The sequence below is a fragment of the Spinacia oleracea genome, chromosome 5 (assembly GCF_020520425.1).
Source record: "Spinacia oleracea cultivar Varoflay chromosome 5, BTI_SOV_V1, whole genome shotgun sequence".
NCBI classification, from domain to species: Eukaryota; Viridiplantae; Streptophyta; class Magnoliopsida; order Caryophyllales; family Amaranthaceae; genus Spinacia; species Spinacia oleracea.
The window spans coordinates 39,199,464-39,307,940 of record NC_079491.1 but is presented as its reverse complement, the minus strand read 5'-3'; the positions used below and the strand labels follow the sequence as shown (position 1 = coordinate 39,307,940).

General features: G+C 35.8%; 8 protein-coding genes and 1 long non-coding RNA gene across 13 annotated transcripts; 5 read left to right on the top strand and 4 right to left on the bottom strand.

Annotated features, from left to right (window-relative positions):
• The first annotated feature begins 20,462 nt into the window (after window positions 1–20,462).
• LOC110791034 (probable 3-deoxy-D-manno-octulosonic acid transferase, mitochondrial) lies at window positions 20,463–45,174 on the top strand. 4 transcript variants are annotated; one of them, XM_021995798.2, is made up of 12 exons: window positions 20,463–20,783; window positions 20,879–20,972; window positions 22,414–22,456; window positions 26,409–26,531; window positions 27,795–27,914; window positions 27,994–28,072; window positions 36,162–36,278; window positions 38,312–38,409; window positions 39,648–39,738; window positions 42,849–42,968; window positions 43,324–43,394; window positions 44,696–45,174. In XM_021995798.2, the coding sequence occupies exons 1-12, from the start codon at window positions 20,483–20,485 to the stop codon at window positions 44,864–44,866; spliced, it is 1,428 nt and encodes a 475-aa protein (XP_021851490.2). In that variant the 5' UTR covers window positions 20,463–20,482; the 3' UTR covers window positions 44,867–45,174. The 4 variants fall into 4 exon arrangements, with proteins under 4 accessions (XP_021851490.2, XP_021851491.2, XP_056686481.1 ...); XM_021995799.2 differs by having other exon boundaries at window positions 43,313–43,394; window positions 44,696–44,930; XM_056830503.1 differs by lacking the exons at window positions 42,849–42,968; window positions 43,324–43,394; window positions 44,696–45,174 and adding an exon at window positions 39,823–42,842.
• A 277-nt stretch (window positions 45,175–45,451) lies between these two features.
• LOC130462043 (uncharacterized) lies at window positions 45,452–54,287 on the top strand. Its single transcript, XM_056830374.1, has 14 exons — window positions 45,452–45,815; window positions 45,898–45,932; window positions 46,019–46,066; window positions 46,328–46,408; window positions 47,853–47,969; window positions 48,464–49,349; window positions 49,804–50,052; window positions 50,613–51,496; window positions 51,680–51,835; window positions 52,557–52,734; window positions 52,815–52,943; window positions 53,032–53,175; window positions 53,361–53,564; window positions 53,959–54,287. Exons 2-14 carry the CDS (start codon window positions 45,898–45,900, stop codon window positions 54,079–54,081), a joined length of 3,234 nt encoding a protein of 1,077 aa, XP_056686352.1. The 5' UTR covers window positions 45,452–45,815; the 3' UTR covers window positions 54,082–54,287.
• A 189-nt stretch (window positions 54,288–54,476) lies between these two features.
• LOC110803339 (protein FAR1-RELATED SEQUENCE 5-like) lies at window positions 54,477–58,088 on the bottom strand. The gene is made up of 3 exons (XM_056829567.1): window positions 57,076–58,088; window positions 55,397–56,850; window positions 54,477–55,051 (listed from the first exon to the last, which is right to left on the bottom strand). Coding segments are annotated over exons 1-3 (2,196 nt in total). The 5' UTR covers window positions 57,816–58,088; the 3' UTR covers window positions 54,477–55,049.
• A 16,097-nt stretch (window positions 58,089–74,185) lies between these two features.
• Window positions 74,186–76,150, bottom strand: LOC130461453 (protein FAR1-RELATED SEQUENCE 5-like). Its single transcript, XM_056829566.1, has 5 exons — window positions 75,784–76,150; window positions 74,933–75,733; window positions 74,668–74,741; window positions 74,500–74,555; window positions 74,186–74,285 (listed from the first exon to the last, which is right to left on the bottom strand). Exons 1-5 carry the CDS (start codon window positions 76,148–76,150, stop codon window positions 74,186–74,188), a joined length of 1,398 nt encoding a protein of 465 aa, XP_056685544.1.
• Window positions 74,291–77,802, bottom strand: LOC130462067 (protein FAR1-RELATED SEQUENCE 5-like). Of its 2 annotated transcripts, XR_008922199.1 has the most exons (3): window positions 77,492–77,802; window positions 74,864–77,168; window positions 74,292–74,788 (listed from the first exon to the last, which is right to left on the bottom strand). XR_008922199.1 is itself a non-coding variant. In XM_056830423.1 (2 exons), exon 2 carries the CDS (start codon window positions 77,158–77,160, stop codon window positions 76,156–76,158), a length of 1,005 nt encoding a protein of 334 aa, XP_056686401.1. In that variant the 5' UTR covers window positions 77,161–77,168; window positions 77,492–77,802; the 3' UTR covers window positions 74,291–76,155. The 2 variants fall into 2 exon arrangements, 1 of the variants encoding a protein (XP_056686401.1); XM_056830423.1 differs by having other exon boundaries at window positions 74,291–77,168.
• A 1,682-nt stretch (window positions 77,803–79,484) lies between these two features.
• LOC130462104 (uncharacterized) lies at window positions 79,485–80,064 on the top strand. The gene is made up of 2 exons (XR_008922240.1): window positions 79,485–79,520; window positions 79,823–80,064. It is a non-coding gene; the product is annotated as an uncharacterized lncRNA (long non-coding RNA).
• Window positions 80,065–80,260: 196 nt separating this feature from the next.
• On the top strand, window positions 80,261–87,495 carry LOC130461452 (uncharacterized). Its single transcript, XM_056829565.1, has 8 exons — window positions 80,261–80,317; window positions 80,516–80,527; window positions 82,239–82,297; window positions 83,488–83,604; window positions 84,099–84,984; window positions 85,439–85,687; window positions 86,248–87,131; window positions 87,336–87,495. The coding sequence occupies exons 1-8, from the start codon at window positions 80,261–80,263 to the stop codon at window positions 87,493–87,495; spliced, it is 2,424 nt and encodes an 807-aa protein (XP_056685543.1).
• Window positions 87,496–88,703: 1,208 nt separating this feature from the next.
• Window positions 88,704–89,832, top strand: LOC130460736 (uncharacterized). Its single transcript, XM_056828239.1, has 3 exons — window positions 88,704–88,832; window positions 89,018–89,221; window positions 89,616–89,832. Exons 1-3 carry the CDS (start codon window positions 88,743–88,745, stop codon window positions 89,736–89,738), a joined length of 417 nt encoding a protein of 138 aa, XP_056684217.1. The 5' UTR covers window positions 88,704–88,742; the 3' UTR covers window positions 89,739–89,832.
• Window positions 89,833–91,044: 1,212 nt separating this feature from the next.
• LOC110780712 (protein FAR1-RELATED SEQUENCE 5-like) lies at window positions 91,045–94,209 on the bottom strand. The gene is made up of 3 exons (XM_056829564.1): window positions 94,014–94,209; window positions 92,735–93,617; window positions 91,045–92,509 (listed from the first exon to the last, which is right to left on the bottom strand). Exons 1-3 carry the CDS (start codon window positions 94,060–94,062, stop codon window positions 91,045–91,047), a joined length of 2,397 nt encoding a protein of 798 aa, XP_056685542.1. The 5' UTR covers window positions 94,063–94,209.
• Window positions 94,210–108,477: the final 14,268 nt, after the last annotated feature.

Here is a 108,477-nt window from a genome sequence, read left to right as displayed (position 1 = left end):
ATATTTAATATTTCCGATTCCGGAATTAATTTCCGTTTCGAACAAATATTTAATATTTCCGTTTCCGGAATTATTTTCCGATTCCGATAATATTTCCGATTCTGACAATATTTCCGTTTCCGGCAATATTTCCGATCCCGGCAATATTTCTATTTCCGATAATATTTTCCGATACGTACCATGTTTCCGTTTCCGGCAACATCTACGACTTGGATAATATTTATATTTCCGATACGATCCATATTTCCGTTTCCGGCAATATCATCGTTTCCGGAGTATTCATTTGCTTGCCTTTGACGATCTCAGCTCCCACTGGAACCAAGATCCGTCGATTCCGAATATCCATAGATGGAGTATTTAATGCCATTAAATACTTGATCCGTTTACGTACTATTTGTGTGACCCTACGGGTTCAGTCAAGAGTAAGCTGTTGATTAATATCATTAATTCCACTTGAACTGAAGCGGCCTCTAGCCAGGCATTCAGCTCACTTGATCTCACTGAATTATTAACTTGTTAATTAATACTGAACCGCATTTATTAGACTTAACATTGAATGCATACTTGGACCAAGGGCATTATTTCCTTCAGTCTCCCACTTGTCCTTAGGGACAAGTGTGCATTTCCTAATTCCTTTGTCGCTCGATGCTTGCTCTTGAACATAAGGTAAGAGTTGTCATCCTTATGATGTCCAGAGGTGTTCCTCGGTTTCAGAGTTCAACTGATCAAATAAACAGATAATCATAGCCTATGATTCATCCGAGCACGGCCATGCATTTCACAGTTTCTAGCTCTCCGAGTGGCCTTGTACAACTTTTAAGCATCTCATCCCGATTTTATGGGAGGACAATCCCAATCTTGCGATCTTGAGATTAGACTTCGTTTGATAGGTGATTACCTGAGCGTTGCCTTTATAGCCTCCTTTTACGGTGCGACGGTTGGTCAACGTCAAAGCAACCAGTTCTCAAACAAGTAATCTCAAATCATTCAGGTATTGAGGATTTAGTGTCTAATAATTTTAATGAAATTTACTTATGACAGATTTTCATCTCTTACAGTAAAGTTTCATAGGTCTTGTCCGATACTAGTCTTCCCAAAGTAAGTATCTATGCAAATGATTATGACATTGCCATGTCCACATAGTTCAAGAAACAGAACTACTAGTCATCTTGCATTCTAGTCGTCTAACATTTTCTATGCGTCCAATTTTATAGAAAACTCCGACTAGGGACCATTTTCAACCTTTGACATTCAAGTTCACTTGATAGAAATTTCTTAGTCACAGGACTGGTCCTGACAGTCTATCTTGAATATATCGTCAAATTGAAGGGACTCATCATTTAATAAACCACAAATTAAATGGAAAAATGAATTCTTTTCATTTATTGTGAATGATTAACCAATAATGTTTTACAAAGATTTAAACTCTAAAACTTTAAAACATTAAACAGAGACATCAAAGCCATTCTCCAATATGCTTGATTCCCATAGCTGCAGTGTGCGAGTTGTGCTTCGCCTGCGGCAGAGGTTTAGTCAATGGATCTGATATGTTGTCATCAGTTCCAATCTTGTTTATCTCGACTTCTTTTCTTTCAACGAACTCTCGTAGAAGGTGAAATCTACGAAGTACATGCTTGACTCTCTGGTGGTGTCTAGGCTCCTTTGCCTGTGCAATAGCTCCGTTATTATCACAATACAGGGCTATTGGTCCTTTAATGGAGGGGACTACACCAAGTTCACCTATGAACTTCCTTAGCCATATAGCTTCCTTTGCTGCTTCATGTGCAGCAATGTACTCCGCTTCAGTTGTAGAATCCGCAATGGTGCTTTGCTTAGCACTTTTCCAGCTTACTGCTCCTCCGTTGAGGCAGAAGACAAACCCAGACTGTGATCTGAAATCATCTTTGTCGGTTTGGAAACTTGCGTCCATATAGCCTTTAACAATTAATTCATCATCTCCACCATAGACCAGGAAGTCATCTTTGTGCCTTTGCAGGTACTTCAGAATATTCTTGGCAGCAGTCCAATGCGCCTCTCCTGGGTCTGACTGGTATCTGCTCGTAGCACTGAGTGCGTACGCAACATCCGGGCGTGTACATATCATAACATACATTATTGAACCAATCAATGATGCATATGGAATCCCATTCATTCGTCTACGCTCATCAAGTGTTTTTGGGCACTGAGTCTTGCTTAGAGTCATTCCATGAGACATGGGTAGGTAGCCTCGCTTGGAGTCCGCCATCTTGAACCTATCAAGCACCTTATTGATATAAGTGCTTTGACTAAGTCCAATCATCCTTTTAGATCTATCTCTGTAAATCTTGATGCCCAATATGTACTGTGCTTCTCCTAGATCTTTCATCGAAAAACATTTCCGAAGCCAAATCTTGACAGAGTTCAACATAGGAATGTCATTTCCGATAAGTAATATGTCGTCGACATATAATACTAGGAAAGAAATTTTGCTCCCACTGACCTTCTTGTATACACAAGATTCGTCTGCGTTCTTGATGAAACCAAAGTCACTGACTGCTTCATCAAAACGTATATTCCAGCTCCTGGATGCCTGCTTCAATCCGTAGATTGACTTCTTTAGCTTGCATACCTTTTTAGCATTCTTTGGATCCTCAAAACCTTCAGGCTGTGTCATAAACACAGTTTCTGTTAAAACGCCGTTTAAGAAAGCAGTTTTGACATCCATCTGCCATATTTCGTAATCGTAATATGCAGCGATTGCTAACATTATCCGAATAGACTTTAGCATTGCAACTGGTGAAAAGGTTTCATCTAATTCAGATTGCATGGCTTCTTGCCATTGCTTGGAGCTAGGGCTCGTCATAGCTTGTTTGTAAGTCGCAGGTTCATCACTTTCAAGTAATAGAACGTCATAGCTCTCGTTCGTCAAAATACCTAAGTACCTTTCCGGTTGAGATCTATATCTTTGCGATCTACGCGGGGTAACATTTCTAGATTGACCATGATTCTCACCAGATTCTTCTAAAGATCTCTGAGTTTCATCCTGAATGTCATCTTGAGCATTCTCTAGAGTTTGTTGTTCGACTCGAATTTCTTCGAGGTATACTTTTCTCCCACTTGTCATTTTGGAAATGTGATCTTTCTCCAAAAAGACACCATCTCGAGCAACAAACACTTTGTTCTCAGATGTATTGTAGAAGTAATACCCCTTTGTTTCCTTTGGATAGCCCACAAGGATACATTTGTCAGATTTTGGATGAAGTTTGTCTGAAATTAATCGTTTGACGTATACTTCACATCCCCAAATCTTAAGAAAAGACACATTTGGAGGCTTTCCAAACCATAATTCGTATGGAGTCTTTTCGACAGCTTTAGACGGAGCTCTATTTATAGTGAGTGCAACTGTATTTAGTGCATGTCCTCAAAATTCTAATGGAAGTTTGGCCTGACCCATCATTGACCTGGCCATGTCTAGCAAGGTTCTGTTCCTCCGTTCCGACACACCGTTCCATTGTGGTGTTCCAGGAGGAGTCAATTCTGATAGAATTCCACATTCTTTCAGATGGTCATCAAATTCATAGCTCAGATATTCACCGCCTCTATCAGACCGCAGTGCCTTAATCTTCTTGCCTAATTGATTCTCTACTTCACTCAGAAATTCCTTGAATTTGTCAAAGGATTCAGACTTATGCTTCATTAGGTAGACATAACCATACCTACTGAAGTCATCAGTGAAAGTGATAAAGTAGCTGAAACCACCTCTAGCATTTGTACTCATTGGTCCACATACATCTGTATGGATTAAACCCAATAGTTCATTTGCTCTTTCTCCAACTTTAGAGAAAGGTTGCTTTGTCATTTTTCCAAGTAAACATGATTCGCATTTACCATAATCCTCTAAGTCAAATGGTTCTAGAATTCCTTCCTTTTGAAGTCTTTCTAAGCGTTTCAAGTTTATATGGCCTAATCGACAATGCCACAGATAAGTGAGATCTGAATCATCCTTTTTGGCCTTTTTGGTATTTATGTTATATACTTGTTTGTCGTGATCTAATAAATAAAGTCCATTGACTAATCTAGCAGATCCATAAAACATCTCCTTAAAATAAAACGAACAACTATTGTCTTTTATTAAAAAGGAAAATCCCTTAGCATCTAAGCAAGAAACTGAAATGACGTTTTTAGTAAGACTTGGAACATGGAAACATTCTTCCACTTCCAAAACTAGCCCGGAGGGCAACGACAAATAGTAAGTTCCTACAGCTAATGCAGCAATCCGTGCTCCATTTCCCACTCGTAGGTCGACTTCACCCTTGCTTAACTTTCTACTTCTTCTTAGTCCCTGTGGATTGGAACATAAGTGTGAGCCACAACCTGTATCTAATACCCAAGAAGTTGAATTAGCAAGTATACAGTCTATAACGAAAATACCTGAAGATGGAACGACTGTTCCGTTCTTCTGATCTTCCTTTAGCTTCAAGCAATCTCTCTTCCAATGCCCCTTCTTCTTGCAGTAGAAGCATTCAGATTCAGAAGTGGGTTGACTGACCTTCCTCTTTACAGATTTGGCGCCAGTTTGCTTAGTTGGGCTGGCCTTGTTGCCACCTTTCTTAGCATTCCTCTTCTTTCCAGATTTCTTGAACTTGCCCCCACGCACCATAAGCACATCCTGCTTATCACTTTTGAGCGTCTTTTCAGCGGTCTTCAGCATACCGTGAAGCTCAGTGAGCGTTTTGTCCAGACTATTCATACTGTAGTTCAGTTTGAACTGATCATACCCGCTATGAAGAGAATGGAGGATGGTGTCTATAGCCATTTCCTGAGAAAATTGCTGATCCAGCCGACTCATATTCTCAATGAGTCCAATCATTTTGAGAACATGTGGACTTACGGGCTCGCCTTTCTTAAGCTTGGTCTCAAGAATTTGCCTATGAGTCTCGAATCTTTCGACTCGAGCCAGATCTTGGAACATGTTCTTCAACTCACTGATGATTGTGAAAGCATCTGAGTTGATGAACGTTTTCTGCAGATCCGCACTCATGGTGGCGAGCATTAGACATTTCACATCCTTGTTGGCATCAATCCAACGATTGAGGGCTGCCTGAGTGACCCCGTCGCCTGCGGCTTCGGGCATCGCCTCTTCTAGGACATACTCCTTTTCTTCCTGCATAAGAACTATTTGCAAGTTCCTTTGCCAGTCAAGGAAGTTTTTCCCGTTCAACTTCTCCTTTTCGAGAATTGATCGAATGTTGAATGAATTGTTGTTTGCCATATTAAAAACTACAATTGAAAAGAATTAACAAATAAATAACCATTCACAGTTTCTCTTAATAAACTTAAATTCTAGCATACATGCATAATTCAATGTTTATTAAGCATTTTATTCAAGTTATGTGTTCCGGCAGGTGTGAATAAAATGATTCCAAGATCCTAAAATCATTGAAGAACTAAGCACAGTTTGTCGACTTAATCCTAAAACATCTTAGGTAAGCAAAAGCCTTTTTCTAATAGTCTAGAAACTATTCTTGGTTGATAGGTACGTCTAAGAACTTATTAGGTAAACCTATCGATTTTGCCACGACATAAAAGGACTCCTTACTTATATCGTTGAGTTTCACCAAAACTAACATGTACTCACAATTATTTGTGTACCTTGCCCCTTTAGGACCAATAAGTAACACCTCGCTGAGCGAAAACTATTACTAGATTGATGTAAAGGATACCCAAGCAAGTGTATATTTTGGCATGGCACCTTATAACTCAATTTTTAAGTTTGGAACTTTAAGGCTTTTACTATGTTGGTTAGATTTTAAGTGAACTAAAATCCTTAATCATGCAACATAATCAAGCCACAATCTCATGCATAATTAAGACATATTTAAAGCAATAAATAACTTAAAGCATGCATAAGATAAATGTGATCTAGTATGGCCCGACTTCATCTTGAAGCTTCAACTTCAAAGTCCGTCTCGAAAATCTCCGTGGGAGGCACCATTTTCTTCAAATAGGATAAGCTATAATTAAAACTAATTACAATTATTTGATGGTACGCAGACCATATTTGAATTGAAAAACGACTTTGGTACTTTAGACCAATTACATTCAAATTAATGGTACGTAGACCATATTTTCTATCCTATTTGGGCCATACTAGTCACTTCATAACCTGCAAAACAGTACATATACAATATATACCATTCACCCATTCATTATCATGAATGACCCACATAGTTGGTTAGTAAAACACATTATGCATCACGTAAACATTTGCAGCAATTAATCAAGGGCACCAATAATCTACCAATTATTCAGTCCTTATTAATTCTAATCAAGTTGTTTTAACCTTAAGGATTTGTAGACCTAATCAAGAGTTTATGACTAAAAGCGCTCCCACTTAAACCAATAAATTCATATGCTTTACTAATTTTAAACATAAAAATGTATTTCTAGTCTAACCGGAAACATACAAATTTAATTAAAATTTAAAGCTTATATAAATTTATAATTGAATCCAAAAAAATTTAATTTAATTTCAGTCGTATTTAAATTAATTCATGATTTTAATTTTAGTAAAATAATTAGAATAAATAAAATTTATTATAATTATAATATTCAAAATTAAAATCCAAGAAAATAATTTAAATTATTAATTTTAAAATTAATTAAAATTACGTAAACTGAAAATTTCAAAACGATCTAATCGCAACGCAAACACCTCACGCATCACACGCCCATGGGCCACACGCACACAGCCATCGCTGGCCATGTGCGCGCAGCCCATGCGCTGCGTCGCATAGCTGCTGCTTCTACCCTTCGCAAGCCATCGCGCGAGCTGGTGCTCGCTGCGCGCGCGCCAGCGCTCGATGCACGCGAGCATGCGCTCGCTGCGTTCGCTCGCTAGCGCTCGCTGCACGCGGGCCAGCGCTCGCTTTGTGCATTCGCCAACGCATGCTGTGCGCGCTCGCTAGCGCTCGCTTGGTGCGAGCCAGCGCTCGCTGCGCGCGGCATCGACGCTGGGCGCAGCACTCGTGGCACGCGAGCTTGCGCTCGCTGCGCGCGAGGCTGCGCGCGCTTGCGCGAGGCAGTGCGCGTTGTGGCGCAGCTCGCTTGCTGCCCACACGCGACTGCCGTGCCTTGCCTTCGCCCATGCCCATTTGTCCATTGCTCATAGCCCACGACACAAGGCAGGGCTGCTGCCTTGTGCTCGTGCACCATGCCCTTGCTCATTGCATTCGTGCCGCATGGGCGACGAGCTCCCTTGCTCGTCGTCACATGCCCGCACTATACAACACCCCTTAAGGGTAACACGTAGCGTCCATTGCTTTGTGCGTGCAAGTTATATGAACGAATCGCATAAAATTTTTAAAAAAAATTATACTTAAAATTAATGACAAATTAATAAATAATATTAATTTCATAGTTTTAGGGCGAAAAATCGAAAATTTATTTTTCAATTGATTTCCGATTATCATGGATTCAAGTCTAGGTCATAAAAATTTAAAATTTATCATAAAATTACAATTTTTATGGTGGTTTTTAATCATAGGTATCTAATTAAATTATAATTAATTATGAAAATCAAATTAATTCTAAATTATTCTAATTTTCAACAAATTAATCATAATTACAAATTAGATTGCATAATTAACAAGGCTAGGCATTCAAACTTGTTAAACATATACAGTAGGTCAATCAAAAATTCAAGATTTACCAACAAGAATTGCAAATATTTAATTTAACATCTAAAATTTACGAAATTTTGCATTCGAAAAACTAAAACCTTCGAAAAGTCATAGTTAGGCTTCGAATTTGAGAATTCTGGGTTCGGCCGAAAATTACTATTTTTGTCAAAATTTTAGAATGCCTTTTACATGCGGAATTGACACAAAAATCACTCATTTTGGTTGAGTAACGAAGAAACTGCCGAAAAACTGCGTACGTATAATTAAATAAACGCAATTTGCAATTAATTAACAATTACGAAAATTAATCACCCCTTTTAATTCTTGCAAATTTGTAATATTTAATCATGTTTATGCAATTTAGATTATGAAAATAATAAGAGGCTCGTGATACCACTGTTAGGTTATGATACATATGACAATTCATAAATCATGCGGAAACAACCATTAAGCCAGGAATACATATTATTTACACATAATCATATAGCATAGTTTAGAAGCATACTCTTTGTTGCGTGCCTTCCCTAGCTGTGCCCGAACCGAACAAGAACAAATCTTTAGGACTCCAAGTGTCGTCCCTCCGTAGATAGTCCACAGCACGTCCGGATCCGCCTTAAGATTGACCAACTAGAATCGCCCTTAAGGTACTAATAATTTCGGCACTTTTAGGCAAGGTATGTGACTGAATTTTTCTCTCAAAAACTCACTTTGAATACTTTAAAACTCGTTATAAATTGTGAACCCAGGCCACATATTTATAGGGGTATGGAAAGAGAATTGGAATCCTACTAGGATACGAATTAATTAAATTAGAATCCTAGTGGAACTCTTATTTAATTAATTTATCTTTTAGGATTAGGAATTTAATCATTAAACGAATTCTATACGCTTTAGGATTCGAGTAACACACTTCGAGTAATACGCTAGCACCGCACGCAGGCCTTGCGGCCCACGCACAGCGCCAGCCCACTCGTCGCAGCCCCGCGCGCGCGCCCAAGCTTCGGCTGGGCCTGGCTTTTGTGCTGGGCCTGGTCGCATGCTTGGCGTGTGGTTGTTGCGCTTGGCTTGCTGGGCGATGGCCCCGGCTTTGTGCTGGGCCTTCGTCTGGCAGGCCTCGTCCGATGCTAATTCGTACGATGTGCTTCCGATTAAATTCTCGATTCCGGAATTCATTTCCGATACGAACAATATTTAATATTTCCGATTCCGGAATTAATTTCCGTTTCGAACAAATATTTAATATTTCCGTTTCCGGAATTATTTTCCGATTCCGATAATATTTCCGATTCAGACAATATTTCCGTTTCCGGCAATATTTCCGATTCCGGCAATATTTCTATTTCCGATAATATTTTCCGATACGTACCATGTTTCCGTTTCCGGCAATATCTACGACTTGGATAATATTTATATTTCCGATACGATCCATATTTCCGTTTCCGGCAATATCATCGTTTCCGGAGTATTCATTTGCTTGCCTTTGACGATCTCAGCTCCCACTGGAACCAAGATCCGTCGATTCCGAATATCCATAGATGGAGTATTTAATGCCATTAAATACTTGATCCGTTTACATACTATTTGTGTGACCCTACGGGTTCAGTCAAGAGTAAGCTGTGGATTAATATCATTAATTCCACTTGAACTGAAGCGACCTCTAGCCAGGCATTCAGCTCACTTGATCTCACTGAATTATTAACTTGTTAATTAATACTGAACCGCATTTATTAGACTTAACATTGAATGCATACTTGGACCAAGGGCATTATTTCCTTCATTTTCCTCGGGTTCAAACGGTTTGGATTGAAACGAATTTGGTCATTAATGGCTTTCAGATCCATTCGGTTCGGGTTGCTGTGGAACGGGTTTGTTATCGGGTTTCGGATCTTAATCGGGTTAATATTCTCCCATCGGTTTGGGTTGAATATAATAGGATCAGGTCTTGGGTTACAGCTTGCGAGTTATTAACAGTTTGGGTTTATAACGATCGGACCAACCCAGCGGGTTCAACAGTTCACTTGAGAATTGACGTCTCTCACAATACAGGATAATAACTGATTCTTATACCTAACATGAAACTATGTGTGGTGCGTAAAAATGAATAAAAAAATCTACGTATTTATCTATGTTTTTTTCTAAATTAATTTAACTTTACACTTAAATTTTAATTTATGTAGACCGTGCATCGCACGGGTCCTATTCTAGTAAAATAGTACTACTAAGCCGAATATGCGAACTTTTTATTTGAATTGGTTATTTGTATAATTTTATTTAAAAAAAAAATTACAGCTTCCGTTTTTAATGTTCTTTACGGCTACTATTTGTACGGACTCCAATGAAATATTTAACCCCTTATATATCCAATTCTGTTTGTGAAAAAATTATAAAAAGTTAATATTATGAAAATACATATCGAGACCAATCTAACAAGATCTTACATGCTAACATTTTTATAATGGTGAGAATTTACGTCATACTTTGAACACATATTCCAAGGCGTAAAGAACTTTCAAGAACGGAGTAGTATGTAATTACAAACGCCCAACATCTACATTGGCCTAAGAATCTAAGATCAATGTGGAAAATCATCCCCGTAAGTTAAGGATCTTGTGCAAATTAACCATCTAACTTTAAAATGTAGCAAATTAACCCCGCAACTATTGTACAACATGCGATAGCCCCCTAATGACATTTTTCGACCAAATTCTACTGAAGGATTTTACTTTTCACTAGAAAATAAAAATAATTTTTTGTTTTCCCTCACGGATTACCATATGTATGTCTATTCACATATGAAAGAGTTTTGGTGTTTTATTAACTCACACAATTTGTTCACACTTTACTCCCTCGGACTAAAGATGGCCTTGTGCCGAGTCACAAGATGAGTTTTTTCACCAACTCTACCAACTTGTGTTGGTGAAAAAATATTGAAAAAACGGGTCCGACTTTAAAAAGAATATAGATATAAATGAGTGTGCTTACTTAAAACTAGTTAGCTTGCCTCAATTTTGTAGTGACTCTATGGCTCTAGAAACCACTACCCATTTGGGAAAAATGACACATAAACTAACACTCCATCACAAGTCAATGAAGTAGGGCTGTTAGAAAGTGACATGATCCGACAAATTGATCAAAACCAATCAACATCCGTACCGAATATATCCAAGAAATAGTGAGCTAAAATCGACCCGAACCGATCCGCTGTTGACCCAAAATTCTGCTTAACCCGTGAAATAAAGACTCGAACCCGAACTACTAGCAGCCCGAGGAGACCCATAACTCGATTTACATCTAATAAATTTAACCGAATCGATCCCGCATCCGGTCCTATAGTAACTTGAAAACTTATTTTATCCGATAAAAACGTAGTCAACCCGATCCAATAAAAACCGATATCCGATTTCACCTAACGTGCGTCGACCCGAATCTGAATTCAAACAAATTGTTGTCAATTTGACCCGATTTAATCCAATATCTGAAAATAACTTAAGTCGAGTTAATCTGATAAACGAAAATCACCCGAGGTAAAACATACCCGATTTAACATAATCTTATTCAATTTTACTTGTTATTAACCTAACCCAATTTAACCGAATTGAACTATTATTTATATAAATCCAACTCGATATATATAAATTTATTCTATGTTATTTTTATATTAAATAATTTGGAGACATAGTAATAGAAATCTAAAAAGAATCTTTATTTGGCACGAATTTATCTTAGAATAATGAAGTGATCTGAAATTTATTGCGAACTCGAGCTCACTCGATTAATAGAACACAAGAATACAAGTTTAATTCGAACCAAAATTGAACACAAACTCGGTTCGTAATTGATCTGAATCCGAGGTACGTCTGATCTGAACTTGACTAGAACCTGAGAGTCACCGATCCATACTTGACCAGAATCGTAGACTTAGCCAATCCAGACATGACCCATACGCGAAGTAAGCCGGTCAAAATTTTACTCTAGTCCGACATACACCCGAAGCAAATTCAATCTGGACCAAATCAAACTAATAAAAAACTGTTTTAAACTTGAACCAGTTCTACTGAAACCGAGATTTATCCGAATTAAAGTTACTCGACCGAAACTAAAGTTATCCGAATGAATTCAAACCGACCCTAATAAAAAATTATCCAATTTCGACCTAAGCAGAACCATTTATAGCCGACCGATTGACCCGATTTTACAACCGTAGACCTCACAACTTACCAAGAAAATAGGCGGACGATAAGTGTTCCACCAAAACGCGAAAATGAGAGAAATACATACTCTCTGTCGAAGAGTTGAAGCAATGGTTCTTTTCAAATCGAATCGCCCCTCCTGGGCCACCTGAAGGAATTATGTCCTTAGACATTTCCGGCAATTACTAAATACAAATAGGAATTAATTATGAAGATAATAAGTTAATTATTTTAGTAATCATATTTGCTTGCTAGAGAATAAATGTGATTAGTAGGACAATATTGATTGGACCTACAACTAAAATAATTTAATCCTATAAGGTCACACATATAAGCACTAATTGGAATGGGCCCAAAAGGCCCGATGGCAACCGGTCTATTAAGGGAAAGAATGTAGGGCTTTGGTTTTGGGTTAACCTAAAACTCTCACATTATAATAGTTATAATGTCAGGGATTTAGAAATCACGTTCATTCAATATCTGACAAAAAGGAAAACACAAAAACCCTAATTCTATTTCTCTGAAACGTCGTTCTTCCCAAACAAAGCAAGAGATTGATCGTGATCGTTCTCTTCCGTACTAGCATACGTGGGATTCAATTGGTGCTTGTGGACTAAGTAGAGGAGCAACAAGTGGGGCTCTAAGATCTTTGAAGCTTGCATACGAACGGGAGAACACGCTACAAAGGTGATTATTCTTTCGACTTAATCTGATCTATATTATTGTTATGCATGTGATCCTGTGATAGATGTTAGGAAATTGTTTCCTGAAATTCCGCTTTATGCATCTATATGTTCCTACAGTGGTATCAGTTTTAGCCTCTTGCATAATATTTTATGATCATGATTGTATGCAACATTATTATTTTGATTCAATTAAGGGAAGATTTATTTATGGCTTGAATTTGCAAAATTAATATATGATATTAATTGATTGGAATCATTAAATCGTGATTTAATTAATTTTTGCTCAAAATAAATTTATAAAATTCCGAAATTTTTATCACAGGGTCGAAATTAACAGTAATATCTCATAAAAATTTTCGGATTTTTTAAAATTAAATTCGTCAGATTTTAAATTATTTAATGGTTAATAAGATTAATCATGGAAATAATTTGTTAACAATTAAATATTTGATTTTTAATTTGTTAAATAAATCTACTGATTATCCCCTAATTTTTATACAATAGCCGAAATTTTTTGGTAATTTTTTAACTAATTTTCGGAATTTTTGTATATTAATTATTGAATTTGGTTAATTTTTATGTTTAATTCGATTAATCATAAAATTTAAGGATAACAATTAAAATTTTTGATTTTATTTGTTAAGAAAATTCAATAGATCTTCCTGGTAATTTAATTCGAATTTTTCGGATTATAATTGTTATTTTCTTGAATTATTTGAATAAAATGAGATAATTATGCCTTAAATTTTGAATTCTTGTTAGATTTAATTTTAATAAAGAGTTTAAATTGAAATCTAACTTCTAACAACCCTAAAATTCAGTTTAAGGATTGTTAATTTATTCAAATTTTTTGCCATTATTTTCGGATAATTAAACCCTAATTAAATTGTTAATCTTTAACAAAAGTTGAATAAAGATTAATTTAATTTAGGTAATTGTTACCCAAATTAAAATAACAACCTCCATGGCTGGGTGGCCACCACCCGCGACGGTGGAGCCACGGTGGAGGCATAATTAGGGCGGCGTTCCAGCGGGAAAAGGGGCGGCGGATGGGCGGCAGTAAGGCAGCGTTGGATCGTGCTGTTGCAACTGAATGGCAGTTGCGATGGACTCGTCGTTTTGGCCTGGCTCGCTGCTCGGCCGGGCTGCCGGATTATTCTGGTGGTCGGGTCGGTCGGCGTGACTGGGTCAGGAAGATGACCGGCGTGAAGGGATTTTTCTGTGCTTCACGGCGAGGCAGGGGCGGGTCTCATGCCTGCCTGCTGTTCTCTTGCTTTAAAACAATAAAATAAAAAAAAATAAAAATAATAAGAGAAAAGAAGAAAGGGGATTTTTCAAAATCAGTTTGAGTACTTGAATTAAAAGTCCAATTGAATGTATCAGCTCTTTTAAATCAATTTTGGAAGTTGGAAATACAATTAATTTCCAAAAAGTTTGAGTAATTTGATTTTTTTTTTTAAATTGGAAAATCAGATCTTCGTTTTGAGCATAATTCGTAGTTTTCAATGAATGCAAATTCTAGATTAATGAGATTATTCTAGCCATATTTAAATAGTAATTGAATTAAAATAATGTTAAACTTAGATTGTTTAAGTTTTTAGTATTATTTTGGAAATGTTATTTGCTTATTAATAGTTAATAAGTAAATAATTTTTGTCTAATATATTTTAATATTATATGCGTGTATGGAATATTATGATATTTTGTTACAGGCAAGTGACTAGTATGGCCCAAAATAGGATAGAAAATACGATCTGCGTATCGTTTTGTATTCTTGTAAATTTTGAAATACGATCTGCGCATCGTTCTGTATTGTTGTAATTTAATTTAAAAGTTTAAATTAGATTATAAAGTTCGTATTATGAGTTCGATGAAGTAAGAAGGTTCAATCAAAAATTCAAGGATGGAGATCCAAGAAAGATGAACAGGAACCCAAGAAGATTTGAGCTTATTTTTTAGGGGCCATACTAGGATCACATTTATTTTTATGAATTTTATATTGCCTTAAAATGCTTATTGAGTTTATGTATGTGGTTATTTAAAGCAATGTGTTCACTTTTAATTAACCAACATAGTAAACTTAGGTCCCAAAATAATATTGAGTTTAAGTGCTTTTCCATACAACACCTATAAAGCCTTAGATCATGAGTAATAGGTTCTGCCAAAGCAGGGTGTTGCTTATAATTCCGGGGATAGTAGGGTAGGTTTTTGAAACTTACATGTTAATGTTTGGTTTAACTCAACAAAACTATCAAAAGACAAAGTTTTGGGTTTTGAAGCTAAGAGATAGGAAAATACAAAGAGTTGTTAACCTGTCTACCAAGAGTTATAATCAGTTATAATTAGTAAAATGTTTACTTACCTCGAATACTATAAATTAAAGTAGCAGGGCCAAAGTCCGTTTGATTGTAGTGGGAGGGGATCTTGGTTAATTCTTTATTCAATGGGGACTTCTAATTTTGAATAAAGGGTAGTAGTGAATTGAATTTGTTTAATTGCTACTTTTGATAAACATTATATTGAATCTTGCTTTACTTTTTATTGTAGTTATCATGTCTGGTGCAAACAACTCTACTTTTAACTTGCGCCCTCTAATTGAAAAAGACAAACTGAATGCTACCAACTTCCTACAATGGCAAATGGCTGTGAGAATTGTTCTCAGAGCGGAAGGAAAAGAAAGTGTTCTTGACAATCCTCTAACTGAACCCTTGCCAGAAAATGCTACTGCAGCTCAAAAGCGAGCTAGACAAACTCTAGAGGATAACTCCTTGCAAGTAACATGCTTGATGCTTGCTTGCATGGAACCAGAGTATCAAAAACGTTTTGATGGTCTGGATGCCTACAGCATAATCCAGCAACTGAAAACTTTGTTTCAGAAAAATGCTAGATTGGAGAGATTTGAAGCAAACTGCAAACTTCTGGATTCCAAGTTGGAAGAGGGGAAGCCCGTTGGTCCGCATGTGTTCGATTTGATTGGACATTTTCGGACCATGGAGAAATTGGGTTTCCCTTATCCTAAGGACCTGGCAACTGACATAGTCATCAGATCCTTGCCTGAAGATTTTCATAACTTTAAGTTGAACTTCTACATGCAAGGAGGGGAGGCTACCCTGCAAGAGTTGCATGGTTCACTAATTCAGGCTGAGAGAAACTTACCAAGTAAACCTAAACATAAGGATGTTCTAATGGTTAGTAAAGGTAAGCAGTTCAAGAAGAAAGGGGCTCCCATGAAGAAGAACAAGGGCAAGGTAGTTTCCAATGAGAACTCTTCAACCAAGCCAAAGGCCACTCCCAAGGCTAAGGTAGCTGCTCAACATGAGTGCTACCACTGCCACAAGATTGGTCATTGGAAGAGGAACTGCCCCAAATATCTGGAGGATAAGAAGACTGGTGCTTTAACTTCAGGTATCTATGTCATAGAAGTTAATTTAGCTACAACTGCTTCTTGGGTATTTGATACCGCTTGTGGATCTCACATTATTGGTAATGTGCAGGGACTAAAAAGAAGTAGGAGCTTGAGCAAAGGCGAAGTGGATCTCCGGGTAGGCAATGGAGCAAGAGTTGCTGCTTTAGCTGTAGGAGATTATAGTTTACGCTTGCCTTCTGGCTTAATATTAGAACTTTATAATTGTTATTACGTTCCAGTTATTACCAAGAACATAATTTCTATTCCGATTTTGGATTCGGAAGGTTTTTCATTTCAAATTATGAATAATTGTTGTTCAGCATATTTAAATGGTATGTTCTATGTCTCTGCTAAATTATCAAATGGTTTGTATGTACTAGACTTACAAAACCATATCTATCACATAGAAAACAAGAAACACAAACCAAATGATTTGAACCCTACTTACCTATGGCATTGTCGATTAGGCCACATAAGCTCAAAGCGCATAGAGAAACTTCATAAGGATGGAATTCTCAAATCATTTGATTTTGAATCATTTGAAGTATGTGAGTTTTGCTTAATGGGGAAAATGACAAAATCTCCTTTCACAGGCTCAAGTGAAAAGGCCAATGATCTTTTAGCCCTCATACATACTGATGTGTGCGGACCTATGAGTACTTTGGCTAGGGGAGGGTACGGGTATTTCATTACTTTTACTGATGATGTGAGCAGATTTGGATATGTTTACCTCATGCGACATAAGTCGGAATCCTTTGAAAAGTTCAAGGAATTCCAAAATGAAGTACAAAACCAACTTGGAAAGAAAATTAAAGCATTGCGATCCGATCGTGGTGGTGAATATTTATCTCAAGAGTTTGGTGATCATTTGAAAGATTGTGGAATACTTTCGCAATTGACTCCACCAGGGACACCACAATTGAATGGGTTTCCGAAAGAAGGAACCGAACTCTATTAGATATGGTTCAGTCCATGACGAGTCTTGCTAACCTTCCTGCCTCATTTTGGGGATTTGCGCTTGAAACAGCGGCATTCACACTCAACAGAGCTCCGTCCAAAGCAGTAGAAAAGACGCCATATGAGATGTGGACTGGAAAAGTTCCAAAATTGTCTTTTCTAAGGACATGGGGTTGTGAAGTTTATGTAAAACGTTTACTTTCTGATAAGCTTTCACCCAAGTCCGATAAGTGTCTTTTTGTGGGTTACCCAAAACAGACTAAGGGATACTACTTCTACAAACAAAGCGAAAACAAAGTGTTTGTTGCTCGCGATGGTGTCTTTCTGGAAAAGGAGTTTATTTCCAGAAATTCGAGATGAGCAACAAATGGATGAGGTTCACACCTCGTCAGAGACGACCCAGCATGAAAATGCTCAGGAGGCGGTGCATTCCATTCATGCGCCTTCTACCGTCCCACTTGGAGATAATCCATGCGAAGTCCCTCAACCTAATGAGGTGGAAACTTCTCCTGTTGTTCCCCAACGTAGGTCTAGTAGGACTGTCATTCCGTCAAAGAGATATATTGATTTCCTTTTGACTGAAAGTTCTGAAATAGAGATTTTAGAACATGAGGAACCTACTAGCTACACAAATTCTTTGACGAGTCAAGACTCCGAGAAATGGCTTGAAGCCATGAGATCCGAAATGGATTCGATGTTTGAAAATCAAGTATGGGACTTGGTTGCTTTGCCTGATGGGGTTAAACCCATAGGTTGCAAATGGATTTTCAAACTGAAAAAGGACAAAGATGGAAACATTGATGTCTTTAAGGCAAGACTAGTGGCAAAAGGTTTTAGACAAATTCATGGTATTGACTATGATGAAACCTTCTCACCAGTAGCCATGCTGAAATCCATTAGGATAATTCTTGCGATTGTTGCCTTTCATGACTATGAGATCTGGCAGATGGACGTCAAAACCGCTTTCTTGAATGGGTTCTTGAAAGAGGATGTGTACATGACACAACCACAAGGTTTTGAAGATCCAAACAGTCCAAGAAAAGTTTGCAAGCTTAAGAAGTCCATTTATGGGCTTAAGCAAGCATCCCGGAGTTGGAACCTCAGATTTGATGAGGCAGTCAAATCTTTTGGCTTCCTCAGAAATGAAGAGGAATCTTGTATATACAAGAAGTTGAGTGGGAGTAGTATTGCTTTCCTAGTCTTGTATGTGGATGACATACTTTTCATAGGAAACGACAAGACCATGCTTGAGTCAGTCAAGGAATGGCTTAAAAGTTGTTTTTCCATGAAAGACCTAGGAGAAGCTGAATACATCTTGGGAATAAGGATCCATAGAGATAGATCCAAAAGGCTGATTGGACTTAGCCAAGAGACTTATATTGATAAGGTTCTTGCAAGGTTCAAGCTGGAAAACTCCAAAAGAGGTTTCATTCCCATGCAACATGGCATTTCACTTGGCAAGACTCAGTGTCCTTCGACACCTGATGAGGTCAAGCGCATGAGTAATGTTCCTTATGCCTCTGCAGTAGGGTCCATTATGTATGCCATGGTATGCACTCGACCGGATGTTGCATATGCTTTGAGTATGTGCAGCAGATACCAGTCAAACCCAGGAGAGGCGCACTGGATGGCAGCAAAGAATATCCTTAAGTACTTAAGAAGGACTAAGGATGATTTCTTGGTCTATGGTGGAGATAATGAGTTGGTTGCCACTGGATACACCGATGCAAGCTTCCAAAGTGACAAAGATGATTTTCGATCACAATCTGGTTTCATATTTTGTCTCAATGGAGGGGCTGTGAGCTGGAAGAGTTCTAAGCAGAGTACCATCGCAGATTCTACAACAGAGGCTGAGTATATTGCAGCAAGTGATGCAGCAAAAGAAGCTGTTTGGATCAAAAAGTTCATTAGTGAACTTGGTGTAGTTCCTAGCATTGAAAATGGCATTGAGTTGTATTGTGACAACAATGGTGCCATTTCCCAGTCCAAGGAACCCAGATCGCACCAAAAATACAAACATGTGCTCAGGAGATTCCATCTTATTCGAGAGATCGTTGAAAGAGGGGATGTGAAAGTAAGCAAGGTTCATACTGAGGATAACGTGGCTGATCCTCTGACTAAACCGCTTGCTCAACCTAAGCATGAGAGTCATACTAGGTCTATGGGGCTTAGGCATATGGGAGAATGGCTTTAGTTTGTTTACTTTATGTTTACAATTGTAAAGACATTTATTATGTTTTGAATGTTTATCAATAAAAGTTCATTCTTATTTAATTGTTTGGTTTAGTATTAAATAAAATGTCCAAATAACTTGTGTTTTCAAATAGGATTATCGAAAACGTTTTGATAATGGAACCCTATAAAGTGAACTAAAATCACAACTTATTAAGTCCCTAGTCTGAATCACTAAATTGGACATAAGTGATTTATGAGAAGACTAGCATGTAATTAATTGATAGTGCAGTTCCATGGGCTATAGAGACACAGGGATGTCTAATTGATTATATGGATGTATACTTGATGCATTGAGACTTGACCTAACTAGATTCTAAAAGTAGAATCAAAATTCTATATTTAGTGGATTCCTTAGACATGAGTATGTCTTAATAACCATGAGACAATTAGTTTAACCTTGACTCTGTTAAACGCCGCGCCGTAAAAGGAGGTTATAAAAGCAGTGATCAGGTGGGCTAAGAATTGAGTGGGAGTTATGGTCATACAAGAGTGAATAAGTCCTCCTATTTGATAGGAATAGTGTCTGGGCCTCTTGATGAGCGAGAACTGAAAAATTGCATGGCCATGCGGAATGGGATTAAAATGTTAATCTTTATTTGAACAGTTCGAACTCGGCGATCAAGAAACTAGAATTTGAGAATAACAGTGTGTTATCAAATTTTGGCATTAAGAGACTTAAGGAATTTAGCATTGCTTTCTTGTCTTCGGACAAGTGGGAGATTGAAGGAATTATGTCCTTAGACATTTCCGGCAATTACTAAATACAAATAGGAATTAATTATGAAGATAATAAGTTAATTATTTTAGTAATCATATTTGCTTGCTAGAGAATAAATGTGATTAGTAGGACAATATTGATTGGACCTACAACTAAAATAATTTAATCCTATAAGGTCACACATATAAGCACTAATTGGAATGGGCCCAAAAGGCCCGATGGCAACCGGTCTATTAAGGGAAAGAATGTTGGGCTTTGGTTTTGTGTTAACCTAAAACTCTCACATTATAATAGTTATAATGTCAGGGATTTAGAAATCACGTTCATTCAATATCTGACAAAAAGGAAAACACAAAAACCCTAATTCTATTTCTCTGAAACGTCGTTCTTCCCAAACAAAGCAAGAGATTGATCGTGATCGTTCTCTTCCGTACTAGCGGGATTCAATTGGTGCTTGTGGACTAAGTAGAGGAGCAACAAGTGGGGCTCTAAGATCTTTGAAGCTTGCATACGAACGGGAGAACACGCTACAAAGGTGATTATTCTTTCGACTTAATCTGATCTATATTATTATTATGCATGTGATCTTGTGATAGATGTTAAGAAATTGTTTCTTGAAATTCCGCTTTATGCATCTATATGTTCCTACACCACCTGTACAACATTTTCCCATAGAAAACAACACCCCAGCTCTACTTGACTTCAACAAAGAGATGAAGTCGGCGACGATGATGATGAGAGAGAGAGGGAAGTTAATCTACAAAGTATACAAAGCAATAACCTTCTCTCTAACTCCATTAATCCATCTCCATCTTTATTTTCGTAAATTCCGAGGTCTAGAACACCCCCTTCGGTGGACAGAGCGTCTTGGTCGCCCTTCTCTCCGCCGTCCTCCCGGTCCACTTCTATGGTTTCACGCCGTTTCTCTTGGTTCTCTCTCTTTCTTTCTCCTCCATTGTTCTAAGAATATAACAATTTGATTGTTATTTTTATTCAATTTTGATGATGGGTTTTTGAATTAACAGGAGAAGGTAGAGCGGCGATTCCGGTGATTAGACGCTGTTTAGTTGAACGCCCTGATTTCAACATTCTTATGACTACTACTACTCTTTCTGCATTGTAAGACTCTATTACTTATTTGGGTTAATTGCCTTGGCGTGGAATTTTGTGATTGATTTTCAGTTTTTGTGTATGGACATGATTGAAATATTTTTTAGAATTTTGTATGGAGGAAATGATTGAAAAGAATTGAGTGAAAGGGGAAAAGCAAAGAGATGTTGCTAACTAGGTACGTAAAGAAATAAAGATTGATGTGAGTGATTAGAGATACCGATTTTGAAGTTTCAACCTTGATGAATGTCATCAAATCGGATATAACAAGTTGGAAGAACTAGAATTCTGTCACTTATTAATTTAAGAGCAGAGTAATAGTTCTGAGGGACCCTTGAGAAGCTTTCTGATTGAGGAGAAAATGATGATATCGGAACCCTGGTGACTGCTATCCCAAGGTCTACTTGATTGAAAACACGGGAAAAGGACTTGTAATAGGGTGAAGAGATAGATGGAGAGAAGGAAACTAAGGAAATAAGCTTGTTCTGGTTTTTCCTTTAGTTCCCACCTAGGGCTCTCAGATAAATGATTGAGAAATAAAACTACATAATGAAGCATTATAGTCTAGCATTTCTAACAGCAGTTGGAAGGGGGAATATATGAAGTAATGACTAATAAAACCTATTGAAACAGCCAAAACTTACGGACTCGCACTGTGCAGCCAAAGAGTAGGTCTTTGCATGAGTGATTTCAGGGTGAACTGCACTATACTATAGTAGCTTCTGTTGATATTTGAATACTGGTGGCACTAACCAATACTAAACACCATGAGATACCATTTAGTACATTATCTCAATGCATCTTATCAAGGGTCCTAGTAAAGTTAGGTATGTCATTTTGTGGGTGCAATCTCATATTGTTAAAAAAACTATAATCATTTATCAAGATCTAGATAGGAATTTGGGTCAGTAACGATAAGTAAGTGTGTGTGACTGAAATTCGTAATAAACTACTCTTTCGGTTTTGTACTTCAATTTAGAGACATTCTAGCCTCACCTATACCATTAGAACGAGGCTATTTTTGAAAAATCTTTAACGTAGAAGGAAACTTTTTGGCTGAATGATTCTCCCTAACTTTGTTACCTAGACCTGGTTATGGGTCTCGGATATAATTACACATGAGTTTCGGCTGACCATGGTCCAAAATATAGGACATCTGGGATTGCGGGTTGTGCTAAAATTTTCACCACAAAACTAAACAAAAAATGATCCAATGTTGAGACCATTCTCATAAAAAACTCTTCGCCCGTTAGGAGCTAAAAATAGATAAATTGATAATATGCTCATATTGCAAACATTCCGTATTTCTTAAGGTTGGTAGAAGTGACACTATCTAGTAGCATTCGCGCTTTGAAAATAGATATGTAATCACTATATTTACTTGGAGCACAATTTTTTTAGCGTACTCAACTAAAGAGGAAAAATTAATATGCTGGTTGCTTAATTGCAGTGAGGTTTTGAAACATCAACTTCCTCCGGCTGTCATTTATCAGGTATATCTTTCCACTAATTGGGGCCCTGGTTATTGATTATTGCCTTAAATAGTTTCTTCTTGAAAATGCTAAACTTTGGGCCAAGTGCTATGGAAATAAAGAAATACTTGATTTAGGGATTTTGCAACGTGACAAAGCTCCTAATCAAACACAATTTGTAATTACTTAAGCTCACTAATTATAACTAGTATAGTACTCTAGTAGAGGGATCGTCTACAAGGAATGGCTTCACAATCAAGCAAGGATGAACGAACAACAAGCTAGTTCTACGAAAGGGCAGGGAGTGTGTATTACACTAATTAGGAAAAGAGACTAAAAATACAAGAATTAGGGTTTACTCAAATAAGGCAAACACCAGGGGAAAGAGGCTTTGACACTAACCTAGTAAGCCATGGGTGAACAAGGGACTCGGGGGAAGGATTAGGCAAATGATGTACCACTCGAGACCTCTATCAACGGTCCTAACTAGCCCACTAATTCAAGTAGTTAAGGACATGAAGGGAAATCGCTAATTAGGGAAAGAGACTAAAAATACAAGAAATAGGGTTTACTCAAATAAGGCAAACACTAAGGGAGATAGGCTCGGACACTAGCCTAGTAAGCCATGGGTGAACAAGGGACTCGGGGGAGGACGAGGCAAATCGTGTACTACTCGAGACCTCTATCGATGATCCTAACTAGCCCACTAATTCAAGTTAGTTAAGCACATGAAGGTAAATAGCAAACAAGCGCGAAAGAATCTCTGCCTTAGATTCCTTTTAACAAATTGCGAAAAGACATCCTCATATTGTAAATAACATGATCAAGATCTCTCGCTAACCACAAACATTACAAAACTAACATTCTTTACCAGTTCAAATCATTCAAACCTTGACTAATTAAAACGTTACAAGGGTTTGGCCTTTCAAAGACTAGAAATACGAATATGAGCAATCAAGACCGAATCATGCTTTAACGTGCACAAGTCAACACAAATAATTCATAAAGAAATTCCTAAGAACCTAAACAAAACCTAAATTTTGCCCCTTTGTCTCAAGTAAATAATAGCTACGTAGTTGGGTACTTGGGTCTCACCCAACCCCTAGCAAAGAAACTACTCACTCATGGAGTTTACAACAAACTTGATAACAATGTACTTAATAGAAGCATTCATCTCCAATAAATCGAAATGGAAATCCAAAATTAAGTCATTCGTTATTACTGGTTTGATCACAATAATCAAATGATAAAACACTCTTTAAGAGAATGATTAATATGACAAAACCTTGATGTATTAGAAAACAAAAAACAAGTGCAGACATAGAAAATCAAAAATCAAAAGAAACAATAATAAAGGAGAAAGTTGAAGAAAGATTACTATTGAAGCTTCAATCAAAAGTACTCAAAATCTCAAGAACAAGTTGATTGCAAAAAAGAAATGAAGATGTTCTATTTTCTCTCTAAAATAAATGCTAAAAAACTATATGCTAAAGAACTCTTGGTAAAATTAGGTACATATAAAAGGCTACCCAAGGTGCTATTTGTAGCCTCAAAAACAGGGCAACATTGCCAGAGGGTCCGACCAAACAAGAGGTCGGTCGAACTAAAGGGTAGATTCGATCAACCAAGAAACAAGTTCGGTTGAACTTACCTTTCTTTAGTTTGAGCCGACCCAAAATCTTCAAATCTTGCCGGAATATTTTCTCAAAACTGGTTCGGTCTAACCAAAAACTAGTTTGATCAAATTCCATAAATCCTCCAAAATGGGACTTCAAGGCTTGGTTGGTCTTGTCAAACCAAAAGAATGTTTAATTGGACTTTTTCTTTCCTTTGCTCATTTTGAGCAATGTTCACTCCCGTTGGTTTCTCCTCTTTGCTCCTAGCCCCCAAATCATCAATTGCTCCAATTTCTTTGCTTTCCCATACACTTGAGCACACCCTTGAAGAGCAAAAGCTTGGCAAAAGGGGCGAAAGTAAAGAAAAAAAGGGGTAAGGACGAACAAACAATTCAACTAGCAGAGGCTAATACAAGCATAAAGGGCGGAAAAACAAGGAAAACAAAGGAAAAGAGAACTATAAACAAGCTTTAGCAGTGACATTACTAAAGTACTAAATATTTAATAACATCGAATGATGATTTTGTCATAAATTCGGAAATATGTTCAGCGTTGTGGTAGGAAACTCCTTTCATCTCTGAAATGATGCACTGCGCAAATCATTGTGATATTGACTTTTGTTTGTAACTCCAGTACTAGTAGCTTGTGTTTTGGACTAATTATGTTAGGTGTTGACAAGCCCTCAGGCCCTTTAACCGTACAACCTAGAATCTTGAGATTTTCATTCTTGCAAGGCCCATGCGTGGGGTTGCTTGAATTGTTAGCAAAGTTTGTGGATTTGTCACCATTGTTGATCTTAAATCTTTCTGAATTCACTATCTGAAATATATTATTTTAACCAGCTTCTTGCTGTCTTTCACTTCGGATTTAGGATTTCCCGAAATTTTGAATTCTCAATCTATTTTTCAGAAACTCCGAGTCCTGGAAAATGCATGATTCTATTTCTTTGTTGTCCTTGAAAATTTCAATTGTTTTGAATTTTTCATTTGGTTAACTCTTCAATGCATTTCTATAATTCCATCTGTTTCTGTCCTAAAAATAAGCAAGGCGAGTGGGATGGCTAATAATATTTATTATTCATTTGGCTTGTTAGGTTATGAAGCTCTTGATAGTGTCTATTTACTGCAGGCATGTGGACTTAATTTTCTTGCATCTTGATTAATGTTGTCAATGGTTCAATTTGCTAACAGGTTTTAGGCACTTTACTCAATCTCTATAACTTTCCTACTTTCTTACTACATGTTTTTACCAAAAAAATAAGCTACCTTTAACTTGGGGAGTTAGCAAAGTTTATTGGGCTTGTTCAGATGACTTCAAGAAGATATGTATCTCAAAGTTTATTGCTTCTTCAACTTGCATGAATTGTCGTAATGTTGTGCCTCTCATTTTCTTTCCCATCTTCTTATGTCTTCAACATGAAATCTGTTTCGTTACCTAATTTTGAACCAACAATTAGTATTAAGAAAATATATAGTGAAGCAAAGTACTTAATTGATTCACTGGAGTTTTTTAAACAGCTCAATAGAGTGGAGCAGGGGAGGGTACTCAACTACTAATGCAAGGTGTATATTGACTATTGAGAGATTACCATTTAAATTAAAGCTGAATACTTGGTCAGTTTATTGAAGTGTTCTGTAAACGTCAATAGGGTGGAGGGCCCTCTAGTAGCATAAGGGCATAAGGTGTATAGAGACTAGAAAGGTTACCATCTACCATTTTAAGATTTGATAGATTGTGATCATTGGCTTCTTGCATAGGTTTATTCATAGTAGGATAAGGTGCTGCATGGGCTAGGAAAATGTACTGGATTTTGTACCTACCCTACCTTTGAGACAGTTCCATCAAATTTAAGAGTGTACTTCTAGGATTCTAAGTTAAGAATAATATCAAAGACATGCTTATTGGACAATTGCTTTGGCCTAAATGAGCTACATGCTTGTGTTTAAGACAAAATGAAGGGTAATTAAAGGTCGTACAAACTTGTATGAGAATAGTTTTCAAACAAGAGAAACAAAGAGCAAAACCTGTTGGATTCTGTAGTTGTTCAATCCTTTTTTTCACCAAGTGTGCAAAGTGCTAAATTGCTAACAGCAAAGATTTGATGAGATTCAGAACTCTGGTATTTGGGTAGTGGTTTTTTATGTTTTATTTTTGGGCAGCTTTGTATTTATTTTTTATTTATATTTTTCACATAATCAATCAGTTTTCTGCAATCCTGCAGATAGTCTTGGCTGAGTCACAATTTCATGTCTCAGCTCTTCTTTTGTTTATGTTCTTAACTGCTTTTTATTCTCTAGAAGACTAAAGATGAAATCTTTATTCATTTTTGCTATAAATCAACTTACTCCATGTGCCAGTTTGCTCCACTAGATTTACCTGCCGCGGTGGATGCTTTTCTTAGCTACTGGAAACCAAATGTTGTTTTCCTTATGGAGAGTGAACTGTGGCCAAATATTGTAATGGCTACTTCAGAAAGTAAGGTCAGTCAACACTACATAGTCCATAATTATGCGGAAATGTTTGTTATTAATAAATATTGCCATATTGGTGTTGCACATTTTAGATTTACTGATGTAACTTGTAAGGTTATTTGTTGTCTATTGTGATACTAGTACTCGTATATTCATTTTTAATGCGAAAACTTCATATGGGTTATTGCTTTCTAAACTTCATTAATATTTGGTACAGAGAGGGATCTGGATTTAGGTAAATTTTATCTGTTCAGGACTCAAGGCATACATAAGGTTGGAGAAAATGTCTACCAACTAGTGAGGGCCCTAAAGACAAAACAACAAGTTTGAGATAAAAAATTAAGCTTTCTTTTAAATGTAACAATTTGCAAAGCTTGACGAAACTCGAAATAGTTGAGGGAAACGGGGAGCTGGAGCCAAGGACTTGTAAGACCTGAATCTTAGAGCTCATACGATGCCATGCCTTATTTGTATAACGCTCACCTTACTCTCAAAGATAGATTTTATTTATATTTGTGTGGGAGTGATGGAGTATAGGTTATTCCATAAATGTATGTATTTATATAATGCTCACCTTGCCCTCAAAGTAAGATTTTATTTAAATTTGTGTGGGAGTGATGGAGTATAGGTATATTCCATAAATGTATGTGTTAATCTAATAAATAAATGTGTTGTTGAAATGAGTGAAACCTGTTGTGCATCATCTGTAGAAAGCGGCTAAACCATGGGAACTACAAACCTTAGAAACAGTTTAATTTATTGGATGACCCGTTCACTCTTTTGATCGGAATTTATGAGCAGTTGAAGCATATTTTTTTTATGAATAGACGACTACATGATAACTTGAATGAGGTTGGATGGTAATGTATTGGAATGTCAATGACCTGGGGTTATTGTGGTGTTTCTTACAGCAATTAAACTTTTCAAATATGTTTTTATGTTTTGGTGTTTGTTGCATGCGAATCCAGGAAAATAGTTTCTGTAAGGAATGAAGATTTTTATTTTTACATGCATGAAAATTAAAGCCATTTCTTAGACCAGGGGCTGGTGACTTGGTGTTGTACATTTTCCCAAAATCCATGTGATAATTCATCCTAGTCTGTCAATGAAAAAAGATTAAAGAAAACTTCGTTGAGCAAGTGAAAGAGGCTTGCCATCTTGGAGAAAGGAAAAATGGATATTTGTCGTTCCCTTTTTGTAACATTGTCCATCCATTATCTGGTGCTTTCATGATGGTGTCGGTGACGTGTTTTAATGTTTTTTTTTGTTCAGATTATGTTGGCTTTGCTTAATGCTCGAATGTCTGAAAGATCTTTTAAACGGTGGTCTGCACCTGCAGTTATTCCACTAATCGCCTTGATGCTGTCAAAGTTTTCCTTAATCACGCCATTGGTATACAACATGCTTTATGTTAATAACTACTTTCTGCACTCATTTATCTCTTGAAGTTTTAACTTTCTCAGTCTCACAGAGCACCACTGAGGCCATCCGCTTTCAGCTACTGCAAGCACCACCATTTATAGTCAGCGTTTCTGCCGACTTAAAATATTGTAAGTAAATTATTGTCTTTGTTTTTAAATTACTATCTTTTTCTTTCTCATTGTTAATTTGCTATCTTGATATATGAATTGCAAGTCTTATTGTACTTTTCCTTAGCACCCTTATGTGTGCTTTCAGCTCAAGCGGAATGATTGAAATTGCCGATCATTATTCAGTTCCTCTAGTCGTGAATATTTGTGGACATTTTTTTTCCCCTGCTTTTGTGCTTGTTGGTTGAAAGCTTTGGTAGATGGTTTGTACAAGACAGGTCAACCAATGTGGAATTGACACATTGCAGCCAGATTAATTTTTAAAGAAAAAGAAAGTAGCACAATCAAGCAGTTAGTAAGTTTGGCTTTCAATGAGGGACCTGCTTGCAAACCAAACAAATTTGATCTTTCTCTAGGTTAGGTGGCACAACCTTTTTCTTCTTTAAATATGGAAGTCTATAGATTTCTTTTGTGTGTAAGTAGATCTCCATTGCCATAAACTTTCACCTATTCTTTTTTTGTCTCACAATATTGTGTCACATAGGTGGGAAGAACGGAATATTCCAAAAAAATAGTCGTAATACAATAGCTTATAACGAATTTTCATTTCACTTGGAAATTATTCTTGGAATATTACCTAGGTACTCCCTCCTCCCCTGTATGCATGCTCCATTTTCCTTTTTTGAGTGTTTGTAGAAGAATGCTCCATTTCCTTAATAGGCATGTGATCCCATTGTTTACGTAATTATGTTTGTCGCAAGAAGTGTTGTGTGAGGTCATAGGAATGGTTTAAAGAAGGCTTTAGATGGAAAGTCTAAAAAGCCCTCCAATATGACAAATGAACAATGGGAAGAAATAGATGAGAAAGCGTTTCCGTAATTATGTTTGTCGCAAGAAGTGTTGTGTGAGGTCATTAATGAAAAGTCCGCTGCAAGTAGTTCTCTTTATATGACTAAAAGCCTTGCGAACAAAGTTCGTCTAAAAGAACGTCTTTTCACACTCCATATGTCAGAAGGTACTCCTTCCCATACTCACTTGGATGAGTTTAATTCTATTATTGTTGATTTGGAGAACCTAGATGTTACCATTAATGATGAGGATAAAGCCGTTTACTTATTGTCCTCATTTAAACACTTTAAAGAAATAATGTTGTATGGAAACTATGATACATTATGGTTTAAAGATGTCAAGTCCCATTTATTGTCAAAAGAAAAATTTGACACTGAAATTAATTCTGAACATTCGGGTGAAGGCTTGGTTGTAAGAGGGAGAACTTTTGAGAAAGGTAGTAACAAAAGATCAAAGTCTAGAGAAAAAAACTCTAAATTTTGTCATTATTGTAAGAAGAAGTACACGAAATCTCAGAATGTTTTAATTGAAAAATAATAAAGATAGAGATCAGAAGGGTAAAGGTAAACAACCTGAAACTCATGCCGAAGTTGGTGTTGCTGAGACCGGATCATACGGGGATTTATTATTAGCTGCTCACATTGAACAAAGGTCTATTATTGGATTCTTGATTCTGGCTGTACATTTCACATGTCACCTAATAGAGACTGGTTTACCACTTCTGAACCAGTTGATGGTGGTGTTGTTTTGATGGGCAACGATGCTCAATGCAAAGTTGTCGGTAGAGGTACGATCAAAATTAAGACAGATGGTGGGGTTACTAGAACTTTGTCCGGTGTTACACACGTTCCAGAATCAAAACGGAATCTCGTTTCTTTTGGCACCCTTGAATCACTTGGTTGTAAGTACACGACTGGAGGTGGAGCACTAAAAGTGTCCAAAGGCGCTCTTGTATTGTTGAAGGCAAAGTGATTTGGTAGTTTGTATGTGCTGCTGTTGATATCATCAGACAATGACAATACCAAATTGCAGTTGTTGCCTCATCAATTGTTGATGAATTGTTGCCTCATGAGACAATGACAATACTAAATTGTGGCATATGAGACTAGGCCACATTAGTGAGAAAGGAATGCACTTTCTTAACAAGAAAGGACTCTATTGTACCATTAAGGTTGATTTATGTGAACCTTGTGTTTTTGGTAAGCAGAAGAAAGTTAACTTTTCTAAAGGCATTCATAGAACCAAAGGTACATTAGATTATATGCTTACCATTATTGATGATTTCTCACGAGTTCAGATCTTTGGGGTCCCTCACGAGTTCCTTTTAAAGGAGGATGTCATTATACGCTTACCATTATTGATGATTTCTCAAGGAAGCTCTTAGGTTTATTTTATCATATACAAAAGTGAAGTTTTGTCTACATTCAAAGAATGTAAAACTTTAATTAAAAACCAGACTGGCAAGAAGGTAAAAGCATTGAAAACTGATAATGGTCTTGAATTTTGTCTAAACGAATTCAACATTTTCCGCAAAGAGGAAGGTATTGCCAGACATCACAAGGTATTGCTAGACATCACACTATTCCTGGTACTCCACAACAAAATGGAGTTGTGGAACGTATGAACAAAACTATTTTGGAGAGACTTCGTTGTATGTTCTCTCATTCTGGCTTGGGAAAAGAATTTTGGGCGGAAGCGGCTAACACTGCGTGTTATTTGATAAACCTCTCACCTAATCGGTTACTTGATTGCAATATTCCAGAAGAAATATAGTCATGTCGAATATTTAGGTTTCCTGCTTATGCTCATGTCGATGAGGGAAAACTAGAACCTCGAGCTAAAGAATGCATTTTCTTAGGTTATGATTTAGGGGTTAAAGGCTATCGTTTATTGACCTTGAATCTGGTAAAATATTTTATAGTAGAAATGTGACCTTTAATGAAAGTGCTGTGTTACCATCTGCAAAAGATGTTGCTGTTTTTTCTACTATTACAAAAGATCAAGAGAATACCCAAGAGAAGGTGGAGTTTGAGATTAAACAAGAAGGAAATGTCCCAACTTCCTCTACTCAATCAAGCTCTAACGATCAAACCATTACTGTTGATCATAGAAGTCCACAACAACGTTTAGCACTTCAACTAGGATTACCACAACCGTGGTCTATGGCTCAAAATCTTTCGGAACAAAGACCGAGAAAGACACCTCAAAGGTATACTGAACAAAATGCTAACATTGCTTATGCTTTGGTTGCTGCACAAAAATAAATTATGATGAGCTTAAAAATTATTCCGAGGCCATCTCTAGTGCATATTCCGGTAAATGGATTGTAGCAATGCAAGAAGAGCTTGAGAGTCTTCATAAATGTGAAACTTGGGATCTGGTGAGGGAACCCGAAGGTATTTTGAAGATGCTTGGCAGAGTTAACATGAAAGATTCCAAATCCATTAGTATTCCTGTTGTTGCTCATTTCAAATTGTCATCTGACCTATGTTTGAGTTTGGTCCTCAAACAGAGGAAGAGAAAAAGGTGCATGTTACATGTTCCTTATTCTAATGTTGTTGGAAGTTTAATGTACGGCATGGTGTGTACTCGACCAAATTTGGCTTATGTTGTGTGTTGTTAGCAGGTTCATGCATGCATAATCCAGGCAAACAACATTGAGAAGCTGTAAAGTGGATACTTCGATATCTTACGGGTTCTTGTGATATCGGTTTAGTATTTGATAAACAAAATGTTGATCTCGGTGGTGGAATTGGCTATGTTGATGCTGATTATGGTGGTGATTTAGACCAGAGATGGTCATTATCGGCTTATATTTTTACACTTTGTGGTTCTGCTATAAGTTGGTATTCTTCGCTTCAAGCCATTGCGGCTTTGTCAACCACCGAAGCGGAAAATATTGCTATTGCTGAAGGGATAAAAGAAGCTATTTGGACCCGAGGTTTAGTAAGTGAACTTGGATTACAACAAGATGTTCTAGTTGTATTTTGTGATAGTCAAAGTGTTGTTCAATTGACCAAGAATAGCAAACATCACTCAAAGACCAAACATATTGGTATCAAGCATCACTTATAAAAGACATTGTTGCTGCAGGAGATCTTGTTGTTGAAAAGATTAATACAGTCGAGAATCCACTTCCTTACCAAACCACTTCTGTTAGCTAAGTTTGATCATTGCCTTAACTTAGCTGATATCACTTGGCGAAATGGCGAGTCAAGGTGGAGATTTGTGGAATAAAGTGCCTCTCCATTTTACCTCAGCCTATATTTTCGTATGGAATAGTTTTTACTATTCTTATGTCATTCTCAAAGTATTGATTTCCTATTGTTAGCATCACCTCTTATGAGGTGATGCGTTGTGTATGCCTTTAATTACTGATTTATTTTTGGTAATCAACTTCATCAAAAGCATTATAAATACTCTGCTCATTCTTTAGGATTAAATAATTGCAATTACAACAAAACTAAAATTGTATACTTCTCTCTATTTTGTTTGTATTTTTCATTTTATTATAGTGGAACTTTGTTACTTCTTTCGCCACTTTGTCTCTATACTTTTACTGTCTCTATTAATTTTACAGTCTCTATTAATTCTGGTAATCTTTAGTTGAATTTTGCTTCCGCGGATTCTGATCCCCTACAGTTATTACTAAAATAATTTATTATTTCAATAGTAACTAAATAAAAGACTTGTTATATTAGGAAAATATGAAAGTAAAAAAGATATATGCAAAAGTATAAATTTAAAGTGTGTAAAATAAATATTCAAATGAACTAAATTTGCATATTAAAATACAAAGTTAAGGATTATAGTTGTATACTTTTATACATGTAGATTGATCTAACAAAGTTAGCCAAACCCCAATGACTGACCCAAGACTAAATTTTGTCATAAAAGAGTGACCCGAGAACTATTTCCGAAATTAGATAACCCAAAAAGACCCGAGCATAACCGAATTAGTCAAATAGTTTGAATTGAATACAATTTTGAAAATGTACTTCTAATATTAGTCTAGTTTCCATGTAGTAATATTATTAATAGTAGACTAACATTAAATGCCCATTCATTAATATTACTTAAATTAATTAAAAAGTTAAAATAATACAAAAATAAAATCAAATTGTAAAGGAACTTGTTTTAATAGTAGACTGACATAAAAACACCATTCATCAATATTGTTTAAATTAACTAAAAAGTTACAATAATACATAAATAAAATCAAATTGTAAAGGAAAAAATATTGATTCATCTTTCCTCCAATAATATACCATGTAGTTACATTTATTGTAATTGAATTGTATTTTATTTCATTTTTATCTTAATTTCCTTACAAAAAAGTAATGTAAACTTTTTTAAAAAAAGTAAAAAAATATGTTTTGCCCGGAAAAAACTGCAAATTGCACCAAGAAGTGACACGTGTCATTCCCGGTGGCTATTTTAGTATAATGTAATAGATAGATTTGTTTACGAGGCAATGAGAATACTCCTATATATAAGACATTTATCTTAAAGTATATCTATAATTTGATAATAAATTGTTAGAAAGTACTTTTTGGTAATCTATTAGTTTAACCTTTTATATTATTTTATTTTTTGAGAATTTAAATGTTGTCTCTTACTTTTCTGTTCTAGAAATGTTGTACGATGTTGATTTTTACACTATTCACACGCTATCCTTTGACCATATATTGTGAATTATACATAAGGATAAATATAGTTATATGAGATGTTGTTAGATTTATCTCGCTTTAAACTTTCAAGATATTAACTCGTGAGTGTTAAACGTATTGATGGTCAAAGTTATGCGTTGGAAATCTTACATAGGAATTCATTTTAGTTTAACATAATGTATGCTTGTTAACTTTCTTAAGCGACATAATAATTAGTTGCTCTTATGTTTTAGTTCATGTTATAATGCCAGAGTTTAAGATGATATGCCATAATACAATTACTTGCCGTCAATGAACCAAGAATGATAAAGTACGTAATGGTTAACGTAAGTATCAGCACTAGTTGAATGTACACATCCATGGCCGAGATAATAAATAAGTTGCTTTTAGCTGCCTTGAAAGCCCAAGCTAGTTTCCATGTTGCATAAAATAGAAGTGCACAGTTTAAGGAATCATACTAATTTTTCCCATACATTTGCCCCATACAATTAAAATATTACAAATGTGTTCAATACAAAAGTCTGGAACTTGCTACGTGTATGAAAACGCCTTGAGGCGCAAGGTCTGGGCGAGGCAATTTCATGAGGCGCAACAATTTTTCCACAATCTTATTTTACTGTTATTAGGTGCGTTGTGCGCCTCACTTCAATGAGGCGCACCAAGGCGCGCAGGGAACTCCAAATCACGTAGGTGTTACTACCTCAAGCTTGGCTGAAATGGACTTATCCATTGATCCAAAAGCTTATTTTTTTGTCTTCTCAATCAAAATATAATGAATTTCGTTTATAAGAAGAAAATATAAAACAAAACCCCTCATGACACTGTCCACCATCTATCTAAAACGTTTCATAACATGCGTAAAATACACAATAACCTTGACTTGGCCAACCACCAATTGTGATATTGAAACAAAAAATGTAGCAAATATTTGGCAGGCTCGTCCGCGGGGTAGGGCATAAGGGGCGCTCACCTTGTGCCCAGGGAGAAAGGCTTAAAATTCTCTCAAATCTGATCCAGAAGTAATTTAAATATGGATCTGTGTAAGAAGAATCCAAACAAGCAAGTTGGCTTAGTGGTTTTGTTGGCATATTCGATGTATTGTCGCTGCAGAAGGGTTGCTGGTTCGAGCCCCACCCATGCAAATTTTCTCATAATAAACAACTTTCACTTTTTTAGACTATAGTTTTTCATTTTTAAAAATTCTTTTTGGCCTTTTAGTGTTTTTTTTTTTCGTTATAAATTGTAGGCTCTTTCACCTATTTAGAGTATTCTTGTTCATTCTTGTTCATTTTTGTAATTTTTTTTGTCATTTCTCATTTTCTAACTTTGTATATACCTTGCATTTTTTTACTCCTCAATTTTATTCAAGCATAACACCAAATAAAAGTGCCATGTTGCATGCACAACTCTTACAATCCTAATATTTCCTTTTTCTTATATTAATCTAATCACATCTCATGTTTTAATTTGAGATTTAGAAAAAAAGGAATGAATTTTTGTGTAGAGTTGGTTAGCTAACCATCTTAATTATTGCACTTCAAAAAAAAATTACCCACTTGCTAAAACTCTTGGACAATCTGCTACTATATCATTCTTCCGTCCATACATTTCTCTCGTCCAACTTTGCAATTTGTATATGTTTCGTTGTTAACTTGTTATAGACTTATTGTTATTTTTCTTATGTTAGTTTGATGGTTACTATTTGAAGTATTAAAATTCATGTTTAATGATGCAACATCGAAGATGTTCAAGCTTTTAGATTTTGTTAATGGAGTTAATTTCTTTTGCTGAGCTAGTTAATTTAGATACAGAGTAGTATTAGGAAGTGAAAAGCGAATGATTGATAGATTAGTTCTTTAATGAAAAATATACCCTGTTTACGAGCAAATTAATATTTTACTGCATAACAGGCCCAATTAATTGTTTCGCCCATGAGCCACCAAAAAGTGTGGAGCAGCCCTGATCTTTGGCTCCATTAGCAATTAATAGAAAGATAGTAATTTAGTGTTGATGAGTGGTTTATGTTAGGGGGTAAAATTAAGTTGTTTAGCTGATTAGCAACTTTGTTGGAGCGTCAGAGTGAACTAGCTTTGACAAGGATAAGATAGAAGAATTTCGATAATGCTCTTTTACTATCTTCTGCTTTTAAGGGTTAAGGAGATAATTTGGTTTCGTATTTGAATGTTGATTTCCTCTTAACCTCTGCCTGTCCTCATAAGGAGAATTATTTCTGATTTACAGCTTGGTTTGAGCTCTATATGTTTCAGTTTCTTTCTTCCATAAACCTCTTTATCTAATATGATTAGAAGCACTACATAGTTTTAGGCTTGTACTTCCTCTGTTCCTTATTAATTGCAACAATGAAGAGTTCCACGCTTCCCTACGCACAACTTCTATCATCAAATATCTTAAATTATTTATTATGTTTATGTTGAGTTTTTATTTTGAAAGTATATGGAGACAAATCTGACAAGATCCCACATGACCATGTTTCTGTCCATCTGGTTCTGACTAGAATGGAATGAATTACATAATTTCTAATTAGCAAAAAGAGGTTTTTAAAGTGTAATGTTGATTATTGCATTTGTCAGGTGTTGGAGAAATTGGTGCTTCAACAAATGCTATGAAAGGTATAGAAGATTTGCAGTCACAACTTAGTTTTAGGCAGGTTTGGATGGCTTCTTCTGTACATAAAGGAGAACATGAAGGTTGGTGTCTTCAATCTCATACTTAAACATGAGCTTGTTGCTTGGCATTGAATAGCTTTATCATTAACTTTATATTATATTGCATATTTTCGCCGATAGGCCCGGACATTTGCGAGGTCACCGACGGCCGGGGGCACCGGTCTCGGGATCGGGAATGGACTTGACATCTATTAGTTTGAAGCTTTGAAGGCTATAAATCTGTTAATGAGCTTCATCTCATTCTTAACAACCATTTTCTCATTGAACATGCATTTAGAAGATCTAATGATACATTAAATTTCGGTATTAAAGCAACAATATGCAATTTTTCTACCATAGAAAAACTGCTGCAACGACTGGAATCCAGCATGGAATGTGCCAACGACAATGTATGGGGAGGTTTAAATATACTATCTTACTTCTAAGGGGTGTTTGGCCGGGGGTATTCATATAAGGGAAAGGGAATGGGCTGATATGATTCTCTTAGTTGTTGTTTGTTAGCGTATTTCGTCATTCTCTTTACCCTCTTTTATTTTTGAGTTTACCCCAAAGTGCTCTAAACTGATTCCTCACTCCCCCTAGGTTTTTCCATCCTCTTTCCCCACTTCATTTCCCCACCTCATTTCCTCACCCCTTTTCTCTCCTGTAGCCCTAGAACTTCAACAACAACAATAACGAGGAGAAGACCGGAGCTCCGACCAGGCGGCAACCGGCTTTGACAAACGGGATCTTACCTCCGACAACTCGCTTATCTTTGGCCACCGAAGAATAACTCGTCCTGTTCTTTCTCTTTCTCTTTCTCTCCTCTTTTCTCATTTTCTTTTGTTTTCTGTATAATTATCGTTTTTGAGGGTGTTTATTTCTTCATCCGACCTCTGGCCTCTGAAAATTCGCTGTTAAATTTTTCTTGGTTATTTATATTTTCCAGAACTTTTTGCCGAATTAGTAATAATTTAATCAATTAAATGGGTTGAGCTAATGAACTTGGGCGAAGAAATTGGTTCTTGGCGAAGAAATTGGTTCTTCGGGTGACTGAGTTCTTCCGTTGACCAAACATGTTTATCTTGTAGTATGACATTGCCACATCAATTAGTAAACTCGCACAAGTACAAACCAAGGATGAAGTATAATGTTGAAGTATACTCTGTAATGTTTTAATTTTCAGTTTCAAACATAAAGGATAATACTTTTGCTTGATTGTTATTTATAGCCCAACAATTGTTTATAAAACTGATTCTTGTTTGTACACTGTAGAGTATTTGATGTTTCCATCAATTTTATGAAGTGTAACCATGGGGGAATTATAGCAAACACGAAGGAGTGGTTCATTGGAGTATGTTCTCCAAATTATGTAATCCATTGCTCAAAATTTGTCTATGATTCATATTCTATATAAAATCAGGCAAAAGTACCCAAAACTATACAGTACTTCTTAAAATTTTGGTACTACTGTCACAATAGAAAAGCAAAGCAGGGAGATCAGTGGGATGGGAAAAATATTGCTTGTTCTATTTTGCATAAAAAAAAAAGTATTTCGTATTAGTTTTACCAAGAGGTGATATTTGGGACTTGCTATCAATGAAGTTGAACAAGTTAGATGGGTAAATAATTAAATATTGCTTGTTCTATTTCTTTTATTATTTATTTATTTAAAGTAAAAAAGGAAATTAAGGAAGAAAACTTAATTATATTACATGTACATTTTAAATAAGTTCTTCTGTTTAGAAAAAAAATTACAGTTGATTTCCTGCGTTGAACCAAACAGTCACAAAGGGAATCAGGGTGGAGTCTATTCCGTTTCTGGGACATACCCAAACAGGGGGAATCAGGGTCATTCATTTCCTATCTCCTTGCTTCCCTTTATGCGATCCATTCCGTTTACCCTACGCGAACCAAACGCCCCCAGAGTACTAACTAGTGTGAATCAGGGTTTGATACTGTTCAATATTCTTTTACTATTTCCTATACGCATTTGAATTATATATTTTAATTCTTCAAGATTTTGCTATTCGTCATGATAGCTGTTCTAAGTCTTACGAAATTTTTGTTTCTAGTGATGCTTCGAGTTCATAAAACACTCGTCCAAAGCTACCCAAAATTGCTGACTGTAATCGTGCCCCGACATCCACATAATGGCTTAGATTTTGCCCAGGTAGAGTAATTATTCACCACTCACTTATAATTCTGTATCGAGCCTTGTAGTTTTCTGAGACTATCTTGATTGGACCATGATTTTCATGAAGGGCCCAATTCTTACCCTATGCAGGGAAAGAATATGATACATGGCATATGGAATTTTGTCTTTCCTGTAACCACCACATGGCTGGTTTCCAGCTATAAGATAGAAGCTTTTATACATCTGTGTAGAAAGACCTCTCTCCAAGAACACATGACTTGAGAGTGGACACTACTCTTCTGCCTTTTATCTCTCTTTGAATTGCATTTATTACCTAATAACAGCAAATGGGTACTCAAATTTAAAGTTTACTCACCATACAGCGAAGTATTATTTCTGTATACTCTATATATGTTGTAGATGTCAGCGTATACTCTATGTATATACTCCCTCCGTCCCGGAATACTTGACCTGTTTTCCTTATCGGGCCGTCCCTTAATACTTGACCTGTTTCTAAAAATGGAAATATTCTAACAATATTATATTATTTCTCACTCCACCCATATTAACCCACCTACCCCCTACTCCATACAAAAAATAATTAAAAATTCAACCCCTACTCTCCCCCAACCCCACCCCTTTACACATTTCCCACTAACTACATTAAAATAATACCCCACTATCAACTACTACCTATTAAATTAAATAAGTCAATTCAAGTCCCTTAAACTCTGTGCCGGTCAAACCGGGTCGAGTATTCCGGGACGGAGGGAGTAAGTAGATATCAGCATACTCTATGTATGTTGTTTCATCCAGTGAGTATATTATACAAGATTTTCTGGCTGGATGCTTTTTTTAACAATTATACTTGTGCTTTGGTTAAATGGTTAGTGATATCCTGTGGTCGGGAGTTTTCTCTTATTTTTTGAGTGATATCTTGTGGTCGGGAGTTTTCTTTGGTTAATTTATGAGTGATTGGAGTTTTTAGTTTCTCTTTTGGCTCATTCTCATGGGGCATTCCCTTATGTGTCTTTTTAGAATGCATTGCATGATTGCAAAATTGTATCCTTAATACTTTTACTCTTTTTTCTTGATATCTGGCTCCCCTTTGTATTGTCTTCTTCCGCATATAAATGGAATTTTCCTTGATACAACATTTTTGTTGGGCTGTCAATTTTTGAGCTTATTATTTTTAGTGTTGCTGATATCCTGGTGAAACTGATATAGTTTTCTTTAAATGATTTACCATATGCCCTTGTCTTAATTCTGTGCAGGCATCGAAGAACCTTGGATTAAGTGTAGCTGTGAGGTCTGATGATCATAAACTTACGTCAGAAACAAATATTTATGTGGCTAATACATTAGGTGAACACTTGCTCCCTCATTTCCTGTTTTTTTCCAATCTCTAATTGAGAGTGGTTCTAACTTACCCTGAAGTTACTTATGCAGCCTCCACTCTGCACCCAACTCCTTCAAAAAGAAGTAAAAAAAAAATTTTGAACGCAAGAAATCTAAAGGTATCCAAGCCTCTGGCAAGGAAAAAAATGCACTGATTTTTCTCTGTTAGATATTTGGTGCATCTAGCTTACAAGTTAGAACATTGGAACTCTCAAATTAGGTTTATTGACAATGAAGTCAGTTGGATAGTCAGTTGGATCTCTTTTTCTCACTTGAACCTGATCTAAGAATGGAATCAATTAAATATGCAATATATGTGGAACAAATTTGGAGTGTTGTAGTCTTTTCACTCAAACCTGACTCAACATGACTTTTTTTTTTCCTCTCTTTTCTCTGTTTTCTTTTTTCAATTTTCCTTTGCTAACTTCTTTCATATATCTTTTTGTTTTTTATTTTTTATGTTAAAGTCTTTGTGCCTCTTCTTTTAACCGACCTTGTTTCTTGTCCCTGTTTTTCGTGCCTCATTACCCCCACCTTCACTTTCTCAATTGTATCTGTTACTCTCTTACATAAACTTTTACATTTCTTGCTTCATGTTTCACTGACGGTTCCTTGTGACGATTCATGTTAGCCGAAGCCAAATAATATGGGACTAAGGCTTTGTTGTTGTTGTAGTCTTTTCACTTAAAGCAGCTCAACGAGTTAAAAATAATTCTTAATTTGAAGTTTTCCAAGGGCTATCAAGCGACTATCATCCGCATATGTTTTGGACTAGTTACAAATTAGCCATCAGACTTTCCTCAATAGTATTGGATAATCGCCAACTCCACAAGGTTATAAAAGCCACTTTTGTTGGAACTTTCTGGCTCAGGTTAGGGTGTTTACCTACCCTTACCCTTTTCTTAGCAATTACTGATTTGTCCTCACTGCTTAATTACCATGGAATTCAAATGAAGACTTCAAAGGAACCTATTATTCTACAAAGGTATAGTCTTCAGTTGTGACCTTGGGTATACCCCATAGAAAAAAAACGCGGATGCGGTCGCGTTTGCGGTAACGGTCGCGTTGTCGCGGAAACCGCTTGTAACGGAAGAATAGAACGGATCGCGGCTGACGCGGTGTGAATTTTTTGAAAAAAACCACATTAACATGTCTAAGCCTTATTATTACACTTTTAGTCTAAAAAGTATTATATCAACACATTATAACCAAATCTATCCTAATATGAGTGAGTATTATATTCTGTGAACAAATAAGCACTCAAAATATTGTGCTTCATAAACTACATAACTAATTACAGAAATATTTTTTGTCAATATATGTAAAAGAACGGTGTAACGGAGAAAAAAACGTCTAACGCGGCGAGTCACCGTTACGTAACGGACGACGCGGGGAGAAAGACGTGATTTTTTTCAAACCGTAACGTAACGGGTTTTCGCGGAACGGAAAATCCAAAATAGGTTACAGAACGGCCGTTACATAACGGAACGGCCGAGTTTTAATTCCATGGTATACCCATCCTCTGTTATATGTAGCCTCTCTCTATCCGCCAAGTGGGGAAATTTTCAAATGACTTCAAGAGGTATGGAAACAATTAGGAAGCTAATAACTTGTCTTTGCATTTAGCCAATAACAAAACATCATGAAAACATACATACATAGTTATAGTGGTATAAGAACATAAAGAACACATAGTCCATGTGTTTACAAGAGAAACTGAACGAAACTAATAAACGTAATTAGCTAGATGCCTAGATCCTCCATTGGTCTCGCCATGCCATATATTGGAAACATCTGAAATCACATCCTCTCAATGTTTGTGGAACGGATCTGAGGAGATTTCCATGATCTAACTGGCCCTAGCGGCTTCCACCTTGGCATGCATCTTCTTGGGCCTTCTTTTTTACCACAACCCGATTCATTTTGATGGGAATTCAGCCTCCCTTTACGGCCATTTTATCATTTCCCATCTTTCACATAAATAGAAATTTATCCAGCTGAATCTAGCTTTATATATGATGGATAGGTGGGTAGTGAGCATAGAAAAGACAATTAGAGGAGAAAATCTGTTTATTTGACGTCTTCCTTCCTGATTTATGAACTACTAGGTCATCCTTGCATCTAAAATTTAGAACTAATATAAGACTGGCAGAACCCATGTATTTTGCACACATAAATGAATTACATGTCTTGATCATCCACTCAAATTTCTTGACTATGGTAAACTTCCTTTGTGAGGTATTATTGGTTTGCATTTGGACTTTGTGCTTCATAGAGGAGGTAAAGTTTCGCATCCAACAGTAGGAATGGGTGGGACTGTGCTGTAATAGAGACATCACACTCCCTTAGTTCATCCCTGAGATGACTCTAAAACTTGTAAACAGTCACAATTTAGAATGACCGGATTTTCCTTGAACATCTTTACTTCTGAGTTGTAATCATGTTCATCTCAAGGTTGTCTTGCCCTTGAACATCTTGCTTCGTGGGCTATCAGTCTCCTTCTTTGCATAAGCGAAGCAACTTCTTGTTCCTTTTTGTGGTTATTCCAAAACTTGAAAATCCCTTAACTTTGCTTCTCCTTGGAGACAATCTTCGTCAAACCTTGGAAAAATATGCTAAAGGAACCACCAAATATACAATCAGAGGATTACTTATCCTCAGAAAAAAAAAGGAATTTCAAGAAATCAAGTCAAGTTTCATCGAACTTTCAGAACTCCATGTTCTGTAAGTGGGAAAGTTCTTAAACAAGGGAGATTGAGCTCCTTGCTTGGCAAAGATTAGCAAATCTAAGAGCACAGCGGAAGCAGTTTAATAGAAGTTTAAAGAAAGGACATAACTTTTACAATAGCTTGAAGATTCTACTTCCTTGTGTGATTATGATTGTGATGCTGCTACAGTTGAAAATTACAATCGGCAGCTTGTCCAAGTAGTCCAACATGTGCTCATAACAGGGAAAGTTATCCAAACTCCAAAGTTGGCTGGAAAAACTCGAATATTTGTCTTACTTTCATTGTTTGCAACTGAGACTTGGGAGGTTTGTCTTTAATTTTCCATTTTTATAAATGATTGAGTTGCAGGTGAACTAAGACAGCTTTATAGATTGATGCCGATTTCGGTAATTGGGGGTTCATTCCTATCAACTTTAGCAGGTCATAATATTGCAGAAGCCATGGTAGCTGGATCTGCTGTTCTGACAGGTTGATTCCTTTTTTATTTATCCCATAACACCATGAACGTATTTCCAAAAGTTGCAAATATAGTCACTGATTTCCTTAACTAATGCTCTATTTGTCGCAAAATTACTCTCCAATTCTTGTAAGATTTATCAGATTGTCAGTCAAAAACTCAAACCAAACAAGGTTTTGGGATTAAGAAAGTAGATGTATCTGGATTTATCTACATTTTAGCAGCTTCGTAAATGTTCAGAACTATCCGAGTATATGTGCCTTACTTCGCAATTTTTGTACATAACAGTGTTAGTGTATGCATTTTACTTTCTGATTAAAGTCAATGTTATCTCCGTGATTTAAAGTATTTGCAGTCTACATCCAGGTCCTCATGTTGGTCACTTCGCACACATGGTAGCAGCGATACGGAGCTACAATTCTTTGTCCGTTCTACAGGTGTGTGTCTTTTCAGTTGGTCTGTATATCCCTTGACATGTTCGTATTTGTTGACCGGATATACAATCAATTCAGATATGACTAATTTTTCACTATTGACTATCGAACATAAACGTTTTCTAGAGTTTAGAGGCTTGTCACTTGAGGAATGATAATGGCTCTCTGATTCAGTTGGTATATGGCTATATGCTAAGGAAACAGAAACTGTGAGGGTTGTAAACTTTCCAAGTTGTCCGGTTGTCCCTATGTTTTTGAAGAGAAGCTAGTAAACTTTCCAAGTTGTCCGGTTGTCCCTATGTTTTTAAAGAGAAGCTAGTAAACTTTCCAAGTTGTCAGATATTTAGTTCAGGTGACTAGTTATAAAAACTTTATAAGAAAAAACCCTCATTCGTTGCATTATATTGGATAATAGAAACACTTAAGAGTGATCAGAGATTATTGATTCAGCCTTATGATTGTTGGTTTTATTAGGTTATTAGTTAGATACTACAGGTCTCTCAAATGGTAAATATCAGGGGCTACAACACGACCTTTTGTGGAATAAATTAATTAACTGGAACATGTACAAAAAATGTGTGAGCCCTTAAGCTTTAGAAACTCTAGTAGCCATCGTTTCTTTGGGATCGAAAAACAGGGAAAAACATTAGAGGTGTGTTTTGTCTCCTCAATTGATGTTATTTTGAAAGAAAAAAAATTTCTCTTTGGTTATTGTGATCCAAGATGGTCTAAGGCATCGATGTAAGCTATGAGCGTATGATATTTATATTGGATCAGTTGAAGTTAGTTTTCTCTAAAATCCTTGAAGTTTGTTCACTTGTAAACAATGTCTGTTTGGAGAAAGGACAATGAGGAGGGAACCTCCGAACCTGTAGTTGTTTTCTGTCTATGTTTTGGATCATCCATCTTAATGTTACTATGATTGCATTAAGTTACTGGACCAATCTCCCTGAGGATGATTCCTGTACGGCTGTACTGTTCCAATGAAGCCAATTTCCTTTCCCATCCAATCTCAAAGACATTCTGATGAAAATCACTTAAATTAGAATATTGAGAATTGTAATGTTATCTTGTGTTTGGTATAATTTCACAGCCTGAATATACATTTTTCTGTTGTTTTCGTAAATACCTCAGAAATATTTCCTTTTTATGGTTTAGGTTATGAAGGAATTATTTCAGTTTTGATGTACATATCAGGCTATTCTATGATTATGCATAAGATATTCCAAACTCCTAACGTTTACGTACCTTTCTTTTTATGATTGCTATACAAGATTGTAAAGTTCTCTCATTGCTATGTGCAGGTTTTCGGAGAAACAGAGCTGGAAAAAGCCCTCCATGAACTCCTAAGCGATCCCATTAGTTTGGAAGCTCGACAGAGAGCTGCAAAGGAAGGATTTTATGCATTGTCTCGTGGGGTTCTTTCACATGTGTGTATACAAATTAATTGGTATATTCTCAGATTACTTAGGTGAATTTGTTTGTCGAGTATTCTGTGGGGATTGATTGAGATTCTTGTTATCAATAGTTGATTATTTAGCTACTGGGATCACTAACATTGTTGACTTGTGCTTGCTGTCAAGTGGTGCTTGACCTCTCAAATAACCCACAATGTTAAGCTTTTTGTCAAGTTGAACAATTCCTTGACAGAGGTCACATATGTGCAAAGATTAGTGGGGGAATGTGCAAAGATGAATTACATGCTTTTAATATTTTTGGATTAGGAACCGAATACAAAATCTGTTAAATGTTGGGTTTTGAAGAAATGTTGTGTTTTGATGAATGCCCAGATGACAATTAGCCGTAGTGTTAATTATTTTGCCTAATTTTTCTGATTAATTAATCGCTATTTAATTTATGCCCATTATTTGATAAATGATAATAGTATTCAAAAGTAATGTTCATTATCTCATTTTACTTCCCCGTCTCGTTTTACTTGTCTCAGTGTTTCTTTGTTAAAATACGGAAGAAAAACGAGACAAATGGAGTAACAATAATGTCAATCTAATATATATATATATATATATATATATATATATATATATATATATATATATATATATATATATATATATATATATAGGGAAGAGATCATGTGAAAATACATCCTTATGTGAGTATACTAGTATATATGAGAATGAATCTAATCCGTAGGATTAGATTCAATCTAATGGCTAGGATTAATTTGAGCAAACCCATCCACCTTCCCCATTAAGCCACGTCTCTATCAATAAACCCCACCACTTTCTCTCTCTAAAACCTTTCCTCTTCTTTCTCTCTCCCGTTCAAGACTCTCTGTTCTCCCTCCTCTCGCAGAAACCTCAGCGATTTTCTCTCTCCTCTCGCGAAAACCACCATCGCAGCTCCGATTTTCTCTCTCCGTTCAAGACTCTCTGTTCGCCGCCGGTGTATTGAAGATTTAAGGTAAATTCGAGTTCAATTGTTATACATTTCTTCTCTCCTTCTACAATTTTTTCAAATTTTAACCTAATTTTTTCAATTGAAGATGACTGGAGTACAAAAACAATACGAACGACGAAGGTAAGCGAATTTGTAACCTAATTTCGAACTTCGTTCGTTGTATATACATTAATTGAAGATATTTTTTATTGAATTTTGATTTTCAGCAAACACAAACATGACAAACAAGCAACAAATCCAGACAATACTGAAGAGTAAGAATTCAGTGCTTTAATTGTAGAGAAATTTATTTATTAATTCCGTAATTTTTGTAATTTTTTCGTAATTTTTCGAAATTATTTATTCTGCTAATATTTGTATGTTTCTAGCGATTTTGAGAATTTTTATGAACTTTTATGAATTTTCAGAATTTTTTAAAAGAATTTAATTTGTGATTTTTTGAATTATTTTCAGAATTGATAGTTTTAAGATATTTTCGACATTAATTGATATTTTTGTTTTGAAATTTTAAACAGAGGAAATAAGAATGAACGCGCCAAAGAAACGGAGCCAATTGTCCCGTCATCACTTTTGAACGACATCATGAACGATTTAGAGTAATACTTTATACTCTCAATACTTTAGAACATCATAAATCACTATGTAGAACATCATAGATCACTTTGTAGAACATCATAATTGCATATGTTCTAAATATAAGTGCACATGTTCTGGATTTGAAAGCTAGCTGGTGAAATTAATTATATGTTGTGTTATCTGCCGTTTGACAGTTTTACTAGATGCCATTATCTCTTTCCATCTATTAGTTTTGGTGTTTGAGTTTCCCTGATGGTTTGTTCCTGTGTTGTTGTTAACTTTTTTATGTGTCAGTTACGTTGTTAATATTTAAAATGTATCCATAGTGCAGATGATTTCTTGTAGTACTTCTTTTGGTGATAACTTTGTAAAGTTTGAACCCTATTTCCAAGATTTCTCTGCAAAGTTAACAATGTTTGATGAAGTTGCTGGTGTGACTAGCATAAAATTTACTTTCATCTTATGAAACAAAACGCGTGTCGATTCAACCAAGCTTGAGGCATGTATGGTGTCTTAGTTTAAACTTTATTGTCTGGCGGCATGTTCTAATAAGAATTATGACTTTTAAATGTGACGATCAGAAAACGCCAACCTTGGATAGTAGTTGGATATGTTCATGCATCTGTGTTTGACCTTTGGGCACTTCAATCTAAACCAATTACTTGTATTGAACCAAAGTACTATCCAGTTCCTTATCTCTAGTCCAAGTAACATCAAACTTTAATTTGGATTGCCTTTGCTGTATTACCTGATTAGCCATTTGTAGTAACTTTTAGCATACTGTAAATTCAGAACTTAGGTTAGTCACTTTCTGCCGCATGCAAGATTAGTTGTGTAGCAAGATTACTTTTGTGCTTGATGTTTCATGTGGATTTCTAATCAGTTTGATGCTTGTAGAGTATTTTGAAACTGTGACAAGACATGGGATCGATTTGGCATGATGGTTATGTACTTAAATATCATTTTCATGTTTGGTGGAATTCAAATGCTGCAAGAGAATATAATAAATAGCTTATTTGGTTGCAAAAAGACCAGTGATAATGTCGTTCACTGTTGTGTGAAACCGCTACCTTCAGAAGAGTAACATGGCTTAAGTTTGTTTCTAAGTTTAGCTGACTTAAAGTCTTTTTGGTCATGCACATTTTCTTGAGAATTACAACATTTTCTCTGCACAAGTGAAGTTACATTATTCCTAATTGTTACCGCTACCTTCAACATTGAATGGAAATTGCTAATCTTCCATTTTGGGTGTTACTGTGTTAGATATATGATTAGGTTTCATTCTAAAGCCTTCCATATCTACAGAACATATAGTTTAGCTTCTTAGAACACGTAGCATAATTGATTAGAACATATAGAACAATTTACAGAACATATAGGTTCACTTATTAGAACATATAAATTCAATTGTTAAAATATTTATACCTATTTAAAAAAGAACTAATTTTGTTTCATGTGTTGCAGGGAACCCGAAGATCACACCAATCAAGAAACTGAAGTTAAAATCAATGAAGAAAGCATTGATAATGGAAACCAAGAACAAGAGCCTGATCTCACTAAAGGACGGGAAGAGACTGTCAGGTTTAAGACAAAACATAATATTTCAAATAGAAAACTAGTAGATTAATTAGACTTGAAATCACCAACATGTATGTTAGAATGTATCTGATTTCTGCCCCAAGATTAGTATTCATGTGTATCAATATGCAACAAGTTGGGACCTACTAAACTTTTCTATGTTTCTATATATAATTTGTACCATACCTATTCCCAAAATGGTTTTTAAGATTCTAATAATAGTTATAATCTGTGTTGCTGTTATGATGTTCCTATATTGTTGTTTTGGTTTTTAGTTCTATGACTTAAGTAGTTTGCAAGGTTTAATCCAAAATAAAATCTTTCTAATCTATCTAAACATCACCTCTCATTGTGCTAGAACATATAGCTTAATTGCTTAGAACATGTAGCTTAACTGATTAGAACATATAGATTCACTTGTTAGAACATATAAATTCAATTGTTAGAACATATAAACATATTTATAACATTAAGTTAATTTGTTTCATGTGTTGCAGGGAAACCGAAACTCAAACCAATGCAGAAACTGAACCTATCATCAATGAAGAAACCAATGCCAATGTAAACAAAGAACAAGAGGAAGTGAATCAGAAGAATGACAAAAGAAGGAAACATATTGCAAAAAGGAAACAAGGGAATGAAATTGTTGTTAGAGATGTCAAGAAGCACAAGTCTGCAGTTGTTGTGCACTCGAGATCAAAAGACTGTGTAGAAGTGGATAACAAATCAAAACCGGTGGAGAAGAAAAAGGCTAGACTTTTGGTCCAAAGAATACCACCAAATTGGTTCATGGCACTTATTCCTAAAATTCCGAGACAACACAGAGCTGCCATTAGGAAAATAGGCTTTGGTGCCTTCCTTGATTTAGATATTGGTGCCCATAAGTCTGCGTTTTCTGCTGAACTTGTAACAAGCTTAGACGCCAACAGAGTTAATTTGGTGATGGATAATAAAGAAGAAATAGATATTCAGTTGAAAGACATACACCTTGTGTACGGGCTTCCAATAGGAGGAAGGAAAATAGTGGAACCGAAGAAGGAAGAAGATGAAGAATGGGTTTCATTTCTGAGAACATGGAGGGGATTCTTTAACATGGAAAGTGGAAGTCCATATCTGTCAAAAGTATTAGATAGGTTGAATGAGTTATGTGAAAAAGACTTGTGTGATGAATTTTTATGGCATTTCGTGGTGTGTGTAGTGAATACTTGTATATGCTCAACATCAAGACCGGAAGTGGCATACAAGTTTCTGTATAGCTGCATGGACATACAGAAAATTCATGAATTAGACTGGTGCCATTACACTTTTGTAAATATGAAGATAGCTGCTGAAAAATGGAAAGGAGGAAATGCTTATTTCACTGGACCATTGCCTTTCTTACTGGTATGTACACTGCCCATAACATATAGTTTAAAAGTATAGAACAATTATGTTAACTGGTTAGAACACATACTTAAATGTTTAGAACATATTCTTTTTCTGCTTAGAATATATATCTTAAGTTGCAGAACATATTCCTCAATAGGTTAGAACATGTTAAATAATTTTGTTAGAACATATTGATTAAGTTGTTAGAACATATTGATAAAGTTGTTAGAACATATAATTTTAATTGGTAGAATATCAATCTACAATGAAACATTTACTTAATTGAAATAGCCTATGAATTTGCTAGTTTGATCTTAAAGTCTTAAACTTGCTTGATTATTACAGATTAGGATTAAAAGTTGCCCTTCTTTGTTTTGAAAGTCGCTCTGCTTTTAGCAAAGAGTTTTGTCATTGCGTATGTCTTAATTACTTGAAGCAAAATATTTATAAATATTCAAACTCTATACAGATTACATATTTTGACCGGTTGCAAAGGGAGAAGATTGTGCAACCAAGAGAGTTCCCTCTCCTTTCAGTCTGGAACAGTGAGAGGATAGAAGAAAGAATGAAGATTGAAAACAAGAGGGGCTTTGGAAAGGGGGTTGTGCTCAAAAGAATAGCTTATGAAGGATTACTAGAAGAACAAGTTGAAGAACACATATACCAGAAAGATCCTGACTTGCAAGCAGGCTCATCAACTTCATCCTACAACATTATGGTAAGTAACTGGAAACATAGAATTTAAATACTTACCATGCAAGTTAGTACACATGGTTAGAATATTCAGAACATATTACTTAACTAGTTAGAACATATTGTTTGGTGATTCCAACATAATTGTTTTACCATAGAACAAGATAGTCTCTGGTTATGATTCTAGAATGCATTGCCGTCTATGAGATTTTGTATTTTCCATTTTTCTCACCCTTGATTGATGGTAATTGGTAATTTAGAACATATACAGTAACATGTTAGAACATATGAAGTAATTAATAGAACATTTGGATTAAATACTTACAACATATTACTTAACTAGTTAGAACATATACAATAACAGATTAGAACATGTAGGTTTAATTATTAGAACAATTAGATGAAATACTTAGAACAAAGTGTATTGGTTGTTGGAACTTATATTAAATGAATTCAAAAAATAGTTTTAGCACAGTTCCGAACATTGAATACATTCCTTAGAACATATTATAGAATATTTAGAACAAATAGACTTAATTCTTAGAACATATATCTAATTGATGAATCTGTTTTACTTGAATGAAGGGCTTTCTGGACAAATTTGGGGATTTGGCTAAGGCAATGGCTTCAAATATCAACGAGATGTATGTTATGGTAGATAAAGCATCTGACCTTTTCAAAGAAGGCGATACAGCAGAGGAACTGAAAAGGCTGGTCGATAATATTTGGAGCAAGTACACAAATAAGCCAACTGAGCCAATTCTGCCCGAAGCACAAGAAAAAGTCAAGAGTCCTTCAGTTCTTAGCCAGGACAAACAAATGTTTGATGAACCTGGATTCATTGAGGAATTGGACGTGGTAATGGCTAAGGCATGGGAAGATTACCAAGAGAGAATAGGTATGAGTAAGAAATTTGTCAAGCCACGTCCAACAAAAAAGAAAAAGAAGGCAAGAGATGAATCTGATATATTAGGCTTCAAATTGTTGACCCAAAGCCAAACCGATGAAGAAGAAGAGCAACCCCTCCCATTTGCTACAACAACGACACACATCTTTGTTCCAGAATCAGAATCACCAGTGATCCTTAGGGATATTCCATCTTCATCTGCATTAAAGCCAACAGAAGTGATTTCTCTCGACAGTGCTGAATCGTTTGAAAATATGGATTTGGATTTGGACTTGGATCTGGCACTTGGAGTTCAAAAATCCTTGGAAAATGCAGCAAACAATGTCAAAAGCCAAGAACAAACAGACACAGAAAATGCAACAAACAAGCCAAGTTCGGGTAAAGATGATGACCCTAAGGAAAGAGCGTCTGATGTTGTTCCAACAGAGGCTACTTTGGGTAACAATGATCAGCAAATGGGAACAGAAACTACTAAAACACCAACTGGTTTAGATATTGATGGAAAGCAAGCTGGTTCGCCAAAATATGAGGAGCCAAAACAGAAAATAGATGAGCAGGAAGGGTAATTACACATAATTTATTGTAATTCCTATTTTGGAAAAACCGTGAAACAATGAAATAATTGTATTTTGGTATTTTGATGGATTAGAACAATTATTATTTTCAGAATTGTTTAAAGATTCGAATGCTTAATGTTTTTTAGAACACAAAGTGTTATGATTTAGAACTTTGATTTTATGTACAGGGGAAATGATGAAAGTAGAAAGAGTCAAAGATGCATTGAGAAGCTCCCGCAATATTTAAGATCGCCTTTCATGGTCAAACATGATGCAGCGTTCAAGAGAGTAGATGTTGCTAAAAGAAGGATGGCTGATTATGCATTTGCTGAAGGACCAATTGAGTAAGTTATAAATTTTCACTTTCATTATTAAGATTTTATATATTATTTGAATTCAGAAGTTTATCTTTGTGAATTCAGAACTTTATATGTGTGAAGTCAGAACTTTATCTTTGTGAATTCAGAACATTTACCTAGTTGAATTAGAACAATTACTATGTTAAGTCAGAACATTGACATTTTGTGCATTCCATAGTTTTTGAATTCAGAACTTTATCTTTGTGAATTCAGAACTTTATCTTTGTGAATTCAGAACATTTACCTAGTTGAATTTTAACAATTACTAAGTTAAGTCAGAACATTGACATTTTGTGCATTCCATAGTTTTTGAATTCAGAACTTTATCTTTGTGAATTCAGAACTTTATCTTTGTGAATTCAGAACATTTACCTAGTTGAATTAGAACAATTACTAAGTTAAGTCAGAACATTGACATTTTGTGCATTCCATAGTTTTTGAATTCAGAACTTTATCTTTGTGAATTCAGAACTTTATCTTTAGGAATTCAGAACATTTACCTAGTTGAATTAGAACAATTACTAAGTTAAGTCAGAACATTCACATTTTGTGCAATCCATAGTTTTTGAATTCAGAACTTTATCTTTGTGAATTCAAAACATTTACCTAGTTGAATTAGAAAAATTACTTTCCTGATTTAGAACATCTAACTTTTAATTTTATTTCTCAAAAATTGATATAATATTTGTGTTTTTGTTGAATGAAGTGAGCTTTTGTACAACGATAAGCTAAACAAAATCACAAGAGAAGAAATGAAAAGTCTTGCGGGCGAAAATCATATGCTCAACAATATAGCTGATGCATGGGCATACCTTTTAAATGTTGAAAACAGAAGGCGAGGTGTAGGAACAGAAAGTAGATTTTTCTTCAGCACAAAGCCATATGTAAGTTAATACATATAAAATGATGTCTAAATTAAAATTCGAGTAGCACTTTTTTTTGACAAATATTTAAACATTTTCAGGACATCTTATGCAAAGATAAGTACTTTCTTTCGAGTATCAAGTTCAATGAAAGATATCCTGCTTTGTTTAAAAGAATGGATGAAGAACTAGCACATGCTAAAGTAACAAGCTTGCAAAGAGTTCAATTGGTATGATTCTAATTATGTGTGACAGTGTTGACGTAATATTATACTACTTTCACAAACAGCAACATAACTCTAAACATTAAATTTTCAGGTGTTTTTTCCGATAGTTAATGGTGGTCATTACTATCTATTGTGCATTAACTTCATGAATGGCAGTTTGGACGTGATTGACAACCAATGCATTACACCCCCTATGACGTATTTGGGAAAATACAAGAATGAACCAAGAAATATGGTACGCTTTCTATCTAAATCTGTGTTAAAGTGATGACATAGATTTTAACTAACTAATTATTGTCAGAACAAAATTTTCCAAATTCAGAACATATAGAAAGAATATTTAGAACATTGTGCTACAAATTCAGAACATATTCCTAAACTTCAGAAAAAATAATGTTTCTCACTTTGACAATTTCACAGTTGAAAGGCTTCGCAGAATATTATTTTGCAAGACACAATGGAGGAAACAAAAGTTCTGTAACTGATTTCAAAACAAGAAACCTGAATATGAAATGGAAAAGCAACGCCAATTATGATGATTGTGGAGTGTTTTTGCTGAAGCACATGGAAACTTATTATGGAGAGAGTGCAAAGGAATGGAATCCGGGACTGGAAAAAGACAACGTAAGTGTTTAAAATTTAAATTTAATGCTAAGCCTCATGAGTTTAGAACATTGGAATACACTCAAAACATATACTTGGTTATACAGAACATGTTCCTTAACTAGTTAGAACATATACTTGTTGATACAGAACATGTTCAACTTGTTAGAACATATACCGTAACAGGTTAGAACATGTAGAATTAATTATTAGAACAATTAGATGAAATGCTTAGAACAAAGTGTATTGATTGTTAGAACTTATATTAAATGAGTTCAGAAAATATTTAGAACATATTGTTGAATTTGTTAGAACATATAGGGTTAGTTATTAGAACAATTGGATTAAATGCTTAAAACAAAGTGTATTTAACATCTATTTTTTTGTTCTAACCTTCAAATTGATGTCATTGCAGTTTGAGCAAATGAAGAGATTGAGAGTTGAATATTGTGGAAAGTTATTGGCGCACAAAGAGAATGATGAACATCATACAATGATTTCAAAATCAAGAACATGGGCACTAGAAAACAAAATTTGAGGAAATTGTAATAGCTAGTTGTAGATCAATGCTAGAAACATGTAGCTTACATGTAGCATCAAATTTCGTACTTGTTATAAATAGGTTGTGTTGAAGATGTAGCTTAAATGCTTAGAATTTTTGGCTTTCTTGTTAGAACATATTTCTGAAGTGGTTAGAACATTTATGTGAATTTCTTGTTAGTATTATAAATACTATGAGTATTAGCATAATTAGTTGAAAAATGTGAGAATTAGCATTATCAAAATTTAGTATTATTGATATTTAGTATTGTCAAACTAAATATTCAATGCAATGACTTTGTTTCATAATTTGTTGTTATCCTTGATTTAATTAATGCAAATAGAAACAAGTCTATTAAACAAATAAAATATATTCCAATAATTTGTAATCATTTCTTGTTGAACGTGATTCGGAACAAATACTATGTTATTTCAAAACGTATGGTAAGTTGACTTAGAGCATTTACATTTTGTGCACTAACTTTTAACTTTTTTAAGAACTAAGAACTTTTTAAATTAAGAACTTTGTCTCTTTGAATTCAGAACATTTACTTAGTTGAATTAGAACAATTACTTTACTTACTCATAACATCGAACTTTTAACTTTATTTCTTAAAATTTGGTTTAGTGTTTGTATTGTAGATGAATGAAGTGAACTTTTGTACAACGATAAGCTAAAATGAGAAGTCATGCGGGCGAAAATAATAATATCAACAATATGCATGGGGATACCTTTTAATTGTTGAAAATAATAGTTAAGCAAAAGGAACATAAAGTATATTTTTCAGAGCCATGAAAAAACTATATAGATATACATTGTTCATGGAAAATATGACAATGTCCAAAAACGTAACACAAAAAAAAAAAAAACTATAAAAAAATAACACTTCAAAAAGTGAGAGGATCTATGTGGCGATGGTGAATGATGAAATTGTGTATTCTTTGGCGAGAAGCTTTTAATGACAATTCTGAAAAAAAAAAAACAAAACAAATTGTGTCAAGGGAACTAAATAATGAATAAAAAGCATCATTGAAATTAAAACATTATAATTCTATAGTTTAGAACATTATGTATATTGTGTAGAACATAGTGCACAGTTTCCTGGAACATGCAGTTTTAAGTGTAGTACATGATATAGATTGGTTAGAACAATATGAATATTGTGTAGAACAGAATGCAGAATTCCCTAAAACATATAGTGATAAGTTTAGAACATCATGTATATTAATTAGAATATATGATAATTTATTCAGAACATCAAGGTAATAGAATTTTTTACATCCAAACCATGTTATAAAAACTTATAACTTACAATTTTCTTTCACTTTATGTGGGCAATTCCGGATATCATGGTAACCAAGCTCTCCACAACCTCTACATAACCTTTTCTTCTTTTGGCTTTGCTCAATTGCCTTTTCCTTGTCACCTTTCAATCGTTTGTCACTACCTGTACCTGGAACATGAACCCCCGTGCCTTTGTTCTTTGAAATTTTAGGCGGCTTAACCACAATTTCAGTAGGAAGGGTAGCTCCAATCAGTAGCTCGATGTCTGTTGCTTTGCTAGGAGAACCATTGTTTTCATGATTGTTAGAACTCTTCTTAGCTTCCAAGTTTAACCTTAAACCTTTTAAATTCTTCACAAGATCAGTAAGATCTTCTTCATTACCCTGAGCCAAACTCACACATGTGTGAATTTCTGACCATAACTCATTTAACATTCTTTTACAATCAACAAAGTTAACACATGCCTCCAAGATATTTCCTTCTAAATCAAAAATTGGCGTTTTAGTTGCCAAACTAGTCCACCTATTTAGCACATAAGCATCAGGAATATACTCAATCATCTTTGCCTTCCACACCCAAATCATGTGCCTACAAGGAATCCCTAACCTCTCAAACATCTTGCACATACACTTACTATCTAGGTTAGCCGGGTTAAAACTAACATCAAACTTTCTTATTCTACATCCTTCTCTAATGGTAAAGATTTCAAACCCATTTTCTTTCTTGTACTCCTCAAGTCCACAGTGAAAGCAACCAATCTCGAGCTCCTCTTGAAAATCATAAAAGACTGAAACAGTATAGATTTTAGAAGCATGTTTCTCTAATGCAAAGGAAGTCTTATATTCTGGATGCTTGTGTTTAGAATCATTGTCAAATTGACCTTGAGTATGTCTTTGAGCATCCAATGCACTCTCAAATCTCATGTAAAACTCTACTAGAGTGAGATGGGGATTGGTAAACTTTGTATAAAAATTGTTCTCACTCTCTGACCTTGATGTAGTCCTCATGATACCACATAGAAACGAATCTCTAAAGTATGCTGGGATCCACATTTGACGCTTCTCATACAACTGCTTCAACCACTCATGGTCTTGAAGCTTGAACTCAGCAAGAACCTTTCCCCATTTCTCTTCAAATTCTGTTGGCTCAATCTCTTCACTCCAAACACATTTGCAAATTTTATTAAGAAACAGGGTATCTTGCGTAATCTGACGGCCGACTTTCTCAGGCATTTTTTTCATTATATGCCACATACAAAACCTATGCTCAGCGGTCTGAAACACTTTAGGAATAGCTATTTTCATTGCCGGATCTTCATCCGTAATCAAACAAGCTGGCTCATTACCTCCCATTGCCTTGAGGAAAGTTCTAAAAACCCACTCAAAAGACACGATGTCCTCATGGGCTATTAAAGCAGCACCAAAAGTAACACACTTCTTGTGGTGATCAACTCCAGTAAATGGGCCAAATATCATATTATACCTAAAAACAAATTTCAGAACATTCAGTATAATGTTCAGAACATATGAATAGTTATATAGAACATGCTGAATAATATTTAGAACATATGTACAGTTATTAGAACAAGATAACCATGCATTCAGAACTTGATGAGTAATGTTTAAAACATGCAGATTTTAACTTAGAACATCATGAATATTATGTAGAACAAAATTTAGATGAATTCAGAACATGACAAGAAATTACCTATTTGTTTGAAATGTGGTGTCAAAAGAAACCATATCACCAAAGAGTGCATAATTCTTTCTACATATTGGATCTGCCCAAAAAGCTTTACAAAGTTGCTCGTCTTCATCCACCTCATAGTCAAAGAAAAATGCACTCCATAACAACTTCTTGTTCTGAAAGTTATTCACAAACATTTGGGCATCCGATCCTTCAATGTAAGCCTTCAAATCTCTATGAAATTTTTTGAAATCTTGCTTGGATGCACCAACGTTATCATACGATCCAACTAACTCCTTCATCAATCTAAAAGTCTTAACCGGACCAATGTTCACCTTCGAATTATCAATAATCATCTTCTTATGAAGAATATTCATTTTCCTACCCGCTTTCTGAAATTTTAGACAACCCGGGGTGTAAAGAGCATGAACATGTGGCTCTCGGAATTCAGTCACCACATAAAAACCTTCATTTTTATACTTCATAACCATCCGAGCCTTGCAACCAACACGAGTAACTAGCCTTCTTCGAGGTATAGGTACTTTATCTTCATTACCTTCCCCTTTTTTAACATTTGGCATGCCTCCAACCTTAACTATTGCTTTTTCTTTGAAACCAGCCTTGTTGCATAAACAATACTGAAAAGCAATAACGTCTAGTGCCTTCCTTTTTGTAGCAGTAGATTTCCTCATCACAAAACCAGCAGCTTTTGAATATGCTTTATAAAATGAAATACCCTCTTCGACACTCATAAATTTCATCCCTACAACAGGTTTTAACTCATCAGAACAACATGGAATCCATTCTCTCGTTCCCCCTGGACTTAATATAGGAATTACTTCAGGAGTAACAGCCACATTTGAATTAGAACAACTTGCATATTGTTCATTATCCACAACAGAATCTAGAAAAAAATAACAAAAAAATAATTCAGAACATGTATAAAGTTTACATAGAACATTGGGTTAAAAGTGGAGAACAATGTAAGAATAATTCAGAACATCAGAAAGAATGAGACAGGAAAATAGAGAACTATACAAAATCCTAGAAGCAAGTATTACTCAAAACATTTTAAACGACTATGCCGAAGATATAATGTAATCCCCCGTAAATTTATAAATTTTATTAATATATTTTAACGTATATTATTTATATTTAAATAGAATTTATGAACTTTAGTAATAAATATATAATTAACGTATATTTATTTATTACATTTTAATATTTTCAACGATTTACGAAATCGAAAATGATTTTAGAATTTTAAGTTAAAACGAATTTGAATTATGAAATTCCGTTCGATTGAAATTAGGAAACAATCCTAAGCAGTGTTGAATTCAAATTCTAAAACTAAATACTAATCCTAGCCCAATTAGATTCCTAGCCCATAAAATATCTAAGCCCCAACTAACCCCAAAAGTTTACTCACTATTGTTTTCTCTCTCCTCTCAAACCCTCATGAAGTCTCACGTATTGCTCTCTCCTTTCACGTGAAACTCTCAAAGCACACAAACTCACAAACCCTCTCATCCCTCTCCAGCCACCGCACCAGCCGCCGCACCAGCTGCCGCGCCACCGTCGCCCTTCGACGTCCGGTACTCTCCTCCTCCCTCTTCTCGTTAGTTTTCCTTTTGTTCTTCTTGTTTTTCGCTCCTCCTCACCACGTTTTGCTTGGTCGTCGGTCCAGCACCACCACCCGCAGCACCGCTTGCACCGCCGCTGCGGCCCTGCCCAGTCGATCTCCCTCCTTCCTCCTTCCTTGGCTCGCACGAGATTGCAGCCACCTTCAACGTTCCTGCTTCTTGCTTGCTCAATCACCCGCGACCACCAACACTAATCGCGCCGCCCAGTCGCGTCGCCGCCCAGCCTGCGCCACCGCTGTCGTGCCCCTGCTCGCCGGCAGTCTCTCCCCTCCTCTCCTTTTGGTTATTTCTTAAACCCTAAGTTATTTAAATATTTTGATTTAAGTTTATTGATTTTAATTTAAGTTTCTTGAATTAAATTATTAATCTTTATAGTTAAATTACAATTTTCAGATTTGATATTGATATTGTAAATTAATTAATTTCAGTTTTGGTTGATTAATATGTAAGTTAGGGTTTTAAATTAGTTTAGTGATTTAATTCGTGTTTATTGAATATAAATTACAAGTTATTATGATTAAAGTATATTTTCAGATTTCATATTATGTTTAAGTAACAAATTTAATTTCCAGATTTATTAATTTGGTTAAATAAGTATTTTAAACTATTAAAGCATGAATTTTTAAGGTTTTATTATGTTTAAAATCATAATAGAATGATTATACCTATTAAAGTTATTATTTTTTTATGATCTTAAGGATGTTGAATATATTTTGAGCAAGTTTTGAATTATTTAATATTGCTGGAAAATTAGAAAGGAACGTTTGTTGGAGTTTATGATAATTAGGGATCGTTAGGGAATTAATCACTATTCTAGGAAGTTAATTAATTAAGTTTCGATATTGGGGAATGTTCTAAATATGTTTAGGATACATTTAGAATGCTTTATTATGGTTACCAATGATTAGAAATTGATTGGTATTACTTATTGGTTGTTTTAGGCGGAGAATTCTCTCTAGGCGACTTTTGAAAGTGTTAAGGTGGCCTATCAGTTTGTTTACACAAGGTACGTACATACCTGTGTGCCTGGAATGTGTGCTAATTGTTGAAACCATGTTGAATCTTGTTGTTGAACTTGGTTATGTTAATATTATTGTGGAACTTGGTGATGTTGATATTATGGACGAACTGGGTTATATTGAATGTGCATGTTTAATACTGTTGGACAAACTTATTGAACTTATTTTGCACTATAAGAACTGTGACATGTTAGTATGGATGTTTGATACAAACATGTTGGTTGGGAACACTAGATTATTCTATATGATTGGGTTGGATCAATTGGTTGTTGTTCCCTTTCTATCTTTTCACTACTTTATAAGGGCGGAGGACCTTGTTTAGTAGGTTGAAACTTTATGCCCATATACAGGGTTGCTCATGGTTAAAGGAAAGGTTGGGTTAAGTTGGAATGAGTCTTGATTGATGCTTTTATGATCACTTACTTAATTCCAAGATAAAAACAGTTGTGAACAAATGTGAATTGTCTGGCTTATGTAATGGTCGAGTCATAACGGAATCCCAATTTGTAAATCATGTAAAGTGAAACTGAATAGCAATAGCTTTAGACTGTGCACGTCTGAAGTGACGGACAAACAGGAGTTGGGGTTCATGGTGGTAGCCCATGGCCTTTTCTGGGACCGGATTGATCACCGTGTCCTATTTTTATTTAAACGTTCCTCGATATCGCAGGTCACTGAGGTCACGGAGTCGCGCCCGTACCTCGTCTTCCTTAGTGAAGACTTCTGGATGGTCAACTCGGTCCATTGTCTATTTCAACTAAAATAATGTTATGGTTATTAAGCCTAGCTTAGTCTAGTCAAGTATAATCGTCAATTTATTATGTTTTGTCTGTCCTTACTTATACTTAGTAGTATCATGTTAGGGTTGTTGGTTTGATAGTATCATGCTAGGATTGTTGTTGTTTTAGTATGTAGTACTCAGCCTTGCTGATTACGTGCTTTGTTTGTGTGTGTTGATCATGGCTATGCCTTATTGATCCTGTGATGACCCATCTTTGGTGAGCAGTCTCTAAGGATCAATAAGCGTTGCCCATCTACAGGTTTGAAGATGATGCATCATTGGGATCGGGATTAGAGAGCTTGTAGTTCTATTTGTTTAGTTAAGTGATTCAATTTGTTAACTTGGATTTGAAACTTGTCGTACTATTCGTATTTCCTTATTTTCGTTTATTGGTTTTTGGGATTAAACCTGTAATCAATTACTTATAAACCTCAAATTAGTTTTATGTTTTCCGCTGCAAAATTCTGAATAAGCCGTTACGTTTTCACACGGGCGATAATGCCTTGATAATTCTCTATATTTTATATTAAAAGGTTATTTTAGAAAAGAGAGAATTGTCGGGGTGTTACAAAGTGGTATTTTTGAGCTAAAGGTTTCACTGACATTTCGTGTCTACCTTTTATATCTTAGGCGCCTAACCAACTAATTAGTTATGTAAAAGTAATTTCACATTAGTGAATAAATTTAAAGTTATTAGCTAGAAATGTTTGAATTTATTTTAATATTGACTCTTGAATCGTGCTTTGAAATACGTTTCTATGCGAATAAATGTATTTCGATTCTTTTGAAATTTAAATTAATATTTCAAAAAAAAAAAAAAAAAAAAAAAAAAAAAAAAAAAAAAAAAAAAAAAAAAAAAAATTTTACTGCTGCTGCTGCTACAGTACCGTGAAAAAAAAAAAAAAAAAAAAAAAAAAAAAAAAAAAAATTAATTATTTATCGTTTAATAATTATTCTTTTAATCAATCTAATTCGTATAAATCATTCTTGTTTATCCTTTTATGCTTCAATGTTTCATATACTATGATTATTTTGAGAGTTGGGTAGTATAGGAAAGGGCATATAGAATAGAAGCATTGTGCATGCATTATGTCAACATGATTGTAATTTCTCTACCTGCTAACTGTTGTGTCTTTCCTATGCATTGCGATTGATATATATTCTTACTTATTGTGTATTGTGGGATCATACGGTAAGTGAGAGTACTAATTACTAACATAGAAACTATGTTTAATTGTTATAGATCACTAATCATGTCTGGCATACAAGGAAATAGAATAGGGAGCAACTCTAACCCTATTATTCTAAGCGATGATGAAAATGAAATGGATTACGAGTCTGACATTAACAGTTACACCAGCCGTGAACTTGTTCTGCGTCGAGTTTTAAGAGCAGGAGAACCCGATAGTGATGATGAAGCCCTTCGTGAATTTGATCGTGCTAGAGGGCAAACTAGGGTCGATATTTATCAAGCTGTTTTGAGACCTGAAAGCGATTCGGAGCCTGAGTTTGAGCATGAATTCGGGTTTGAGTTCGAACAAGAATTTGAGTTTGAGTTCGAACATGAATTAGAGGTTGAACCTGAGTTTGAGTTTGAGCCCGAACATGAACCTGAACCTGAGCCTGAGCCAGAGGAAGCTAATCATCAATTTCAAGGTCTACGAAGATCCTCTAGGCCAAGAAAAGAAGCTTATTATTTTGATATGGATGACGATGATGAACTTAAATATGAGCTATTCACCCTAGAAGGTTATAGCGAGTCAAAGGACAAGTCTGATGATGTTTCCCTTTAGCTTTGCTTACATATTTAGTTGTGTGTGAGAAAAATGTTGGTCAATCCGCCCAACCATAGTTTATGTTTATATCGTAGAACCTTTTTACTTTATTTTGAGAACAGGTGTGTGTTAATATTTAGGATTGTTATTGACATTCTTCTGAGGAATAAAAGCTAGATGATTGACTATCTAAAAGATCAGAGTTTTACGGGCACGCAAGGGGAATGTTTTCTTTTTTTATTCTAACTTATTATTCGTGATGATTGAAGTCATTCCTTGTCTCTCAGTTGAATGTTTTGCATGATTGTTCATTTCGTGTGCATTTTGAATGTTAATGTGATATTGCATTGCTAGAGGATAATGTAAGTAAAGTTTTGAACCTGAATTAGAGCATATAAATTTCAGGTCGCGCTCTAGGATGGCCAATAATAGTGACCTAGCTGCTGCTATTCGCCTCTTGGCGGAAAAACTAACCCAGGAAAGAACTGAGCGTCCCGATTCTGCAGGGGACATGTTTGAAAGGCTTGCGAAAGTTAAGCCACCATACTTTAAGGGGCAGGCAGACCCCACCTTCCTTGAAAACTGGATCAGGGAATTTGAGAAACTATTTGGGGCGGTAAACTGTCCTGAGCATATGAAAGTAGGCCAAGCTGTCCTCTACCTGAAAGATGAGGCCGACCTTTGGTGGAGGGAAAATGGGACTAGACTAAGCGCTGCTGAGGGATTCAATTGGGATTCTTTTATTGTTGCTTTGAGGGGAAAGTTTTATCCTCCTTTTATGAGGAAGCAGAAAGCCCAGGAATTTATCAACCTTAGGATGGGGAATATGACCATTGCTGAATACTACAGTAAGTTTATAGCCTTGTCGAGGTTTGCACCTGAGGTGGTAGCTACCGAGGAACTAAAAGCTCAGAGGTTTGAGCAAGGGTTAACCGATGAGATCCAACTGGGATTAGGCGGGGAAACCTTTACGTCCTTAGACATTGTTTATGGGAGAGCTGCTCATATCTATGGCCTTCAGACCAGGAGAGACAAAAAGAATATTGTTGTTGGGGATAAAAGGAAAGAGTTTAATGCTGGGGGAAGTCAGGGGAACTTCAAAAGGAATAGAAATGGGAATGGTAATGGTAATGGTAATGGTAATGGTAAATTCCAGGGAAGAAACAACCAGGGGAATAACTATAACAACAGAAACCAAACTGACAGAGTGTACCACTGCAAGAGGTGCAACAACAACCACCCTGGGAAGGATTGTAAGGGGGAATTGGTAATTTGCAACTATTGTCATAAGAAGGGACATAGGGAGTTTGAGTGCTTCACAAAGCAGAAGAGAGAGCAGAATGGTAGTGGGAGTAGTAACCAAGGGAAACCAGGTTTTGACCATTCGGGAAACCAAAGTTCGAAGCATGCTGGGGCACCAAACAACCAGGGAAACCAAAACAAACCTGCCAATGGAAACAACAATAACATCAAGGCTCCCGGAAAGCTGTTCGTAATGAGTAGAAATGAAGCTGAACGTTCTGCAGACGTAGTTTCGGGTACTTTCTCTATCAACTCCTTACCTGTTAAAACATTGTTTGATTCAGGGGCAACATATTCTTTTATTTCGACCTCTATTGTTAAAAATTTGAAGTTAGTAGATTTTGAGGCAATTGATTTACCTGTTAGTATGCCTAATGGTGCAACAATAAGGTGTACGAAATTATTTAAGAACTTGCCTTTGAAGATAAAAGATTGCACTTTTCCATCTAATTTGATAGAATTTAGTTTGGGGGACCTAGATGTGATTCTGGGGATGGATTGGCTAAGCTTATACAAGGCCAGGATAGATTGCGAGATTCAGAAAGTAAGCCTAAAGAACCCTACTGGGAAATCAATATCATATAGACGTTTTGGGAAGTCTGGGAACTTTGGGGTGATCTCCGCATTACAAGTGAGGAAACTGGTAAATAAAGGGTGTGAACTATTTTTCTGTAGCGTCCAAGATGTAAGTAAGAAAGTCGGGGTAAAGATAGAGGATGTCCCAATCGTAAGAGAATTTGTAGATGTATTTCCGGATGAGATTCCGGGTATGCCACCGGCTAGAACCCTTGAATTTACCATAGAGTTAAATCCCGGAACCGCACCTATATCCAAAGCACCTTATAGGATGGCACCCCCAGAAATGAGTGAGTTAAAGACACAATTGCAGGACTTGTTCGACAAGGGGTACATTAGGCCTAGTGCATCACCGTGGGGAGCTCCAGTATTGTTCGTCAAAAAGAAAGATGGGAGTATGCGGCTATGTATTGATTATAGGGAGTTGAACAACGTAACAATCAAAAACAAATATCCTTTGCCTAGGATAGATGACCTGTTTGACCAGTTGAGCGGGGCAAGTGTATTCTCAAAGATTGATTTGCGTTCGGGATATCACCAATTGAGGGTAGCTGAAAAAGACATTCCTAAGACTGCATTTAGGACTCGTTATGGTCATTACGAGTTTACAGTAATGCCTTTTGGGTTAACCAATGCACCCGCCATCTTTATGGATCTGATGAATAGGATTTTCCATGAGTTCCTAGATAAGTTTGTGGTGGTATTCATTGATGATATTCTGATCTATTCGAGGAGTGAAAAGGAACACGATGATCATTTGAGGGTTATCTTGGAGACGCTTAGGAAGAACCAGTTGTATGCAAAGTTCTCTAAGTGTGAATTCCGCCTGGAAAAGGTAGCATTTTTGGGACATTATGTGTCAAAGGAAGGAGTCTCTGTGGATCCTGCCAAGATTCAAGCTGTGAGTGAGTGGCCTACTCCGAAGAATGTGTCTGATATTCGGAGTTTCTTAGGTCTAGCTGGGTATTATAGGAGATTTGTGAGAGATTTCTCAAAGATAGCAAGACCCATGACCAACTTGATGAAGAAAGAATCAAAATTTGAGTGGAGCGAAAAATGTGAGGAAGCCTTCCAAATTCTCAAAGAGCGTTTAACCTCAGCACCTGTTTTAACCTTGCCTGATGGGAATGAAGGGTTTGAGGTATATAGTGATGCGTCGAAGAATGGGTTGGGGTGTGTATTACAGCAAAATGGGAAGGTGATTGCGTATGCGTCGCGTCAATTAAAACCATATGAGGCTAATTACCCTACCCACGATCTAGAGCTAGCTGCGATTGTTTTCGCTTTGAAAATTTGGAGACATTACCTCTATGGGGCAACATGTAAGATCTTCACAGACCACAAAAGCCTAAAATACATTTTCACCCAGAAAGATCTGAACATGAGACAAAGAAGATGGTTAGAGTTGATCAAGGACTACGATTTGAACATCCAGTACCATGAGGGGAAAGCAAACGTAGTCGCCGATGCATTGAGTAGAAAATCTAGCCATAGTATGAATGTCTTGGTAGTGCCTGAAGAGTTGTGTCGAGACATGCAGAGACTTAGCCTGGAAATAGTAAACCCTGGGGAAACCAAAGCAAAACTGAGCGCATTATCATTGGGGTTGCCTATATTCGAGGAGATTAGAGAAAGTCAAGCTGGGGATGAGTGCCTAGAGAGAATCAAAGAAAAGATGGGTCAAGGGAAAGAAGTGGATTTCAAGATTCATGAAGATGGTAGTTTGAGGTTCAAAGGGAGATGGTGCGTACCACAAAAGTGTGAAGAACTCAAGAGACGTCTTATGGACGAGGGGCATAATACTCCATATTCTGTGCACCCTGGGGGTGACAAGTTGTACAAAGACCTGAAGCAAATCTATTGGTGGCCTAATATGAAACGGGAAGTTGCCGAGTTTGTGTCTAGATGCCTAACCTGTCAGAAAGTCAAAATAGACCACAAAAGACCCATGGGGAAAGTTCAACCTTTAGAAGTGCCTGGATGGAAGTGGGATTCCATTTCGATGGATTTTGTTACTGCCTTGCCTAGATCAAAGAACGGAAATGATACCATTTGGGTGATTGTGGATCGTCTAACAAAATCAGCCGTGTTTATTCCGATTAAAGAGACTTGGAAAAAGAAACAGCTTGCAAGGACATACATTAAGCATGTAGTGAGGTTGCATGGGGTCCCAACCGATATTATCTCAGACCGTGATTCAAGATTCCTCTCGAAATTTTGGCAAAAGGTCCAGTTGAACCTTGGGACAACTTTGAAAATGAGCACTGCTTTCCACCCTGCAACCGATGGTCAGACTGAGAGAACTAACCAGACTATGGAAGATATGTTGAGGGCTTGTGCGATTGACTTTAAGGGTAGTTGGGAAGACCATCTAGACTTGATCGAATTTTCATACAACAATAGCTACCATGCAAGCATTAAGATGGCACCTTTTGAGGCACTATATGGGAGAAAGTGTAGAAGTCCCACCTGCTGGAATGATTTCAGTGAGAATATAGTCTTGGGAACGGAATTCATTGAGGAGACTGTCAGGAATGTAAAAATGATTCAGGCTAGAATTCAAGCTGCCCAGGATAGGCAAAAGAGTTATGCGGATTTGAAAAGAAGAGATGACGAATTTGCAGTAGGTGATAAAGTGTTCTTGAAAGTATCACCAACCAAGGGTGTGATGAGATTTGGGAAAAAGGGCAAGCTAAGTGCCAAGTATGTAGGCCCATATGAGATTCTGCAACGAATAGGGAAAGTAGCATACAAGTTAGCCTTGCCAATGGAGTTCGAAAAGATGCACGACGTATTTCACATTTCCCAACTAAAGCGCTATATCCCTGATGAGCGTCATATCTTAGAGCCTGAGAGAATTCAGATTGATAGTAGCCTCACATACGAAGAAAAGCCTGTGAAAATCCTTGACAGAAAAGTGCGTAGTACACGCAATAAGGACGTCAGCATAGTGAAAGTGCTTTGGTCGAACCACGAGTATGAAGAGGCAACGTGGGAAGCCGAAGCTGAAATGAAGATCAAGTATCCAGAGTTATTTTCTAAGGTGAGTTACGAGGGCGTAACTCGTTTTCTTTAAGGGGGGTAGAATGCGATAGAAATTCGCGCTTTTTACCTATTTTTATGATATTTTATGCATTTCATGCTTATTTTAGCAACCTTTACATGTTGATGCAAGTAAATAGATTCTCCACATAAGAAAATTGTGTTCTTGGGTATTGCAAGTAACTCTTAGCCGGCAAAAGAGTGCACATAGGTGGCACAAGTACTCCTCTAGTAAGAATAAGTTAAAAACTTTTGGGGAAAATGTGGGAAATTTCGTGTCAAGTTTCGGGACGAAACTTCTTTTAAGAGGGGTAGATTGTAATCCCCCGTAAATTTATAAATTTTATTAATATATTTTAACGTATATTATTTATATTTAAATAGAATTTATGAACTTTAGTAATAAATATATAATTAACGTATATTTATTTATTACATTTTAATATTTTCAACGATTTACGAAATCGAAAATGATTTTAGAATTTTAAGTTAAAACGAATTTGAATTATGAAATTCCGTTCGATTGAAATTAGGAAACAATCCTAAGCAGTGTTGAATTCAAATTCTAAAACTAAATACTAATCCTAGCCCAATTAGATTCCTAGCCCATAAAATATCTAAGCCCCAACTAACCCCAAAAGTTTACTCACTATTGTTTTCTCTCTCCTCTCAAACCCTCATGAAGTCTCACGTATTGCTCTCTCCTTTCACGTGAAACTCTCAAAGCACACAAACTCACAAACCCTCTCATCCCTCTCCAGCCACCGCACCAGCCGCCGCACCAGCTGCCGCGCCACCGTCGCCCTTCGACGTCCGGTACTCTCCTCCTCCCTCTTCTCGTTAGTTTTCCTTTTGTTCTTCTTGTTTTTCGCTCCTCCTCACCACGTTTTGCTTGGTCGTCGGTCCAGCACCACCACCCGCAGCACCGCTTGCACCGCCGCTGCGGCCCTGCCCAGTCGATCTCCCTCCTTCCTCCTTCCTTGGCTCGCACGAGATTGCAGCCACCTTCAACGTTCCTGCTTCTTGCTTGCTCAATCACCCGCGACCACCAACACTAATCGCGCCGCCCAGTCGCGTCGCCGCCCAGCCTGCGCCACCGCTGTCGTGCCCCTGCTCGCCGGCAGTCTCTCCCCTCCTCTCCTTTTGGTTATTTCTTAAACCCTAAGTTATTTAAATATTTTGATTTAAGTTTATTGATTTTAATTTAAGTTTCTTGAATTAAATTATTAATCTTTATAGTTAAATTACAATTTTCAGATTTGATATTGATATTGTAAATTAATTAATTTCAGTTTTGGTTGATTAATATGTAAGTTAGGGTTTTAAATTAGTTTAGTGATTTAATTCGTGTTTATTGAATATAAATTACAAGTTATTATGATTAAAGTATATTTTCAGATTTCATATTATGTTTAAGTAACAAATTTAATTTCCAGATTTATTAATTTGGTTAAATAAGTATTTTAAACTATTAAAGCATGAATTTTTAAGGTTTTATTATGTTTAAAATCATAATAGAATGATTATACCTATTAAAGTTATTATTTTTTTTATGATCTTAAGGATGTTGAATATATTTTGAGCAAGTTTTGAATTATTTAATATTGCTGGAAAATTAGAAAGGAACGTTTGTTGGAGTTTATGATAATTAGGGATCGTTAGGGAATTAATCACTATTCTAGGAAGTTAATTAATTAAGTTTCGATATTGGGGAATGTTCTAAATATGTTTAGGATACATTTAGAATGCTTTATTATGGTTACCAATGATTAGAAATTGATTGGTATTACTTATTGGTTGTTTTAGGCGGAGAATTCTCTCTAGGCGACTTTTGAAAGTGTTAAGGTGGCCTATCAGTTTGTTTACACAAGGTACGTACATACCTGTGTGCCTGGAATGTGTGCTAATTGTTGAAACCATGTTGAATCTTGTTGTTGAACTTGGTTATGTTAATATTATTGTGGAACTTGGTGATGTTGATATTATGGACGAACTGGGTTATATTGAATGTGCATGTTTAATACTGTTGGACAAACTTATTGAACTTATTTTGCACTATAAGAACTGTGACATGTTAGTATGGATGTTTGATACAAACATGTTGGTTGGGAACACTAGATTATTCTATATGATTGGGTTGGATCAATTGGTTGTTGTTCCCTTTCTATCTTTTCACTACTTTATAAGGGCGGAGGACCTTGTTTAGTAGGTTGAAACTTTATGCCCATATACAGGGTTGCTCATGGTTAAAGGAAAGGTTGGGTTAAGTTGGAATGAGTCTTGATTGATGCTTTTATGATCACTTACTTAATTCCAAGATAAAAACAGTTGTGAACAAATGTGAATTGTCTGGCTTATGTAATGGTCGAGTCATAACGGAATCCCAATTTGTAAATCATGTAAAGTGAAACTGAATAGCAATAGCTTTAGACTGTGCACGTCTGAAGTGACGGACAAACAGGAGTTGGGGTTCATGGTGGTAGCCCATGGCCTTTTCTGGGACCGGATTGATCACCGTGTCCTATTTTTATTTAAACGTTCCTCGATATCGCAGGTCACTGAGGTCACGGAGTCGCGCCCGTACCTCGTCTTCCTTAGTGAAGACTTCTGGATGGTCAACTCGGTCCATTGTCTATTTCAACTAAAATAATGTTATGGTTATTAAGCCTAGCTTAGTCTAGTCAAGTATAATCGTCAATTTATTATGTTTTGTCTGTCCTTACTTATACTTAGTAGTATCATGTTAGGGTTGTTGGTTTGATAGTATCATGCTAGGATTGTTGTTGTTTTAGTATGTAGTACTCAGCCTTGCTGATTACGTGCTTTGTTTGTGTGTGTTGATCATGGCTATGCCTTATTGATCCTGTGATGACCCATCTTTGGTGAGCAGTCTCTAAGGATCAATAAGCGTTGCCCATCTACAGGTTTGAAGATGATGCATCATTGGGATCGGGATTAGAGAGCTTGTAGTTCTATTTGTTTAGTTAAGTGATTCAATTTGTTAACTTGGATTTGAAACTTGTCGTACTATTCGTATTTCCTTATTTTCGTTTATTGGTTTTTGGGATTAAACCTGTAATCAATTACTTATAAACCTCAAATTAGTTTTATGTTTTCCGCTGCAAAATTCTGAATAAGCCGTTACGTTTTCACACGGGCGATAATGCCTTGATAATTCTCTATATTTTATATTAAAAGGTTATTTTAGAAAAGAGAGAATTGTCGGGGTGTTACATATAATGCAATCATTCACATCATCAAAAATAATTTACAACTTGGAGTTCATTAGAGGTGATCATTATTCACAACATGATCAAAAAACGAATTTAAAAACAATTCAGAACGTGTATAATATGTACATAGAACATTGGGTTACAAATTCAGAACATTTATAGCGATTATTCAGAACGTTAACAAATTAGACACAATAATAAGAAAACTCACTTGATTCCGTCAATGATGAGGACGAACTATGATGAAATTCTGATGCCATTGCTCGAAAGAATACTGATCTGTAAATCAAAAACATGAAACACATACATGATTGAATACAAATTTGAACACATAAATTAAAAACAAAATTCAAAGGAACAAATAGATAATCAAAAATCTAAAATATATAACAAATACAAATCAAAAATCAAAATAAAAAACAAATCAGAAAATAAAAAACAAAACAAAAACAACTCACCAAATATGAGTGCAATTCGGCAATTCAAATTATAAAAGAAGCTCACGAAATTCAGCAAATAAACAATTCGATAATCAACAATTAATAATTTCAATTCAATACTAATAGAATTGGAATCGATAATCAAAACTAGGTCAGAAATTGGAAAATTATCAAGCAAAATACACAAATCAAAATTGCGAAAATTGATAAAAAAATACCTTGAAATAATCAAGTAGATGAATGTATTCGAGAATTGAATTGAATTCTGAAGCGAATTTGGAGACGAATTGGACCTTGATTAAGGTGCTCTAATGGCGGCAGCAACATCAAAGAGAAAGGCGAGAAAACAGAGAGAGAAAGCAGAGATTAGAGAGAGAAACTAATTACGTGAAAACTGAATTTTATGGGCTGATTATACTTAAAAGAATTTACCAAATTGCCATTAATAATCCTTCATTTCAGGCTGTTAGATTAGAGATGATTCAAGGGTTAAGATCTATTCTCACATAGGATGTGTTCTCACATAAAGGAGGTGTTCTCATATGAGCCCTCCTCTATATATATATATATATATATATATATATAGATTTAGATTTAGGTTCACATGAGAACCATCTTAAGGTGAGAACCTCTCTTGTGGTGAGAACTATAATTTTGACCGTTCATTATTTATATCTTAGATCGTTAATATTTTTATCCACCTCACGAGTGTTTATAGAATTAAAAAAATTTATTTTTATCCTCTTTGTCCGACCCTCTGAATCGAGGTTGCAGTCTCGATCGTATTTCCTGAAAATCTTGAGCTCACCGAATCCAAAAATCACATGTGATTGCTTGGGGTATGTTTGCAATCAGAACACCAAACAATTAAAACTCGTAATTACCTGCTAATCAATTCTCCAAGCAATCAAACCTCATAATTGCCCGGGGTATGCGATTCTTAGTTTCTTGGCCGGCATCGATTAGCGACTAATATAATAATTAAATCAATACTGGGAGTTGAATCAATTTAGGCAACTACAAATTCGTTATGAGAGATAACAAAGGGAAGAGAGATAAAGAAGATGATGGGTTTTTATGTGCATATTAGTGATCAGTTAGTTTAGTTTATGTTGTTTTTTTTGAGGGGTTCATGTGCTACTTTAGTGATCGGTAAATGCAAATTGTTTACAGTAGAGAACTTTGTTTGAAGCTTGAGGCTCGGTTGTTGATCATAATGCTGATTGGATTCAGAATTTAAACTGAATATGCATATGTTTTGAACTATATATGCATATTTTTAGAACTAAATATGCATATTTTTTGAACTATATTTGAATATTATTTGTCTCAAATATAATGTGCGTAACTTTTTTAAGTGTTCCAGGAAATTAAAATTTATATTCACATATTTTTTTTACGAAAATTTATCTTAAAAAATATGCACACATAGTTCGAAAACTACGCATATATAGTTCGAATAATATGCACAGAGGTTCTCACCGTAAGAGTAGTTCTCACCCTAAGACAGTTCTCACAGGAACCTCACCCTATATATATATATAATTAAAACTCATTACTGTAATATTTATAAAAATATAACTCTAAAACATAACTCGTTCTCTCTCCTCTCGATTCATTACCCTCCTCTTTCCCTTGAATCCCTTCCCACCTCAACAACGGAAAAATGTAGATGATAATTAAGCCAATTAAGTTTTTTGTTTCCGCGAGACTCCTCCTAACGATGATAACAAAGAAATTGGTGATGATGAATTGCTTCTCCTTTCCTCCTTTTGTTTAGTTAACTAAGATGAATTGATGATGAATTGGTGATGATGAATTGATGATGAATGGGTGATGATGAATGGGTGATGATGAATTGATGATGAATTTCTTCTCCTACTATCCACGAATCAATCCAGCCTTGTGATTCATGAAATAAGTATGATTCTCTACTTCAATTTTTATAATTTTTTCTTTCAAATTCTAGGTTTTGGGATTTTATTCCATAATTGATTACGGAGTACTAAAAGTCTCAAGTTTACTGAGTTTCTCTCATTCAATAGGTTCTTTATTGTTTAATTTAAGATTGAGCTATTTTAGAAATTGTGATTTATTAAGTCGAAAAAAATGAAAGTGTAGTTATTTTTTCCCAATAATACTGCTTGTAAAACTAATGCTGGTGCAAAATTATATTATTTTTTACATCAGGTATTGGAACTTAGTAATATACAAGAGTTGGGGGGATTCTGCACCATCCCCTTTCAAATTGGATAGAGAATACAAGTTTCCATCCCCTTTCATCTGAAGCCAAGCAAACCAGGTTTTCAATTACCTTTGCTGTTGCTTTTTCCTTTCAATATTTCACTTCAGTACTCTGTACCCCTCCGGGCCTCCTACGGAGTCCTACCCCTCAAAAAGAAATTATATTTTTTCCATCATGTACTGCGAAAATGTTGATTGGAATTTGGAAAGGATGAATGATTATTTACATAAAGTAATTTAATGTTTGAAGTCAAACTATATGAATTGTCCTATTTGGGTAAGGTAATGATAATTAACATACTTAGTGTTTGCATTGTTGATTTGGTGTTGTACCTGCTGAAAGAAAACTCTTGTTTATACAGGTTGCTTTAGCAAACTCTTATCATGTCTAGTTTTAATGATCAACATGTCTGATTTTGGGAGTCTGGTATTGGAAATTAGTAAGATACAAGAGTTGAGTTGAAAACTAATAATTTGTGATGGGCGAACACTATAGTCTTGTTCTTGCTTGCTTTTAATAATATGTCCTATAGTATATAAGGGCCGGTTCTCATGAGAACCCCTCTTAATGCTGGATTTAACATGACTAACATTTACTCTAGCTAGTTGTAAAACTGCATTATACAATTGAAGAATCATATATTTATGTTCGCAATGGATAACTGGTACTAAGCTGTTTGCAGTAACTGGTACTAAGCTGTTTGTAGTGGTTAACTGATACTGCAAGTTAGGATAATAGTCGGTTGTTTCTCTTTAAATTAAATCCCATTCTCACGATATTGTGTGGACTGTGTAGACTATGGAGATCAAGAATATTTTCTGAAAATCCTAACTGCTCTGCATTCTGATATTCTGAAATATGTGATGGGTGAAAACTGAAGTCTTGTTCTTGCTTGCTTTCAATAATCTGTAGTTGGAGTTGTGCTAAAACCTATTAGCTCAAATGGTAGAGCACTATGCATATGATATGCATAGGGGACGTGGGTTCGATTCCTACATAGGTTGTCTTTAAAACTTATAGTATGCGAGTATGCCATTTCAAGGACCATTCCTAAGATGATATTACCTTATTGATTTTAGTATGCAGGCCAGATACTAATTGCTTGTGCCAGTGTTGTCTCCTCATGAATCATGATTGGTATGATTGATCTAGAAATTAGTATCCCCTGAATTGATCTGAAGCAGTATACCCATATTAACATCATTATTAATGATTTTTAGTTTGATCCAATAGTCACATTATCTGACCGTGCAACAAGGAGAATATTGCCTTAAGACACTCTTCTGCATAAGCCATATTCAGACTTTTTTAAGTACATCAACTGCTCACAAGACACAATTGAGTTTGATACCAAACCGTGACCCTAAAACGATGATGCATAATACATACTTCAGCTTATTGCTGTAACAAGTAGTCAAGCAACGAGAACTAGCACAAAATTCGCCCTATTATCCAATGAAAAAAAACAACAGCAGATGGTAAAAAATAAACGGTTGCATCAACACCACATCAAAAGCAGCACCATCTCCATCACCACCACATCAACATCTGCAATACCACCACCACCAGCAGCAGCAAAACCACATCAAAAGCAGCAACAACACCATCACCACCACCACCACCAGCAGCAGCTAGAGCCAAAGTAGTAACCACAGACAACATACAACAACAGAGCACCCTAGGAAAACAAAGGAATTAGTAAGACAAAACAAAAACTAAATTTAAATTACATATTAAACAGAAAGAAGGGTACCTGGTTAAATAGAGAGCTTTGCAGGGCAATTTCGGCTATCATGGTATGCCAAATGACCACAACTTTTACAATGTCTCTGTTTCTTTTCTTGCTGTTCCATTGCCTTCTCTTTTCCCCCCTTCATACGTTTACCAGATCCTTTGGTATTCGATTGTTTTGGTGGAAGAATCTCAACTTCTTTCGGTGCACTTGATCCGATAAAAGATTCCAACTCTTGTGTCTTGCTCTCAGTGGGATTACTCTCGAACTCTTTTAATTGTTTTGATACATTTTGTAATTCATTTGAGATAAGAGTTAGTTTTTCAGGGTCTCTTCCTGCCAAATTCATGCAGTTCATGAATTCCAACCAATTATTAGAAATGAGCTTATCCTCATTATCTCTTTTGGAACAACCTTCCAAAAGGTTACTAGACACGTTAAAAATTGACTTGCTTGCTGCCATCTTGGTCCATCTGTTCAAGATATAGTAACCTGGAACTTCAGACAAACCTTTTCCCTTCAGAATGCATAATATATGTCGGCATGGAATGCCTTCACATTGAAACATTTTGCACGAACAGCGTGCCACGTGACTAAGAGAGTTATATACAACCTCACGCATCTTCCCATTTTTTCTAGCATGATTAGATATTGTTATAACTAGTCCCTCTTCTGTCTCTTTCTTGTCCTCAACTTCACAATCCATACAAGCAAGCCACAACTGCTCTTGAAACTTGTAAAAGTTAGTGAAAGTATAGACTTGACTTGCATGTCTCTCCAAATCCCTATTTGTTTTTAGTTCAGGAATTAAAGAAAAGTTATCATTGTCAGACATTGATTGAGAATGTCTCTGTGATTCTACAGCACTCTCAAACCGCATCCAGAACTCCACTAGACTCAAATGCGGATTTGTGAAACTACAAAAAAAAAACTATTTTCACTTTCAGACCTCGACGTCGTCCGTAATACAGCTCCTAAGAAAACATCTCTGAAATAAGCTGGTATCCACAAGTTCCTAATTGAAAACATCTGAGAAAGCCAGTCATTATTTTGTAACTCAAATTCATTGATAACTGATTTCCAAGATGATTCAAATTCCTCCTTTGTCTCTGAATTATACACACAAGACTTAAATTGGTTCATAAAATCTTCATTACTACTCAAAGTGCTTCCCACCTTTTCTGAAAGTTTTCTCATTATATGCCATATGCAAAACCTATGAGTAGACGTGTCAAAAATATTTTTGATGGCTACTTTCATTGCAGGATCTTGATCAGTAATGATGCAAACAGGTTTATGACCCTCCATTGCATCTAAGAACTTTTCAAATAACCACGAAAAAAATTCAGCTTTCTCATCCCCAAAAATGCTGCTCCAAATGTAATATAAAGTCTGTGATTATCAAGACCAGTAAATGAAGCAAAGATCATCTTATATCTGTTAGTGTCATAAGTAGTATCAAATGACAAAACATCTCCATATAATGCATAATTTTTTCTAGAAATGCCATCTGCCCAAAACACATGTCTCAATTGGCGCGTGGCCTTGTTTATCTCATATGCAAAATAGAATGAAGGATCAATTTTTTGTTTTCTCTTGAAGTTCTCAATAAACATGTCAACATCATAATCTTTAATATGAAGGCTCAAATCTCTTTGGAAGTTTTTCAAATCTTGCTTACTACATCCAACATTTTGATACCCACCCACTTGTTCCTTTATGTAACGATGCGCTCTACTTGCACCAACATTGGCACGAGCAAATGCCTTATACAAGCATCTATGGACATTAGTAATTCCCCTGTTTGATTTTAGCATGTGGCACTTTCTAGGAGTTGCAAGTAAATGGGTATGACCTTCGTGAAATTTGTATACTACATATTTACCTTCTGGCGTCCTTTTAAAACCAACCAGAGCCTCACACCCTTCCCTACTCAATTTCACATTTCTTACTTTTTGCTTACCTGCGTATTTAGCTTCTCTAAATCCCTCTTTTGCACATACACACGTTTTATACTTCAATAACCCAGTTTTTTTATCCTTTTTGCTAGATGATTTACGTACACTAAAACCGACCTGATGAGCATATTTTTTGTAGAATTTCTCACATTCCTCCAGGTTGTCAAACTCCATCCCTTCTTTTGGTTTCAAATCATCTTCACATACAGGAACCCACTCCTTAATTACACTCATAGGACTTCTGCATTTGTTAGGCGTCTCATTTTCTCCTCCTTGACGTTCAACGCGCTCTTCATTTTCAAATTGTAGTTGGTCATGGTTAGGCTCATATTTGTCTTCTTCTTGTTGAATCTCATTCATATTAGAACCTTCAAAAATAATATATAAATTTGAGAAATATGCATAAATACAATTTGGCTATGCAGAAAAATTATTTTATTGACAAAATTTTCGTCCAAAATGGTTAAACTGTTTATTATAAGAATTTGGATTACTTGTTAAAATATCATAGCAATATTAGGTTAGGTTTACAAACATAATAAACACCACAAAATAATCATCATTCATAATGTCGTTCATATTACGGTGTAAACTAGAAGATTAATTCATCATAAAAAAAAGTATTTCATATGTTTACGTACATCGTTGTGGGAAAACTATATAATGGTGTTATCGGAAAAAACGATTATACCTTCGGATAAGCGATGGTTTGTTGTATTTGATTGCTCCACAACAAAGAAGACGATGATGATCGGTATTTTGTATTGTACTTTGTTTTCCTAATTTGATGATTATCACGAGAATCGTGAATGATAGTAACTCGTGAGTGATAAAGAAACAAGATTGCCAAAGCAAATTGATCGACACTTTTTTTTTTAGTTATACGTTAGAGGCAGCTTAATTAATGAGCGTTAATCGTGGCCGTCAATTAAAATCTAAGGGTTGAGAGCGAGAGTTCTCATTAAAAGAGCGGTTCTCATTATAAGAAGGGTTCTCATGAGAACCGGCCCCTATATATATATATATATATATATATATATATATATATATATATATATATATATATATATATATATATATATATAGAGGTTCACATGAGAACCATCTTAGGGTGAGAACCACTCTTATAGTGAGAACTCTAATCTTGACCGTTCATTATTTATATCTTGATCGTTAATTTGTTTTTATCCACCTCACGTGTGTTTGCCAAAAAGAAATAGAAAACTTTCCTTAATTTATCCTCTTCCTCCGACACACTGTATTAGACATTTAGACGCCATTGAAACTGTAAATTTCGAACTCCGAAATACTTCTAATTTAAACGCCATGGAAGCAAATTTGAAGCTAGCATTAAACCTGCCAATTATGTTCTTCTGATAATTGTCCTCAAATTGTTCCATCACCATCGACTACGACGTATTTATAATTCACGAAGTCCTGATTCGACCAAAGCTAAGATATACGGAGTATAATTATACTAGAGAACTAATCCCTAGTAATCTGCAGTACTAAGCAATTAATATCCTGATAGAAACTCACATTGGAGGACATTAAAAATCTAGCATTCATACTTTGATTAGATGGGGTCATGGAGATGACGATTGTGGTTTGTGATTAATTGTTTGCTTTTTGGTGGTTTTTCGACGTAATATATCCGACGTAATCTAATATTATCTAATTGCTTTACATATGGCTCTAAATTTCAAAAGAAAACTTGCAGGGGAGGAAAAAAATCCACCAAACTCAACATTTTTTTTTGCGCATATTTTTTCAACTGAATATGCATATTTTCTGAACTGTATATGCATAATTCCTGAACTGTATGTACATGCATATTTTTATGACTCGTATATAATGTGTATATTTATTAAACTTTTCCAGAAAATCAAAAATTATATTTCCCTAAAAATGGTGTAAATTTAGCTTAAAAAATATGCATATATGGTTTAAAAAATATGCACATATAATTCGAAAAATAAGCACAAAGGTTCTCATGATAAGAGAAGTTCTCACCATAAGATGGTTCTCACAAGAACCTCACCCTATATATATATATATATATATATATATATATATATATATATATATATATATATATATATATATATATATATATATATATATATATATATATATATATATATATATATATATATATATATATATATATATATAGGGAAGAGATCCTGTGAAAATAGGTCCCTATGTGAGTATACGGATTAGATTCAATCTAATGGGTAGGATTAAATGTGAGCAAACCCATCCACCCTCCCCATTAAAAGCCACGTCTCTATCACTAAACCCCACCCACTTTCTCTCTCTAAAACCTTTCCTCTTCTTTCTCTCTCCCGTTCGAGACTCTCTCTGTTCTCCCTCACGATTTTCTCTCTCCTCTCGCGAAAACCGCCATCGCAGCTCCAAAAACGGCCGATCAACGTCCTTCGCTGCCGGTGTATTGCAGATTTAAGGTAAATTCGAGTTCAATTGTTCTACATTTCTTCTCTCCTTCTACAATTTTTTCTAATTTTAACCTAATTTTTCAATTGAAGATGACTGGAGTACGAAACCAATACGAACGACGAAGGTAAGCGAATTTGTAACCTAATTTCGAACTTCGTTCGTAGTATATATACATTAATTGAAGATAATTTTTGTTAAATTTCGATTTTCAGCAAACACAAACACGACAAACAAGCAACAAATCCAGTCGATACTGAAGAGTAAGAATTCAGTGCTTTAATTGTAGCAAATTTTATTTATTAATTCCGTAATTTTTGTATTTCGTAATTTTCGGAATTATTTTTGTAATTTTTAGTCTGCGAATTTTTGTATGTTTCTAGCGATGTTGATATTTTTTATTAATTTTTATTAACATCATCCTATATTATTCTGAATTTTTTTAATGAATTTTCAGTATTTTTTAAAAGAAATTATTTTGTAAATTTTTGAATTATTTTGAGAATTGAGAATTTTAAGATATTTTCAACATTTTTTGATATTTTTGATTTGAAATTTTAAACAGAAGGAATAAGAATGAACGCGCCAAAGAAACGGAGCCAGTTGTCCCGCAATCACTTCTGAACGACATCATGAACAATTTAGAGTAATACTTTATACTCTCAATACTTTAGAACATGAAGGTTAAGAATGTAGAACATCATAGATCATTGTGTAGAACATCATAGAAATTGGGTGCTTCTTGTTCTAGTTGAAGCTATATCATGTTTGTTTGATGATAATATTGAGTAATACTGTTATTCTATATATGTTGTTGTCTCATGGGGCTTGCTGACCATTTTAGGCACAATGAAAGCTTCACTAATATTTTCAGTTCTAAAATATCAAGCATCAGACAAATAACTTGACCACTTTCAACTTTTTGTTTGCTCTTAACTACAAGTATTATGCAATTCAATCATCCCTAATCTACTACCATGTAGTTTTCTTTCTATTCAATACAATGAACAAGATTTGGGTTGTACTCTGCCTTAGGGATGGGACTAATGACATGTATTGTGTAAGATAACCCAACTAATCAACTTTAAACTCTATTTCAATTGTGGTGATGTGAAGAAACGTTAGCAGTTTCTATTTCTGATATTAGTGTAGTTGTGGCCTTCATATGATTGTCTGACTAAGCTTTCTTCAATTTTATAAGTTTTACTTCTTGATTTATATGTTTTCATCTACATAATGTTTCCAAATGCTTTCTCAGTGTGTGATTCAGGTACTGCAATTCTTAGATATCCTGGACTTTTTGATGTTGTTTCAATGTCATGTTATAGTAGTGTTAGTCTTCCACATCTAACTTGTCATAGTTCTAATCTTGCATGAGTGATAGTTTCTGTAAAGGTAGTGCTCTATGTGGTAATTTGATTGAGCGAACAGTCCGATCTATTGATTGCTCCTAGATTTTGGTCTCTGTCATGATCATGTTTGATTCTGAGCTAGGCCTTTGTTGGTTTGCATAGCTGGTTTTAGAATACTCAGATGCAGATAGACAAAATTCAGGAGTTGATATCTGCAGGATCGACACTCCCTCATGTTACATTCTCATTATCCAATTTCAAAGAATGTGTAGAATGAATACTGAACCAAAATATCTATTATTATTTCTCCCTACTGTAGATAGGGCCTGCTAAGGGTTAAAGCTCAAGGGATAAAAACATGCCCTTGCTACCCATCGTGCAATAGCTCCTCAACAGTTAGATCACTGAGATATGGTCTCAAAGTTTTAAATCAAGGTCTTGACTCTTGATGCTAGAAGGCACACACTCCTACTTAACCCCACAGATGTCCATGACAAGATTCTGCCTAATTATTATGTTTATACCCTACAAACAACTTTTTTTTTGTACTTTCTTATATTCAGTAACAGAAGGTGCAATATGAGTTTCTAAGGTAGAGTGCTATGTCTAGTTTACACTATCCAAATTTATCTACTCTACTTTGAAAACCGAAATCTTAGAGAATTTATCAAACACATAAAGAGGACCAGTGGCTAAATATAACTGGATTATAACTGGATGGAGATTGTGTTTGCAATAATCATCAGCTGTTAATCATACATAGGGCATAAGAAAGCCAAGTGGATAATTTGATAGAGTTTGATTGAGGGAAAAAGAATGCATGATCGAAGACTGCATTTGTTCCAATTCTCAGCTTAATATAATTTAAGATACACTCCTTCTTGTTTTTCATCCAATTTCCTAGTTATGAGCATTCTAGGTTAAGAATGTAGAACATCATAGATCATTGTGTAGAACATCATAGATCAATTTGAAAGCTAGCTAGTGTAATCATAATTGCATATGTTCTAAATATGAGTGCAAATGTTCTGAATTTGAAAGCTAACCAGTGTAATCATACTAGTTAATACATCACTACAACAAACAATATTCTGAATTGTTCAACGTGTTCGAATTATCTTGATTGGATTAGATTGGATGTAGACATGTGTATGAATCCTTGCTCTTTTGCTGCTTATGATCTCTTCTCCATCGTCAAATTTGTTAACTTTTAGCTTTAATTTTGAGATTGTTTTTGTGTTCTAGACTAATAGCGATGTGAAACTGTGATTTGTATTCCTCTGTTTATTTGTCAGTTAGGGTTGATTAGTAAGAATACTTGCGGCAAATATATTATATATGCAGTGGATGATTGAAATAGAATTTTTGGGCTTTATGATCAATTTTAAGCTATTCGACGTCTATTTTCTCAACTCGGTCCCCGTCTTTGCCCAATTTTTTTGTCTTTTCCCTTCAAAATGGTTGTTCTATCTCCTATTTTCTTGTCTCTCTTTCAGCTTATTCCTTTTTAATATTCCCTCCATTTCCCTATTCTAACCTTGGTCTCGCATATATTCATAAATTCATCTCTTCTCTCAAAAGGAGTCAAAACCTACTACCTCTCCTCAGTCTTTGTCAAGCTGGTATCAGGCAGTCAGGGACTACTACACTAACCATGATGTTGCTAGTGTCTTACAAAAAATGAATAGGTATATGAGGATGCTATATTTTAGAGAATTTCTGTCAAGGGAAAGGAATTTTCTTGCTAAGCATGGGATAACTGTAGCGGATACAAAATGATAAGTTTGAGGAATGTAAAGTAGTTTTATGTTGAAGTGAATTGGCTGAGAATTTTCTTGTTGATGATGTATGTTAATTGGTAACCTTGATAATAGACAAGGTTAAATGCATGTCCAATTGTCTGAAACAATGTTGATTGACAACTATTTGGAAAGAGAGCATATCAGTTTAATGGGGTTAGCAAACAGGATTTACCGCTTTGCTATAGTACCATGGGAGATTGATTTGTGCAGAAGATTGATTTGTGCAGAAGATTCCCAAATCAATTTACAGAACATATAGGGTCACTTATTAGAACATATACCTCTCCAATACTTTTGATGCCAATTATTTCTCCAAACTCTTGACATATTAATTAGAATCCTGTCTATTCCATCGATTAATGAACGAATGGTGACTTTTTTTGTATCAGGGTTTCTGAAACTGTGTATGAGGTCATCATTTCTAATTTCTCAGCACGTTTTTCCTCCCAATGCAGTGTCTTTTATACCTCTCCAATACTTTTGATACTCTTTCATCACTTGCTGATGACCACGTTATGAAACTGTGACAAGACATGGGATCGATTTGGCATGATGGTTATGTACTTAAATATCATTTTCATGTTTGGTGGAATTCAAATGCTGCAAGAGAATATAATAAATAGCTTATTTGGCTGCAAAAAGACCAGTGATAATGTCGTTCACTGTTGTGTGAAACCGCTACCTTCAGAAGAGTAACATGGCTTAAGTTTGTTTCTAAGTTTAGCTGACTTAAAGTCTTTTTGGTCATGCATATTTTCTTGAGAATTACAACATTTTCTCTGCACAAGTGAAGTTACATTATTCCTAATTGTTACCGCTACCTTCAACATTGAATGGAAATTGCTAATCTTCCATTTTGGGTGTTACTGTGTTAGATATATGATTAGGTATCATTCTAAAGCCTTCCATATCTACAGAACATATAGTTTAGCTTCTTAGAACACGTAGCATAATTGATTAGAACATACAGAACAATTTACAGAACATATAGGTTCACTTATTAGAACATATAAATTCAATTGTTAAAATATTTATACCTATTTAAAAAAGAACTAATTTTGTTTCATGTGTTGCAGGGAACCCGAAGATCACACCAATCAAGAAACTGAAGTTAAAATCAATGAAGAAAGCATTGATAATGGAAACCAAGAACAAGAGCCTGATCTCACTAAAGGACGGGAAGAGACTGTTAGGTTTAAGACAAAACATAATATTTCAAATAGAAAACTAGTAGATTAATTAGACTTGAAATCACCAACATGTATGTTAGAATGTATCTGATTTCTGCCCCAAGATTAGTATTCATGTGTATCAATATGCAACAAGTTGGGACCTACTAAACTTTTCTATGTTTCTATATATAATTTGTACCATACCTATTCCCAAAATGGTTTTTAAGATTCTAATAATAGTTATAATCTGTGTTGCTGTTATGATGTTCCTATATTGTTGTTTTGGTTTTTAGTTCTATGACTTAAGTAGTTTGCAAGGTTTAATCCAAAATAAAATCTTTCTAATCTATCTAAACATCACCTCTCATTGTGCTAGAACATATAGCTTAATTGCTTAGAACATGTAGCTTAACTGATTAGAACATATAGATTCACTTGTTAGAACATATAAATTCAATTGTTAGAACATATAAACATATTTATAACATTAAGTTAATTTGTTTCATGTGTTGCAGGGAAACCGAAACTCAAACCAATGCAGAAACTGAACCTATCATCAATGAAGAAACCAATGCCAATGTAAACAAAGAACAAGAGGAAGTGAATCAGAAGAATGACAAAAGAAGGAAACATATTGCAAAAAGGAAACAAGGGAATGAAATTGTTGTTAGAGATGTCAAGAAGCACAAGTCTGCAGTTGTTGTGCACTCGAGATCAAAAGACTGTGTAGAAGTGGATAACAAATCAAAACCGGTGGAGAAGAAAAAGGCTAGACTTTTGGTCCAAAGAATACCACCAAATTGGTTCATGGCACTTATTCCTAAAATTCCGAGACAACACAGAGCTGCCATTAGGAAAATAGGCTTTGGTGCCTTCCTTGATTTAGATATTGGTGCCCATAAGTCTGCGTTTTCTGCTGAACTTGTAACAAGCTTAGACGCCAACAGAGTTAATTTGGTGATGGATAATAAAGAAGAAATAGATATTCAGTTGAAAGACATACACCTTGTGTACGGGCTTCCAATAGGAGGAAGGAAAATAGTGGAACCGAAGAAGGAAGAAGATGAAGAATGGGTTTCATTTCTGAGAACATGGAGGGGATTCTTTAACATGGAAAGTGGAAGTCCATACCTGTCAAAAGTATTAGATAGGTTGAATGAGTTATGTGAAAAAGACTTGTGTGATGATTTTTTATGGCATTTCGTGGTGTGTGTAGTGAATACTTGTATATGCTCAACATCAAGACCGGAAGTGGCATACAAGTTTCTGTATAGCTGCATGGACATACAGAAAATTCATGAATTAGACTGGTGCCATTACACTTTTGTAAATATGAAGATAGCTGCTGAAAAATGGAAAGGAGGAAATGCTTATTTCACTGGACCATTGCCTTTCTTACTGGTATGTACACTGCCCATAACATATAGTTTAAAAGTATAGAACAATTATGTTAACTGGTTAGAACACATACTTAAATGTTTAGAACATATTCTTTTTCTGCTTAGAATATATATCTTAAGTTGCAGAACATATTCCTCAATAGGTTAGAACATGTTAAATAATTTTGTTAGAACATATTGATTAAGTTGTTAGAACATATTGATAAAGTTGTTAGAACATATAATTTTAATTGGTAGAATATCAATCTACAATGAAACATTTACTTAATTGAAATAGCCTATGAATTTGCTAGTTTGATCTTAAAGTCTTAAACTTGCTTGATTATTACAGATTAGGATTAAAAGTTGCCCTTCTTTGTTTTGAAAGTCGCTCTGCTTTTAGCAAAGAGTTTTGTCATTGCGTATGTCTTAATTACTTGAAGCAAAATATTTATAAATATTCAAACTCTATACAGATTACATATTTTGACCGGTTGCAAAGGGAGAAGATTGTGCAACCAAGAGAGTTCCCTCTCCTTTCAGTCTGGAACAGTGAGAGGATAGAAGAAAGAATGAAGATTGAAAACAAGAGGGGCTTTGGAAAGGGGGTTGTGCTCAAAAGAATAGCTTATGAAGGATTACTAGAAGAACAAGTTGAAGAACACATATACCAGAAAGATCCTCACTTGCAAGCAGGCTCATCAACTTCATCCTACAACATTATGGTAAGTAACTGGAAACATAGAATTTAAATACTTACCATGCAAGTTAGTACACATGGTTAGAATATTCAGAACATATTACTTAACTAGTTAGAACATATTGTTTGGTGATTCCAACATAATTGTTTTACCATAGAACAAGATAGTCTCTGGTTATGATTCTAGAATGCATTGCCGTCTATGAGATTTTGTATTTTCCATTTTTCTCACCCTTGATTGATGGTAATTGGTAATTTAGAACATATACAGTAACATGTTAGAACATATGAAGTAATTAATAGAACATTTGGATTAAATACTTACAACATATTACTTAACTAGTTAGAACATATACAATAACAGGTTAGAACATGTAGGTTTAATTATTAGAACAATTAGATGAAATACTTAGAACAAAGTGTATTGGTTGTTGGAACTTATATTAAATGAATTCAAAAAATAGTTTTAGCACAGTTCCGAACATTGAATACATTTCTTAGAACATATTATAGAATATTTAGAACAAATAGACTTAATTCTTAGAACATATATCTAATTGATGAATCTGTTTTACTTGAATGAAGGGCTTTCTGGACAAATTTGGGGATTTGGCTAAGGCACTGGCTTCAAATATCAACGAGATGTATGTTATGGTAGATAAAGCATCTGACCTTTTCAAAGAAGGCGATACAGCAGAGGAACTGAAAAGGCTGGTCGATAATATTTGGAGCAAGTACACAAATAAGCCAACTGAGCCAATTCTGCCCGAAGCACAAGAAAAAGTCAAGAGTCCTTCAGTTCTTAGCCAGGACAAACAAATGTTTGATGAACCTGGATTCATTGAGGAATTGGACGTGGTAATGGCTAAGGCATGGGAAGATTACCAAGAGAGAATAGGTATGAGTAAGAAATTTGTCAAGCCACGTCCAACAAAAAAGAAAAAGAAGGCAAGAGATGAATCTGATATATTAGGCTTCAAATTGTTGACCCAAAGCCAAACCGATGAAGAAGAAGAGCAACCCCTCCCATTTGCTACAACAACGACACACATCTTTGTTCCAGAATCAGAATCACCAGTGATCCTTAGTGATATTCCATCTTCATCTGCATTAAAGCCAACAGAAGTGATTTCTCTCGACAGTGCTGAATCGTTTGAAAATATGGATTTGGATTTGGACTTGGATCTGGCACTTGGAGTTCAAAAATCCTTGGAAAATGCAGCAAACAATGTCAAAAGCCAAGAACAAACAGACACAGAAAATGCAACAAACAAGCCAAGTTCGGGTAAAGATGATGACCCTAAGGAAAGAGCGTCTGATGTTGTTCCAACAGAGGCTACTTTGGGTAACAATGATCAGCAAATGGGAACAGAAACTACTAAAACACCAACTGGTTTAGATATTGATGGAAAGCAAGCTGGTTCGCCAAAATATGAGGAGCCAAAACAGAAAATAGATGAGCAGGAGGGGTAATTACACATAATTTATTGTAATTCCTATTTTGGAAAAACCATGAAACAATGAAATAATTGTATTTTGGTATTTTGATGGATTAGAACAATTATTATTTTCAGAATTGTTTAAAGATTCGAATGCTTAATGTTTTTTAGAACACAAAGTGTTATGATTTAGAACTTTGATTTTATTATATATTTGTGTGATAATTTGTACAGGGGAAATGATGAAAGTAGAAAGAGTCAAAGATGCATTGAGAAGCTCACGCAATATTTAAGATCGCCTTTCATGGTCAAACATGATGCAGCGTTCAAGAGAGTAGATGTTGCTAAAAGAAGGATGGCTGATTATGCATTTGCTGAAGGACCAATTGAGTAAGTTATAAATTTTCACTTTCATTATTAAGATTTTATATATTATTTGAATTCAGAAGTTTATCTTTGTGAATTCAGAACTTTATATGTGTGAAGTCAGAACTTTATCTTTGTGAATTCAGAACATTTACCTAGTTGAATTAGAACAATTACTATGTTAAGTCAGAACATTGACATTTTGTGCATTCCATAGTTTTTGAATTCAGAACTTTATCTTTGTGAATTCAGAACTTTATCTTTGTGAATTCAGAACATTTACCTAGTTGAATTTTAACAATTACTAAGTTAAGTCAGAACATTGACATTTTCTGCATTCCATAGTTTTTGAATTCAGAACTTTATCTTTGTGAATTCAGAACTTTATCTTTGTGAATTCTGAACATTTACCTAGTTGAATTAGAACAATTACTAAGTTAAGTCAGAACATTGACATTTTGTGCATTCCATAGTTTTTGAATTCAGAACTTTATCTTTGTGAATTTAGAACTTTATCTTTAGGAATTCAGAACATTTACCTAGTTGAATTAGAACAATTACTAAGTTAAGTCAGAACATTCACATTTTGTGCATTCCATAGTTTTTGAATTTAGAACTTTATCTTTGTGAATTCAAAACATTTACCTAGTTGAATTAGAACAATTACTTTCCTGATTCAGAACATCTAACTTTTTATTTTATTTCTCAAAAATTGATATAATATTTGTGTTTTTGTTGAATGAAGTGAGCTTTTGTACAACGATAAGCTAAACAAAATCACAAGAGAAGAAATGAAAAGTCTTGCGGGCGAAAATCATATGCTCAACAATATAGCTGATGCATGAGCATACCTTTTAAATGTTGAAAACAGAAGGCGAGGTGTAGGAACAGAAAGTAGATTTTTCTTCAGCACAAAGCCATATGTAAGTTAATACATATAAAATGATGTCTAAATTAAAATTCGAGTAGCACTTTTTTTTGACAAATATTTAAACATTTTCAGCTCATCTTATGCAAAGATAAGTACTTTCTTTCGAGTATCAAGTTCAGTGAAAGATTTCCTGCTTTGTTTAAAAGAATGGATGAAGAACTAGCACATGCTAAAGTAACAAGCTTGCAAAGAGTTCAATTGGTATGATTCTAATTATGTGTGACAGTGTTGACGTAATATTATACTACTTTCACAAACAGCAACATAACTCTAAACATTAAATTTTCAGGTGTTTTTTTCCGATAGTTAATGGTGGTCATTACTATCTATTGTGCATTAACTTCATGAATGGCAGTTTGGACGTGATTGACAACCAATGCATTACACCCCCTATGACGTATTTGGGAAAATACAAGAATGAACCAAGAAATATGGTACGCTTTCTATCTAAATCTGTGTTAAAGTGATGACATAGATTTTAACTAACTAATTATTGTCAGAACAAAATTTTCCAAATTCAGAACATATAGAAAGAATATTTAGAACATTGTGCTACAAATTCAGAACATATTCCTAAACTTCAGAAAAAATAATGTTTCTCACTTTGACAATTTCAGAGTTGAAAGGCTTCGCAGAATATTATTTTGCAAGACACAATGGAGGAAACAAAAGTTCTGTAACTGATTTCAAAACAAGAAACCTGAATATGAAATGGAAAAGCAACGCCAATTATGATGATTGTGGAGTGTTTTTGCTGAAGCACATGGAAACTTATTATGGAGAGAGTGCAAAGGAATGGAATCCGGGACTGGAAAAAGACAACGTAAGTGTTTAAAATTTAAATTTAATGCTAAGTCTCATGAGTTTAGAACATTGGAATACACTCAAAACATATACTTGGTTATACAGAACATGTTCCTTAACTAGTTAGAACATATACTTGTTGATACAGAACATGTTCAACTTGTTAGAACATATACCGTAACAGGTTAGAACATGTAGAATTAATTATTAGAACAATTAGATGAAATGCTTAGAACAAAGTGTATTGATTGTTAGAACTTATATTAAATGAGTTCAGAAAATATTTAGAACATATTATTGAATTTGTTAGAACATATAGGGTTAGTTATTAGAACAATTGGATTAAATGCTTAAAACAAAGTGTATTTAACATCTATTTTTTTGTTCTAACCTTCAAATTGATGTCATTGCAGTTTGAGCAAATGAAGAGATTGAGAGTTGAATATTGTGGAAAGTTATTGGCGCACAAAGAGAATGATGAACACCATACAATGATTTCAAAATCAAGAACATGGGCACTAGAAAACAAAATTTGAGGAAATTGTAATAGCTAGTTGTAGATCAATGCTAGAAACATGTAGCTTACATGTAGCATCAAATTTCGTACTTGTTATAAATAGGTTGTGTTGAAGATGTAGCTTAAATGCTTAGAATTTTTGGCTTTCTTGTTAGAACATATTTCTGAAGTGCTTAGAACATTTATGTGAATTTCTTGTTAGTATTATAAATACTATGAGTATTAGCATAATTAGTTGAAAAATGTGAGAATTAGCATTATCAAAATTTAGTATTATCGATATTTAGTATTGTCAAACTAAATATTCAATGCAATGACTTTGTTTCATAATTTGTTGTTATCCTTGATTTAATTAATGCAAATAGAAACAAGTCTATTAAACAAATAAAATATATTCCAATAATTTGTAATCATTTCTTGTTGAACGTGATTCGGAACAAATACTATGTTATTTCAAAACGTATGGTAAGTTGACTTAGAGCATTTACATTTTGTGCACTAACTTTTAACTTTTTTAAGAACTAAGAACTTTTTAAATTAAGAACTTTGTCTCTTTGAATTCAGAACATTTACTTAGTTGAATTAGAACAATTACTTTACTTACTCATAACATCGAACTTTTAACTTTATTTCTTAAAATTTGGTTTAGTGTTTGTATTGTAGATGAATGAAGTGAACTTTTGTACAACGATAAGCTAAAATGAGAAGTCATGCGGGCGAAAATAATAATATCAACAATATCGCTGATGCATGGGGATACCTTTTAATTGTTGAAAATAATAGTTAAGCAAAAGGAACATAAAGTATATTTTTCAGAGCCATGAAAAAACTATATAGATATACATTGTTCATGGAAAATATGACAATGTCCAAAAACGTAACACAAAAAAAAAACTATAAAAAAATAACACTTCAAAAAGTGAGAGGATCTATGTGGCGATGGTGAATGATGAAATTGTGTATTCTTTGGCGAGAAGCTTTTAATGACAATTCTGAAGAAAAAAAACAAAACAAATTGTGTCAAGGGAACTAAATAATGAATAAAAAGCATCATTGAAATTAAAACATTATAATTCTATAGTTTAGAACATTATGTAAATTGTGTAGAACATAGTGCACAGTTTCCTGGAACATGCAGTTTTAAGTGTAGTACATGATATAGATTGGTTAGAACAATATGAATATTGTTTAGAACAGAATGCAGAATTCCCTAAAACATATAGTGATAAGTTTAGAACATCATGTATATTAATTAGAATATATGATAATTTATTCAGAACATCAAGGTAATAGAATTTTTTACATCCAAACCATGTTATAAAAACTTATAACTTACAATTTTCTTTCACTTTATGTGGGCAATTCCGAATATCATGGTAACCAAGCTCTCCACAACCTCTACATAACCTTTTCTTCTTTTGGCTTTGCTCAATTGCCTTTTCCTTGTCACCTTTCAATCGTTTGTCACTACCTGTACCTGGAACATGAACCCCCGTGCCTTTGTTCTTTGAAATTTTAGGCGGCTTAACCACAATTTCAGTAGGAAGGGTAGCTCCAATCAGTAGCTCGATGTCTGTTGCTTTGCTCGGAGAACCATTGTTTTCATGATTGTTAGAACTCTTCTTAGCTTCCAAGTTTAACCTTAAACCTTTTAAATTCTTCACAAGATCAGTAAGATCTTCTTCATTACCCTGAGCCAAACTCACACATGTGTGAATTTCTGACCATAACTCATTTAACATTCTTTTACAATCAACAAAGTTAACACATGCCTCCAAGATATTTCCTTCTAAATCAAAAATTGGCGTTTTAGTTGCCAAACTAGTCCACCTATTTAGCACATAAACATCAGGAATATACTCAATCATCTTTGCCTTCCACACCCAAACCATGTGCCTACAAGGAATCCCTAACCTCTCAAACATCTTGCACATACACTTACTATCTAGGTTAGCCGGGTTAAAACTAACATCGAACTTTCTTATTCTACATCCTTCTCTAATGGTAAAGATTTCAAACCCATTTTCTTTCTTGTACTCCTCAAGTCCACAGTGAAAGCAACCAATCTCGAGCTCCTCTTGAAAATCATAAAAGACTGAAACAGTGTAGATTTTAGAAGCATGTTTCTCTAATGCAAAGGAAGTCTTACATTCTGGATGTTTGTGTTTAGAATCATTGTCAAATTGACCTTGAGTATGTCTTTGAGCATCCAATGCACTCTCAAATCTCATGTAAAACTCTACTAGAGTGAGATGGGGATTGGTAAACTTTGTATAAAAATTGTTCTCACTCTCTGACCTTGATGTAGTCCTCATGATACCACATAGAAACGAATCTCTAAAGTATGCTGGGATCCACATTTGACGCTTCTCATACAACTGCTTCAACCACTCATGGTCTTGAAGCTTGAACTCAGCAAGAACCTTTCCCCATTTCTCTTCAAATTCTGTTGGCTCAATCTCTTCACTCCAAACACATTTGCAAATTTTATTAAGAAACAGGGTATCTTGCGTAATCTGACGGCCGACTTTCTCAGGCATTTTTTTCATTATATGCCACATACAAAACCTATGCTCAGCGGTCTGAAACACTTTAGGAATAGCTATTTTCATTGCCGGATCTTCATCCGTAATCAAACAAGCTGGCTCATTACCTCCCATTGCCTTGAGGAAAGTTCTAAAAACCCACTCAAAAGACACGATGTCCTCATGGGCTATTAAAGCAGCACCAAAAGTAACACACTTCTTGTGGTGATCAACTCCAGTAAATGGGCCAAATATCATATTATACCTAAAAACAAATTTCAGAACATTCAGTATAATGTTCAGAACATATGAATAGTTATATAGAACATGCTGAATAATATTTAGAACATATGTACAGTTATTAGAACAAGATAACCATGCATTCAGAACTTGATGAGTAATGTTTAAAACATGCAGATTTTAACTTAGAACATCATGAATATTATGTAGAACAAAATTTAGATGAATTCAGAACATGACAAGAAATTACCGCTTTGTTTGAAATGTGGTGTCAAAAGAAACCATATCACCAAAGAGTGCATAATTCTTTCTACATATAGGATCTGCCCAAAAAGCTTTACAAAGTTGCTCGTCTTCATCCACCTCATAGTCAAAGAAAAATGCACTCCATAACAACTTCTTGTTCTGAAAGTTATTCACAAACATTTGGGCATCCGATCCTTCAATGTAAGCCTTCAAATCTCTATGAAATTTTTTGAAATCTTGCTTGGATGCACCAACGTTATCATACGATCCAACTAACTCCTTCATCAATCTAAAAGTCTTAACCGGACCAATGTTCACCTTCGAATTATCAATAATCATCTTCTTATGAAGAATATTCATTTTCCTACCCGCTTTCTGAAATTTTAGACAACCCGGGGTGTAAAGAGGATGAACATGTGGCTCTCGGAATTCAGTCACCACATAAAAACCTTCATTTTTATACTTCATAACCATCCGAGCCTTGCAACCAACACGAGTAACTAGCCTTCTTCGAAGTATAGGTACTTTATCTTCATTACCTTCCCCTTTTTTAACATTTGGCATGCCTCCAACCTTAACTATTGCTTTTTCTTTGAAACCAGCCTTGTTGCATAAACAATACTGAAAAGCAATAACGTCTAGTGCCTTCCTTTTTGTAGCAGTAGATTTCCTCATCACAAAACCAGCAGCTTTTGAATATGCTTTATAAAATGAAATACCCTCTTCGACACTCATAAATTTCATCCCTACAACAGGTTTTAACTCATCAGAACAACATGGAATCCATTCTCTCGTTCCCCCTGGACTTAATATAGGAATTACTTCAGGAGTAACAGCCACATTTGAATTAGAACAACTTGCATATTGTTCATTATCCACAACAGAATCTAGAAAAAAATAACAAAAAAATAATTCAGAACATGTATAAAATTTACATAGAACATTGGGTTAAAAGTGGAGAACAATGTAAGAATAATTCAGAACATCAGAAAGAATGTGACAGGAAAATAGAGAACTATACAAAACCCTAGAAGCAAGTATTACTCAAAACAATTTAAACGACTATGCAGAAGATATAATGCAATCATTCACATCATCAAAAAAAATTTACAACTTGCAGTTCATTAGAGGTGAACATTATTCACAACATGATCAATAAAAGAATTAAAAAACAATTCATAACATGTATAATATGTACATAGAACATTGGATTACAAATGCAGAACATTTATAGCGATTATTCAGAACGTTAACAAATCAGACACAATAATAAGAAAACTCACTTGATTCCGTCAATGATGAGGACGAACTATGATGAAATTCTGATGCCATTGCTCGAAAGAATACTGATCTGTAAATCAAAAACTACATGATTGAATACAAATTTGAACACATAAATTAAAAACACAAATTGAAAGGAACAAATAGATAATCAAAAATCTAAAATATATAACAAATGCAAATCAAAAATCAAAATAAAAAACAAATCAGAATATCAAACACAAAACAAAAACAACTCACCAAATATGAGTGCAATTCGGTAATAAAAAACAACTCACAAATTCAAATTATAAAAGCAGCTCACGAAATTCAGCAAATAAAGAATTCGATAATCAACAATTAATAATTTCAATTCAATACTAATGGAATTGGAATAAATAATCAAAACTAGGTCAGAAATTGGGAAATTATCAAGCAAAAAACACAAATCAAAATTGCGAAAATTGATAAAAAATACCTTGAAATAATCAAGTAGATGAATGTATTCGAGAATTGAATTGAATTCTGAAGCGAATTTGGAGATGAATTGGACCGTGATTAAAGTGCTGTAATGGCGGCAGTTTACGTGAAAAAAGAGAGAGAAAGCAGAGAGAGAAAGCAGAGATTAGAGAGAGAAACTAATTACGTGAAAACTGAATTTTATGGGCTGAATATATCTTAAAAGAATTTACCAAATTGCCATTAATAATCCTTCATTTCAGGCTGTTAGATTAGAGATGATTCAAGGGTCAAGATCTATTCTCACATAGGATTGCGTTCTCACATAAAGGAGGTGTTCTCACGAGAGCCTTCCTCTATATATATATATATATATATATATATATATATATATATATATATATATATATATATATATATATATATATATATATATATATATATATATATATATATATATATATATATATATATATATATATATATATATATATATATATATATATATATATATATATATATATATATATATATATATAAAGGAGGCATATTTGCTGAATTATTAGAGCGCCACATAGGATTACTAATGGTTTCGGCCAATGAAAAATAAGATTTCTAATTTATTTTTGAATTAAAAAAATCGATTGCCACGTAGATAATTAATTAGGTGCCACGTAAATATTTTAATTAATTAATTACTAATATATACAACTCCATCAAAAATCAAACACTATAACAATTAAAAAAATAAATCTAAAATAAAATTTATCCAAAATCAAACACTAATCTAAAATAAAATAAATAAAATTCAATTTAAAACCAAACATTAATCCAATGGGCATATTTGCTGAATTGTTAGAGCGCCACGTAGGATTACTAATGGTTTCGGCCAATGAAAAATAAGATTCCTAATTTATTTGAATTAAAAAAAATCAATTGCCACATATATAATTAATTAGGTACCACATAGATATTTTAATTAATTAATTACTAATATATACAACTCCATCTAAAATCAAATACTCTAATAATTAAAAAATAAATCTAAAATAAAATTCATCCAAAATCAAAAACTAATCTGCAACAAAATAAATAAAAATCAATTTAAAATCAAACATTAATCCAATATTAGAGCGCCACATAGGAAATCTAATGGTTTCGGCCAATGAAAAAAAAGATTTCAAAATTAATTTTGAATTAAAAAAGCCGAGTTCCACGTAGATAAATAATTAAGTGTCACGTAGATATTTTACTTAATTAATTATTAATATTACGCATATACAATTTCATCCAAAATCCAACACTCTCATAATTAAAAAAAAATCTAAAATAAAATTCAATGCAAAATCAAAACTAATATAATCTAATACGAAGTATATAAAATTGGTATATACATATGAGTTTTATTTAAACTTAACAATTTAATAGAATCCGTGCATCGCACGGGCTAAAATCTAGTTAAAAAAAAAGATAACATTTATGTTCGGGCTCCCGATGGGACCCACATTCAAGGAAATTACCAAAATACCCTCCTGAAGGAAATTACTGAAAATACCCTCAAACACAAACTGTAATCCCCCGTAAATTTAGAAACATTATTTATATATTTTAACGTATAGTTAATTATATTTAAATAAAAATTTACGAATTTTAGTAATAAATATATAATTAACGTATATTTATTTTATTTATTTTTATACGTTTTAAATATTTCAACGATTTATGAAATTAAAATAATTTTAGAATTTGATGTTGAAAATAATTTGAATTACGAAAACACGATTGAATTTAGAAAACAATCCTAAGCGGTGTTGAATTCAAATACCAAACTTAATTCTAATCCTAGCCCAATTTGATATAGCCCAATTTGATAAAGCCCAAAACAAATAACCCATAAACCCAAATCCTTGTTTCAATACTCACGAGAAACTCAACTCCCCTTCTCTTCTCCCCATTCACGTGTTCACGTAAAAATCACAAAAATCTCAAACCCTCCTCCTTGCTCTCAGCCGTCGGACCTGTTGCTGCGCCACCCCTGCTCCCGCCGCGTCCTCCACCTGCACCAGCCAGCGACCTCCCTTTCTCTTTCGTTTCCCTTTTATCCTTCGTTCTTCCTTAACCGTGTTCGGTTTCACGCAACCACAGAAGCTCCGTGAGCTTTCCTCGTCGTCGGCGCAACCACCAGCGCAGCCGCCGCGCAGATCCCGACCACCGGCTCGTGCACGGTAGCCTCCTTCTGTTTCTCTTTCGTTTTTATTTTCTTTCTCATTCGGTTTCTTTTCTCACGATTATTCGTTCTTGCCCTCCTCCTCTTTCTTGCTTGCACAGCCGCACCACATCGCTGCCACCACGCACCGCCGTGTGCCGACCACCCTCGCCGCTGCCGCGCTGCCATTGCCGCCGGCCAACAATACCTTCTTGTTCTTTGGGGTATTTCATCCCCTTCATTTTATGTAAATTATTATTTATCTTTTAATAAATTAATTAATGTTAATTTTCATAATTTAAATTATTAAGTTTTGATGATGTATTTAGAAATCAGATTATATGTTGATATTATAAATTAGTTTATTTCAGATTTATTAATCATGTTTAAGTTTGGATTTTAATTATGTTTTGTCAATTTAAATTATGTTTCTTGAAGTACAATTATAGTTATTTGGTTTAAATATAGATTTCTAATTATATGTACTACATAATAAAATTATTAATTTTCAGATTATACGATTTAATTGAAATAATGGTTTTAATTATTGAAGTATGAATTTTAAGGTTTTTAATGATTTAAATCATGGTAGGATGATTATGAATTATCAAAGTTATGATTTTTATGATTCTAAGCATGTTAATTTGGTGTTGGAAAAGTTTTTAAACGAGTTATATTGTTGAAAATTTAAAGTATGATGTTTGCGAAGGTTTTCAACGAATTTCAATCCTTAATTCAATTATTTATGATGCTAGGAAATCAAATATTCAAGTTTTAATATTAGGAAAGGTTCTAAATATGTTTAGGATGCATTTAGAATGCTTTATTATGGTTGCGAATGATTAGAGATTGATTGGGATTATTTGTTGGATGTTTTAGGTGGAGAATTCTCTGTATGTGACTTTTAAATTATTAAAGTGGTCTCGCAGTTTGTTTATACAAGGTACGTACATACCTGTGTGCTTGGAATGTGTGCTAATTGTTGAAACCATGTTGAATTGTTGATGAACTTGGTTATGTTGATATCGTTAATGAACTTAGTCAGGTTGAAATTGCATGTTTAATACTGTTGGATGGACATATTGAACCTATATTGCACTTTGAGAATTATAACATGTTAGTATGGATGATTGATGCAAACATGTTTGATTGGGAACACTAGATTACTTTGTATATGTTGATTCAGATCAGTTGATTGTTGTTCCCTTTTAGCTTTTCACTACTTTATGAGGGCCGAGGACCTTGTTTAGTAAGTTGAAACCTTATACCCATATAGAGGGGTTGATCAGTATTAAAGGAAAGGTTGGATTTAATTGGAATGAGTCTTGTTTGATACCTTTGTGATCACTTACTTAATTCCAAGATAAAACAGTTGTGAGTAAACGTGGATTGTATGCCTTATGTGATTGTTGAGTCATGACAGGGTTTCAATTTGTAAATCATGTAAAGTGAAACTGAGTAGCAATAGCTTTAGATTGTGCACGTCTAAAGTGACGGACAAACATGAGTTGGGGTTCATGGTGGTAGCCCATGGCCTTTAATTCGGACCGGATTGATCACCGTGTCCTATTTTTATTCAAACGTTCCTCGATATCGCAGGTCACTGAGGTTACGGAGTCGCGCCCGTACCTCGTCTTCCTTAGTGAAGCCTCTAGCTAGAAAACTCGGTCCATTGTCTATTTCAACTAAAATAATATTATTGTTATAAAAGTCTAGTCCAGTCTAGCCTAGTCTAGTTAAGTATGGTCGTCAAATTATCATGTTTGTCTGCCCTTATTTATGTTCATTAGTATCATGTTAGGATGGTTCGTTTGATAGTATCATGTTAGGATTATTATTGCTTTTAGTATGTAGTACTCAGCTTTGCTGATTACGTGCTTTGTTTGTGTGTGTTGATCATGGCTATGCCTTATTGATCCTGTGATGACCCATCTTTGGTGAGCAGTCTCTAAGGATCAATAAGCGTTGCCCATCTACAGGTTTGAAGATGATGCATCATTGGGATCGGGATTAGAGAGCTTGTAGTTATATTTGCTTTATTAAGTGATTTGGTTTGTTAACTTAAATTTGAAATTTGTCGTACTATTCGTATTTCCTTAATTCAGTTAATTGGTTTTGGACCTAATATGTAATAAGATTATTTATGAACCTAAAAGTTAGTTTTATGTTTTCCGCTGCAAAATTCTGAATAAGCCGTTACATTTTCACACGGGCGATAATACTTTGATAATTCCCTACAGTTATATTTAAAAAGGGGTATTTTAGAAAATGGGAATTGTCGGGGTGTTACACAAACCACCTGATGGGCTCAAACCAGAAGTTAGGGGCCCATATCTTAGCCTCCTACAGGCCCAAGATTTCATACCCATACACTTGCCTATATTTACTAATAATTCCATCCTGCATTACTATAAATATGTCTCACCTAATCATTACACAGGTATGCAATTATTCTCAAACTGACTCTCTCACTACTTTCTCTCTCTACAAGGACTGACTTGAGCGTCGGAGAGGGTTTTCCCGGAAACCCCCCGGGCCAGTTTACGTTTGCCGTTTTTGTAGGACAAACCACGACCGATCGGAGGAAAACGACAGCCTGGTTGACGAGGCTTCCCCTATTTTCATACTTAAGCATTTTCTTCGCAGAAACAGTTGGCGCCGTCTGTGGGGAAGTCAACTACAAGCCATGGTTAACACTCGACGAACCAGGCAACACTCCTCCTCTCATCGATCAAAGTCCCATCCCAATTGCGTGTTGATGCCTACTTCGAGGAACGGAGATGATCACGATGGTGATCAGGACCATGAGAATCAACAGCCCCATGTCGAGGGTCACCCTGAGAACTTGGTCACCCGAAAGGATCTAGAGTATTTGGCTGCTCAAATCAATGAGGCTATCCACAACCTCCAAGGAATGGGAGAAGGACCTTCAAGGAAACATCCAAACCACCCTACCAGCTCAAAGGTGAGCACAACATCTCATACCATCCACAGGGCACAGCCCCGAAGTGTGAAGGACAGGCTAGGTGACAGGGGTGGGGCACAGCCTCGCCCTCGCCAATCAAGGGCCAGCCAAGATGCACGCCGGGTAATTGAAGATCGACAACTGCACAGAGGAGACCTTGATGCTCGAGACCTCTTGCACAGAAGGCGCCTCGAACAAGCTAGAGAAGCCATCAGAAATGATAGGATCACCCGAGGTCTATCCCCCTCTAGTGCTAAGACTACGGCCTCCGCACGAGACCACCCCACTCCTTCAAGACAAGTCAGACCGATCGAGGTCAGCTCTCTAAGGATATCTCTCAGGAGGCACTCACCTTCTCCTATAAGGAGATGTCACTCACCCTCTAGCCGGGCTAGAGGCCGTTCCCCCAGGACAAGGGTTTCACCCCTCGATCAACAGCCAGAGGCTCATTCATCTTCTCATCGCCCAAGGCATCGCTCACCCTCAAGAATAGGAAGGATCCCTCCACGCCGTGAGCGAACATACTCACCTCTCCCAGAGAGTAGAGGTAGGCATACCTCCCCAAGAGGAAGATGGGACTCCCCTCCACCAAGAACTGATAGGCACAGACATACCTCGTCATTGCAAGAGGCTCTCACTCCCTTCTCCCAAGAAATAATGAACACCCCCCGCCGAGACAAAGTGAAGGTCCCTACCATCGAGCCTTTCGATGGAACTATGGATCCAGAAGAACACATGGCCGCCTATGCGGCTCAGATGAATGTTCAGACTGGATGCGGAGCTACTTGGTGCAGGTACTTTCCAACCACCTTGAAGGGTCTTGCCCTTATATGGTTCAACAAGCACATACCAAAGGGAAGCATCAAGAGCTACAGTGAACTTGAAAAGGTTTTTATCAGCCAATTCGCGGCGGGTAGGAGGCACCAAAGGACAAGTGTCAACTTAATGGCAGTCAGACAGGGAGAGACGGAGACCCTTCGCAATTATATTAAGAGATTCAATGAAGAAGTCCTAAAGATACACAATCTCAAGGACGAAACCAAGTTCGCAGCCCTCCTGGCAGGTCTTCAGCCATATGACTTCAAGTTTGAATTGGTCAAGTCCGGGGTATCCAACCTCGAGGAAGCAATGGAGAAGGCCCAAATGCACATTCAAGCCACAGATATTTGTAAGATCAATTGGGGTGGTGAGAGTGGAACAAGGCAAAAACAAAAGCCAAGACCTAACGGCAGCCACGACCAAACTCAGCCCTCCCTCAAAAAGTCAGTTATGGTTGATGACCATGGTGAGGATCCGAGGTACAACCGCAATAGGCGGGAGATTTACCTTGATCTCAAAGGAAAAGACATCCTCCCTAAGCCACCTGCAATCCGTACACCCGAAGCAAAGCGAGACAAGTCACTTTGGTGTGAGTTTCACCACGAGTGCGGGCACACCACAAAGAACTGTAAGGAGCTGAAAAAGGCACTGGATCACTTGGCTGACAAGGGCAAGCTAAATAATTACTTAAGGAAGAATCCTCCCCCAAAAGCAAAAGCCAAAGAAAAGGAGTCCCTTAGTGATGATATGGGAGACTACATTGGAGTGATAGCCGGAGGCTTGGCAACAGGAGGGTCTGTGAGCAAGGCGAAGGATAGCTTATGGGCACTGGGACATCAAGTCCTAAAAGTGGCATCGGCTTCTCAAATAGCCCCGGTGATGACATTTGGTGGGAACACTAGCCATCCAATTCAAGAGTCCCATGACGATCCGCTGGTCATCGAGATGAAAGTCGCTAACTCAACGGTAGGGCGAGTGTTAGTGGATAGTGGATCATCCGCCGACATCATTACTCTAAAGTGTCTAGATGGGCTCAAGTATTCCAAAGATGATCTGAAAACCATCTCCCAGTCACTCATTGGATTTGGAGGTCAAGCCGTCCATCCTCAAGGCACCATCAAGCTACCTGTCAGGTTGGGTCCTAAAAACAAGGGAAGACGATTGTTGGTAGACTTTCTTATCGTGGACATCTCCCTACCATACAACATCATCTTAGGCCGACCTCTACTAAGCAAAATAAAAGCCGCAATCTCTGTGTACCAACTTCTCATGCAGTTTGAGTTGGAAGATGGCTCCGTAGGAAAAATATTTGGGGATCAACAAGTGGGCAGGCGATGCTATGTTAAAAGCCTCAAGAGAGGGACAAGTACCCCCCATCCACTGGCCAAGAAAGCCAAGCCAGAAGCCCCTCCCTCGCCCATGGAACGCCGACAACCTTAGAAGGTTTTATGTTCAATCTCCTAAGAATTTCTCCCTTTCTCAAAAGTACTTAGTTTTATAGCTCACAGCCATAGTTTTCAATGATGAAAGTGGGGGTAAGATACATGTAAGCCCGCCATAGGCTAAATAACATCCCATCATTGTAAACAAAGCTTTATATCTTCATGGCAATAGTAAAGAGCTCGACCAATAATATTACTTAGCAAAGTTCGTTTCTAGAATGTTGTAAGTAGAAGCCAAACGTTGTCCATGCAAGCGCAGCACACATCAAAAGGAAAAGACAAGCCAAGTTCAAGCACATGAACTCATACTTAGTGAAATAATCTATGTCATTTTCAAGAATGGCGCATCATCGTTCGCTCAAGCATGGGGCTCATTAGTCCCTTTGGAGAACAACAACCCATTCCCATACTTAGCAAAATAATCTAAGTCATTTTCAAGAATCGTGCATCATCGTTCGCCCAAGCATGGGGCTCATTAGTCCCTTTGGAGAACAACAGCTCATTCCCATACTTAGCTAAATAATCTAAGTCATTTTCAAGAATGGCGCATCATCGTTCGCCCAAGCATGGGGCTCATTAGCTCCTTTGGAGAACAACAGCCCATTCCCATACTTAGCAAAAATATCTAAGTCATTTTCAAGAATGGCGCATCATCGTTCGCCCAAGCATGGGGCTCATTAGCTCCTTTGGAGAACAACAGCCCATTCCCATACTTAGCAAAATTTATCTAAGTCATTTTCAAGAATGGCGCATCATCGTTCGCCCAAGCATGGGGCTCATTAGTCCCTTTGGAGAACATCAGCCCATCTTCATACTTAGCAAAATAATCTAAGTCATTTTCAAGAATGATGCATCTTCGTTCGCCCAAACATGGGGCTCATTAGTCCGTTTGGAGAACAGAAGCCCATTCCCATACTTAGCAAAATAATCTAAGTCATTTTCAAGAATGGCGCATCGTCGTTCGTCCAAGTATGGGGCTCATTAGCTCCTTTGGAGAACAACAACCCATTCCCATACTTATCAAAATTTATCTAAGTCATATGCGGAAAGTAGAAGCCATGGCACCATAATTATAAGCCATGGCACCGTCATGTGTATGACAAGTAGAAGCAGAAGCCATGGCACAATCATGTGCGGCGAGTAAAAGCCACGACACCATCATGTGCGGCAAGGAGAAGCCATGGCACCATAAGTAGAAGCCTTGGCACCATCATGTGCGGCAAGTAGAAGCCATGGAACCATAAGTAGAAGCCATGGCACCATCATGTGCGGCGAGTAAAAGCCACGACACCATCATGCGCGGCAAGGAGAAGCCATGACACCATAAGTAGAAGCCTTGGCACCATCATGTGTGGCAAGTAGAAGCCATGGCACCATGAGTAAAAGCCACGACACCATCATGTGCGGCAAGGAGAAGCCATGGCACCATAAGTAGAAGCCTTGGCACCATCATGTGCGGCAAGTAGAAGCCATGGCACCATAAGTAAAAGCCACGACACCATCATGTGCGGCAAAGAGAAGCCATGGCACCATAACTAGAAGCCTTGGCACCATCATGTGCGGCAAGTAGAAACCATGGCACCATCATGTGCGGCAAGTAGAAGCCACCTAGCCTTGGCCTTGGCCTGCCCTCACACTCACTAAACAAGCCCAACGCCCAAAACCCATCAAAACACGAAAAATTCAAAAACACTTCCATACTTAAAAAATAAACTAAGTTCTTGGGGCTCGGAATATTCGGCAAACAAACCGCCCAACAATAACGCCCAACCAACTCAGCCATTTATCTCGCTCGCATCAACCGCCCACCCGTCGAGCCGTTGTGTGTGCGACAAGGAGCAGCCCAGCACACCACAACTCGCAAACTACATACGAGGAAGAGCAGCCAAGCGTGCCTTGTGGGCGACAAAATGACAGCCACGCCAGGGGACACTCACGCCTACCACCCACGCTCCACGCGCCTGGACGGGTAGTCAAGCGCCCAACACATGGGCGAGCCTCGTCCGCAAGGCACAAGAGCGCCAGCTGTGCACCAAGTGTTGTCGCACATCGTCCGCCGAATTAAAGGGGCCATCAAATCCAGCAAACAAAACACCTCTTAACAAGAGAGTAGCAGCCCAAAATAAATGGTCTCACCAATTCACAGAAAGGTTAAAAGCCCACCTATTTGCCTTCACAAAAAATATTTAAACCACACACCAACTCCCCCTGGCTGGCTTGCGCGAATCGGCAATCACAAATCCCAAACACCTTTGGCAGCCTACCCTTGCATGGAATAGCAGGCACGCCCGTTCAAATCCTCACACAGTAGCTCGGGCGCAGAATAGAAGCCACGACTTGGCTTTGTGGGTTTAAATTCTTATTTGCGGGTTACCAACCAACCGATGTGAGGCTTAACACCCTTGGAAATACTATGCGCGACCAATGATACTCATCCGCCAAAGATACTCATTCGGCAACGAGTAAATCATCCGCCAAGAGCAAAAGCATTGTCAGCCAAAAAGGAAGCAAATGCAAAAATAAACGCCAAGTTGGATTCCACTCACCTCCTTATATTTTGTACTCCTTTTTTTTTGGTGAAAATGAGTTACTTGATTACTTAAATATTAGAGTGCACATACATAATAAGTTTTCAGCTAACTCCACTCCGTGTGGAGGTCAAAATACAGGCACATATCGCCCAATTACTTTGAAGCAAACATGCTCCCAAAAAATTAGTGTCATTGTTTGTTGAGATATCAGTAGTTAAACAGGGGGGGGGGGGGGGTTCTAAATCACTGCCTTGATCCAACAGACTCAGCCTGTCCTTGGCCTTCCTTGCCACGTAGTCTGCTTCCATGATATGCTCCCTTCTTCTGAATTTCACCCAGAGGCTCCCGTGGGTTCTTTGCAACTCCCTGCATTTAGCATATAGGTTAGACAGCCAAGAAATTGGAGGGTTGTTATTGTTTAGGTGTTCTGCTGCTGATTTGCAATCTGTAAATATAGTCACATTTTGCCATGCTTTGATGATGACCCATGAGCTAGCTATAAGGATAGATTGAGTTTCTGCAGCAGCAGCTGAGGTACTGGTGAAGGTTCCAGCTATTCCAGCCATGAATGTATGATCTTCATTCCTGCAAATTGCTGCATAGGAGGCAAGGAGAGTGGAGGAACAGAAAGATGCATCGCATTTAACAAAGTAATTTGAGGGACTAGGGGGATCCAAATGCACTGGCTTAATCTGTTGTGTTCCTTTACTCTCTATATTTCCATGCTCTTTTGCTAACCATAGAGTTTGGTGACACCAAGACTGAATACTTTTGTTTTCTTTTTGGAAAATCCATAAGTTCCTTCTATTCCATATTCTCCAAAGGCAAAAGATGAAAAGTGTTTGGTTTGTGGTGTTCAAAACCTGGGATAGCCCAGTATCATTCAAGTTATCTAGGAACCAGTTTTCAACATCAGAGTGGAGATGGTTATACTTGGGTTGAAACTCAATATTACTCCAAAATTCAGTAGCTCTAGGGCAGTTTAAAAACAAGTGTACCATGTCTTCCTGGGCATTAGGACAAAACTGGCAATTTCCATTAGGGATAATCTGTCTACTGGATAGGTGGGATGCAGTTGGGAGTCTTCCCCAAAGAATAAGCCAAAGGAATATTTTCAGTTTAGGGGGGCATCTAGCTTTCCAAATGCAACTCCATTTATCACTTGAGTCTGTGTCAGGGAAGTGGGTATTCCAAATGGTGTTGTAAGCTGTTTTTGAGTCAAAGTGGAGCCCTTTTGATAGAGAGCAGAAGGGGGCATCCTCACCAAAATGAGGGATGGGAATGGCTTGAATCCACTGGATTAAGTCAGTGGGTAGGGTGAAGGAAATGCAGCTTAAGTTCCAATGGCCATCCCTCCTAATGTCACTAACAGTGTGTGCAAATTCATCTCTGGTTAGGGGTCCTTGTATTATAGATCTAAGTGACCCTTTTCCTGTCCAATTATCTAACCAAAGGTTGATCTGGGTTCCATCCCCTATACACCAAGCAGTAAGGTCCTTGTACATGTTCCACCCCTTTCCAACATTTTGCCAGATATGAGACCCTTTTGAGAAAGGGGCAGGATAAGGTCTATTATCAACATACTTTTCCTTGATTAGGCTACTGGCTAGGTTTTTCCCTGTGTTAAATTTCCAGCAGAGTTTAGTCATTAGCACTTTATTCATCATTACAGCTGATCTAACACTAAGCCCTCCTACTTCTAATGGTCCACAGGCCTTGAGCCAAGCTACAAGGTGGGTTTTCTTTTTCTGGGGTTCTGAGTCCCATAGAAAATTAGCACAAGTTTGGTCAATAGTCTGGAGGGTTTTCTTTGGTAAGTACAGAATTTGCATAGAGTAATTTGCTATGGTGGTCAAGGTGGATTTTATAAGTACTAACCTACCAGCTTTGCTGAGACATTTAGCCTTCCAGGAGGCCAATTTGTTTTTAATTTTCCTGCAAATGTCTAAAGTTTGGTTCTTGGTTGGCCTTTTGTCTGTCAAGGGGAACCCTAGGTATGTTCCTAAATCAGGGCCTGGTTGTACCTCTAGAGTGTTACAGAATAGATCTTTCTGGTTTTGGGGGGTGTGTTTGGAAAAATAGATCTTGCTCTTAGAGTTGTTCATTTTTTGGCCAGAGCAGTCCCAGAAGTTCCTAAGGACCTCCTTCATGCCACTGAGAGTTTTGGCAGAAGTATCTCCAAACAGAAGCAGATCATCTGCAAACATCAAATGGGTGATGGGGATGCCATTTCTCTTCAAGTAGAAGGGTTTCCAGTTTTCCTTAGAGGCAGCCTCACTAATCATATCAGCTAAGTACTCCATGCAAATAATGAAAACATATGGGGATATTGGGTCTCCTTGTCTGATTCCTCTAGTGGTTTTAAAGGAGGGGGAGGGCTTTCCATTTACAATGATAGATGTTGTAGGAGAGGCAATGCAATTAAGAATGAGGTCTATGGAATTTCTATCAAAGCCTTTCCTTGCTAAACAAAACCTAATGAAGTTCCACTCCAGCCTATCATAAGCTTTTTCAAGATCTATCTTAAGAGCAAACGACCCAAATTTCCCTTTTTTGGTTTTCATGGAGTGTAAAATTTCAGAAGCTGCAATGTAATTAACTTCACAGCCCCTTCCAGGCAGGAAACTATTTTGATTTGGGGAGATGATGTCCTTCAAAAGAGGTCTGATTCTGTTGACTAATATTTTTGACACTATTTTATAGCTGGCATTACACAGGCTTATGGGCCTAAATTGCTTTATGGTCTCTGGTAGAGCAGTCTTGGGTATAATGCAGATAGTGGTATCATTAATGGACTGGGGAAAGGTTTTGGTCTGCAGTACATTATCCACATACTTATATAGGTCTTTCCACAAAACACCCCAGTGTTGTTGGTAGAAGTGGGCATGAAGGCCATCTATACCTGGGGCCTTAAGGGGACCTAGGTCAAACACAGCTCTCCCAACTTCTTCAATATTGGTGGCATGGTCAATACTGATTTCATTGGAGTAGTGGTGGTTTTCACAGGGGGGGATGGTCTGTTCAGAGGTGAAGAGGGTGGTAAAGTAGCTGACAATATGGGGCACTAGATCTTTCCCTTGGATATCCTGACCCACTTCTGACCTAAGGCTAGTGATTTTATTCCTTCTTCTTCTTATGATGACAGACTTCTGGAAATAGCTAGTGTTTTTGTCCCCATTTTCAATCCAACTAGTTCTAGCCCTAGCCATCCAGAAGGCTTCCTCTTGCTCATAAATGAGACCTAGCTCATTAGAGAGGTCCTCATTTAAGTCCAAGAGGTGCTTATTGGTTGGCTTGTGTTCTAGAGCTCGTTGGATACCCATAATTCTAGCACACAAGACTTTCCTTTTTTTGAAAATATTTCCTATATTGTCCTTAACCCAAAAAGACATGGTTTTGGAGATATTATTGAGTTTACTAACCAAGTCAGATTTATCAGCATTTAGGTTTTCATCCACCATGGTTGAGAAACCTGGTTCAGCATACCATAAAGGTTCCATTTTGAAAACATTTTGGTGACCATGATTTTGCAAACCAGTATTTTCCGTTATTAGCTTAATTGGATTATGGTCAGAAGCTTCTCTAGGCAATGTAATTACAGTAGAGTTAGAAAACAGACTAAGCCAGTGCATATTTACCCAAGCCCTATCAAGTCTTTGGTAAATGGGTTTATCTTTCTGTTTATTAAACCAAGTAAACCTTCTACCCACACAGCCAGCATCAACTAGCCCACATTCATTCATGGCATCAGAATATCTATCTGCCCTATGTTGTTTGATCAAATTGCCCCCCAGTTTCTCTGATTGACAAGTGACTTCATTAAAATCTCCCATTACTACCCAAGGAACTGTTATTTGTTTAGACATGTCTATTAGGTCATGCCAAGTTTCTAATCTACTTTTGTACTTGGTACTAGCATACACAGCAGATAAGCAAAAACTAAAAGGGGGGGAAGTGTTTACCTCCACAATACCATGAATAGTATGCAGATCCCTTCCAATCATCTGAAAGTTGATGAAGTCAGGGTTCCACATAACTATGATCCCACCAGCGAGGCCATAGGGT

Excerpts from the sequence above, each read along its gene's own strand:
- LOC110791034 (XM_021995798.2), top strand. The coding sequence starts at position 20,483 with ATGCATCTATATGTTCCTACACCACCTGTACAACATTTTCCCATAGAA. Across the intron at positions 20,784-20,878 it reads GTTTCACGCCGTTTCTCTTG|GAGAAGGTAGAGCGGCGATT; the intron begins GTTCTCTCTCTT and ends TTGAATTAACAG. Across the intron at positions 43,395-44,695 it reads ATTCTTTGTCCGTTCTACAG|GTTTTCGGAGAAACAGAGCT; the intron begins GTGTGTGTCTTT and ends TGCTATGTGCAG.
- LOC130462043 (XM_056830374.1), top strand. The coding sequence starts at position 45,898 with ATGACTGGAGTACAAAAACAATACGAACGACGAAG. Across the intron at positions 52,735-52,814 it reads TCTTCAGCACAAAGCCATAT|GACATCTTATGCAAAGATAA; the intron begins GTAAGTTAATAC and ends AAACATTTTCAG. Across the intron at positions 52,944-53,031 it reads GCTTGCAAAGAGTTCAATTG|GTGTTTTTTCCGATAGTTAA; the intron begins GTATGATTCTAA and ends TTAAATTTTCAG.
- LOC110803339 (XM_056829567.1), bottom strand. The coding sequence starts at position 57,815 with ATGAAATTTATGAGTGTCGAAGAGGGTATTTCATTTTATAAAGCATAT. Across the intron at positions 56,851-57,075 it reads ACCACATTTCAAACAAATAG|GTATAATATGATATTTGGCC; the intron begins GTAATTTCTTGT and ends ATTTGTTTTTAG.
- LOC130461453 (XM_056829566.1), bottom strand. The coding sequence starts at position 76,150 with ATGGAGGGTCATAAACCTGTTTGCATCATTACTGATCAAGATCCTGCA. Across the intron at positions 75,734-75,783 it reads GACGACGTCGAGGTCTGAAA|TGGAGTTCTGGATGCGGTTT; the intron begins GTGAAAATAGTT and ends ATTTGAGTCTAG. Across the intron at positions 74,286-74,499 it reads TGTTACAGCAATAAGCTGAA|ATCAATTCAGGGGATACTAA; the intron begins GTATGTATTATG and ends ATACTGCTTCAG.
- LOC130462067 (XM_056830423.1), bottom strand. The coding sequence starts at position 77,160 with ATGAATGAGATTCAACAAGAAGAAGACAAATATGAGCCTAACCATGAC.
- LOC130461452 (XM_056829565.1), top strand. The coding sequence starts at position 80,261 with ATGAACAAGATTTGGGTTGTACTCTGCCTTAGGGATGGGACTAATGAC. Across the intron at positions 84,985-85,438 it reads GACCATTGCCTTTCTTACTG|ATTACATATTTTGACCGGTT; the intron begins GTATGTACACTG and ends AACTCTATACAG. Across the intron at positions 85,688-86,247 it reads CTTCATCCTACAACATTATG|GGCTTTCTGGACAAATTTGG; the intron begins GTAAGTAACTGG and ends ACTTGAATGAAG.
- LOC130460736 (XM_056828239.1), top strand. The coding sequence starts at position 88,743 with ATGAATGGCAGTTTGGACGTGATTGACAACCAATGCATTACACCCCCT. Across the intron at positions 88,833-89,017 it reads AGAATGAACCAAGAAATATG|TTGAAAGGCTTCGCAGAATA; the intron begins GTACGCTTTCTA and ends ACAATTTCAGAG. Across the intron at positions 89,222-89,615 it reads CGGGACTGGAAAAAGACAAC|TTTGAGCAAATGAAGAGATT; the intron begins GTAAGTGTTTAA and ends ATGTCATTGCAG.
- LOC110780712 (XM_056829564.1), bottom strand. The coding sequence starts at position 94,062 with ATGGCATCAGAATTTCATCATAGTTCGTCCTCATCATTGACGGAATCA. Across the intron at positions 93,618-94,013 it reads CTCATCATTGACGGAATCAA|ATTCTGTTGTGGATAATGAA; the intron begins GTGAGTTTTCTT and ends ATTTTTTTCTAG. Across the intron at positions 92,510-92,734 it reads ACCACATTTCAAACAAAGCG|GTATAATATGATATTTGGCC; the intron begins GTAATTTCTTGT and ends ATTTGTTTTTAG.